A 113,220-nucleotide genomic window follows, 5' to 3' on the forward strand; every position below is an offset into this window, starting at 1 on the left:
AAATAAAATGTTTGGTTTTATAAAAATAGGCAAATCAAAGAAATAGGAAGCATACGTGTGAATTTCTCAGGTAGGCTGAGAAATACTCTCAAAGGCAGTAAGACGTGGGGTCGATCAGTTACTAGGAGCCCAGTTGTATGTTTTTGGTTTTTGGTAGAGGGATATATATATATATATATATATATTCATTGAAGATGCTGGAAAAACAGTACTGAAATACTGGTTTATCTAGGCAGTGTGATTTCAGGGTCTACAGTTCACAAAAGTCCTACAGTGAGCACATTTCTATTTTAAAAGGTACTTTCTTAGACGCAGGGAATGACTGCAAAGACCCGTGACACCCAGCTCCCACAAAAACATTCTTAAAAACGCGTCCAGGCATTGTGCGGGGCTGAACCGGGCTCACCGCCCGTATAGTCTGCACGTCACGCACGTCCCACACGCTCCGCGCGTCATGCAGGCCCCGCCCACACGCCCCGCGCAACACGCACGACCCGCTCGGTCCGCCTTCAAGTAGCCCTAGTCCTGCCTGCCTGCGCCGTCCGCCTCTTTCCTATTGCGGGCGTTTGGTAACATAGAGTGCTCCCGCGCTGTCACCGCCCGGGAGGCGCTGTCGGGTCAGCGGAGTAGGCAGCCATGGGGAGCCTGCGCGGCCTGCGCCAGGCGGCGGGTGAGACGCGGGCCGGGTTCGGGGAGGTTGGGAAGCCAGCTTGGCTGCTGGAGATTGAGGAATCCTGCAGCTTCCCCAAATCTGGTAGTTGCTCGGTTTCATCGCGCACTCTTAAGTGGCTCGTAGTCCTACCCCGATAATGGGAAAGAGCAAAGGCTGAGCGAGCAACTGCTAAGCAGGTAGTGGGGGTTGGCCCAGAGTGACCATCGCGTCTGGCCCTCCATCCACCCAGCTCCCACCAACTTAACGAGCCCTTGCTCCCCGATCCTTATCAACCCACCCCCATCCCCAGTAGCCTCTGAACTCAGTTCTTAATGCACCTGCCATCCCTAGAACTTCCCCGTTGTCTGATTGATTCAGCTTTTCACCCTAACCTCTCCCGTCCGTAGCTCTCCTTGAGTCTTGAGTCTCCCCAGCCCCCAGCCATCTCAAGAGTTTATCCCGGCTCTCAGAGAAAACCTTTAGTCTAGGGTTTCCTACCCACTTAGTGTCTGATTAGGAAAGGGATTTAAGGGCTTACAGAATAATAGTAATTGTTTTCCTAAAATGGGGGATACATTTCTTTTAAGCAATTCTACGATTAAGTGCTTTGAATTTTTTGGAGGAAAGTGTTACGTAGAATCTGCAGTTTATATTTCTAGTAGACATTTGTGTAATGGGTATTTGGAGTCAAAACTTAATTTGTCTTCGTCTTCTTGGGGAACCAACAGAGCTTAGTAGGGGCTGAGAAATCAAAATGCCGCTTGGCTTTTTTCTAGGCACCAGGGCAAATCACTTTTGATCACCTTTATGAGCTTTGATAAGGTGTAATGACTGATCTTTTATTCCTTGGTAGCAAATTATTAAAGAGTTGTTTATTTCAAATTTTAAAGGAAGAATCGCCCCAAACTTGCCTGTTGAAATAATGTAAATGTGCATTGCAAATGTAAATGAAGTAATGTAAGAAAAAGTTATCTTTTATATTCTTATTTTGTGTTCCAATGGAGAATGGACTGGAAAACATGTCTCAAACAAAAGAATATTATATACTTCCTTTAAAATAAACATTCCCTCCACTAAAAAAGATTGATTTCATTGATTTGTTCAGCTTTGTTGGACTAATTTACCTAAAGTCTTTTGTGTACATCCTTTTGACCTGTTAGCTGTTACAAGGTAAGTGAAAGAATCATTGCTCTGGAAAAAGCTAAAATAGACTGACTGAAAGGGACTTTGACTACATAGGAACTAAGACCCTAGGGTTTTAAGTAGTTTATCTTCCTGTCTTGAAAACATATTTATGCATTATAAAGATTCCAAAGCCTCTTTACAGACTTTTGATATTTAAGAACCTCACTATTGACCACTCAATCAAAACAAAATTCCTTGAGCATTTTAAGAACAATTTATTTTATTCCAGATAGATCCACTAAGAATGTTACATGACGAACTCTTTCCAAAGGACCTTCTTTGAATGTTTGATGTTTTGTGAGCAACTCTAAGCAATTTGCCCTTTCACCCACTTGTGTCTATTTTAAAGCTTAATACTTTGACATATGTTATTTTACTTGATTGATTTCTTATAGTACCCTTCCTAGGTAAGTCTTATCATCCATTCTCCAATGTACAAGTGAGTAAACATAGGTCAGATGGTTAAATGACTTGTTTAAGATTTAGCCATAAAATGTTAGAGCCAGGAAATGAGTGAGTGCCTTCTAGTTCAGGAACTTGTGCCCTTTGTTTCATTCAAGATGCTTATTCAGGATATGTGTGTACTGTGTTTGTCATGGTTAATTGAGTTTGATGTGAAATGGAAGAGTCATGAAATGCAGATATACTTGTGAAATGGAAGCACACATTTATGTGCAAATGGATTTTCAAGTAAGAAGACTGATTTATCAGGCAACCTTAACCAAAGGAATCGCAGATCAAATAGAAACCAGTCTAGGCATGCTTCATTTATCCAGAATATTATTTGGAATAGGATACTCTAGGTGAGTGAAATTTCAAATAGCCAAAGCTTAATCCTTTAAACGATGGACCTTTTTTGAATTATTTCTGTTGGAAATCTTTGCTGTACTTTCTTAGCAAACAGAATGTAGGTTTTTAAATTTATCATTTTGCAGATGTAGCTGGAGATATAGGTCAAAGTTGTTAACTTGTGGTTCTTGGACCCCTTCACAGATGAGTGGTCCTGTGAACCTCTGAAATTTTATTCATATTTTTATGTTTTGGGAAGAGAGGATCTATAGCTTGCAACCATTCCTTAGAGCAATCTGTGCTCCTTAAGTTAAAAGGCACTGATAGAGTGATTTGGAACTAAATGGCTACTGACCCATACTCCTGTGAGTTCCATGAGGGTAAAGACTGAATTGTTTTTACTAAATCCTTAGCACTTATCAGTGTCCAGCTCACAGAGAGGCAGTAGATATTCTTTGGAATAATTATTATTTTTTTAAAGATTTTATTTATGGGGCACCTGGGTGGCTCAGTCAGTTGAGCGTCTGCCTTCAGCTCAGGTCATGATCCCAAGGTCCTGGGATGGAGCCCTGCATCGGGCTCCCTGCTCAGCGGAGAGCCTGCTTCTCCCTCTCCCTCTGCCTGCTGCTCTGCCTACTTGTGCTCTCTAACTCTCTGTCAAAAAAATAAAAACCTTAAAAAAGATTTTATTTATGAGAGAGAGTGAGCGAGCACGAGCAGGAACAGTTATTACTTTCTACAGAGTAATTAAGTCAAAAGAATAGAATGGCTTTACAGGAATGTTTCTTCACACCTTCAGAAAAATTTTGTTGTCCTAAACTTTGCTGACTTACCAACAGATTTTAAAATGATTTTATTATTATATTATACCAATACAGTGGACCATGGACAGCATCCTTGTCAGTTTAACTGACATTCCACAACATTAGAATCAAGAGATAAGGTAGAAGTCATGTAGTCTAGCCCCCTAATTTTATAGATGAGGAAACTTAAGGCCTCAGAGGGGAATTGACTTGACCTCAGAAGAGTCCTACGTACAAAGCTGGGACATAACCAGTATCTCCTGGCTCCCATTCTGATTTTCTTTCCCCTACATTCTGCTCCTTCATTGTCATTTCTGTTTGTTTTTGCTAACCAACCCTAAATGAGTACATGCCCATTTTTCCTGCTCCTTGGCTTTGCTTATCACTCCCTCCAGGGCTTGTCAACAGGTCTTTATTGAGCACACACTGTGTGCCCTGTACAGGATGAAAGCTCTAAAGTGTGTGGACTCCCACTTTCCCTAGGGCTGGAGTTTGTTGCAGTGAACGAATATACCTATATAATACATCTGGAGAGCTTATGCAAGACAGTATATATTAAGTTCTGGATTGCAGAACAGATTTTAAGTGCTGCCGTGGTGCTATGGAGCCAGTTCCTATTGGCTTTGTGCACATCTTTTCCCAATTAGTCACGTTACATTGGTAGCTTAAAATCTGCCATGCTGAGGGTTATTGAAAAACACTACAAATCAGGGCTTTTCCTCACTGATCTCCTCCCAAGACCCAACATACCACTGGCTTTAACAAAGGAATCAAAGTGTAGGTTAAAATTACTGAAGGCTTCGTTGCAACAGAAGGTCTGGGAGAGAGGAGCAAAAGTAGGGGCAGTAATGGGTCTGGAGAGGATGTGGAAGGAGGAAGATTACCTTGGATTTCAGTCAGGAAGTAATAGATACGGTGTGGCCTTTTGAGGGTTTTGGACCACTTGAATTTGGGCAAAAAGGAAGCCTTCCAGCAGAAGTCATTAAAGAAGCATTTTTGGAAAATTAACATGGTTGCTACCTACAACACGAATAGCTACGACCCGTGAAGATATTACAGAAATCCATGTGTGAGGTGATGATGGCAATGCCAAAAAAAGAATATATCTAGGAAGTGTTTTTGAAGAAATCGGTGTGGCTCCGTGAGACCTAGGGTGATTAAAGGAAGACTGAAGTTTTTGAGGTGGAGGGCTGAAGGAGTGTTGCCCTGTTGTCTGAAATAAGAAAGGTAAGAAGGGATACTGCTGTGGCAGAGAGGGTCCACGCATTATTGAGTGGTCGGTGGCATTGAGTTATAGGCGAATGTGGGACCTCTCAGTCAAAGACCAGGGGACAAAGGGGATTCCTCCCTGAGGCAGATGAATGTGGGATAGAGGCAAAGACTGAATCTTGCAGGCCTGACATAGTGTAAGTAATAGGAAGTGGCAAAGAGGACATTAAAGATGTAGATCATAGGGGTGCCTGGGTGGCTCAGTTGGTTAAGTGACTGCCTTCGGCTCAGGTCATGATCCTGGAGTCCCGGGATCGAGTCCCGCATCGGGCTCCCTGCTCAGCAGGGAGTCTGCTTCTCCCTCTCATGCTCTATCTCTATCATTCTCTCTCTCTCTCAATAAATAAATAAAAATCTTTAAAAAAAAAAAAAGATGTAGATCATAGAGGTCAGACATGAAGGGAGAGAATGTGGCAGTGTAACGTTAGGAGAGACAGAGGCCTTGCCAGAGGCTGAGATGAGTAGAGTCAAATGGCTTCAAAGATGAGAAGAGTAGAATCAAATGAGCTAATGATGAGAGTTAAAAAACATAGTCATGGGACTAGAAAGAGATCACTAATGTTAGAGCAATTTTAGTAAAATGAGTGGGGGAAGAAACATTATAGTAAAATGTGTGGGAAGTGAGGCCAAGGTAGCAAGTTAAATACATGCCACTTATTCAGTCATTTGAACTACAAAAGGAAGGAGATTAGTATTTTATAGGAACTGTTGAGAACAAGTGATTGTTCTGTCAAAGATAGCGTACCCTCAGTGTCACTGTGGTATAATGAGACAAGAATTCTCATCATCTACAGGTAGAAGTATAAATCGGTTCTGCCTTTCTAGAAAACAATTGTTCTATTCTTAAAAAGGCTCATATTTTTTAACCCTGCACTACCAGGATTCTATATAAGAAAATAATCAGAAATGCCATCAAAGATTTATGTAGAAAACTGTTCATTTGTAATAGTGAAATTTGGAAACATCCAGTTAAGGGAATGATTGAATTCAGGTTATATCCATATGTTGGATGTTGTATAGCCATCAAAAGTATTTTTTAATTAATATCTTGGAAAAGTATTTGGACATAAGCAAGATGTAGTATTACTCGATTATGAAAAATGTGTATGTTATATATAAGCATAGGAAAAAGTCTGGGAAAGATACACCAAGTTGTTATCTATCCCTGGATGATGTGATTATAGGTGTTTTTATTTTTCTTCATACTTTTTTCTAAGCTTCTGAATTTTCTGTAATGAGCAAGTGTTACTTGTATAATTTAAAGTTTATTTAAGAGCAGGGAGACATTTGGCAGGAAAGGGGCTGAGGGAAGGATCTAGAGGTGGTGAGCTAAGTTTGGTACAACATCCCTCAGTAAGAGGGATCACGGAACAGTTCACTAGTTTAGAGTGCAGGAAGGCCTAGTGTTCTTACAAGGCTGCAGGGAAGGATGAGAAAACAGATGGAGAAGTAGGGAATCAGTTTCTGTCAAAAAGCAGATTTAGGTCAACAGCTAAGGCCAAGAGAGTTTCAAATAACCACTATTGGGAATGGGCTGGAGTGTTGATGGGAGGGGGAAAAAAAATCACCAAGAAATGGCCCATCTCACTGAAGTGTGGCCACCAGATACATAGAATTGCAAGACTTTTTCCAGAGTTTCCTCCCCACTTAAAAAACTGGCCAGGTACCAAAGGTCTATTTATAAATCTATTTTTTTGAACTCTAAAATTTTTTCCCATAGAAGCAATGTTACAAATGGTGATTAGGGTTCTAGCCAGCCCACAAAAGTTCATAATGTCAATCTTGCCATTTTTCTTCCCCCAGTATTTTTCACATCTGTTAGATCCTCTCCATTAGGACCTATAGCTGTCTTATTTCCTTTAAGGAACCCACTTGAACCACAGCGTTGTGACACCACCTAAAAGGAGGTTTCCATATTTATGTCTTGCAACTCCTGCTCCCTTTACCCCTACTCGTCCCTCGCCCTGGCCCATCCTGCATTCTGCACTCAGATTTACTTTATGAAATAACCCTTGTTATTGTTTTTTTCCTGCTTAAAACTGCTCTGCCTGTTTGCCAGATCCTTTTGGGAGTTTGGCAGACAAAAGGACTTTCACTGTGGGGGAAGCATGGATAGGCACAGTACCCAGAGCCAGAATGAGTTAGGCCAATGTCTTAACTTATTCCAAGCCCTAGAACATCAGCATGGACCTCATTAAGAACGCAGTTAGGTTTCTGAGCCTTGGGAGCCTGGCAGGCAGATTTGGAAATCTCTGTTGCAAACAAGAGCTGGGCAAATCACAGTGTGAAGCCAAAATATTCCATCCTTTTCAGAATAATTGCAGATAGGAGAAATCAAGGCTGATCATTGGAAAAACTCAGAGTAAATTAATATCTCAGGTTCATTCGTTTGTTTTCTAGTGGCCGGCCTTTAGAGTAGCCCAGCTTTGCTTATAGTGTGGTTTCTCTAATTTAAATGAGTTCTGAGTAGGAATAAGATCTCTCACTTCTCTAAGCGAGATAATTACCCTAACTTAGTCATTCTTCCTTCTAGGTCTGCTGAGCAGCTACAAACATTTGACATACAATTTCATCATAATGATATAAAATATAGTATCGATTAAAGGGTGTATGTGTATGAGCTTTGCAGTTGTCAGGATAAGCATACATTTAGTTTTGTCCTCCTGAGACTTAAAATTGATTTGATTCTCAAAACAAACTTTGAATGTTCCTTCCTCAGACTTGCCCTTTCCTATCACAGCAAACCTTTTAGGACTAGCAATATCCTATTTAAATTCTAGGAGGATTAAATAGGCATGTGTGGGCTAACATGAGAACTGGCTAAGTATTGAGATTAAAAAATCTTTCCATAGGACATGGAAAGGGAACATTGTTCCCCAGAAACAAGCTGCTTCTCCCAGCCAGGGTCACAGTGGCGCCCAGCCTTCTTTAACAGTAGGAAAAGAGAAGGTGGTTGGGCAAACAGTCTTATAGCAGTGCAGTAGGATCAGCCTGGTGGGCTCTGATCATTCATTGTGAGCTAATCAGACAGTGGTCTTTTAACCGTGAGGGTTAGTCAGCTGCTGTGGAGGATGGAGGAGGGATGTGAAATACAGCCTTTTCCAAAGGGGAAGAGGAGGTCAGGCAACTGTAGAACAATTCACAGTGCATGTCATTAAGTACTGAGTAGTGTATGGGTCTGCATACTCTCGTAAAATCTGAAAGTTGCGCATACAACTCTACAGAGATTCCAAACTTTCGATGTAATGAGTTATATGTTATTGATATGCAGAAGTTAGAAATAAAGCAGAGCTTCTTTTCAGTAAATTAGTTGTTGAAAAGAGGGATTTTGAACTCTGCCAGAGACCAGTATTAAGCTCTGGAGGTGCCCTGGTCATCCAGGTAACCTGTGCTCCAACAGGGACTCTAGCTGATCGTGTTGATTCTCAAACATGGCAGCACATTAGAATCACTTAGAGAATTTTAAAAAATATTTATGCCAGAGTCCTGCTCCCAGACACTGGGATTTAATTGGATGGCCTTGTGCATTTTTTAAAGCTACTTTGGTGATTCCTATATGCAAAATTTGAAATTCACTTTTCTAGAACACTCCTTCTTAAACTTTAGTACGCATAAGCATCACTTAGAGGGCTTATTAAAACATTTTTCTAGGCCACACTCCAGGTTTGGGGTGGGGTCGAGAATTTGTATTTCTATGAAGCTCCCAGCTGAGGCTGAGTAAATAGTACTGTTCTAGACTTCAGAATATGTGTTATTGGTTTCCATGTGTCTGGCGCATAATAAGTACTCATCAACTGTTGAATGAATGTGGGTATCTATTTGCTTCTCGAAATTTAATGTTCATATGAATCATTTGGATATCTTATTAAAGGGTGTATGAGCTTTGCAATTGTCAGGATAAATAATCAGATCAGCTCCTATGTACCTTTAGCTTTGTCGTCCTGAGATTTACAATTGATCTGATTCTCAAAACAAAAATAAAAATGCAGACTCAGATTCTGTAGGTCTGAGGTGGGAGCCAGGAATCTGCATTTCTAACATGCTCCCAGGCGATGTCAACCACATTTGAGAATAGCAAGGTGTGACAAGATACATACCAACATGTATAATTTTCTCATCTCATTTCCACCAATGTCCATTAGTCAGTTGACCTTCATTTTTGTCTACCCTGAATTGGGCACATTTCCTACTATACCCCATTCCTTTCTTTTTCTGTCTCGTTCCAAAAGCATATTGGAGTGCAAGTGAGAGAATGACATTTTTATAGAGATAACATCAAATTATTGCTAATTTTAAAAAGAATAAATGTCAAGTAATTATAAAATATTTATAAAACATGTATAAAGTAAAAGCAAGATATAATTAATATCCAAGTACTCATTTTAAAAAATATTTTTATTTTGGAATAATTTTAATTTACAGAAAAATTGCAAAGATAGTACAAGAGTTCTGTGTACCTCTCACCCGTTTGCCCCTAATGTTAACATCTTGTATAACTATAGTATATTTGTCAGAACTAAAAAATTAACATTGGTATATTACTGTCAGCTAAAGGACAGACTTTATTTGGGTCTCACCAGTTATTCTACTGATGTCCCATTTTCTGTTCCAGGATGCCACATCCCATTTAGTTGTCATGTCTCTTTAGCTCTTCTGATCTGTGACAGTTTCACATCCTTTGATTTTCAAAATCTTGATAGTTTTGAAGAATACGAGTCAGATATTTTGTAGAATGTCTCTCAGTTTGGGTTTGTTTGATGTTTTCTCATGATGAGACTAGAGTTATGGGTTTGAGGACAGAATAACTAGCACAGAGGTCAAGTGTCCTTCTTTCGGTACACGATATCCACATGATGTATGACTGGTGATTTTAACCTTGGTCAGTTTGTTTCTTCCTTGTAAAGTTACTGTTTTTCTCTTCCCATACTCTGTTCTTTGGAAACAAGTCGCTAAGTCCAACTCACACTTTCCCACAAGGGGAAAGGAATCCAGGAGGGAAGAGTATCTGCATGTATTTGGGATTTTTCCCAAATGGGGAGATTTGTCCCTTCTCCCTCATTTATATATTCAGTTATCATTTATATCAATATGGATTATAACCTTAAGTTATAATCTATTACTGTGTTATTTTGTTGCTCAAATTATTCCAGGTTAGGCCGTATCAGATCACCTCCTATGTCCCTTTGCATGCCCCTATCTGAAAACATCCTTGTGTTTTTTGAATACTTCCTTTCTGGCCCTACAGGGTATTCTAGACTCATCTTGTATTCTCTCTGCTTCAGCCTAGAATCAGCCATTTTTCTCCAAGGAGCCCTAGTTCCTTTTATTAGATAATGGTATTTGGAAATCAAGATCTAGGCACTGAGTGTGCTTGTTCCTACTGAAGTGTCACTGATTCCAGGTCCTTCCGCTGGGTAGAGCTAGGAAATACATGTATGTATACTAACCCATGTGTACACACATACTTAGGATTATGTCTATATCTTATGTCTATCATCTCTCCATATACATACATACGTACAAATAACATATAACAAATAAATATGTTTATTTATATACATTAATAAACAGCTATGTAAAGCTAAAGGAGTTCATACTGAATTCTCTGACTGATCCAGCACCACGTTCATTCTAGCCTTCTATCCTTGCTTTTGGAACTTCTTTCTCTGGGCTCTCATTATCTATCACTTATTTACTTATTTGTTCAGTCCTAGCCTACTTGTAGTTTCCGGATTGTTAACCCATGCTTCTATAAGAAACAAATTTGCCAACTAGAGTACAGTGTTTATGTATAATTCTTTCTGTCTTTAGTCTTACAGTTTCCAGTCAAAATGATGTTTTCCAAAGTTACTTAGGTCAGCTTTTTCCCCACCTTGAAGGTTGTGAGGTTAGGTCATGTTATACATTTCTAATACAGTTTGATACATTTGTCACAGTCTGCATTCCATTCTGGATTCTCCCAACATCCCGCTTGATATTTTAAAATTTGCATATATTAAAGGTCTTTGTGATGGACAGTTTTATGGGTTTTGACAAATGCCATGATTTTATTTTTAAGCAAATCATTAGCGCCTTCATAGTTAGCAACATACTTAAAACACACTTGGCCACTGATCTTCACACAGGTTATAAAACACTAAATTAGTTCATCTAAAAACCTCTTTCTCTCTTGGGGCGCCTGGGTGGCTCAGTTGGTTAAGTGACTGCCTTCGGCTCAGGTCATGATCCTGGAGTCCCGGGATCGAGTCCCGCATCGGGCTCCCTGCTTGGCAGGGAGTCTGCTTCTCCCTCTGACCCTCCCCCCTCTCATGTTCTGTCTCTCATTCTCTCTCTCTCTCAAATAAATAAATAAAATCTTTAAAAAAAAAATAAAAATAAAAACCTCTTTCTCCCACAGCATTCATTGAACCTTCATTTATCATGTCTCAGCTCACATCATTGATGATTCTCTCCAGGAGTGTCTTGAAAGATTCTGAGAAAAAAAGGCATCTCCACCTCTCTGCACTGTCCATCATGAGGTTGGAAAGGCTTTTTATGGAAAGGAAGGGACAACAAGGCAAAAGCCAGTACTTGAACCAGCCTCATCCCATCTGACCTACTACAGCCTCCAGCTTCTAGTAAAACCTCTAAGGTACTGGTTTTCAAATTGTGAGCCCCCAGAACAACAGTAACAGCATCACCTGGGAAATTGTTAGAAAGGAGAATTCTCAGGCTCCACCCATGCTCACTGAATCAAAAACTCTGGAACTGGGTTCCAGTAATCTATTAAAAAAAAAAAAAGATAGTAGGAAGGGAAAAATGAAGGGGGGGAAATCGGAGGGGGAGACGAACCATGAGAGACTATGGACTCTGAGAAACAAACTGGGGGTTCTAGAGGGGTGGGGGGATGGGTTAGCCTGGTGATGTAAGTATTAAAGAGGGCATGTATTGCATGGAGCACTGGGTGTTATATGCAAACAATGAATCATGGAACACTACATCAAAAACTAATGATATAATGATGTAATGAATGGTGATTAACATAACATCATAAAATAAAAAAAATTTATATTCAAAATGGTAAAAAAAAAAAAAAGTCCTCTGGGTGATTCTGATGCACACTAAAGTTTGAGAACCTCTGCTCTAGGTTAACCAGCCATTCATCAGTCCCATCTGTAGAGGCAGCAGTGAGGATTCATCTTGACTTCCTGCTAGGGCCGGGGGGATCCAGAACTGTCAGCCAGGGGCAAGCTGCAAGTGCAGCCAAAGGGTTAAAGGGCTGTTTTTCTTTTGGTTGGTTGGTTTGTTTTTAATTGTGATTCACCAGAGGATGGAAAATTTCTGACTTGGATGTCTGTAGGGCAATATATGTTATCTCTTTGAGACAGAAGAGGAAGTCTTAATGATACTAAAACTTTTATATGCTTTTTTTTTTGTAACTGCAAAATAACTGAAATCACAAGTATTTAACAATTTTCTTTAGTGATTTCAGTTTTTTAAAATTTTTTACATTTGTTATTTCTAATGTAATGTAAAACAATCTAATCTAATGTAAAAACAATATGATCATATTTGCATGTTTTAATTAACATTTATACTTTAGGGAGGTAAAAATGATTGGCATCCAGTATGAGGTTGTAGTAAGAAAAATGTTGGGAGATATTTTCTGATCTAGGTAAACCTCTCATGCCTTCAAGTCCCTAATTTCACCTCCACCCCAGACACTTCTCTGACTTCAGATCTTACTCCCCTTACTCTGTTCCAACCACACTGGCCTCCTCTTTGTGGTTCCTAGAACCACTGTAGGGCCTTTGCATGTAACAGTTGTTTCTGTTTAGAATATCCTGCCAACAGATATCTGCGTAGCTAGCTCCCTCACTTCCTTCGAAAGTGGCATTCTCAAAGAGAACTCACCCTACTAGTCTACCTAAAATCTCCTACACACACCCCATTCCTAGCACACAAACACTTCACTTCATGTCATGTTCCCAGTGTTCATTTTTTCTCTTTGTTTTCAGTGTTCATTTACTATCTGTGTGTGTGTGAGTGTGTGTGTGTGTGCGCATGCTCGCATATGTATATATACTTTGTTTCCAGTAGAATGTAAGTTTTACTAGCATAGATTTTTATGTTTTATATATTGTCTAGAACAATGCCTGACACACAGTAGGTACTCAGTTATTATTTGTTGAGTGAATATCTCCAAACATGTATTTATGTGACTGGTAATAATTAGGGGTACATGATAGCATTTTTGCCTTATCATTATTACCCAAACTGAGCTGAGAGGCACCCTGTTTTTTCTTCTCCTGAATTGCCTGTGTTCTAATTAAGAGGGATGGGGAAAGGCAATACCTAAGAAAATAATTACAGATTCTTTTTGCTTCCTGTGGACCTTGTAGCTCACTGCCAGTTAACCTTGCTCCTTTCTGTCTCAGTGCCTGCAAGAAGGGAATGGGGCAGGCTGGTGTGAGATGGGGCCTTGTAGGTCACAATAAATAAGGGGTTCCCTGGGGAAGATGAAAAAGTCCTAGAGATGGATGGTGGTGATGGTGATACAACAGTGTGTATATACTTAATGCCACAGAACTGTACACTTAAAAATGGCAAATTTTATGTTACGTATATTTTACCACGATTAAAAAAAAACCCAAACACAGTGGTTCTGAAAGTGTAGTTTCAAATCATTAGTAGCAGCTTCACCTAGGAACTTGTTAGAAATGCAGATTCCCAGCCTCCACCCCAGCACTGTTGATTCTGAAAGTAGAGGTAGGAGTCCGCAGTGCTTTGTGTTAACAAGCCACTCAGGTGGTTCTGACACACACTGATGTTTGAGAATCACAGCATTACAGCATTTTGTTTTAATCCCTAGAGCTATGAAAAACTATTGTAAAGTTTTATAGAATATCTTCATGCCCTAGTAACTGCATAAAGTTGCCTTGGTGAGAAATTCTGACCACTTTAGGGGTAAAATTGAAAAGTGCTATGGAAATGTTTTGAAAATTACTAGTTTAAGTAGCGCTTCAAAAAACAAACTTAAGATTTAGAGGGCCTGCTGTGTTTCAAGCGTCTTACCAAATGCTCTCACATTTGTTTTTCCACTTAACCCTCAAATCAGTCCTGGTGCAGTAAATACTACATTATCCACATTTAAAATGAGAAAAGGAGCGGAGATGGATTACACGGTGATTGATCTACTTTCCTCCTGGTGCACACTTACTACCACTAGGTGGCAGTGGTGGGGTGGTTACCCAGACCTGGGCAAGGCCTTCTGGGATTACAGACAGAAAATGAAATAAATGTGGCCCCTTATGAAAGAAATCAGAGGGCAAATAACCATAATCTTTATATAAACAGGTTCCAATTTCTGGTATGTAAGAGGATCTCTGAAAATCCACTCCTGTATAAAAGCAATGAGGGGCACCTAGGTGGCTCAGTGGGTTAAGCATCTGACTCTTGATCTCAGCTCAGGTCATGATCTCAGGGTTGTGGGATGGAGCCCTGCATCGGCTCAGTGCCTAGTGCGGAGTCTGCTTCTCCCTCTCCCTCTGCTCCTCCCCTGCTCACACACACTCTCTCTCTCTCAAATAAGTAAAATCTTAAAAAAAATAAAAGCAATGAAAACACTGTGAAAAATTCTTAAAATCAATTTTTTCAGAACTAGTAAATAACCAGAGGCTTGTGACAATCTGAGTAGCATTTATCCAAGAAAAATGACTTAAACATGGTAAGAACAGCAAGCTTTATAATAGCTTTAACAGTTTTCTATCTCCTGTCAGCTTCACAGTAGCCTTGAAAATGAATAGCCTCTCAATGAAAACCTGCAGTTCTAGCAGGCACTGAAGAGAATGGATTTGGAGCTCCCTAAAATCCCCAGCCCCCAAGAATTGTTACAATTAGCTTGTCTGGCACTTCCCTGGAAACTCCCACTCACTGGGCTTGCCTGGTTTTCACCTGACTCAGCTAATTCATTGGGAACAGCTTCTCCCGACGCACCCCAGAGCACGCTGCAACAGGCACATGAAGCCCTTTGGCAAAGGCTGGCAAACTTGCTGGTGGAAAGCATCGAAGGACGTCCCTGTCCAATGGTTAGGTAACCACTAAGCTAATACAACATAGATAGAATACAAGGGACTATAGATTAATGGAATAGAATTGAGAGTCCAGAAATAAACCCTCACATTTATGGTCAATTGATTTTCTATATTGTGCCAAAACAATTCAACAGGGGGAAGAATTGTTTTTTCAACCAATGGTGCTAGGAAAACTGGATATCCACCTGCAGAAAAATGGAGGTGGATCCTTTCCACACATAATATACCAATATTAGCTCAAAATTGATCAGACCTAAATGTTAAAACTAAAACAATAACATTCTTAGAAGATAACATAGAAGCTTTTGTGACCTTGTATATGACACCAAAAGCTCAAGCAACAAAAGAAAAAAAAAATGGATAAGTTGGGCCTCATCAAAATTTGAAACATATTTCTGGGATGGTGAAAATCTTTTGGAATTAGATGGTAGTGGTCAGTACACAACTTTGTGAATAAGCTAAAAACCACTGAATTATACACTTTAAAAGGATGAATTTGGGGCACCTGGGTGGCTGAGTCGGTTAAGCATCCAACTCTTGTTTTTGGCTTGGGTCATGATCTTAGGGTCACGGGGAGTCCACTTTAGATTCTCTGCCTCTCCCTCTGTCCTTCCCCCCCAAAATAAATAAATCTTTTAAAAAAAAAAATAACTTTTATGATACGGAGTTATGTATGTGTCAGTAAGTGTTATTTTAAAAATCTTTACACAAATATAAACATATGCCCATATAAAGTCTATAGAAGGGGGTGCCTGGGTGGCTCAGTCGTTAAGCATCTGCCTTCAGCTCAGGTCATGATCCCAGGGTCCTGGGATCGAGCCCCGCATCGGGCTCCATGCTCAGCGGGAAGCCTGCTTCTCCCTCTCCCACTTCCCCCTGCTTGTGTTCCCTCTCTCGCGGTCTCTCTCTGTCTGTCAAATAAATAAATAAAATCTTAAAAAAATAAAATAAAATATAAAGTCTATAGTAGTATCTTTTAAATTGTTACATTTAAATTTTTTTAACAGCAAGAGAAAAAAAGTGAAGAAATCATGTTTCTCACCAGCTTTGGGAAGTCCACCTCTAACCATATTTTACTCCTATTCCCTCTTTTGCCTCCCCTTATTGCTCCAACTCGGAAGCTACAAAGATATCCAAGTTGAAGTTTGGAACTGCAAAGGTACAGACTATTTGTCTACTAACAAATAGATTTTAAAAACTACTTGAACTTTCCTGTGAGCTTTTACCCACATAGCTGTGAGAGCACATTCTTCTTGCATTAAAGGCAAGTCTTGGGCATTCCTTTTTTGGTTACACAGAGCATTAGGCAGTGCCAGGACACTAATCAGATTTATCACTGGTGCCTTTCCAGCTTTCTTTTCTGTTCCATTGTACTTCATAGCGCTCCCCTTTTTCCATGTTCTAGGACTGTAGGACGCTTCTGATTCTGAATCCTACACCAGCCTTGGTCTCTCTCTTGTACCATGACTCCCATACTCAGAATCACCCCCCCTTTCCTCTCACCCTCATCAAAACTATTTCTGGCTGTCTCTGCTTTGACTTCTGATTAATTATGACTGATTTAAAAATTTCATGCTAAGGCTGAAGGTAAAAGTGGCTAACTGAAACTAAGTTTTTTTTAAAACATTTATTTTTATTTTAGAGAGCATGAGCAGGAGGGGCAGAGAGAGAGGAAGAGAGAATCTCAAGCAGACTCCAAGCTGAGTGAAGAGCCCAATGCAAGCAGGGCTCAGTCTCACGACCCTGAGCCAAAACCAAGAGTTGGACGCTTAACCGACTGTGCCCCCTAGGCGCCCCCTGAAACTAAGTTCTTAAGCATACATTTGTTTTAAGAATGAATGCATTTCCTAGTTTTGTTCACTGAGAAGGCATGGAAACAATGACAAACTCAGTAACAATGAGTCTTCCTAAGGCATCTCTAAAAATACTTCTTCTTTAAAGGAACCAGAGCATACTAAAGGAATGTCTGATTCCAAATCAGGGGCAGAAAGCATTCAAAATGAATCTGTAATATCATGTCAGAAAGTGAGGAGGCTATCAATGATCACTGAGCACATGTTGAAAGTACTCAGGAGCCAACATAGAAGGGTCCCTAATGACTAAAAATGAGACTGAGTATCAAAAAGAAAAATGACTGAAATGGGCTGGGGTACATGTGTTAAAATGCAAGAGTTCTTTATGTTATTTCTATTCATTTTTTAAAAAGATTTATCCACTTATCTGAGAGAAAGAGTGTGCATGTATAAGAGTGGGGAGGGGCAAAAGGAGAGAATCTTTAAGCAGACCTTCTGCTGAGCGTGGAGTTGGACATGGGGCTCAATCCCACAACTCATGAGATCATGACCTGAGCCATAACCAAGAGTTGGACCCTCAACCAACTGAGCCACCCAGGTGCCCCCGCCCCGTGTTATTTTTAAACAAAAGATCACCTGTGGAGGCTGCAAGGAAAGCAATCCATTAATTTGAAAACTGGCAAAGGGAAAGAACCAAGCATTTATTCCACATTTCTTGTGGACTTTTACCTTAGGATAATCAAATAGTTAATGTAGAATAAGACCATTTTACAACCCATATTGAAATAATAGATCTAGGTAACATCATCAATGTCTGCTAAAAACATTAAATGAAAGGTTGAGGGAGGTCTTTATAAGGTATGAGTCAGACTGATACAGTAGGATCAGTATAGTAGGATACAGTAGGAAGTACACAGCACCACCTGTGCATGTGCTTGCTAAAAATTCTAACCTAAATCTGATGAAGCCTCAAAAATCTGTTTATAAGAAAAAGAACTTAGAAGAATATGTTAAACAACACCAAGGGGATACCATCCCCAAAATCCCAAATGAGGGAAATTCTGTAGAACTAATGACCTAGCTTCTTCAACAAATAACAAGAAAGGAAGGGGAGATCTCTACAGGACACATCAACCATATTCAGTGTGCCCCTATTTTGAATAAACCAACTATTAAATTATATGCCCATTGGGGAAATTTATTTGATCATAATATGCTAATATCAAGGATATAATATTTTTTAATTAAGCTAATGGTATTCTGGATAATGATTTTGAGAAGTTGCTGTTTTGAGATGCATACTGAAGTATTTATAGATGAACTAAATAGGATGTTTGGGATTTGCTTTAAAATGATTCAGTAGGAGGTCACCTGGGTGGTTCAGTCAGTTGAGTATCCAGCTCTTGATTTTGGCTCAGGTCATGATCTCAGGGTTGTGAGATTGAGTCCTATGTTGGGCTGTGCGCTCAGCACAGAGTCTACTTGAAGATTCTCTCTTCCTCTCCCTCTGCCCCTTTCCCAACTCTCTCACTTTCTCTGTCTCTCTCAAAAATAAATAAATCTTTAAAAATAAAAAAATAATTCAGTAGGGAGTTGGGGGGGGTGTTCAGATGAAACCATATTTATTGGCTTAGTTGTTGACACTGGGTGGTGAGTACAATGGAGATTTATAATACTGATCCCTATGTGTACTTAGAATTTAGATTTTTAAAATTATATATATAATACAGTTTTATACATCTTTAAATATATAATTTAAAAATTTTACACAATTCATGATTACATCTAAATTTGATTTCCAGTTGGAGAATTATGGCTTCAGTGGAAGAAGGCTTTCTTGAACCTCTTGCTGGCCATTGCAGCCTACCCAGAATTTACCAGAGTAGTATTGACAACTTGGCATCCTGGTTTATCACTTGTGGGAGGTTCTAATCTTTACCTAAACTGCCCAGTGCTATAGTATGTAATATTTCCACCAGAACCATTGTTATGACAAGATACATGTGAGAAGTACTTTTATAAAACTTACAGCTGATAAAATGTTTATAGTATAAATTTTTTTCTTTTTCTTTTTAATATTTTATTTATTTATTTGACAGAGAGAGAGAGAGAGAGACAGTGAGAGAGGGAACACAAGCAGGGGGAGTAGGAGAGGGAGAAACAGACTCTCCGCCCAGCAGGGAGCCCAATGTGGGACCCGATCGCGGGACTCCAGGATCATGACCTGAGCCAAAGGCAGACGCTTAACGACTGAGCCACCCAGGCGCCCCTATAGTATAAATTTCTAACTTATAATATAAACATGTATATTTTAAAATAGGACCAAGTATCATATTTTAAATACGTGTGTCTTACATAGAGTAGTATATTCACTTTTTAAATGAGTTAATTTTTATAAATGAAATATATACTCTGTAGGCATTTTTTATTTTGAGACAACATTAGATTTTCTTTCTCTGAAACATTTTTCTGTCTTTTCTAGGAAGTTATTTTAGGTTATATGAAAGAGGTGCTTCCTCATCTCTAAGACTTAGCAGAAACTCCGACTTGAAGAGAATAAATGGATATTGTGCCAAACCACAAGAAAGTCCAAAAGCTCCACCCTGTAAGTTTTTATTCATTTTTCCAGTTATAGACTAAGCAGTTCCCAAAGAGTGAAACAACTTGGAATCAAAAGAACCTAAAAGACAGGTTGTCCCAGGGGTTCCTATGTTCTACCCTATCTTATAGTTCATGCCTCCCAAATTGTACTTATATTGGCTCATATGAAGCAATGCTTTCTTCATTTTCCTCATCTGTCATTTTTATCTCTTGTTTCCAGGATTAGATTGGAGCTTTTTGTTGGAGAATAGAGGCATCAAACTCAAACCCTTGTCACTGTCCACTGTGGAAACAAGGAGTATAATATATAAACTGTAGGGTCCCATGAGCTATTTGCTTCTTACTTCTTCATGGGAGTATACTAGGGTCAGGCAGGTCTTGGTAAATAGAAAAGAACTATCCTCAAAGAATATTTATCAAGAGCTTAAAAATGTTTATACCCTTCAACCTGGTATTTCATTTCTGGGGATCTAGCCTCAGGAATAATCCCTATATGTAGAAAAAAGCTCTGAGTGTAAAGATGTTCCCATATTTTATATGTAATAGGAAAATGAGAACTAATCTAAATGTCAGATAATCTGGGAATGATTAATCAGGTATGTTAGATCTACTTGATGGGATTGTGCAGCTGTTGGAAATGGTGCTTGTAAATACCATGTATTGGCATGGAAAATGTCATAATGTCAGTGAACAAAGCAGGATACAGAAGTTTATATCGTGTGTAAGCATAGCATGATACACATATAAATATATAAATTTATATAAATACACATATAAATCCCCATACTTACGGGGATAAGACTTAGGAAACACTACCAAAATAGAAATACAATGATTATGCTATGACAGGAGCATTAGGGATAGTTTTTATCTTCTTTTTTTACATCTATACTTTCCAAATTGTCTTTAATGTACTTAAAATGAAAACAACAAAAAAATAACAACTATAGAGCTATGCCAAGTGCTGGAAGGGTTAAAAGATAAAACTACAGCAATGCTATTTCTGTACTTCTAAACCTCTTTTCTCACCATCAGTTTTTTATGGATTTTTTTCCTAGTGACTTTCCAGTTCCTTTTGCTGTTGCATTCTGAATAAGTGAAAAGAACAGCACAAGCAAAGGTGTGGAGGTGGGAATGAGTATGTCGTGTAGGCAGCAGTGAAGGAGATGATCTGTCTGCAAGAGATGTAGGCAGTACATGGAAGTTGGATGAGATTATCTCCAGGGTCCTTTCTAACCCTAACATTCTGTGATTCCCTAACTTTTTCTGCTCCTTTAGTGACTTCTCCTTTTTTTGAAAGACTTTCTCTTCCAGTCTGCTGTTGTGTGCCTTTCTTATTCGTCTGCCTCTTTGGCCACTCCATTTTCCTCTGCTGCACCTTTCTCCTGTCTCCTCTCTTGGGTCTTTATCACCTTCACTGGCTCTCCCTTTGCACCAATGATTATCTCAACTTTGACTTCATTAATGAAACCTATTCAGATGGCATAAATTCAGACTCGATACTATATAAAATGCCATTCATGCCTTTTCTTTTCCTAACTGGTTCTTTTCACAGTCTCCTTATCTTGGTTAACAGTACTGCTGTTGTCTTACTCCTTCAAGTTTGAGGTTCTTCTTTGATTCCTTCCTTGTCTTAATTTAATCAGCCTCCAAATCCTTTCACTCATCTTCAGATGGACTTTTTTGTCTCTGTTCTCACCGTTACAACTCCAGTTCAGACCATACCACCTTTCTTGCATTACAACCTCCCATTTGAACTTGTTGCCCACTCTGTCCTATCCTTCCTTTCTCTCTTCCATCTATTATGCAGATTAATCTTCTAAAACATTAACTTCTTCCTTGCTTCAAAGTGTACAGTGATTCCCAAATCAGGTTTAAAAAGCTTAGCCTGGCATTCAGGGTCTTTTGTAATCTTATTTTACCTTATAACCTTTTTCTTTTTCTACTGAAGTCAAATAAGCTTCTCATTGTTCCCTTCTTAGTTCTTCTTAACCTTTATATCTTTGTTTAACATGGTGTTCTTTCAACTTTCAATGGCTAGGAAATAATACTTTTATTTTACCTCAGTCTCTACAGAATTTTGGAACCTCGTTTGAGAAATGAAGCATCCTAAGAAATTCCATTCAAATAAAGCTCTAATTAGCTTGAGGTTTCTCAATGTTTCTGTTTCATGAATAGCTAAAGAGCATAAATAGCATGTTTTTAATTGCTAAATTTGAGAGTTATAAGCTCAAATAAGGAATCTTGTCTTGTTTTTCTCATAGACACTTACAGCCACAGAGTGCCATTACACAAACCTACACACTGGGAGAGGAAGATCCTGGTATGGTCAGGTCGCTTCAAAAAGGAAGATGAAATCCCAGAGACTGTCTCGTGAGTACTAAACATAGGGGTTATAAGCAGCTTTTTCTTTCTCACTGATTTCAAAGGCAAAACAGTTCCTCTGAGTCTGACTATTTAAAAACTTTCAACCAAATTTTAGAATAGTTTTCACTTCTCAAAATGTTTCCTCTTTGGCAAGTACTTGCAGTAAAAACAGTGCTGGAAAATCTTGTATCTTATCATTGATATGTTATGTTGTGCCTAGTGGAGACCTGTCAGGTACTCTGAAGTCAACTGATTGATTTCCTCTCCGAGCTACAGAAATGTGACTAAGCAGTGATATTCACTGTTCTTAGCTTATTTTTAATCTGGGTATATCAGTTAGGTACCATTGACAATAAATAATAGTTATATTCTACAAAACCCACTAAAGTATTCAACAATAGGCATAAAAGTATTTAAGAGCAACATATTCTCTTTCTGGGATCCCAAAAAGCATGCTGCCTGTCCCTGTCACCAACTTCCTTAAACCCAGCCCTAGCTCGGATCTTGGGACTTTTTCAGAGTCTGTGGATAAGTATGGATTCCTCTAACCCAGGGTTTCTCAACCCCAGTGCTATCAACATTTTGGGCCAGATAATTCTTTGTTGGTGGGAGCTGTTGTGTACATGGTAGGATGTTTAGCAGCACCCTTGCTTGGCCTTTTCATCCCCCAGATGCCAGTAACACTCAGTGTAATAGGTCTCCAGACATTGCCAAATGTCCCCAGGGGGGACAAAAAACAAAAACAAAAAAACCCTGATTGAAGACCACTGCTCCAGCCTGATGTTAAAGACCCTGATTGATTTGCATCTTGGCCAAGAGAGATGCTGAGAAGCAGGTGCAATCTCCCCTGTGGGGCGTCATCCTTTTCAGAGACAGGGACTTGGGACAAAGCTCCTAGACATTCCCTTCTGGTGAGAAACTGTTCCTGGACTTTCTGGCTTCTGGTTTCAAGGCATGATTTTAAACGATCTGAGTTCATTCAGGGTATCTTTTCCCAGGAAGAGAAGTGTGATTTGCTTTTTTGTTTACAAGGGCTTTAACAGCCATTCTGCCTCTGCCTATCAAATTAAATAGCACATTATTTTCACTAAAATTATTTCAGCAGGAAAGCCCCGGTCCTTCTTAGCTAAAGTGACAGTGTACTCTCCTGGAAAACAAAAGCAAGCTGGAAATAACAATGATATTAAGTTCCTTTTTTTTTTTTTTGAGATTTTATTTATTCATTTGAGACCGAGAGATAGGGAGCACGAGCACGGGAAGACGCAGAGCGAGAGGGAGAAGCAGACTTCCCGCTGAGCAGAGAGCATGACGTGGGGCTCGATCCCAGGACCCTGGGATCATGACTTGAGCCGAAGGCAGACGCTTAACCGCCTGAGCCACCCAGGCGCCCCTGATAATAAGTTCTTGCGTGTGTCTTAATTTCTTCCTGAATATTCCAGGAGAAAACAAGCTGCTGCATACCCATGGTCCTAATAGGTGCTATATAGATTTTACCATGGAACACCTTCCTCAGTCTGCCTTGGGGGGTGGTTCCAAGATCCCCCTCAAGCCCAAATTACTACCGAGTCACCCTAGAATGTTCTGCTCTGAGCCTGGACAAGTGTTCATCCATATGCTGGTAGTTCTGAACAGGCACTGCTTAACTTGTCCATTCTGATTGCTTCCTATAGCATGGAGGGCAACCTCATGACCTTATTTAAATGCATTTTACTTTTTTAATGTAAAATACTTTTAATGTATAATAATACATTATATATATATAATTTTTTTAAATTTTAATATATAAAAAAAATTTTTTTTTAAGAGAGAGAGAGCACTGGCACAAGAGCGGGGTGGAGGAGGGGCAGCGGGAGAGAGAGAATCCCAAGCAGGCTCCACGTTCAGTGAGGAGCCCGACGTGGGGCTCGATCCCACGACCCTGAGATCATGACCTGAGCCAAAATCAAGAGTTGGATGCTTAACTGAATGAGCCACTCAGGGGCCCCAAAATGTAGAATACTTCTAATGAAAAGTAAAATATATTACTTTTCAGGAGTATCACAGCACTTTAATTGGACATGCCAGTTCACATAAAATATTGTCAACATGGGTAGTTAGTTTATGGTTGGTGGGCTCTCAGATGCTCTTAATAGAGCAATTCACTGTTCTTAGCAATTGTCCCTGGCTCCTCTCACCACCCTGCAGGCCCAGCTTCAGTGCCTGGAGAACTCCGTTTACATTGCTGCCTCACTGGGTCCCAGCTCTTATATCACAATGTCTATGCTTTCAGGCTTCTCCTACCACCTGCAATGCCTAGACCCTGTGCCTCCTTCCAAGCATTTTTATTATTTATTTATTTTTTTTAAAGATTTTATTTATTTATTTGACAGAGAGATAGAGAGAGAACACAAGTAGGCAGAGGGAGAGGGAGAAGCAGGCTCCCCGCAGAGCAGGGAGCCCGATGCGGGACTCGATCCCAGGACCCTGGGATCATGACCTGAGCGGAGGGCAGCCGCTTAACCGACTGAGCCACCCAGGCGCCCCCAAGCATTTTTAAAGTACTTTTTTCCTCCTGATTTCAAAAGTAATGTGTGTTAAAAATCTGGGGAAAAAAAGAAAGGAAACACGGTAGTTAGCACTTTCATCCCATCATCTAGAGATAATCACTTCCTATTTACACCCCTACTGACTAGGCCAGTGCTGCGTCAAGGGTCCACTTGGACTCTTCGTGCCTTGCCCTGAGGATGTACTAGACTCACGTAACAGAACCACAGCTCACTGCCTACATACAGAATCACAAAGGTGGAGTGGCCTTCTCTTTAGACTCTTCCTTGGTAGGCCTCTTAGCTTTCACACAGAATGATAATCCAGTCCTCAATTTTCTGTTAAGGCACCTGGGTCTGCATTCAGTGGACAGGTTCAAAGAAGTACTTGCCAAAGAGCACAGTCTCAAGTTCACTGTCATGCAGTTTCAGCAAAACATTAGTTAAAAGGTAAACATTAAGGGAGCATTGCTTAAAGGATCTTTCTGCTGTTTCAGATAGTCTCTGGAATCTATTCCTGGTTCTAAATCTAAGTATTAGATTTAGATTATTAAATCTATTCCTGGTTTAAGGCAGAGAGCAAAAACTTGGGTATAAAGAGCATATTGTTTAACTTTCTCCCACATTTGTTTTCTGAATTGTGATTTGTGTTGAAATACACGAAACTCATGAAGCTCATTGGAGTATCTGTTGTCAGGATATTGTTAGACAATCACTGGATCATATAACATCTTCTTAAGAACCCCAGGAAGAAACAGCTCCTATTTTCACTTTTAGCATTGGCTACTGATGTGAAACTTGAAAGCCAAAATTGGGGACCACCATAGCAAGCATAGATTAATATGCTTTGCCTTTTTTCCCCCTTTGTTCCTGGATCCACTTTCTGTCTTCACGCTTTCTTCTCTTTTTCTTACTTTTAAGTTTGTGCTATCTTACTGGATGTTATTAGTAAGTTTAAAGTGAGTTGTGAAAATGCCTCATCTTCCCCAAAATCCTACAAGATTTCCAGGCCCCCATCTTTTTTTTTTTTTTTCTATTTGTGGTACCACTCCACTTCTGATTTGTGGTACACAGAGTTTTATTTCCTACTGGCCACTTCAGAAAGAGAAAAGTTAACTTTCTCTCATAATCTCATTGTGTTACTAGGTTTGAGATGCTTGATGCTGCAAAGAACAAGATCCGGGTGAAGGTCAGCTACGCAATGATTGCCCTGACAGTGGCAGGATGCTTCTGGATGGTTATTGAGGGCAAGAAGGTGAGCATGGACTGCCTCTCTGTCTCTGTTTTCTACAAAGGATCTAAAGGAAATTAGGGGTTCACCCTCATATTTATTCTCTTGAGAAGAGGGGGCTACTTTCTACATGAGAAATGATAAGAAACAAAATGAGACACAGCAGGGACAAACCTGGGATGTCATGCCTGGGCATAAATAGCAAATCCTAATTTTGGCAAGGTAAAGGACTAAATTAGTTTTGCATAAAGTAAAAAAAATCGTTTAGTTATCACAGATGTCATAAATAATGTGAAGCCAGAAAAATGTCCCTGGTGTATTTAATGACGACACCGGCATGTCTGTAAAGCACTTCCAGTACATGGGCATATCTATCCACGCTCCAGCTGCCTTAGCCCTGGTAAGCATTCTAGTCACTGTTCTGGATTTGAAGCTCAGCCACACTGGGCCATATGTGTAAGGACAATAGCTCCTAAACAAGCACAGAGGCAGTTAAGGCCAGAAATATTTGTTTTAACCTACATCATTATTAATAGCTTATCATTAATTGAATACTCAGTGTCTTCTAGGCACTTGGCTTTTCTTTCATTTGAACCTCACAATAGCATGACAAAACAGGTACTATTATTAGGACCTCATTTATAGATGAGGAAACATGGCTTAGAAAGCTCTGCTACTTTGCCCAAGGTCACACATCTCCTAAATGGCAGAGCCAGAGTTTGAACCTAGACCTAATTGAGGTGATAGTGAAATTGCTCCCACTTACTAAGGGCCCATTATATAGCAGGCACTGTTAAACTCACCACAATACCCTGAGAACCTAAGCAGTAGGTTCTCTTATTATCCATACTTTATAAAAGAGGAACCTGAAGCTTAGAGATACTAAATCATTTTCCCAAAGTCACATACCTAGTAAGTGGCAGGATAAAAATTTAGAGCCAAGTTTGCAAGTTCCCAAACTCATATAATACTATCTTGTGATTAAAATATAGAGTTTTTTTAATATGCAGCAGCACCGGTCAAACACTTATTTTAATACCATGTCTAATTTTATATATCACAGCTTCCATGTACAAAGAGATGTCTTGTATCTATTATCAGATATTAAAAAGGTTCTTCTACCAACTCAGCAGTAACTGACTTCCCTTATCCCCAGTGAGTGCAGAGTAAAAGGAAATGAACTTCTGGCTCTCTTCAGACTTCTGGAGTGGAAAATACTGACCATTTAGACTGACCTTATGGGAGCATGAAGGACAAGTGTGCAGGACTGAGTGAAGTTCTTTTGACATCTCTGTTCTACCCCACTTCAGATTTTCTTCTGGTTTCCTCTTTGACTTCTCATGCTTAGTTCTCAGATTGAAACCTACAGAAGCATGTGGACAGGACATAGGGGCTTCTAGAATTCCAAGAAGTCTGCATTGCTTTTGTATACTTGATTATACTAAGCTGAGTCTAAATACTCTAGAAACAAGTTACCCCTTGGGATTTCTTCTAGCCTCATCTAAGGGTATACACCATGTACTTCAAGAGAGTTTCTCTCCTTTATATGCCAGAAAACCATCTCATTTGTTTTACGTGGAACTATCGATTTCTTACAAGTTGGTAAATGCTACTAGAATGAAGAACTTTTAGACTTACTGCTATTTGGAAGAGAAAATTAGCCATCATATTTTGTCCTCACCATCAACTTACCATTCCCGTTCTCCTCTCCCTTCCCATACCTAATTCGTTACATGTGAAATTACACAGATATAAGAAAATCCCTCCTTATATATAGGGTGCTAGTTTATTTGGTATAGAACTTTTGAAACTGGTCTGCTTATATAAGCTTCACAGGCATGTAGCAGGTCACATGGAGGGAAACAAGGGAAGAGGATGGTTGTCTCTCCCCCACTGCTGTTTGCTGTCAAAGGATGGAGTAGTGGGATAGATACTGCTGAGAGTCATCAATCACAGTATTTGGTAAAGTCTGGGATCCCCAAAGGTGAATATTTTTGGTAAAAGAGGAGTAAGGAGTTAGAAGGGTATGAAAGTATACAAATGAGTTGGGGAAGGAAAAATGGTAGCAACAAAGAAAAGGAAAAGGAAAAAAAGGATAGAAATGGAAACAAAAAGGTATTCAATACTAAAGAGAGGAAAAGGGAAAAGATAAGGGAAGAAGCTAGATTTGAAGAAACAGGCCAGAAAGAAAGAGAAGGTAGAGGGTGTGGCATTTCTCTTGTGCGTGACTGGATGGGCTACTGTAGGACTGTGAAGTTTTAGAGGAAGCAGAAGGCACACGGAGGGGGCTTCTGGGCTCAGTGTGCCCATGGCAGAGCACTCTGGGCCTGCGCTGCCCTAGTTAATCAGCTGACATCAGTGTAGGGTAATGACATTCTTCCCAAACCCGCATAAATAATCACTTGTTCAAATTTGTTTCACTTTAGGCTGTCAAAAGAAACGAGTCTTTAACAAGGCTGAACTTAGAAAAAAAAGCTCGCCTGAGAGAAGAAGCAGCTCTGAAAGCCAAAACAGAGTAGCAGAGGTATCCGTGTTGGCTGGATTTTGAAATTGCAGGAATAATGTTGCAGCAATTAGCCTGTATTAAAAAGAATACAGTATGAGGATCCATTTCATGAAAGTGTGGTTTGCACAGACTTATAATTTCCCCCATTTCTGATATAATGGGACAAATAAATTTCCTTAAATGGCTTGTCTATATTTTTGTGGCTTGGATCCAGGTTAAATGCAGCCTTTCAGCTTTTTGGAGAAAATGAATGAAAAATGGGGCAACTTATTTAAACTTTAATATTAACTCTTCTTTAGAGAGTCAGAAACCATATCTTATTTTAATTTCCATTACCAAAGTGATTTTCTCTGCAGAAGCCAAAATGGCTTCTAGTTCTTTATTTCTCTCTCTTGTGTACTCATTTCTAGAGAGATAAGGAAGACCAGCTGAGTACACTGCCCAGGTGCATCTTGGAGAGCTAACCTCCCCAAATGCAGTGGTGCTTCTTGAGAGCCCTGCGAAGCAGCCCGATCAAACTCTGCCATCTTTGGGCATGCTGGCAGACAGAGGCTTGTCAGAGAGCAGTCTTGGAAAAGGTCCCTGTAAGGTGATGAGAGTGGTCTGGCCACAAGTTTTTGAGAACTCTGAAATCCCAGCACCATGAAGTTGCTTGGGGCCAGTAGTCACCTCTTCTACTCCATAGCTTAGAATTCCCAATTGGTCCTTTTCCTTTTACCTTTACCCTAAATTTCTCAATTATGAAAATCTTTCAAATGCATTTTCTTGTAAGTTTTGAAAGATAAGCTTTTGCACATGGTTATGTATTTCATTTACACTTTGGGATGTCAAGCCGTCTCATATTTAGGTATGGATGCTGGTTTCTATTTTAAGTGTTTCATATATTCTCACATGCCTCATATTAATGGATGACATGGACGACAAGTCCTCGTAGCCATCCCAACCTGCTAGTTTTCTCCAGAGGATTATAACAGATAGTAATATATGCAGCTGCATTAACTTGATTTAATAAACTAAGTAAAATGGAATGCACCATATAATTTCATAATCTGATGTTAATGATGTCTGTGAATATACTTTTAGAGTAATTTGACCTTAGCTTTTTAGATACCGAGTTCTTTGATTTTAATGTACTTCTTTTAAAAATAAGTAATTTTTCTTCATAGAACACTATCATTTTTAACTTCTAAAGGAGTATATTAAAGTGTTATCTTGGAGATTTATTGTAAAAAAAAATGTTTCATTAAACCAAAACTCACAAATGTTACCATGCAGCAAGAATTTTCATGATCATTTCTCATTTTGTGTCATTCTCCTGTTCAGTTACTTAGAGTAACTACCTCTTTATGGGTTAAATATAAATTTCTTGGCCAGAATTGTCTCTGTCTAATCCCAATTCTCCCACTGCCCTCACATAATACCTTTTTGGCAGTCATCTTACTAATAACTCTAATACCTTATATTTCTCAGAACTTGTCAAGCAAATCATATTTAATGAGCACGGTTATACTAAAGAATACCAAAAACATAAGACAGTTTAGCCCTGTTACTTTCAATTGTTGTACTATTTTTTGCTTAATTTCTAGATTTTTTTTTTTCATGTTTATCATGTCTCTGTAGGTAAAGTGGGCAGAAACCATTTTCCACTTTATATTTCCTATAAGCCCTGTCTGAATATAAAGTTAATACGTGAGCCTATGGTCAGGTACTTTTTTAATCAACAAAAGTAATAACAGTATGGGGACATGTCTCCAAACGTTTATTGAAAGTAGGCAAGGAATGAATAAAGTGGTGGTGGTATAATTCATTGTCATTCATCAAACATTACCTTAATCCCTTATATATATTATATATATTTATATATATATAAATACTGAGAATACAAAAATGAATAAAACATACTTCTTTACAGAGCTCATAACTTACAGAAACATGGCCCATGAAACTGTTACAATACAAACTGGTAAAAGATATATTCTGAACTTTATATAACAGTAGCTATAGAAAGAAACCAAACCTAACTTAGCTGTCAGTTGTGGTTGGAGTCAGGCAGGCAGTGCTGGTCCACAAGTGGTGGTTTCTGAACTGAGTTTGAAGCATGGGTAGGAGTTACTAGGTCAGACACATAGTGAAAGAGAATAGCCTCACCATTTAGACATTTAGCTTGCTTGATAATTATGAGGCACAATCTGACCAGGATAGTGAGAAGTCCCTCAACAAAATGCCATTTATAATGTTTTGGTTTACTTTTAGTTTTTATCTCCATAAAGATCTTAAAATGTTTAACAGACCTAACCGTGACTTATTTTTCCCAATTTATAGACTTGATTCCATGGAACCATTTCATGTGTGAGTGGCAGCTGCCATACATCTCCATTCCACCTAATCCCAGGCTTACGTTCTTACTCATCTGATCTCCCAAACCGGGAACACGAGTTATTCCAAACTCCTGCTCCCTTCATTTAATCAGTCATCCTATCTTGTAAACCTTACTTCTAAATATTTCTCAAATACACTGAGAGGAACAGAATGGGAATCTGTTCAGGGATAGACATAGGAGTTAATACCAGACCTGAAGATTAAAAGTCAGAAGCCGTAGGTTCTAGACTTGCTTTTCCAATTGTCTTGCTTTGTAAATTTAGGTTATAGGTCTGAAATATTATAATCTAAGACAATGTTTTTTTTGTTTTGTTTTGTTTTTAAAGATTTTATTTATTTATTTGTCAGAGAGAGAGAGAGAGTGTGAGCACAAGCAGGCTCCCTGCCGGGCAAGGAGCCCAATGTGGGACTCGATCCCAGGAGCCTGGGATCATGACCTGAGCCGAAGGCAGACACTTAACCGACTGAGCCACCCAGGCATTCCCCCCTCTTTTTTTTTAAGATTTTATTTATTTGTCAGAGAGAGAGAGAAAGACAAAGTTAAAAAGAAATACAAAACCGGGGCACCTGGGTGGCTCAGTCTGTTAAGCGTCTGCCTTCGGCTCAGGTCATGATCCCAGGGTCCTGGGATAGAGCCCCGCATCAGGCTCCCTGCTCAGTGGGAAGCCTGCTTCTCCCTCTCCCACTCCCCTTGCTTGTGTTCCCTCTCTCGCTGTCTCTTTCTCTGTCAAATTAATAAAATCTTAAAAAAAAAAAAAAAGAAATACAAAACCATACCAAAATTAAGAGAAACCATCTTTTTAAATACGCTTTTTTTTTTTTTTTTTTTTTTTGCCAGCTTGGCTCTACTACTTGATTTCTAAAGGGTTTAGTAGTTACTCTTCCACAGTTTAATTGTTTTGTCATTTCCTAATGCTGCTGATGCAATGATGTTTTCTGTAGGATGACAAGCTGCTGAGATTACAACATCTGTATGACCTTGTAATTTCTGTACAATCTCTTTAGTCTGAAGGTTCCAAATGTAAACCAGATTATCTTCTGAACCAGACACAATCCATTTTCCACCAGTAACTGAAAAATCGGCAAATATGCAGTATTTCTCATTCTTATGACCAGTGTAGGTTTTCAGGCATCTGCCTCTGCTATAATCCCACAGTTTAAGAGTATTGTCCAAAGTTGCAATTAGAAGGTATCTTCCATTTGGAGAAAATTTTACAAAAGAGATAGGAGGGTTATCATCATCAACAAGTGTTTTTAAACACTGACCTGATGCAGCATCCCAAATTCTACAGACACCATCATAGCTACCTGACACAATCAAGGACCCGCTACAATTAAAATGAACAGCAGAAACTGGGTCAGAATGAGCAGACAAAGTCTTGAGGCACTTTCCTGTTTTCACCTCCCATATTTTCACACTCTCATCAAAAGATCCTGAAATGATGAGATTGGATGGTGGATTGAAATTACAGCAAAAAACATAATTACTATGCCCCTTCAGCGTTTTCAAACATTTTCCAGATCTCACATCCCAAATCTTTAGCGTTTTATCATCTGAGGCAGAAACAAGGCGACTGGAATCTGATGACCAGGCAACATCTGATATTTCCAGATTGTGACCATAAAGTGTTTTCTCATACTTTCCATCATAGGCTCCCCAAATTATAATTACTTTGTCAGCAGAAGAACTTGCTAGCCATTCTCCATTAGGACTAAACTTAACCGATGATACTGCATCCGTATGCCCCACGAGAGTAAATTTAAGAGCATAGTTTGGTTTTTCAGACATTTGCTTGCTCCGATTGGCTGATAAGGGGAGGCTCGACTCTGCTTTAGCATCTCCTGCCTCCTTTGTCGCCATGGTTCTGAAGCTCCAAGTCAGTAGGTTAGGTAAGCGTCCGGCCCTGAACCAGGCAGCCCAATATTCTGACTTTCTGCCCAGCAAAATGAAGATAAAAACATCAGACTCAAAAATAAACGGTCTTTTAGTGATTATAATTTCTGGGCTGTCTTTAAACTACCCTATACAACGATTCAGCAGCACGGCTTGGACCACTTCTCTTTTTTCCTTGCTTCCTCCTTCGTAAACAAATACTTGAGAAATAATACTAGAAGGGTCCAATGCGCTGTCGGCAAGTGAGGAATGTTTTGGGTATTTTGTGAAGGTATAAAGCCGTGCAAAGTGACGAGGGGCGTGGGTGATCTACAACAAGTATTTTTTCACCGCCCCTCCCCCAACTCTGAAACATTTAGAACACTGAGCAAGCCTACCAGTCAGACAGACTTTCGGTACTTGAGCATGAATGAAACACCGCTTAAACAAACGATTTCAGGAAGTCAAAACAAAAAACAAAAACCTGCGCAGGCATCATGAATTGCGGCCCGGACGGGCTGCAGTCCGCGGATAAACACTGGGGCGCACCGCCGCGTCAATCCAACCCAGCTGGCAGGACGGCGGAGCGCATGTGCACTCCAACTTCGAGCCGACATGACCAATGGGAGAGGTCTGCCTGCGCTTGCGCAAAGGAAGGCGCCGGCGTTTCCTTCCGGTCTTCTTTGGCGGAGGTTGCCACACACAAATGCTGGACTTCTTCCTTCTCCGTGTGGGTAGGTGTATTGGGCTTCTCCCAGACCTGACTGACTAGCGTCGGTAGCGGTGAATGTTTCAAAGAACATTCATTTCTTTTTGGAAACCGTGTCACGAGAAAGAACTGAATTTTCCGATTCCCTTAGTGGAAAGTTAAGCCCACATTTGGCAGCTAGCTAGCCGTCCATCCCGGTGACTAAGCATCTACTTCGCGGGCCTCTTTGGTTCTGCTCCTCTCTACTCTTGTGGTATAGAGCCTGGTGGCGTGTACTTAAGGCTGCAGATAGGCAAGGGGAGCTTAGCCGAATTTACGCCCAGATTATAAAGCTTCTGGTTTTAAAAGTTTTGCGTAAACGTTTCGGGAAGGAATGTGTTGTGGGCCTCCAAAAGCCCCTGCTTAGGACATGGTAGTGCCGTGGAAACGAGCAAACGTTTGTTTTAGCATTTCCTTATGCCTTAAACTTTCTAAGAGAAAAGGTCAGATCTGCATAGGTGCTTGAGACCGAAAAAGACCTAGAAGTTGGTGGAACGTGGTTAAGAAATATGTGAAGTTAACTTGTAATAGGTTTTAGAGAGTTTATAAAGTTTTAAGAAATGTTTAATGGCCCTGAGAGTGCTGTATAAAGATGTATGCTTTTCAGATTAAGTTACTATCTTTAAACAAGAATAGGTTTACCGGGGTGCCTTTCTGGCTCAGTCCCTAGATCATGCGGCTCTTGATCCTTTTGCTTTCCGAGTCTCGAGTTCAAGCCCCACCTTGGGCGTAGAGCTTACTTAAAAAGTTTACCAAAAAATTGGAAGCCTGATGAGTTTCTACTTACCTGTAATTGCTCAATAAAGAGAGCTCAAGTGTGTTTACAAGGTTTCCCCCCTCTCCGAGCTGAAGTCTAGAGGCAAGTATCTTTTTTTTCTTTTTTTTTTTTTAACGTAAGCTCAAGAGTCGCGTGCTCTACCACTTAGCCAGCCAGGCGCCCCGCGGCAAGTATCTCTTGATGTTTTCTGTCAGCCAACAGTTAAAAGCATTTGGAAACAAATTCCCCTATCCTGTATTTATTAGGGATGATTGAAAGTCTGGCCTTTAAGTGAGGCACGACATAATTAAATCACCTATAATAATCGACTGTAGTGAAAACCTCATTACCTTAAGACGCTACTACTCTAGTTTGGAATTTGGCCAGGCATTGGACAAAAGCTTTAGTCTTAGCTAGTGCAAATTAATGGTATAACGATAACGTGGTGCTGGGAATAGGAAGAGCATCTTTTAAGTGGATTGGCACATCCATTTATATACATTAAATTAGGATGCTTCTTGGATATTTTTTAAGGCAAGGCCACCACGGACCTTCCCTCTGTAACATTTTAAAAAGAACTTTTCCCTTTTATGTATCTTAAAGTTCAGTTATGATAAACTCTGCCTCTTCTCTCTCCTTTCCTATTAGCCTGAAATCGTATGTTTTTTACTGGGAAGCTTAGAAACACTCTAAAACTCTGCATCAGTTGAGACTATTTTCATTTTTATTAACTCATTAAAAAATAAAAAAAGCTATAGAGAACACAGTGTAGGCTTGTTCCAAAGATTTTAATTTGTATTTTTCCAATAACTGTTCTGTGCACTGAGTAAAGAAAGAAGAAATTAGACAAGGTAAATTTGACATGAGGGCTAGGATGGGGTGTTGGTGCTGGAGTATATTCTAATAACCCACTAGAAATACCACAAAAATCAGAGGGACAGGGGACACAGTCAAGAATGTCTTGATAGGGGGCGCCTCGCTGGCTCAGTCAGTAGAGTATGCCACTCTTGATCTCAGGGTGGTGAGTTCAAGCCCATTAGGGGTAGAGTTTACTTAAAAAAAAAAAAAGTGATAGGAATATCCAGAAATAATTGTTCTTCAGATTTTCCCAGAATTTGAAGGAATTTCCACTATTAAAATCCATTTTTAGATGTCGGAATTTTTTGTTTACAAATAGCGTCAGGAATTTGTAAAGAAATTAAAGCTCTGAATATAACTAGGTAAATCTTTTTTTTTATTAATCATGTTCTAATATTAATATGTAGTCCTGATATTGTGTCCTTATGAATTAGGCCTAAGAATTTTGTAGTTTAGGTCTTTGGGAGGAGGGGAGCATCAGCAATGTGGAGTGTGAGTAGGGAATACTGATACAGGTAAATCCAAAGTGGCAGAAACCATAATTAGAGCTGTGCATTTGCTGCTCTCAAGCAAAATTCCTCATACGGTCCTGTTTTTAATGATTTCTATTTTTGCTGCTTAGTCTTTACCAGATAGGTGATTTGGAAGTTTCCCTCTCTGTAGAATTCAATTTGTTTTCTTTAGAGTTCCCATAAAAGTTTTAGAACTGAAGGTCTCAATGGTTGAAAGGTTGATTTCCCTTCCCCTCAGTCAAGTTTGCAGATATGCTAAATAGAAATGCCACAAATAGGTCATTTTTTAAAATAGATTTTTTTGGTATCTATGTCAGGACTGAGATTAAGTCCTATTTTAAGGAATGTCTTGACCGACTCCCTTCATAGCAATTCCTAAGCAATTCCAGTTGAGCAGTCTTCAAAAGTCAAGCACAATAGAACTATGTACAGTTGCTTAGGACCACTAGCAATTTAAATCTATTAAAATCTAGTTGGACATGTAGTGGCCCAGAATTTATCTAAACTGAGACCTTTTTCAAAGTGAAAGGGGACACAAATAATCAGCTGTTAATTGATCTAAAACCTGGGACTATACCTAGCAAACCAGTATAATCACTGACTTCTGGAGGACTCTCATAAATCACCACTTAATTTTGGAAAATTCTACACTGTTTATATGGTAACACCCCAGCCTGCCCACATCTCTCTCAAACCCTGTGCTTTTCTTTCCCCACCACTCTGGTCTCCTGGGTTTCTGTTTTCTCCTCACCCATCACTCTAAATAATGCTGGGCCCAAGTGGTTTAGATAAGGCAATGATCCAAACTGGATTCCCACAGGCTTCCTCAGGTTAAATGGGTATAAAGGAATTTAGAGTAATTTTATTCTCTGCGGAAACATTCAAGATCACAGATATTACCATATATTGATTTTAAAATGAGAACAGACTTTTTCAAATTGGCAAATGAAATAAGGGGCAACAGTCACCTACACTAGCTTTAATAAATGTGTAAACTCAGCCATTTGTACTATAGATGACAGTGTAGTCTGCAGGAACTAATTACATTTTGATTTAAGATTTTGTTTTCAGAAAAAAAATACCTGGCCAGTAGAATCTCTCAGCAAGACATTTAGTAGTAAAAATGAAAAAAGAACAAACACCCTATTTAATAGCCTAAGGCAACCACCAGCTTCCATGTAAGTTGGATGTAATTGGCAAAAAAGTTATTTTTCTTAACTTTAGAGTAGGTCAGAAGAGATTAATGTGCTATTTTTGATAATACAAACACATGGGGTTGATTATACATATGTTATCCTGTAAAATATATCCATAACTTTTCACAGAAGGCGTAGGGTTTTTTGTTTTTATATAATGAATGGCTATAACAATGCTTTTGTAAACTTCAGGTCAGATCATGTCCTCCTGAAAGGTAACCACATATAAAACATACATTGAGACACTAAGTCTAAGAGTTGTTAATTCCTGGTTTCAAACAGCAGCATAAAAGAATTCCTTTGAATTTTCTTTTGTAACCAAGTACCCTTTACTAATATCACATTGATGCATATTCCTTCAGTCATTTAGTATTTATTGAATAGTCTACTATGTGCAAGGCACTCACCCATGGCCTGACAGACCACATTCAAGTACAAAGAATCATCAGATCCATTCCAAATCAAAGCGTAAGAACACTTTGAAAAACAACATATAGTGGTCATAATGATGAAGTAAGCAGAACATAACAACATACATTAAAAGGTGATCTTTCTAACTTTTGATACTCCTTGGGACGATATTCCTTTAGGAAGTCAGCTGTGTTAAATTCACATCCATGGATGGCACTGCTTTCTAAGGCAGAATTCTTCATTCCAAAGCTTTCTCTGTCAGTACCTTCTACATTTAAGTTTGTTGAATGGAAACATGTTTCTGAGTTTACCCATTATGCTAATGAACTCAATCAATCATTTGCATATATATTTTTTGACTTCTGTTGTTTTGTCAGGTCATATACAGAATTTTAGCACCACAGAAGGGAAAAAGAAGTTTGGGCTGAGAGGCTCTACATTACCAAAATATGTAACCTAAAAGCAACTTCATAGCTTAGTTATTTTAAGGGTGCTCATGAGAAAGAGCCAGAAAGACTGGTCTGACAAAAAGCTGGTCCAGCTGGGACAGTTGTGTAAGTCTAGTTCTGGGAGTTCCTGGCCCAGAAGAACACCTCCACCGTGACCGCTGCTTTCTTCCAGACACAACGTGCACAGCTCTGTCCGTACTAGACAGTGTATGAGGTTGTGACCTTGGGGTAAAGTAAATTCTAAGTCTTGATTCTGTCACCTATATGATAATGTCAGTTATCTACCTCAAAGAGCAGTTGGAGGATTAAAAGAGAAAAAACGGAAGCCCTTCCCCAGGCACCTGGCACACAACAGAGGCTCAAAGACTAGTTGCCTTTTTGACCTGTGGGAAAACAGACTGGGACTTCTTTTTTCCTACCCTCAGTTGAAAGCAAAACTTCATCTACCCTTAATCTTTTCTTCTTGCCCCAGACTTCCAAATTTTATACCCAGTAGCAACTTGATATTTTTAAAATTAGCATATAATACTTGCTTTACTTCATCAAACATTTTTGTGATGTCCTGGTACTGTTACTACTTATCCTTTTCTGACAAGAAAGCATATTATAGAATACTGTCTGTATTAGAGCAGACTTACTGTACTGGTGTCCCATCTGGCTTTCAGTTACTTGAACTTTAAAAAAAAAATTTTTTTTTTTTTTTTTTTTTAAGGAATCTCTATTCCCAACATGGGGCTCGAACTCATGACCCTAAGATCAAGAGTTTCATGCTCTACTGACTGAGCCAGCCAGGTGCCCCATGAGAAAACAAATTTTTTTTTCTTTTTAATTTTTAAATTTAAAAAAAAATTTTTTTTTTTTTTTTTTTTTAGGAGGCTCCACGCCCAGCGTGGGGTTTGAACTCACGACCCTGGGATCAGGAGTCACATGCTTTACCCACTGAGCCAGCCAGGTGCCCGATAACTTTAACTTTTGATAGAGAAAGGTAGCCAAAAATATTTCCCAGCATGGCAGATACGTATTTACTCTGCTCAACTAACAGATGAAAGTGGCTCTGTTAATTTCAGATGGCAAAAAATTCAGATTTGAGACTTCATATATAGATAGATAGGTATACCTATTTCTCAAATGAGCAAATTTTGGAATGTAGGAGGTAGAACATAGTATATAAATATGAAAAGCAAACAATGCCCCTTTCTAAAAGTAGATCCCTTTTCTTTACTGAAAAACATCCTTACACATCAAGATTTCCTATAATGAAAAGCCCCAAGCCCTAAAACATCAATATGCAATGACTTGCCTACTGATAGAAAAAATGTTCACAAAACTAATCAGCAAGAAAGAAAAATCTTTCAACTTGAGGAAAACCCTTTCATAATGCAACCCCAAACTGGGAGATTATAAATAACTGAAATGTTTGTTTAGCACTAGAGAAGTAAATTCAAAGTTGCCTGTGAGTGGCCAGGTACAACAGGATTTAATTGACAGTTTGGCTTCTAAAATATATTACATATTTTTTCTCAGGCAAAATCAGCAACAATCTGGAATAATAATTCAAATTTATTATGGGGTAATTGTCATTGCTTGTATTTGTGACAATATGAAAAAATGGCCCAGAGCCCATTTAGCTTTATCTGGCAGATGGAAAAAACAATCCTAGGGCAATAGTTTTCAAAAACAGTATAGCTGACAAAGGTTTAAAAGGGCCCTTACTTAGTGACAAGAACATGAATTAAAGTGTTCCATAGAAAACTCTCTCCTTAATCTGTTTTCCTTTCCTGGTTTTTCTCAATCTAACCAGATCTACCCTGCTGGTCCTTCAAATATAGGGTGCCTTTATATCCTAAATGCTTTCCAATGCTTTTTTTTCCCCACCTAAGTTTTCATTGAATATACTTTGAAAGTGCGGAGGAGGAAAAAGGGGGGGGTGGATAATTAAGCTACTTTCCCCCCTGGTTAGTATATATTGCAGGAGAGCTTTCCTGTGTTGAAATTAACATGCTTTTGTAATGAGTAACATCTTAGTGATAGGGTTTCAATAAATTCAATGTAAATTAATAGAATCTGCCAGGCAGAGAACTAAAATGAGGACTTAGTTACCTCCTGAAGTCTCATTCATTTCTATAACCAAAAAGGCTGCTTTATCAGTTCCAACAGTTATGCTGGGATTTAACTTTTAGTTAATTCCAATTTTTATATTAAGAACATTTTATTGCAAAAAAAATTTAGCTCATCTCTCATGAACTTCCAAGACAGGAGCGAGATAAATTCCTGTTTAAAACAGAAAATGGACCACAACAGTTAAATGGACTTTGTTTAATTCATTCACTGAGACACCTGCAATTGCAAAACTCCCAGTGTATGCTCTTCTTACTAACCTGGGGAAACAACTTTGTGTGCTTTATCCTTTTTCCATTCAAATTGGTTTATCAAAAATGAATTGAAATTTTTAAAATTATCCAATAGAAGGTACATAATTTAAAACATCCTAGAGAAATGACGTGTTATCAGTGATGTACAGGTTAAAAAAATTCAGCCACAAAAAAAGTCAAAGCTAAAAACAAGATTTTTACTATGAATCAGTGCTTCTATTACCCTTCTGAAAGAAGTTATATTTTAATGTGATGTAAAGGCAAAACTGAAAGTTTTTCTTTAAATTAACCACCTAATTTGTCCCTAAAATTACAAAGAATCAAAGTCTTTTACAGGTCAAGTGCAGTAAACTAAAATGTCCTTTCAGCACAAAGCAGCACTAGAAAAAGTTATAGATGGGAGTTGACTAGTTTTGCAGTGGCTGCTCCATCAGTAACAGACAGACATCAGACGGTATCCATCCAGAGCACAGACACAACTACAGACTAGATGCGAAGAATGTGTCACACACTTGGCTGATAAATGTCCTTTGTCTTTGTATCTTTCTACTTTGAATGAAGTGGATTTTTTTAAAGTTTAAATCAGGTCACGTAAGTTGGCTGTTTAAATAACAACATGATGAGGTATGAAAGCTCTGAATATCCCTAACATTCAGCAGGATTTACCAGAGATGTGTAATAACCTGTCAGGGGACTTCCAAATAGTTACATTTTGGGGTTATAATGAATTCTAGAAGAGGACAAGATTAAAGAGGTTTAAAAGGGTATTCTCTGAAACAGAAGTGAGCGACTTTTCCTTCAGAATTCATTTTGAACAGCATATCAACAAAAAAATCTTCTCTGATAGTGTGTCCCAACATTGAGTCAAGATGGCCAACTAGCACCAAGAAGTCATATTGAACTCAGTTGCAGTTCTCTTGGCAATTAAGCTTATATTTTCATTCCAGTCCAAGCACAAATGTGGATCACTGAAGACAGTACTGGAAGCGCCATTTGCAGGTACATTGCGGTTATCATTAAATGAGCCAGAAGATAGAAACTTTTTATTTTATGGGTGGACTTGACTGGGCAGTACTAGTAGATGAAATGATTAGGGAACAATGAGGTTATATTAAAAAAAAAAAAAAATCCCTGCCCTTATTTGGGTTGAATAGGTCATGTTGAGAATATGATTATTTGTTTAAGGTAAGGACGCTACATTAAAAGGATCATATATGCAGCATGAATACATTAGAATCAAGCTGCACCGGGCTAAGAAAAAAAAGTTTCCCTAAGTAACCTTTAAAAGTATGTGTTATCTGCCAGTCACAGAGGGGAAAAGCACCTAGGGTGAACTCCAATTTAATGAGGACCTTGATCAGGACCACAAAGCCTGAAACATTTGTTTTAATGCAGAAACACAGCCTCTAGTCACACTGGTTGAGTCTGGGAAAATTGGAGGGATTTTTTGTTTTTTGTTGTTGTTTTTTTTACTTTTTTATTGAAGTACAGGATATTGTTTCGATTACTAAGGATTCTAACTCTTCATACCAGCATTAGAATCGAACCACTTCCAAATCCTAAGACACATAAGACCAAAGAGAAGCAATAGCCATACAAATTAATGTGCCCCTCTCCTTTCTGCTCTAAGGGAATCTTCAAACCAGTATCACATTTAAGAGTCAAAGTGTTAATTCTTCAGCATTCCTGACAACTAGAAAGCACATTCACTGAAGGCTGAAGGTGAGGGAGCGGATGGTTTAACTTTAATATCTGTGAAGAATGGCGCCAATAGAGGAAAGAAAACCATCCAGTCTCAGTAAGGATTAATGCAAATTTGGCTAGAAAAGCCACCAGGTAATCCAAGGGTTCACTGTGGAAGAACTCATGAAAAGTACTCTGAAGTGTACACAACAGGTCTAAACATCTCCCTTGTTGCAAGTAGTTGTGTGAAATTCAAGATAAAGGTTTAGTCTCATCTTTTAATATCAGTGTTTTTCCCCACTTTAAAGGGAATGAGGAGTCCTCTTTTTCCCCCACAAAGAAAGGGAGCCACATTAATATGTGTATAATCCCATGACTCTTATATAAGTGCGGATCTCCAAAGCCTAGGGATTTTCCATAAGAGTGGGCCGTTCTGGTTACCCTTTTTATTAGAAGGGTATTCCACCACAGAGAGCCAGAGGTTTTCCAGATGTGTGTAAGAGAGCAGGTGCGCAAGGCAAGCAAATGAGCGCAAACAGTATTATGGAAAACATTTGAGAAGTTAGCTCCATGAGGACTGTGGGCTCCACAAGAGGACTTGACTGGGTAGCCTGGTCTGACACAGGAACATGAAAGCAGAGTATTGCTTCAAAGCTGGAAACCTTCCATAGGAGCCTCACACTGCTGGAAGATGTACTGCTGCTGGCTAAGGTCAACCTGGGGCGCAATGCTGCTGTCCTCATCCTCGGTCCCGAAGTAATGCTCGATAAGATCAAAGGCCTTCTGGTAGATCTCCTGGTTTTCGTGACTCTGTAAGAACTCAATTTTATCCAGACCTAGAACGAAGAATAAAGAAAAATCTCTGTGTATGTGTGTGTATACATATGTATTGTTTATATCTGTTGGAAATGAAACTGTATTTTGCCATGTCTCCTTATTGTAAAGGAAGATTTTCTTCTCTACTTATATCTCGTTGGTATTTTGTAACAGCATAGAAAGTATCACTGGGATGACATCTGAATGCTCGTATTACAAACTGACATCTTAAACACATGCAAGCAACAACCAGTCCCCAGAAGCAGCAATTTCCCTAACAGTCTTCACACGTCATCCAGTGGCTAAGGCCAGTAGCAGAAGTGTTCCTTTTGAACTATATCTGTGACCTAATTAATTCTTGGCTCCGGTTCTATCAACTCAGTTCTGAGCTATCCAATATGTCAACAGATGTATATAATACCCTTAAAAGAGGCAGAATCAATTTCTACTGCTTAAACTAAGAAGTCCAACTAGAACAATTAGCCAACACAGTCCCTTTACTAAGTTTGAGCCCATCTGAGCTAGGCTTTTCTTTTACTTGCAGCCATGAGCAACCTAACCGCTACAGCAATACCGGAAATAAATGTTAATATTGCTCAAAGGAAAAAAAATACATATTCATATACATCGCCATGTTAAAATATATATACATCAAAAAATTAACAGTAGTTATTTCTGTGGAGGAATATCTCCAGGTAGAGGAACATTTTTCTTTTTTACGCATTTCAAAATGTCTTATACTAAGCAGGTATAGCTTTTACAATTTTTATTAATGGTAAATTGTTAAAATCATTTTGGAAAGCAGTTCTGCATTATCTGATAAACTGGAAGACGAACAAACCCTATGATCCCTAATTCCAGTCTTAGGAATAAACAAACCCTAGAGTAGTGGTTTTCAACCCTGACTATGCATTAAAATCACAGAGGGAACTAAAATGTACATTGGTAAACCAATGATTAAGAGTACAGTTAACCGGGGCGCCTGGGTGGCTCAGTTGGTTAAGCGACTGCCTTCGGCTCAGGTCATGATCCTGGAGTCCCTGGATCGAGTCCCGCATCGGGCTCCCTGCTTGGCAGGGAGTCTGCTTCTCCCTCTGACCCTCCCCCCTCTCATGTACTCGCTCTCTCTCATTCTCTCTCTCTCAAATTAAAAAAAAAAGAGTACAGTTAACCCTGAGATTGGAAGAATGAAGAAACCAAAAGGCAAATAGTGACTCTTCAAAATGAGAACTCTAAATCTTAAAGAGAAAAGGAGTAGAATCCGGCATCATCTATAGTAGATGCAGATGTTCTTGAGGCTCAGATGGACTAGTAAGCATACAAGAGCACCCACAAGGGCAAGCAGAGTCCAGGAACTAGGAAGATCTTTACAGCCCGGTGTAAAAATAGCTAAATTGAAGGGTACTCACTTCTCTTCACAATTAATGCATATTTTTTTCTAATAATTCTACCTACTAAACATTATTCATAAGAGAACAAGTTTTTCATATGAGTTTGTGCTCACTGATCTATAGACAAGTCAGAAAAGCAAGAAGAAAAATATAATTTCAGGACATCTGTTAAACACTCTATCTTACCATATGCTTCTTCAATCAAAGCGCAGTAAGGGTTAATGCCAGTGCCATTCCTTTTGGCTTCTTGTTCTCCAAGCCTCAGGATATTTTCCAAGCCATTTAGGGCAACCTGTACAATCTTAGAGTCCATGACTGTAAGGAGATCACAAAGTGGCTTGATACAACCGAGTTCTACGAGGTACCTAAATACAAAGAACAATTTAGTCAAAGCTTTCAATTTCATAAAACTTTTATAAAATAAGTGGGTCATCCTCAAACTGTAGAGATAAAAATGAGCACCCATTCAGCCATATAGGCTACATCTTACCACAAAGCTACAAATAAATGAAACAAAACCAGTTCTCTAACACCATCTCCATTTTTCCTCCTCCACAACTACTGGACTCCAAAAAACTGAATACCCTCTTACTCTGAATATGAGCAACTCATCAAAACAGTGTAATTTTGACTAATTTCATCTTTGTTTCTGTAGAACCACACCTCTGAAACAGGTGCTAAAGCCACCATAGGCCCAACAGGCCAATTCTATTTTGTACAAAGATCTCTTAAAACTCCAAGAAAACAATTTAAAAATGGGCAAAAGATCTGAACATACCTTTCACCAAAGATCTGATGGCAAATTAAGAAAAGATGCTCAACATCATTAATATATGTCATCAGGGGACTGCAAATTAAAACAATGATGCCACACCTATTAAAATGGCTAAAATGCAAAACAACTTGACAATACCAAATGCTGACAAGAATGAGGGGCAATAGGAACTCTCATTTTTTTGCTGGTGGGAATGCAACATAAGAACTTTGGAAGACGGCTTGGCAGCTTTTTACAAAGCTTTCTGTACAATCCAGCAATCACACTGTGGACACCCAACTGAGATGAAAACTTAGGTCCACACCAAAACCTATACACACACATTTATAGCAGCTTTATTCGTAACTGCCAAAAAGCCAGAAGCAACCACGATGTTCTTAAATAGGCAAATGGATAAACAAACTGTAGTATATCCAGACAATGGACTATTATTCAGTGATAAAAAGAAATGCACTATCAAGCCATGAAAAGACATGAAGGAAACTTAGACATGCTAAGTCAAAGAAGCCGGTCTGAAAAGACTCCAGACTATATGATTCCAAACATGACATCCTGGAAAAGACAAAACTTTTATAAAGACAATAAAAAGTGGGGTGCCTGGCTGGCTCAATTGGTTAAACGTCTGACTCTTGATTTCAGCTCAGGTTATGATCTCAGGGTTGTCCTGGGCACGGAACCTGCTTAAGATTTTCTCTCTCCCTCACCCCTTGCCCCTCTCCCCTATCCCTTAAAAAAAAAAAGACAATAAAAAGTATAGTGGTTGCCAGGGATTTGAGGGGTGGGTGGGGGTAGAGGAGTAGTGAGGAATAGGTGAAGCAGAGGGGATTTTTTTAGGGCAGTAGAACTATTCTGTATGACGCTACAATGGTAGAAATAGAACATGCATTCACCAATACCTATAGAATTATACAACACAAAAAGCTTTCAGCTCAGATCATGATCTCAGGATCCTGGGATCAAGCCCCGCATTGGGCTCCGCACTCAGTGGGGAGTCTGCTTCTCTGCCCCTCTCTACCTCTGCCCCTCCCCTCACTCGCACTCTCTCTCTCAAATAAATAAATCTTTTAAAAAACAAAAACCAAGCCTCTTTTACGATTACAAATGTTAGTTGCAAATTTGAAAAACAGAAAAGCATGAAGAAAAAGTACACCGAGATTAACCACCACTATTATACCCCACTATTGCTTCCTCTGTGTCCTAATTTTTATGAAGGGTACCCACCTACCATTTTCCCCAGTTACCTTTGACTCTTCCCTTTCCTTCCCTTCCTACTTAAAGCCTGCCAGCAAGTCCTACAGATCCTTTCTTCTTGTATTGAGACCCATATCTCATGCTACAGCTATTAATCCTGGCTGTACACTATTACAGTGGCATCTTAATTGCTCTTTCCTCTTCAAAATACTATGTTCTTCATTAATACTCTCAAGGCCAAAGATACTGAGTCTTCCCATTAAGACTAAGGCCTTCATCCCAGCTTCCAAAGCCCATCAATTACTTAATTCCTCATCTTGCAAAAGAATAATCTATAGCAGGGGATGCCTGGGTGGCTCACTGGTTAAGCGTCTGCCTTCAGCTCCAGTGATGATCTCAGGGTCCTGGGATCGAGCCCCATTGTCGGGCTCTTCACTCAGCAGGGCATCTGCTTCTCCCTGTCCCTGTCTGTCTGTGATATCTCTCACTCTCTCTCAAATAATAAAAATAAGATCTTAAAAAAAATAACGTATAGCAATATTGATTTCCCTCTTCCAATAACATTACCTGTGCACATTCCCTCACACTTCCCCTCGTGCTATTTGCTCTCCTCCAAAATAACCAAATCTCTACCCAAATGGCAAATTTCATCTCTTCCATAAACTTTCTCTAATTCAAGGCAATATTCTTTATCCCTCATTCTTGAGAACCTATATATTAGCATTTGATTATATTTAACCTAAAATTATGGATATTTCCTAAGTTACTCTAATTGGTTCTTGCATCTAAATCTTGTCTACTCCATAAGAATAAGCAAAACCACACAGATGTATTTTATCAGTGATAAAGTCAGTATATTTTCTGTAATTTGGACTGTAATATTTTTGTAATAATTTTTCAAAATAATTCCGTCTGGTTAAGAAGAAACTGCTAGATTGATAATGAACTTCATTAATATAAACAGCTATGCTGAATTTTAAAAAGGAATAGTAAGTAGCCTTTACACTCTTCTTTAACAGAGCAAAATACCCCTGAATACTTTCTGATGAAATCTACCACAGTATTTTAGAAATGTTTTAAAAATATGTGTACAGTTTAACCATTTCAACTATGAAACCATATTATAACTTCTACATTACTTCTTACTGCTACCATTACTGGGATAAATGCCGTTACCCGTGGTGGCATACTTATAATCATAGTACCCCAGAACCAGAATCTTGGGAGGTTGAAAAAGACCTTAATCTCATAAAAAGTGCTTCTGAAGACCACTTGAAATCTTCCTTGAAAACTTGTCACTGATGAACTTTACCAAAATAGTTATTTGCAGTATTAATCTATTTTATTATTTTAGGTACAGTTATCTTCTGTACCTAATCAACTTCTGAAATGTTAGGACTACCTTTTACATTTTTAAACTTCTAACAGAGCACTAAAAATTAGTATTGGTTAATTAGTGCCAACATTCAACCCACAAAGCAACAATATGAGAAGTAGTTGTATTTTTCTGACAGTATATATAAGGGAGGGGTTACAACTTCAACACTCATTTAGAAATATCTTCCCCTCATCTGAATTTCCCATAGAGAAAGTTAAGGCAGGCTAAGAAGAGTCTAGGTTCCATTTTTCTCTCATCATTAATCTTTTTTTTTAATCTGAAATACTGAATGTCCATAATTTAGCATTTAATTGTATGATGTCTTCTTTCACGAATTGATTCCTGTCCGTATTTATGCCTTCTCTAGCCATTAAGATTATAAGCCACCCAAGGGGCCATTTAAGTCTCAAGCTAATACAGCTCTCTCCCTTTACTGAACATTATAGAACTTTAGGAGACACTGCCTCTAGTGAATTTGTCATTTTATTCTCAGATATACCTCTCTTTCAAAGTCTGATCCAAATCTTTTTAAGACATCTAAACTAAAAATAGCAAGTTAGATACCAAAGTTGGACTCTAAGGATTCTACTAGTAACCTTCTAGACTACCTAAGATTGTTCTGACCAGAAAGCTCCAGAGTAGACTAAAGCCACCCTATAAATACTTCCATTCTCTCAAACCTCAACTATGCCTTACTTCTATTATCCTGGAATTATTTCAGCAAGAAGGAATGGGAGAAAAATTAAATATACATTTGAGTCTAGTTATGAAACTCAGAACAATCTTCCAAGAGGTTAGAATTGAGCATTCATAACTAGTAGACATAATTTTTCCTTTAATTTACAAGATGCTACCTGGCTAGTACTTACTTGATCTGTTCAGCTGATCCTCCAGAAGTTGCATTTGTGATGGCCCAAGCTGCTTCTTTCCTTGTCCGAAACTCAGCGGTTTGTAATATACTAATGAGGGCTGGAAAAATGTTGGCATCTATCACAGTCTGAAATTAAAAATTAAATGAAAAGGGAAATTACAAAATTTGTAAAAATGTTCATGATACTAATTATAACTTTTTAGCTAGCTTCACTAATGACACCCCTCTGCCTGTTAAAAATTAACTGGAAGGAGTTTAAGTCCTCTTACCCATAACCTTTCAACTATACTTGGTATCACTGGTAATACTCTCTCTGGAGTCTGGGATCTTACAATCTCTTAATTTTTTCCCCGAGTTCTTTTCTGATTGTCCTCTCTTGTTCCACCCACAGTAACAAATTACAAAAGTTCAATTTTCTGTTCCTCTGCTACTCTCATTTCTTTCACAGCATCCAACTCTGACACGTGTGTTGTAACCCTGCAGCCCTCACTTTTGGGTGCTCCAGCCCAAGGTGGCCAACAGCTTGCTTCAGATCTGCTAACCACTTAAAACATCATCCACCCTCTCTATATTAGGTGTCTTCTCAAACCTCTCTTTTTGTATTTATAAAGGCTCTTTTTGTATTTACTTATTCTAAATTTTATCAGTCACTAAGTCTCCTTTACATTCTCAATTTAAAACATCAGGAACCACCTTTTCCTTCCCTTTTAGCACTGCCGCAATCCTATTCCAACCTCCCACCTCCCACCCAGGTTACCAGCATAGCCTGTAGTTGGACAGAGTACTTTTACTCACTCTCCCCTCATATATGAACACTGAAAGTCTGCCTCAAATTACTTCCCTCATTTTTCTCCTAAGCTCAAAAACCTAAAATGGGTTCATATCATTTCCTCTACCAAGAAACTGAGAAATTCTATGTAAGAGCCTGATAGTAGCAGGCAATCAACTATAGCTGAAATCACCTCATATGAACTGCTATAGCTATCAATCTCAGTCCCTGGCAGCATTCTGGGGATGACTAACCATGCTCTTTTTGTTTTGTTTCAAGTTTTTATTTAAATTCTAGTTAATTAACATACAGTGTAATATTGGTTTCAGGAGCTGAATTTAGTGATTCATCAACCATGCTTTCCTGATCAAGAACTCTATTATACCAGTGAAGGAAGTCAGCAAAGTTTAGCAGAAAAATACTTCATCTTGATCCTGTCATTTACTAGGGGTGCCCTTGAGCAAATCACTTTCTCTGATATTCAGTTTCATCCTTAAATGAGAATACTGGATGAGATAACCTCTATGATTCCACTCAGCTCAAAGTCCAATAGGTCTGTGTTTTATCTTTTATAACCAGTTGTTTAGCCTTTCTCATGGCCAATGTGAACCCTTCAGCCCACTGCTTGCTTTATCTTCCACTTGGGTTACTCTCCCACCTAATGTAAGAATAAAATTAAAAGGCAGATAACCATTTAGAGAAAAATGGGTCCCCAAAGGTTTTATAAAAAATTGAAGTTATCTAATACATGGGGCCACTAGAAAAAAAAATATCTTACTTGGCAAGAGTAAAGCCAATCTGTTTAGTATAAAGATCATCAAAACATTTCGAAAATATAAGACACTATCTCTTGGGTCTTGGCAAATCATCAAATATTAAAGGCAAAGGGAAAAACCAAGACCAAAGTTTAAGTTTCAAAAGTCTGAACTTCTGTAAGGTAGGTTAAAAAAAAAAAAAAATAAGTAAACTAAACAAGACAACAATGCTGGAAGTTAATGGTCTCCAAGATAATAACGAAAAAAAACTTTAAGGCTAATTGAAAAAAAGCTAAAACTTATCAATAAAAATAGAAAAAGACAGATGCTATGGGATTACCTGAATCTGTGCTCTATTTCCAGCTGTGATATTAGATATTGTCCAACATGCTTCCTTTTTGATAGATTCCTTTGGGCTACTCAGCAAATGCAATAAACTCTGCAGAGCTGAGCAATTCAAAATTACCTAAAAGGAAAAGTTTGAACCTTATTCTCTATTGATCCAAACAGAAATAAATCTTTAACTCATTTATTTTAGGAACAATATAAGCAAAGAAATAATGTCTCCCCTTGAAATTTTAGAAATAACTTTATACATGTAAAAAAGTATTCAGTGCCAATAAGAATTAGTTTCTAAGATTATCAAAGCAGTTTTGTTATACACATTACAATTCTACAACTGCTGCTTCTTAAGGCATAATAATGTATTAGTCCTTCACCTTCCTATCCCTTACAGGAATTAAAAAGTCTTTTGGATGGATAAATAGATCAAGTGGCCAGAAATTCAGAAGTGGTCTCAGATTTTTAAGTCTTCTGATAACACTCTACCTGGTAGTCAGCAAATACCTACTTAATGAAGTACACCAACTGCTTTAGAGGACACAAAGATAAAAAGAATATGTCCCCAGCTATCAAACAGCTTACAAAGGTGAGGGAGAGTAAGACAAATACATATGAAGCAGATCTAGTCTACCAAAACTAAACTCTTAAGTTATAATGACTGAAATAATATGTGGTGGGCTCAAGAATCAATCACTGAGTAACAGAATAGATACCTAGTCCAGAAACAAGCACAGGTATTTATGAGGAATTAAATATATAATAAAGTTCCTCCAGAGGTTAACTAGTTGAAAAACATTTTTTATTTTTGAAAAGTATTTTTAAAAAAATTCTTAACCCATTACCAAAATAAAGAGTAAATATACAAACACACCATAAAACAGAAGAAAATATCAGTAAATAGCTGGTTTGGGGATAGGGAGGGACTTTCCAAGCATAAAAACAATGGAAGAAATTACAGGGGAAAATAAAATTTCATCAAATAGAAATATCTGCATGTCAAAAAAATACAAAAATTAAAATACATACTACATAATGTAAAAAAAATTGCAACAGATAAGAGGGTTGCTGTCTTTAATATGTAAATTGTTAAAAGAAACTACAATTTTAATAGATTGCCTACCTCACAAGTAATAAAAGAAATGCAAATTAAATAAGTCATTTCTGCCTATTTAATACAGCTCAAAAAATAATAAAAGGTGGTTAAAGAAGCACAATCTTAACAGTATAAAAGATACTACAGAGCAATTTTTTAAATGCCGAAGATGTGATCTAGAAAATAAACATGCCAAAAAATAATAAAAAAATAAACCTGTCACAAGTTAAAGACAATACTCGTGGAGTAGTGAGGAAAAAAAGACTTTGTGGGGGTGGAGGGAATGCCTTGAAACACAGATAGGATTTCATAAGCAAAGGAGGAGGACACAACAGATAAGAAAGGCTGGAAATGAAAAAGTGCTGAGACAAGCTACTACAAAGTACCAAAATGAGGAAAGAACAGAGCAGTGAGGCTTATTTTTTTTTTTTTTTTTAAAGATTTTATTTGTTTATTTGACAGACGCGTAGAGAGAGAGCACAGATAGGCAGAGTGACAGGCAGAGGGAGAAGCAGGCTCTCCGCTGAGCAGGGAGCCCGATGTGGGGCTCGATTCCAGGACCCTGGGATCACGACCTGAGCCGAAGGCAGCCGCTTAACTGACTGAGCCACCCAGGTGCCCTGAGCAGTGAGGCTTATTAAGGAAGAGTTCGATAACCCTAAAATTAACAGTAGGCTACAAGAAAGAATGAGACTAAAATCCTGAAGTACAAATTCTTTAGTCTTTCAAGATTCTTTATCTCATAGTCATTAAAAAAGTTCACTGTTTCTGAAAGGAAGGTAATGTGAACAAGGCTGTTTTAGGAAAGATTAAGCTGTTACTAGGAAGAGTCAACTGAGGGGTAAATGCTGGGGAGAAGAGGAAGATAAATGAGGTAGGTACAGCAACGACCCTTGTGTGTGAGAAAACATGGACCAAACTAAGGTAATTAGATGAGGATACTGAAACACTAAGAATCAACAAGAGTTGGTGATTTTGCTATACAAGATGTGAGAGATGGAGGCACCAAATATGACTGCAAAGTTTCGGGGGTGTGGGTGAATAGTTACCTCATTAATTGAAATGAAAAAAAAAAAAAAAAAAAAAAGACTTGAAACCCGCTTTCTGGGAGGAAGAAGATAAACTGTCGAGAGACACAAATGTGAGACATGCAAGCAGAAATATCTAACAGGCTACTGGAGACCCAGGAGTAGAACTTGAGGGACATCAGAACTAGATGTACAGATAGAGAACTTCATTCAATAATTTTTGAGTCCTTACACATTGTGCCAGGAACTATTAAGACTACAGAAGGACAAAAACGAACAAGATTGACACCATTCCCCGCCCTCGAAGCTCACAATCTAGTAATGACAGTTACAATACAGTGTGATATGTGCTATGAAGGATGAAACAAAAGAAGGCACACCTAACTTAAGAGTCTGGCAGCAAACAAGGCCTCTCAGAGAAAATAATATTAACAGGAAGACCTGAAGAATGAGACGACCTTAGCCGCAGAGTGTGGATTCACGTGAGGGAGTGGTTAACAGCAGGGATGGGGATGCAAGCATATGTTCGGTGGAGACGGAAGCAAACGTGTAGTAAAACTTAGGGCTGAGTGTGGTCATAGTGAATTCAAGGAATAAACATGGCAAAAGCACAGAGCATAGCATGGGGAGGGAAAGACAAACTTTTTTTGAATAGCAGATACACTGACATGGTTTAAAAATTCAGAAAGTATGAAGGACTACAGAGGCAAAGCCTCCTTTCCATTCCCATACCCCAGCAACCCAGGTCTCCACAGACACAATGTTATTAGTTTCCTGTGTTTCCTTCCAGAGAAATTTTATGCAAATATAATCAAGCATATATGTTGTTTTCTTTTCCTCTCCTCCCTGCCCCCTTTTATATAAATAGTAATAGATTCTACACACTTTCTGCCCCTTGTTTTTCTTTTTAAATGATAAAACCTGGAGATATTTCTGAATCAGTGCTTAAGAGCTTCCTCATTCTGTTGCATAGCATTCCATTAAACAGGTGCCAGATTTTAAAGGATCTCAAACACCCTCAAAGGACAATAGGGGACCATAAAAAGATTTTAGGTAAGAGAATGACATGATGAAATTTGCATTTTATAAGCATCCCTCTGGTGATACGGAATGGAACAAGAAATGTCTGAACTAAGCACTGCAAGAGACAAGTGGAAATGGCACCTAGTGACTAATGAGAGAGGTGGACAGGGAATGATCCAGCTAATGTACAGGTTTTGGGCATGGTCAACTCTTGGTGGCATTCACTGAGGTAGGTAACATAAATAAGCAGAGGCCCAGATATACCAGGGAAAATAATGAGTTCCCTTCTGGATAGCATAAATTTAAAGTAAATATTACAGTTGGAAGACACCTTCAAGTACAAATCCAAATTTTAGGGATTAGAAAAGTGCAGACATTAAATGCCTTCCTGCGATTCAGGGCTGGGAAACCTAATTCTCAATTCCCAATCAAGCTGTACCAGGGTGATGGTTGAAGTTATAAATAGGATCAATGAATAATTATCCCCTCCAGGGGATAACCCCACAAACATGAAAGAACAGGAAAAGGAGCTTGCTAAGGAGAAATGGTCAGTGAAGCAGGAGACCCAAAACACTTCAACACCACTGAAGCCTAGGAAAAGAAAAAGACAATGCCAAGGCATCTGAGAGATAAAGAAAAATAGCTAGAACAATCCACTGTGAACGATATATCTTGATACAGAAGTTGAATGGAGTGGGGAGGGATGACATTAAGAACAAGGAAGGAAGAACCCTCCTCACGCTGGAGACTTACCATGTGCAAAGAAAAGGAAGCTATTAGAGAGGAGATGAAGCTGACAGAGAAAGGATGCTACTGGAGGCTCTGACCCTCACAAGAACCACTTCAAGTAGAGGGAGTAGTGGGAAATAAACCTGACTAACCAAAGGGTAAGTTAAATCACAGGGGAACCCAAAATTGCCATAAGCAATAGGTAAAGATAGTGCCAGTGAAGGTACTTAAAGTAGCTAAGGCAACATTTTTAACAAACATTAATGAAACAAAGTGTGAATCCTCCCTAATAACATGGAGTTAAATACTCTTAACAGAAACATAATCATGGGGTTCAATGTACTGTTTCTGAACGAAAAAACATAATCATGGGGTTCAGTGTACTGTTTCTCAAGGAAAAAAAAATAGTTACCACTTACTCATACCTGTGTCTGAATATCATCGCCTGTGACGATGTTTCCCACAGCCCGCAAAGCAGGAGAAACCACTTTATAATCATTATGCCTGTAACCATAAAAAGAAAGATGAATGCAACACTTCCATCCTTAGTCTCTCTTTTTTTTTTAAAGATTTTATTTATTCATTTGAGACAAAGAGATACACAGAGAGAGAGCATGAGCAGGGGGAGAGCAGAGGGAGAGGGAGAAGCAGGCTCCCTGCTGAGCCAGGAGCCCGATGTGGGGCTCGATCCCAGGACCCTGGGATCATGACCTGAGCCGAAGGCAGACGCTTAACCATCTGAGCCACCCAGGCGCCCCCTTGGTCTCTTTTCTTTATGGCTGAAATCCAAACCAAATAATGTGATTTGACTTTAGAGCACAAAGGTCCCTATGGTGGTTCTTAAGGGAACCCTATGAGGATGGGTTTGGTATTCCCTGGAAAAGCTATCTCTCCCTTTACTGAGTATTTTTGAATAAAAACTACGAATCTTTCTTAATAGTCTTTCCCAGGTATTCTATCACCTGGGTTACAAGATTTCCCTCTCATTCTTTACTACGGTTTTCACTTCCTCTTTACTATTTTTTTAAGGTGGGGGGGCAGCAGACAGTGAGGGAGAGAGAGAATCTTAAGCAGGCTCCATGCCCAGTGCAGAGCCCGATGCAGGGCTCATCTCACCACCCTGAGATCATGACCTGAGCCCAAATCAAGAGTTAGACACTTAACTGACTGAGCCACCCAGGTGCCTCAGGATTGACTCTTTTTAGTGGCAATATGCCTTTTGCTATCTATCCAGTCGTTGGTCTCGGGTCATTAATCATTAGCTTAATTACACAGGTCACAGTTTTCCAAATGTTCCTGCTGAAGGACTGTTCACACCAAAAGAATGAGCAGTTCTTTATATAAAGGCCTCCAACAAACAGATTTAACATCAATGTAAGTAACAAAAGAGAGCAGCCCAAAGCACAATAAATCAGTATAACATATTAATATTTATCAGCATCTAGAAAACTAATAAACTAATATAGGGACAAAAGAACAGACACGCTTGAAGATATCTTACATCAACAGCTCCACAAGTCTCCTACATACTCCTGCATCAATGACAGCTTGAATTTTATCATTAGGTCCATCTGACAGATATGAGAGGGCCCAGCAGGCATCAGCCAGTACGTCAGTGTCACTGACAAATAACAACCAGGAAAGCACATTCAGACAGGGGGAAACCTGTAAAGGGAAGATGATATGATAATGAAATTCAACAGAATAAAAGCTAGAAGTGAGGTGAGAAACTCCAAAAGGCAACCAGGCACACACATGGTAACTTCTGGGGTGATTAATACTTCTAGAAGTGGGACTAGCAAGTGGCATTTCCATCTTTGGGAATGCTGTCAGTGCCTTGCAGTTTACTTTGATGAGGTAGTCAGAGACCAAGGAAAATAATTTCCAAGAGTGAAGTATATACCAATTCTCAGAGTGAGATTCCCTGTTGAAACACACTCTTTCTGGACCAAAGAGGTAAAGAAACCGTTACAAATGGTAAAGCTAAAAAGTTTTGTGTTTTAGATACTTTGCTATAAATAAAAAATGCTAGGTTTTAAGATCAATTCAGAGCTTTTTACAGTCAGTGAAAATTTATCCCAAATTAACACCAAAAAAACAACAAAAAGCCCCATTTCTCTAGAAACAGATAAAATTCTAACATTTTAAATTTTATGAAAAATTATCATCTGTTCACATTAATATTCATTGCTACACTCTTTTAATTTCGCTGCTACACTTTTAATTGTACTTTTTCTGCCCATTTCCCACAAGCATAATCCTTACCTTTGCAAATTCTGGAGGTGGACTTTTCCCTCTACAGAGATTAGATAAAGCCCATACTGCATTCCGGGTCATGGTCAGGCGGTTTTGCTTTGAAAATAACCTAGAAGCATGATGATACAATGGTAAACTATATAATGGACATTAATTATCTCACAGCATAAGATAAATACTAAATCTAATGCTACAGATAAGCACATGTCTTTAAATAGCTTTTCTTTAGAACAATACAGTTGAATTAATTCTAACAGCACTAATTCAGAATTTTGGCACTGGAGTAAGATAGAATGCCTGAAGAAATGATCTGAATAAGTCAGTAAGAAAATATCTGTAATGAAAAATAACGGAAAATCCAAAATGATTTCTAAAGATGCACTGCTTTCTGAGGAACTTTCCCTATTTTTACTACTCAAAAAACTAGTAATAAGAATAACAGAAACAAACTTACTGCAAAAGAGGGGGAAGAATGTTGCAGTCTAAGACATAGTCCCTGCACATGGTACTATCTCCAGCAATGTTGCCAAGAGCCCAGACTGCCTGTGAATGAATTCCTCATTAATGACAGGCTCCGAAAAGACGACAAAATACCACAATAACCCCTGACAGAATTATATGGTAGTTAATCGACATACACACAGGCACTAACTATTAACAGTTCTAATAGAGGTTCACTATCAGGGAATCAAATGAAATAGTTGTGGGACTGGGGGAAGACAATCAATCATATTATAAAGTGTACATGTGAACACTCCCGGTATAAGCTTATTAAAAAGGGAGGAGCTGGTTCTTATATATTCAGCTGATTAAAAATGTATTTTAAGCTTGCTTACAAAAGAGAACAGTGAACAAAGACCTCAAGAGCAGTCAAACTGCAGAAAGCTGTTAAACTTCTGGGGGTGATGGATATATATATCTTGAATGGGATGATGGTTTCAAGAGTACATACATATGTCAAAAATTATCAAATTGTACTTTTTAAATATATGCAGTTTTCTGTATGTAAATTATACCTCAATTAAGCTGCAGAAGAAAATCATACTCATTTAGCAATGACTTATATTTATGAATTTGACAAAGATTGCAGTAATAAAAAAATCATGTTTTCTAGGTCTTTTTCTGCACAAAAGTGGCAAAGACCTGCTACTTCAATCACCACTAGAGATCCCTACAAGTAAAAGCTCAGTAACTGCTTATATGATCTAAAAAGTATATAGGGCTGGGGGCCTGGGCGGCTCAAGTCAGTTAAGCGTCTGACTCTTGATTTCAGCTCAGGTCATGATCTCAGGGTTGCGGGATCCAGCCCCTCATCAGGCTCCACACTCAGCAGGGAGTCTATTTGAGATTCTTCTCCCTCTCCCTCTCTCTCTCTCCCCCCGCACCTTTCCTCCAGCCCCTCCCTGTACTCATGTGCTCTCTCATTCTAAAATAAATAAATCTAAAAAAAAAAGAAAAAGGTATACAGGGCTTGGGGCGGCTGGCTGGTTCAGTCGGTGGAGCATGCAAGTCTTGATCTCAGGGTAGTGAGTTCAAGCCCCATGCTGGGTGTAGAGATTACTTAAAAAATAAAATCTTGGGGCGCCTGGGTGGCTCAGTCATTAAGCATCTGTCTTTGGCTCAGGTCACGATCCCAGAGTCCTGGGATCGAGCCCCGCATCGGGTTCCCTGCTCCGCAGGAAGCCTGCTTCTCTCTTCTCCCAATCCTCCTGCTTTTGTTCCCTCTCTCGCTGTCTCTCTGTCAAATAAATAAATAAAATCTTTAAAAAAAAATAAAATCTTTAAAAATAATAATAATCATAAAATAAAAATAAAAAGTATATAGGAATTTTAAAAAATTCAGGGCTGGAAGGGGAAAATGGTTTTATGTTTCCAGAAGAGATTCTGCCTACATTCACTATGAAATTTTCCATTTTGGTTGAGATTTCTAGAACACTCCTTGTGATGAACCATGGATTATCATGGACAGGTGGTGAAACTGAGGCCCTGAATGTAAGACCAAAGGAAAAAATGGTATTCTTTCACCTGCTTCTCTTTGCTTCATTTTTTTTACCTGCTCCTGGACATCTTCAAACTCTGAGCTGAGCAACTCTATGAAGATAGGCACAGCTCCTGCCTGAATCACAATCCGGGTCTGAAGAGAATTTCCTGAAGCAATATTTGTCAATACCCAAGCTGATTCAAACTATAAAGATAAAAATAATTTTATTATCTTATTAGCATTTAATAGCTTGTTTTTAGTTATAACAATAAGGTTTTCTGTACATGAAGAAAAGAATCTGAAATCATTATTTGCACATAATCTAACAGATGCATTCTGTATCAATTTTAAATGGAGAATTCCCAGTAGAAATACCTTGACCTACAAGAATATTCAGTCTAAAATTTGGTCTAAAATTTCAGACCAAAGTAGAGCTGACATAAGACCATAAAAAGAATGAGGGACTGCTTCATATGCTGATATAAAGGATTTCCTAAGAAACGAATGAAAAAAAAAAAAAAAAAGCCTAACAGTGTACATTAAGATAGTATCATACTGTATTTTCTAAGAGGGTTAAGAAGGAATATATGCATTAATTTATTTATGGTACAGAATATCTCTGGCAGGAGTCTTAAGAAACTGTAAATACTTGTTACCTACATGGAGAAGTAAGGGTGTAAAACCTTATGTACCTTTTGGCCTTAAATCATGTATATTATCTAATAAAAAAATAAAATTAATTAAGATGGACAAAGTGAAAAGTGGAGAGGATGTTATGTAAAATGTGTAAGACACAAGAACAGTGAAAAAGGCAAAAGATATTTTAAATAATGATAAGTGAGCCAAAAGGAGTTAACTGGCATTCAGTTAATAGAAATGGCAACTTCAGAGCATAAGAGCTTCTGACAAATGAGAGGGCTCCAAACTAAAGTACAGAGGTAAGAGTTTTTTAAAAAGAGCATTCTCAAAGGTTGATAAACTGGTAAACAGAAGATATGAAGGGAATCATGGCCAACAAAAAGTACAGCATTTTACTAATCTGCCCATCTCTACAATAATTTGAGTCTCTATCCTAAAATGGAGAAATCCAAGAATGAACTCTTAAAATTCTATTTACTTAAAAGAGTTCTTACTAAACTTTAGTTTTGTTTCCTTCTTCTGTTCTGTCTTCTATTTATCCTTTAATGAAGCACAGATGCAGAAAAAAATTCAGTGGTATGTCCCTTGAATGAGAGATCAATAAAAAGTCATTAAAAGAGCTGTGACTCTTCTAAAAGCTTTTGGGTCAACTGAAAGGCAGCTGTCATATGGAAAACTAAATCATCAATCATTGGGTTTGGGGGAAGGAAGGCAGAAGACATGGGAAGACAATCTGATTAGCATAGTGCAAAGCATGTGAATGACAGCAAATTCATAGCAGAAGACGCTTAAAGAAGGGAACGTTCCAAGAAACCTATGAATGTGACTACACAAATGAATACAGTAGTTAGGTAGCCTAACTGGACAATGATATTACAGCAACAAGGAGGCCCAGACCAGGAGCACCACAGTTGGAAAATATTTTCTTTGTGGTGACTTTGTTAAAAGTTCAGGAGACTTCTAAACACTGAATATCATAAAGTAAAAATTCCATCACATACCACTTCCATAATTAAATCACTCCTGAAATCTGTGCTCAAACCCCTTTCAATCTGTCTGAATTGAAACTTTACATTTGTTCAGTACTTTGTATTTTCAAAGCATTCCTCACGTATGTTCCTCACAACATCCTAGAGAAGTCTGGCTTTTGTAGTTTATGAATGAGGAAACTCAGAAAAAGATCCAACAATCTAATTATTGATATTATGCAGCCACTCAAAGGGAACTAGATTACAGCCTCCCAATCGAGTATGCTTATGAAGCCCAGCCATAGTCTCCTCTCAGACACACACCTGTAACATTGACAAGAATCTTTCAATTGCTTGGAGTTTTGCTACCTAGGCAAGAAATTTCAAATAATGATAAGCCAGAGATATGCCAGATTATTTAGGGGATGCTAAAAAGAAACAGTTCACCTAAAATGCAGTTTCTTTTGCCTTCTAGGAAAACTAACTAGCAGAGTTAAAATTGATTAACAGAGACAGATGATGTGAATACAAAACCAAACCTTCCTACCAGACGGCAGGCTCCAAGCTGAACAAAGAGTCATCAGATACTGCAGAGACCAAGTCAAAGAAATGACAACCGTGAGGAAAAGCTGTGTGTGAAGAATGAGTGAGATGGGCATACAGACCAGTCTTTGTCAAAGAGAAAACAGAATGCGGTGAGATTTTGATGCAAATGAAATGACAACAACCACCTGCATAGATAAAGGCTTATTAAAGAATTATCAATGAGAAAAAATTAGAAAACTCATTGCTCCTGCTCTTTGTCTGATGAGGTTTAGTACCAGGGGTCTCACAGGAAATGAGAGGGAATTCCAGATGCTACTTAAGAGAATGAAATGGAAAAGCAAAACAGAGTGACAGTGAATAGGAAAATAGAGAATAAGTGAATAACAGGCTAAACATGGATGGAAGAAAATGGGAAATTAGGCTATCTCGGCAAAAGAAGAATGTACCAGAGTTATGTTTATTTCTAAGAAGTACACGGTGATGATAACCTCTGAAAGTAAGATTCAAGGCCTCCCCTCATAAGAACAGAAATCAGAAAGCATCAGGAACAGAAAGAGATGAATAACTTATAACCAGAGAGCCACTGAAAATCATATTCGTGCATGAATAAGGCATTCTCTCTTTCACACGCGCACACACACAGTGATTACTTTGATGTTTACCTTGTAAAAACTCATCAAGCTGTACTTGTGCAATTCTCTATGTATTTGTGTGAAATGTATGTATGTAGGTAGGAGAGAGGAGGGAGAGAGGAAGAATCCTACCCCCCATCATACAGGCCCGTTAATAAGGTGCTAAAAGAAACAACTTTCAAATGTGTTTAATATGTGTTTTTTAAAAACTGAGTGTACTTCAAACTAACCTCTCTCTCACGGAGTATTGCCGTCATTGTGCTGTTGTTAATGTTGTGGCCTTGGGGCCCAGACGAGAATGTAACATGCAAGAGAGCTATGAGATGTGAAAGTCCAGAGTTGACAGCAAAAACGACTGCATCAAGTTGTAAGAGAAATGCCAGAAAAAGTAATTTAAGTAACCAGGAGACTCAAAAGATCGGTAACATGATGAATAAAATCTAAGAAATGGTATCACTTGAAGTAATAAATGGCAGCCAAAATAACTATAATCCTTACACCCTCTTTTTTGTTTTAAATTACTATATTCTCAATGTTCCAAGAATGGGACCATGCAAGGAAAACAACCTGTCATGCTGTGATTACTTATAAATTGTAATTCCACTATTACTTTTCACTGTCCAGACTTGCTAAATAAGGCTACAGTTGAAATCTGAAGGTCACACTGCAGATTTGATATTTTCTCTCTTTCCTTTCTCAGTCTCTACCTTCTGGTGCTCAATTCCTTAAATAAGGAAAATGAGAATCCAAAGCTGAAGTACTTCTGACCTCCTATCAAGTTTCCCACTCCAGGTTGAGGTACGCCTGGTTCCCTTTCTCCATTTGGATCAGGACTCTGTTGCTGGCCACTTTGCCGGGTCCACTCTGGCTCCTAGCAAATGCCAGGCTCACCTGGAGAGCAAGTGAAAAGAGAGGCTCACATCAGAAAAATAAACCCAGATATCAAACTCTGCAGAGAACAGTGCCTGAGTCATCTGAGCAACCTTTCAAGAAAGGTAGAGGGATCAATGAGGATGGGAAAAGACACAGGAGGATGAAGGCTTACTGCAGTTTATCACATTAAGCTTTCATATGGGACAAGAAAGGCAAGAATGGGGAAACTAAACCAATTTAATTTAAATTTACAATTTTAAGAGGAGTACCTAATGAATGGAACTAGGATGCAATTTACTTATTTCTAGCTATTTTCATAATAAGCTTCTGTAAGAAGGTTTGAGAATGCAACATCTCAGCACTGCAAAGGACAGTACAAACATGCTGGGCCTGGACTCAAAAAAACAAACAAAGTAGGCCCAGGGAATACACCATAAGGCAGACCAATCTCGTATCAAAGGTTCAGATATGTCTGAGGCCTACATGTCACTGAACCTGTGAATGCTCTTAACTAGATGACATTATCTGCTGCCAAAATCCTAGATTCCACCCCTGTTCATCTCGTTTGAAGGCAAATGAGTATCTGGGTGGCACTGCCCAAAGCAGGCATTTTTATCTCCCTGGTGTGAGGTACCTCACTGATTCAGGCATAAGGTGAGCCAGAAAGTAAGTGAAGAGAGCCTTCACTAGGATTCCCAGTTCTTTATGGAATGAAGGGATTAAGTTTGTCCACAGGATTTATCATTGAGTTGAGCTATTACTATGACTATATCTTATTACTCTCTTTCTGGAAGAGAAATGGCAAAAGCCCCATTCCAAAAACACACTATTCAGATTTCTAGTAAGCAGGTAGGAATATCAGGGACAACTTACATCCTAGTGCTCTCCAAGAAGACAGAGGAAGGAGTACCCTCCAAGCTTCCCAGAGCATGTCTAATTATGTGAGCATGAAGCCTCCTGGCTCTAATGTCTCCCTCAATATATTTGCTCCTCCTGCTTCTAGAGTGGTTGACGTTAGCCACTAGTCACACTGGAGAGAGAACACCATGTGGTACTTAAAATGTACACAGAAGAAAAGCTGGGGATGATGACCTTTAGATAATAAACAGATTGGTTATTTCTCAGAGTCTTTGGACAACTAAGTTGAAAGTCATGAGGTGGTCGCTTCCAGAGGAATCATTTCTCAATCTTTCAGCCTAATTATTAGTTTGCACAAGGGTGGAATCTGAGAATTTAGATAGAAGCAAATTAGAGATTTCCAAAGGCTTTCATCTTCAGAAGATCCAAGTTCTAGGATTACAGAATCAAAAATGATGTAGAATCTACATGTGGTAGCCAGGAGAGGGCACTGTCTGAGAGAACATACTGCACTCTTTGGGGAGTATCGGAAAATGTGGAGATGGGGAAAGGCCCATTTCTCTTTTCTCATTTTAGGCCTATGAGGTTATACCATCATTCTTTAACACATTAATAAACTGGACCTCTGTGACCCCCTATTAGAAACTGCTAGATCCAGGAGTAAATTCAGTATCTCTCAACTACTCTCATTGTCAGAGATAGGATACAAACATATTTTCACATGAACAAAATGGTAATTTTCCCTACCTCCCTCTTCCTACAAAGCTTTTCAAATGATAAACTGCAGTAAGGCTCTTCATTTGGTCCCTCTGGTTCTCTTGGCAGGTTGCTTAGGGCTCAGGCTCAGTACTCTGCAGTGTTGGTTGTCTGGATTTCCCTTTTTTTTCTGATAAAAGTCTCTTTCCTTGCTCTCTAGATGAACCTGGTAATTTTTCAGGTGTCTGATGATCCTGGCCTTAGATGGGGACCAGAATTACAATCCAGGAGGCAGCTAGCAAAACAGAATCTTAATTCAAGTGAACTTGGGGATGAGTAAATGTCAAACTGGAGAAGAAAAACTGATGGGACATTGAAGTACTCTACCTTTTCTGGATTTCTTGTTTTTCTTCTGGAAAGAACTCATCACCGCAACAAAGAGAGTAAAAGGAGGAGAAAGATGGGGTGGGAGGAAAGGAGAGAAAATATCAAGACAAAGCATCAAGTCTTATGAATCATCTACAATCCTCTGGACAGTAAAGAATCTGGCGACAGGGGTTACTATCATTTACAAAAATGCCCCACTCCCTCTAGCCTTAGAGAGTAAGGCAAAAACGAACAAGAAGGTGAAAGTTATCTTTAGGATTAACTTGTCACTGGCAAATTTACTTGGAAAACTAACCTCATTTGTGATCTACTTTGCACCTGACCCATTTTTATAGTTGCAGAGTCTCTCTAAAGGGCCTGAGCCCTTCAGATTAGATCCTACAAGTGAGAATTTAGATATCACAGGTCCTGGTTAAAGAATAACGCAGAAACTGATTCAATGGGTTACTCCAAGGAAGTACAGCTACTGAAAAATTACCAGTTTACTAAAAATCCAACTTTTATTCAGAAAAAAAAAAAAACAACAACAAAAAACAGTATTTTAAAATTTCTAGGTAACTGCCATGATGAGTCAGTTGACAACTGGTCCTTTTTACTATGAAAACTATACAATCGAGAAGCTGCAGAATTTCCTCCTGGAGCCCCTATATAATACAGTACTGACAGACTAAATAAACCTAGCACCAAGCACCAACATTCACAACAAGGCTATCTCCTTGTCAGCTCTTGAGGGGAAGGGGAAGGGTTTAACTAGGACCAGGTTTGGGGATTAGTGAGTCTCTAATCTAGCCCATGTTACAGAGCCTTGCAGAGCCAACAAATGTAACTTAAAAATCCTTCAAAACCAAATTTTACGTAGCCCACACTTAGGTCCTATCTAAAATGACTCCTCCACCACACACAATTCCCTATTAAATAAGTATTATCCACAATCACCATAAAATAATCTTTTTCATAACTAAAAATGACAAGAATTCTAAAGAGTAAAACCAAGAGCCTAGATGTTAACAAAGCTATCAGAGCAATGCGGTTGCTTGCAATGTGGTTGTCAGAAACATCATCTCAAAAATGAACCCTTGTATAAATTAATATAAATAACAAATCTGTATATAAAATGTAAGCTTGCAAAAGGAATTAAAATAGGAGGCAAGAAATGAAAATGGTTCGCACCTGCAGTGTACAGTTCTCTTTTCGCTTGAGGAACTCCACAAACCTGGCCACTACTCCTGGTGTGCTGATGACTTCATCAATAGGAGGATTAGGTTCTGTCTCCCCATAAGATAAAAGGAAAGAAGAAAAATAATCCTTTCATTTCAATGCAAGAACTTTATTATTTCAAACTTACTTCATAATATCCCTCCCTCCATTTTAGCATCTCTTTCATGTTGGACATCTAAAAAAGAAAAAAAGGGCGCCTGGGTGGCTCAGTTGGTTAAGCGACTGCCTTCAGCTCAGGTCGTGATCCTGGAGTCCCGGGATCGAGTCCCACATCGGGCTCCCTGCTCAGCAGGGGGTCTGCTTCTCCCTCTGACCCTCTTCCCTCTCGTGCTCTCTGTCTCTCATTCTCTCTCAAATAAATAAATAAAAAATCTTTAAAAAAAAAAATAAATAAAAAAGAAAAAGAAAAAGAAAAAAGAAAAAAAAAGTAAAACTGTAAATGTAAAATTGAGTTCAGTCACTTTGAGACTACGGTAGCCCCAAAGGTTTCACAATAAGGTAAGCTTTAATGTGGAAAGGATGGGCAGACTTCTCAAAAATTAAAGTTAGTGCCTCTACAACTTTAGAAAACTTAGAAAGTAGGGGGAAAAACATCCAAACACAGCCTTATTATTAGGAATACTTCCTTCTAGCCCTATCTCCGTATATGGGTTTTTAGTCTAACAGTAAGTTGTTTCAAGAAACTGGATTAGGTGACTCTGCATGTGCTTGCAGGATTTAATTTTACAGCTGTGGTGATAAGTAGGAGCCAGCAAGAATTCATTAAGGATGACTTGCCAAATTAATCTCATTTTTCAGTTATGACAAAAAAGTATCTTAAAAATGAAATCATTTGATAGAAACCTGTTTGATAAACAGATAGAAAATGTCCTTAACAATCAGCATGGTAATTTCAGCTAGAGATTTGACGAAGTTCTTGATGACATTCACGAAACAATGCAAGAAAAATGGCAGCTGGATTACAGTACTTAGTACCAAGGATTCTTAGTCAAGTCCAGAGCTTTACTGAAAAAAAGGTGACTATGTTAATTTGGAGCGAGCTCTGATGACATGTCCTTTGCCTGGTTCAACATTTTTATCAACCATTCAGATAACACAACAAATAAACTGGATGATCATAATAAAAATGATAATTTTCCCTACCTCCCTCTTCCTGGTTAAAATGCTAGATTACAGAAATAACATATAGGAAGAACAATAAGCTGAAGTTAGCAGGGATAAAGCAGGATTTAGCAACTGAATTTTGTAAGAAGCAATTTTAAAAAATCTCCATGACTTTACAGACAGAACCTAAAAACAGTACACGAAGAGAAGTCCTAGGGAGTTTAGATGCTGCAAGTACAGTCAACCATGCCTGTGCCGTGACCACCACAATAACTGCTGCGATCGTGGAGGACATTATTGGGATGTGTAGTCTCGGGGCAAGGAAAGCAATCTCTCCCCACACCTTAGGGTCAGAAGAACACTTCTGAAGTACTGTATTCTAGTTATCACATTTTTAAGAGGGATGGCTGGCAAACTAGAATCCAGGCAGGAAAGTAGGAGAGAGCAGTGAAAGGTCCTAAAAAGCCCCATGGTGTGAGAAAGGCATTAGACTCAGCATGCTGAAAAGAGACAAGGGGAATGGGGAAGGTGTACATGACAACGGCCTTCAAATATTAAGGTGTCACACAAAAAATATAATTGTTATGTCACACACAATTTTGTTATGTCTATATGTTATAGACGTTTTTATTCCAGGTCCCTCAAGGGATATATTATCACTTATGATTCCAAAAAACTCTACCTTACTACTGGGGGGGGGGAGGTCTCCTGTTTATTTAATGTCAACATTTACTATCGACATTTTAATGTGGTTTAGAGTTCCACAGTTCTTTTTACTTGTCCAGAATGGCAAAGGTATCATATTCTAGTCTACCCTAATTATACCAAAAAGAAAAAAAAGGTAATTTCCCTGACCACTAATAAATCCATACTTAAATTTCATGAGAAAATGGTAACATTAAAACCAACAATCACTGATCTTTCAACTGATACTTTAAAAGTTTTTCTTGGGGCACCTGGCTGGCTCAGTTGGTAGAGCATGTGACCCTTGATCTCAGGGTTATGAGTTCAAGCCCCATGTTGGGTACAGAGATTACTTAAAAATAATAAAATCTTTAAAACAACAACAACAAAAAGGTTTTCTTAAAAAAAGAGTAGAGTTTCTTGATTTGAATTAACAAAATACTGACTACTGTTCATATCACCTTACAGGTCTTTTATAAAATAGCTCAGAAATGAAAATAAGGCTGCTTTCTGGTCCTGGTAAGATTGCATAAAAAAGAAATTCAGAAGTTAGCCATGGCTCATAATTACATATACATCTATATGTGTCCTTTTATTTTGTTGATAGACACACTCCAAAGCAATTTATCTGTGATGTGAAAAATAGATTATGGGAAAGTAGTATTTTTTTAAATGAAAAAATATACAGTTGACCCTTGAACAATACAAAGGTTGGGGCGCCAATCCCCGCAGAGTCAAAAATCCTTACGTAACTTTTGACTCCCCCCAAAACCTAGCTACTAATAGCCTACTATTGACAGGAAACCTCACCAATAACATAAACAGGCAATTAGCACATATTTTGTATGTTATATGTATTACATACTGTATTCTTACAATATAGTAAGCTAGAGAAAAGAAAATATTAAGAAAATCATAAGGAAGAGAAAATACATTTACAGTACTGTACTGAATTTATCGAAAAAGATCTTCAAGTCCTTGTCACTCAAGGGTCAAAACCGTACTTTAACATATTTAGAACTCACCTTTTGAAAGCAATTTTCTGAATTTCTGTGTTGCTGAAAGCTGTTGCTCTGGGCTATTGGAAAATATCATTTCGATCATGTCGGAAGTAATAACACCACCCTGGGAATACAAACAAAAAGCAAATATGATAAAATTTTAACTTTAACTCAAAGGAAAACAAAGACAGTGTAAGTTGTGGCCACATTAAGTTAAATCATATTTATCTAGAAGAGTTGTACAAAGGTAGGATAATCTATACACGTAGAAATGTCTGAGATGATTAATAATGTGATAAAGCCAAATACTTTGTCTATTATTAAGAAGCTCATGACAATAAGAAAGTAATCTTAGTAGTAAATACTAAGACACGGCGTTTATTACTCTTCCTCCCTTGCTCATCACATGGTTGGTTGTTCCTTGTCATTCAAGTTCTAAAAGAAGGCTCTTCATGACCTCCAAATCCAAAGCAGCCACTCCATCTCTATCGCTCTATTTTAATCCTAGGCCAGCCTTTTTCACTATCAGATATTTTTCTCAGTTATGTGTTTAATGCCCAGGTTCCTGCAGTATAATACAAGCTTCTTGAAAGCCAAAGACCCTGTCCATCTTACCATTCTATCACTGATGATTGGCATACAGCAGATGCTCAACAAATATTTACTGAATGAGGACAGAATAGTCTTGTATAAATCAGATTCTAGCCACTATCAAATTCAACAACTGACTCTTAAATTTATTTAAAATTTCTATTTTCTTTTTTTTTTTTTTTTTTTAAAGATTTTATTTATTTGACAGAGAGAGAGATAGTGAGAGCAGGAACACAAGCAGGGGGAGTGGGAGAGGGAGAAGCAGGCTTCCCGCCGAGCAGGGAGCCCGATGTGGGACTCGATCCCGGGACCCCGGGATCATGACCTGAGCCGAAGGCAGACGCTTAACGACTGAGCCACCCAGGCGCCCCTAAAATTTCTATTTTCTTTAAAACTTTTCAGTTTTCCACTATTTTCTTGCTTTATTAGAACTTTTCCATTTTCTACAACAACCCATCTCCAGTATTAGTAGTCAACCTTCTTCTCAGGGTCACTTGTCACAATGAAATGAAGTTCTTATCATTTCATGAAGGGTTAGAGTCAACAAGATGAACTGTGAAGAAAGCTGCACTGAGTTATAAATGCTGGAGGGCTGGTAAACAATACCTAACACTTAAGAATCCCAATGGGGAGAGTGAAGCATTCCGCTCTTAACAGAAAAGTAATGAACTTGAAACTTACAAAACTGATTCCTGTAAACAAAGGTACCTATATGATTCTGTTATGAATGTTTGGATACACTTAGATATACACATTCTCTCTCTCTCTCTCACACACACACACACACACACACACACACTCATTCCCTTCCCTCTCTTATTCCCTAATATAAAATGTATTGACTTTACATTCATGGTATTGAAGTACCGTTAATTTTATGTCACAGCATTTAAGTTACAAGAGATCAAGAAGAGGAATGAACATCACTCAAGGACTTAACGTCTTCTGGGAAAAAGGTTAGTGCATTTTTAGTTGCACAAAGGATAACCGTATCATGTTACATGGAGATACGACTTTGTTATTTCTTTATCTGAGACTCAGTATGGTTTAAGGAGTTCTATAGGGATGCCAAGTGGCCAAGGAGTGTACTAGGATGGTTAATTTTATATGTCAACTTAACACACACTGGTCTAGACTTGCTATGAAAGTACTTTTTCAGATGTGATTAACATTTAACATTTAAATTAGTATACTTAAGTAAAGCACTTTACTCTCCAAAATGTGTGTGGGCCTCATTCAATCAGTTGAAGGTCTTAAGAGCAAGGACAGGCTTCCTGAGGAATTTCAGCCCTAAAACTACAACATCAATGCTTACCTGAATTTTCAGCCTACTGATTTGCGCTACAGATTTTGAACTTACCAGCTCCAACAATTACATGAGCCAATTCCTGAAAATCAATCAATCAATCAATCTCCTATTGGTTGTTTCCTTTGTAAAACCCTGACTAATACTATGGTCCACAAAACATTTCATATTTATTTTTACATCCACTAAAAGAACAACAACAAAAAAAATGGACAGCTCAACTTTCTGAAGGACCTAGAAGAATTTACCACAAAATTATAGTGTTAGCTACAATGTCTATATAGATTCCAAAGTGATTTAAACTGCTCTCCTAATTCCAAAAGAAAACTGGTCCATAAAAACTGGAGATCTATGAAGCAAAAAAGAAAAAAAATATATATATAGGACACTGTGCATAATATGCCATAATTTGCTTAAAAGCGGTGTGGAGGGGAAGGGGAGAAAAAAACATTTTCTCAAAGAGAGTTAAGAATCTAGTAACAGTGGTTGCCAATGAAGAAAGAAATTGGATGGAAGAAAGAGATTTCTCTTTTTGAAAAACCATCTGTATGTGTGTGTGTGTGTGTGTGTGTGTTCTATTAATTGACTAAAATAAACTAGAAATATAGACAGGTATAATCCATATAAATAAAGCATAATTTTTATCTGCTTACATAACCTCAAGAAAGTTACAAAATGGGTTATAATAGAAAATTCCAACAGCTGTGATGTGGAACCAATTTTTAAAATCATATAAACATGCCCAATTTGATAACTGAAATGAACAGCAAACTGGGATTTCCTTTAAAGTATCTCTTGTTATTTAACTTGTAAGGAATAATTCTATAATTATCTTTTTAAGTTTTAATAGCTGAATTAATCTTCATAATTTAGTTAATTCTGTTTATTGCATGTTAATCACACTATAATAAACATCTAATGAACCAAGAGATTAAGTATATGGCTTCTTTTTTTTAAAATGAAATGCCAAGTACTTTCTACAGCCATCTACTAACACCTTTTTTAAAAACCCAAATAGCGAGCTACACCTCATATCTTCCTCAGAAAAACACTAAAAAAAGAGTTTCTTTCATTATCTTACTTACTGGTGCCATCTCCATGTTATTAATCTGAGCCTCATGGAAGCCTCCATCCGACATAACTTCTTCTTCTGTTTCTTCCTCTGCCGTAGCAACATTTCTTCGCTTGAATAACTGAAAAATAAAAGACTGTAACTCAAGTATTCTAATACAAGGGAGTTCAACATGCAAACTTTAGGAACCCCACTTAAAAGACAGTAAGGAAGGATGGAGTTTTTTGAAAATCATTTAAAAAATTCTAAAGGCTGTGCCACCTTCGACCTTTCCTGATGAGGAACTATTTCAGAATTCTCCAGTTTTACAATCTAATACAATTAACTATCACAATATGCTGTTACCAACACCTGATGTGGTAAAATGACTAAGAGAAGCCTGACACTGCATGACACACAAAAAGGGTAAGGTTGAAAAAGAGCTAGGGCATGCTTGGCCGTTCCCCTCTTTCCTCTATGTTATGTTGGTGATCATATAGTCTTACCAATACATTAGGGGAAATGATAAAAAATTATGTCAGAATGACTTAATACTTCCCTCTTAACCCTCAAAGATAATGAACCGAGACTTCCCAACCTTTCCAACCTGTCCAGCAACCAGTAATAACAAGTGACTACTGCTTGAACACTACCTTTAAAGCATCTATTAATTTGTGTAGGCAAAGAATACTTTCTTCCAAAGGTAGCCCTCTAAGGTGCCTCCATTGTATCTTTAATACTCTGAAGCAGTTCACTTGTTCAAGCAATGATGGACTAACAATAACTTATCCTCTTATCCTACACAACTCTAAAAGCAGACAAAATCCATAAAATAATGGGTTTCAGTTAATGGATAATGGGCAGCCCAGGCAGTGATCCTTCAGAAAAGAAAAAAGACTGGCCCTATGATTGCCTCAGATTATTGCCTGGACAGAGTTTCCAGGCTGTAGCATAGGGAGGGCAAAACCCAAATAGGGCCTACTGGCTCCCTCAGTTGAGGAGACAAGAGTTTAGAAATGAGGAGGCCAAGGCAACTAGAATCCATAGGCAAAGTAATGAAGAGAAGAGATCAACACAGAGGGAATTCTAAAACTCTGCAGAAAATTCCCCATGAGTCTTTAGCTTCGTTCTACAAGCACAGGTGTATAAGGAAAATATAGCTGAGAAAGGAACGACCTCCAACAAACATGCAGAACAATTTTGGAAGTTATATGGGTCAAGGAATACTCATGTTTCAACCAAACAATAGAAAAGACTTCCTAATATATATAGAGCATTTAGTAGAACACTCAGGATACTGATTCAGAAGTGAGGCTAAATTAGCTCTAGATTAAAGGGTATTAAAGTTCCAGCCCAATGAAACGTAAAAACAAACTGGTTCCAAACAATTTACTAAATCCAAAGACAAATTCAGAATTACATATATTAAAAGATGTAAGGTAAAATTCACATGCTTGGAATTCAATTGGAAACTACCAAGCACTAAAAAGAAGAAAAGACTATCCATGGGGAAGAAAAAAAAAATCAATCAAAATCACCTGGAAATGACAAAAATGGCAGAAATGTAAAAGAACATTAAAAAACAAAAAGACTAAGCAAATACCTAGAAATGAAAAATACAATTTTTCAGATGAAAAGTACACTGAATGGGATTAACAGCAGATAATATACTGCAGAAAAAAAGATCAGTGAATTTAAGGATACAGCAAATAAAAACACACCAAAATTAAAGACATGGCAAAAACGTTGAGAAAATAGGTACAAAATATAAGTCAGTTGTGGGACATCAAGTGACCTAATATATATACATGCACTGGAACCCTAAGGTTGGGGTGGGGGAATATATTTGGAAAATGGCCAAAAGTTTTTTTGTTTTTCGTTTTTTTAGTTTCCAATTTTTATTTGAATTCCAGTTAGTTAACATATACTGTAATGTTAGTTTCAGGAGTAGAATTTAGTGATTCATCACTTAATATAACACCCAGTGCTCATCACAACAAGTGCCCTTCTTAATATCCATCACACATTTAACCCATCCCCTACTCACCTCCCTCCATCAACCCGTTTGTTCTCTATAGTTCAGTGTTTTATGGTTTGCCTCTCTTGTTTTCCTCCTATGTTCATCTGTCTCATTTCTTAAATGCCACATATGAGTGAAATCATATGGTACTTGTCACTTTTTTAAAGATTTATTTATTAGAGAAAGAGAGAGCACGCGAGCATGAGCAGGGGAAGGGGCAAAGGGAGAGAGAGAAGCAGACTACCCACTGAGCACAGAGCCTGATGCAGGGCTCAATCCCAGGACCCTGAGATCACGACCTGACCTGAAGTCACTTAATCGAATGAGCCACCTAGGTGCCTGGTATTTGTCTATGACTGGCTTATTTCGCATAGCATAATACACCCTTGGTCCATCCACGTCATTGCAAATGGCAAGATTTTATTATTATGACTAATAGCCCATTGTGTATATATACCACTTCTTTTTCCATTCATCAGTAGATGGACATTTAGGCTCTTTCCGTAATTTGGCTATTGTTGATAATGCTGCTATAAACATCAGGGTGCACGTATCCCTTTGGATCAGTACTTTTGTATCCTTTGGGTAAATACCTAGTGGTGTAATTGCTGGATCCTAGGAAACTCCACACTGTTTTCTGGAATGGCTGCACCAGTTTGCATTCCCACCAACAGTGTAAGAGGGCTCCCCTTTCTCACATCCTCACCAACATCTGTTGTTTCCTGCGTTATTAATTTTAGCCATCCTGACAGATGTGAGGTGATAGCTCATCGTGATTTTGATTTCTATTTCCCTGATGATGAGTGATATTGGGCATCTTTTCATGTGTCTGTTAGCCATCTAGATGTCTTCTTTGGAAAAATGTCTATTCATGTCTTCTGCCCATTTCTTAACAGGATTGTTTTCTGGGTGTTGAGTTCTTAAATTCTTTATACTAACCCTGTATCAGACATGTCATCTGCAAATATCTTCTCCCATTCTGTAGGTTGCTGATTGTTTCCTTTGCTGTGCAGAAGCTTTTTATCTTGATGAAGTCCCAATACTTCATTTTTGCTTTTGTGGGAATTCCCTTGCCTCCAGAGACATGTCTAGTAAGAAGTTGCTACGACTGAGGTCAAAGAGGTTGCTGTCCATGTTCTCCTTTAGGATTTTGATGCCTGTCTCACATTTAGGTCTTTCATCCATTTTGAATTTATTTTCGGGTATAGGGTAAGAAAGTGGTCCAGTTTCATTCTTTTTGCATGCTGCTCTCCAGTTTTCCTAACACCATTTATTGAAGAGACTTTTTTCCATTAGATATTCTCCCCTGCTTTGTAGAAGATTAGTTGACCATATGGTTGTGGGTCCATTTCTGGGTTTTCTATTCTGTTCCGTTGATCTATGTGTCTGTTATTGTACCAGTACCATACTATCTTGATCACTACAGCTTTGTAATATAACTTGGAAGTCCAGAATTGTGATGCCTCCAGCTTTGCTTTTCTTTTTCAGGATTGCTTTGGCTATTCAGGGTCTTCTGTGGTTCCCTACAAATTTTAGGATTGACTGTTCTACCTCTGTGAAAAATGCTGGTGGTATTTTGATAAGGACTGCATTAAATGTGTAGATTGCTTTGGATAGTATAGACATTTTAACAGTATTTGTTCTTCTAATCCATGAGCATGGACTGTCATTCTGTTTCTTTGTGTCTTCCTCAATTTCTTTCAAAATTGTTCCGTAGTTTTCAGAGTACAGATCTTTTACCTCTTTGGTTAGATTTATCCCTAGGTATCTTATGGTTTTTGGTGCAATTGTAAATGCAATCGATTCCTTGATTTCTTTCTGCTGCTGCATTGTTGGTATACAGAAACGCCAACATGGGGCACCTGGGTGGCTCAGTCACTAAGCATCTGCCTTTGGCTCGGGTCATGATCCCAGGGGCCTGGGATCGAGTCCCGCGTCAGGCTCCCTGCTTAGCAGGAAGCCTGCTTCTCCCTCTTCCACTCCCCCTGCTGGTGTTCCCTTTCTCGCTGTGTCTGTCAAATAAATAAAATCTTTAAAAAAAAAAAAAGAAAAGAAAAGAAATGTCAACAGATTTCTGTATGTTGGATTTTGTATCCTGCAACTTTACTGAATTTGTGTATCAGTTCTAGCAATTTTTTGGTGGAGTCTTTTGGGTTTTCCAGAGCATCATGTTGTCTGCAAATAGTGAAAGTCTGACTTCTTCTTGCCAATTTGGATGTCTTTTATTTCTTTTTGTTGTCTGACTGCTGAGGCTAGGACTTCCAGTCCTATGTTAAATAACAATGGTGAAAATGAACATCCCAGGTCTCATTCTTGACCGCAGAGGAAAAGCTCTGTTTTTCCCCACTGAGAATGATATTAGCTGTGGGCCTTCTGTATATGATGTTGAGGTATGTTCCTTCTACCCCTACTTTGTTGAGGGTTTTTATCAAGAATGGATGTGTACTTTGTCAAATGCTTTTTCTGAATCTACTGAATCATATAGTTCTTACCCTTTCTTTTATTAATATTGTGTATTACACATTGATTTGTGAATATTGAACCACCCGTGCAGCCCAGGAACAAATCCCACTTGATTGTGGTGAATGATTCTTTTAATGTACTGTTGGATTTGATTTGCTAGTATTTTGTTGAGGATATTTGCATCCATGTTCACCGTGATATTGGCCTGTAACTGTCTTTTTTAAGTGGGGTTTTTGTCTGGTTTTGAAGTCAGGGTAATGCTGGCCTCGAAGAAGGAATCTGGAAGTTTTCCTTCCATTTCTATTTTTTGGAATAGTTATAATTGTTTGTATTTCTGTGGTGTTAGTTGTGATCTCCTCTCTCATTCATGATCTTACTTTGGTCCTTTCTCTTTTCTTTTGGGTAAGTCTGGCTAGGGGTTTATCAGTTTTATTAATTTTTTCAAAGAACCAGCTCCTGGTTTCATTGATCTGTTCTACTATTTTGTTTGTTTCTATATCATTTATTTCTGCTCTAATCTTTATTATTTCCCTTCTTCTGCTGGCTGTAAGCTTCACTTCTTGTTCTTTTCCTAGCTCCTCTAGGTGAAAGGTTAGGTTGTGTATTTGAGATTTTTCTTGCTTCTTCAAGGCAGGCCTGTATTGCTATATCCTTCCCTCTTATGACCCCTTTTACAGCATCCCAAAGGTTTTGGACTGTCATGTTTTCCTTTTCATTTGTTTCCATGTAGTTTTAATTTCTTAAGTTCCTGGTTGACCCATTCATTCTTTAGTAGGATGTTCTTTAACCTCCATGTATTTGCGGTCTTTCCAAATTTTTTCTTGTGGCTGACTCAAGTTTCATAGCATTGCAGTCGGAAAATATGCATGGTATGATCTCAATCTTTTTGCACTTGTTGAGGCCTGATTTGTGACCTAGTATGTGATCTCTTCTGGATAATGTCCCATGTGCACTAGAGAAGAATGTGTACTATGCTGCTTTTGGATGAAATGTTCTGAATATATCTGTTAAGTCCATCTGGTCCAGTGTGTCATTCAAAGCCATTCTTTGTTTCCTTATTGATTTTCTGCTTCGATGGTCTGTCCTTTGATGTAAGTGGGGTGTTAAGGTCCCCTACTATTACTGTATAATTATCAATGAGTTCTTTTATGTTTGTTACTGTTTTATATATTTGGGTGCTCCCACGTTAGGGGCATAAATATTTACAATTATTAGACCTTCTTGTTAGATAGACACCTTTATTATGATACAGTGCCCCCCTTCATTTCTTGTTACAGTCTTCATTTTAAAATCTAGTTTGTCTGATATAAGTATTGCTTTTTCGGCGTTCTTCCGACATCCATTTGCATGATAAATGGTTCTCCAGCCCCTCACTTTCAATCTGCAGGTGTCTTTAGGTCTCAAATCAGTCTCTTATAGGCAGCATATAGATGGGTCTTGTTTTTTTTTATCCACTCTGACACCCTATGTCTTTTAACTGGAGCATTTAGTCCACTTACATTCAGAGTAATTATTGATAGATACGAATTTAGTGCCATTTTATTACCGTTTTGTCATTGTTTCTGGAGATTTTCTCTGTTCCTTTCTAATCTTTGTTGATTTTGGTCTTTCTTTCCCAAAGAGTCCCCTTTAATATTTCTTGCAGGGCTGGTTTAGTGGTCACAAATTACTTTAGTTTTTGTTTGTCTGGGAAACTCTTTTTATCTCTTCTTTTACTCTGAATGGCAACCTTGCTGGATAACGTATTCTTGGCTGATTTTTCTCATTCAGCATGTTGAATATATCATTCCACTCCCTTCTTGCCTGCCAAGTTTCTGAGGAAAGATCTGCTGCTAACCTTATTTGTCTTCCCTTGTAAGTTAGGGACTTCTTTTGTCTTACTGCTTTTAGGATTTTTTTTTTCCTTATCTCTATATTTTGCAAATTTAACTACAATATGTCTTGGTATTGGCCTGCTTTTGTTGATTTTGATGGGAGTTGTCTGTGCCTCCTGGATTTAGATGTCTGTTTCCACATTAGGGAAGTTTTCAGCTATAATTTCCTCAAATAAACCTTCTGCCCCCCTTTCCCTCTCTTCTTCTTCTAGGACTCTATGATACAAACGTTATTACACTTTATAGAATCACTGAGTTGTCTAAATCTACATTCATGATCTAATATTTTTCTTTCCCTCTTCCTTTCAACTTCATTAATTTCCATAATCTTCTATATCACTTATTCATTCCTCTGCTTCTTCCATCCTTGTGGTCATTACATCCAGTTGGCTTCAAATCTCAGTTACTGCATTTTTCATTTCACCCTGACTAGTTTTTTTGGTCTTCTATCTCTGCAGTAAGGGACTTCCTAGTGTCTTCTATGCTGTTCTCAAGCCCAACTAATATCCTTATGACTGTTCCCTTAAATTCTGGATCAGGCATATTATTTATATCTGTTTTGATTAGATCCCTGGCCATGACCTTTTCTTGTTCTTTCTTTTGGGATAAATTCCTGTCTTGGCATTTTGTGTAGGTCTCTGTCTTCTTCTGTGTGTTAGGAAAGCCTGTTATGTTTCCTGCTCCTGAGAGTAATGACTTTATGGAGAAGAGGTCATATACTGTCCAGAGCCTGGCACTTTAGAAGTGTCTCTGGTGCGTGCCGTATGCACTCAGCTGCTGTGTTTTGGCTGCTCTGTCCCTCAGGTCAGTCATCTGCAGAGCTTCTCCTTGCCTGCAGTGGGGAGTGTTTGGACCTTGGTCAGAGTGTGGTGAGTTTTAACTAGATGTGCTCTGGTCTGCTTGCTAAAGAGACGTGATGCTACTTTCACCAGAGCTGAAGCTTTGCAGAACTCTATGGTCAGCAGACATGGTGCAAGTGGGGGTTTGTGCTGGTCTTCTGGAGGAGTGGCCTGCTGCTCTGGTTCTCTAGCACAACTGCCCTAGTAAAACAAAACCTGCAGAGCACAGGGGGCAGGGCTTGGTGTAAGCAGTTTAGGCCACTGTTGGCACTGTGCTGCTTACTGAAGTTAGTTTATGCTAAGGGGGGGAGGGGAGGAAAATGATATCAGCCAGCTCCCTAGTCCCCGGAGAGTTTGCATGCACTACTGTCCAGGAAGCCCTCCCAGAAGAGCAAACAATCTCCCCTCGTGTGTCCTAGGCATCCCTCAGCTCGCTGCCTTCACCCTGTCTGTGTCCCAGCGTCTGCCTGCCCGGTAGCGCAGTGCACCTTGGGGTCTATCCCAAGCAGGTGTGCTGAGTTTTAAAACTCCAAACTTTAGGGACTTGGCATGGCATGGGCCTGTGCTGGTCTTCTGGGGGAGGGTATCACTACACTGGACTGATGCAGGTTTGTCCCAGAAGGGTAGTCACACCAAAGTGCAGGGGCGTGGAGTTTGAAGTAAAGCACAGCAAAGAACCAGGGTCCAAGTTAGCCACCCTCGGCAGGTGTCTCTGCACCTATGCTGAGGGGTGGGGGAAGGAAATGGTGCCCACTAACTCTTTTGTCCCTGTTACCTCTCCCAGACGTGCTCCAAGATGGGGGAACCATCTCTCCCAGTGAGTCCCAGGGGATTCTAAATATTAACAATGAACAATCGAAAACTAAAATTCAAAAGATACCATCTGTAATAGCATCAAAACTATACTATATTTAGGGGAAAATCTGACAAAAAAACTACAAATCAGGGCGCCTGCGTGGCACAGTCAGTTAAGTGTCCGACTCTTGGTTTTGGCTCAGGTCCTGATCTCAGTGTCATGAGACTGAGCACCATGTCAGGCTCCACACTCAGCAAAGAGTCTGCTTGAGATTCTCTCTCTCCCTCTGCACCTCCTGCTTGTGCTCTCTTTCTCTCTCTCTCTCAAATAAATAAATCTTTAAAAAAAAGCAAACCTACAAATCCCTGATATTATGGATCTAAATAAATGGAGATGTGGTGCTTATGAGTCAGAAGACTCATTGTTACGATTATCAGTTCTCCCCAAGCTGATCTACAGATCTGACACAATCACAATCAAATCCTCAGAGCAGGCTTTTGTGTACAAATTGACAAGATGATTCTAAAGTTCATATAAAAATGCAAAGGACCTGTAACAGCCAGAACAATCTATGGAGAGAAGAACAAGGTTAGAGGGCTAGTAATATGATTTCAAGACTTACTATAAAAGCTACAGTAATCAAGACAGTGTGGTATGTAAGACAGATAAACAAACCAATGGAACAGAAGTTCAGAAACCAGACCTACAGAGAAATAGTCAATTGAATGTAAAAGGGTGTAAGGCAATTCAGTGAGGAGAAACAATCGTTTCAATAAATGACATCTGAAAAAACGGAAAGCCGTATGTAAAAAAATGGGGGAAAAAGGGGGAGGAAAGCCCTTACCTCACATTATATACAAAAATTAAATGCAAATAATCACAGACCTACATTTAAACTTTAACAATAAAACTTCTTAAAACAGGAGAAAATCTTCAGTGACCTTGGCTTTGATAAAGATTCTTAGATTTGACACACAAAGCACAATCCATAAAAGAAAAAAACTGATACATGGAATTCCAAAATCGAAACCTTTTGCTCTTCAAACAGCACTTCTGAAAATGAAAAGGCAAGCCACTGACTGGGAGAAAATATTTAAAAAGTATATCCAACAAAAGACTTGCATCCAGAAACAACTCAATTAAGAAACTAAACAGACTTCACTAAGGTAGATATACAGATGGCAAATAAGCACATGAAAAGATGCTCTCAACTTCAGTCATTAGGGAAGTGCAAAATAAAACCATAATGGCATACTACTAGGCACACCTTAGACTAGATAAAATTAGAAAGACTGACCATACCAAATGCTCACAAGGAGATGGAGCAAATGAAACGCTCATATACCGCGGATGTGAAGATAAAGTAGTACAAGCCATTTTAGCAAACAGTTGACAGCCTCCTAAGTACACACCTACTATACAACCCAGCCATTCTCCTCCTAGATATCTATCCCGGAGAAATGGAAATATATGTCCATACGAAGAGCTGTCCAACAATGTTCATAGCAGCTCTATTTATAATCACCGAAAACTGGAAACAATCCAAACTGCCATCAACAGGTAAATGGATAAACCAATTGTGGTTTTATTTTTACAACAGATTGCTACTCAACAATAAAACGAATGAACTACTGATACACACAACATGAATGAATCTCAAAATGATTAAGCTGACTGACAAAAGCCAGACAAAACAGAACATATATTGTATCAGTCATTTATGCAAAGTAATCAGTAGTAACTGAAAACAGATTAGAAGTTGTTTGGAGATAGGTGAGGGGTGGGGAAAAGGTACCACAAAGGTATACCAGGAAAATGTTGAGAGCAATAAATATGTTCACTATCTTAATTATGGTGATGATACATATGTCAGAATTTAACAAACTGTACACTCTACTGTATGTCAATTATACAGTCATAAAGTTTAAAAACATAGAAAAAATAGCTGAAATAACCTGCAATACATCTATTTTAACCCTGTGAATTCCTAATAATATTAAAATACACACATTCCTATTCCCTCTGGAGGATGCTAAGAAACCAACTCATTATTTTGAAAATGAAAAAGTGGAGAAATTCAAGTATTTGTTTTTCCTATGTGATTACTAATTACGAGAAAACTAAAAACTGCAGTTTGAGCAACCTCTTGGATCTTGCTTTTATGATTTATTAGGGAGGTCTGGAGCAGAAATAAGTCTATGGCTAATTAATCTCCACTACTGAGGTAAAAATCTCCTGAATACTCTACCTAATGTCCTGTGAAAGATGAGTTTTTCCAGTCTGGCTAGAGAAACAGGGACTATTCTCAGCACTGTGCAAGGGCCAGGCACTGTTCCCTCTAATCTTTGTGGATGACAGTTTCTCTAGCCTTGAGCAGTCTCCCCAAGCACAGAGTACATCCCAGCAGGTCAGTACTCTGCTGAATATGCAAAGAAACACTCTGAAGATCTCCAGGCTTCTTTCTCTATACACATGTCTCTCCCTTTTGGTATTCCCTCCTATGAATGGATGACTTGATCTCCTCCGACTCTCAGCTCTGTCTCCTCAACTCAGGAAGGCCGTGGTCTTTAGTTCCCTTCCCCCGTGTTGCAACTTGGAAACTCTCTTGGGCAATAAGCTGAAGCAACCATAGGGTTCGTCTCATTGGTTTCCTATCTCTAGAGATCACTGTCCTGCACTGGTTAATGTCTGGTGTCTTGAACTACTGTTTCATGTATTTTGTCTGTTTATTCTTGGTTTGTTTCAGGTAGTAGGGTAAATCTGAGCCCTGCTATTCCACTTTGGCTGGAAGCAGAAGTCCTCAAAGTGCCCTTTCTAATACTCAAACTATCCCACTTAACAACTAATGGGAGCCTGTTCAAGCTATCTCCTGAGTCTTTTCAACACAAGTTTTGATGGTCTTAAAACTTCCTTGCTCTATGTTATGAAAAAATACTACACATTCACCTTGAATATTCCCTATCTCTAATCGAGATTCAGGTGTTTTTTCCAAGAAGCCTTGATCCCTTGACAGAAAAATTCTCTAATGACCACAATCTCAGGGTGCTAGAGGTGCTCACTGATACAAGGTATTTCGCTATTTCTACGCCTTTCTAGGACAGAACTGGGTTTTGTGTGTGTGTGTTTTAAGAAAATACATCATGAATCCCTACTGATATTACCTATTCAAATTTATATAACTTCTTTGATTTTATATTTCTATTCTTTCTTAATCTAAAAAAATCCAGGTCCCTGATATTAACATAGTTATTTGCTATATCCATATACAAATACACATGGTTTCAGGAACAATCCTATATGATTACTAAAGCAGTTGAAGATTTGTTCATACTTCTTTTTGTCCTTAAAATACAGCCCAATAGAGAAAATTAATCATTTTGCCATATTCGTGTATTAAAGTATTTCCTCTCTGTGTGGTTTAGCCACAAGCATGACACACAGGGCCATTTAATTCCTCTTGTTTAATCCTTCATTATGATTTCTTTTTGTTTCACAATTACTTAAAGCATTTACATGACTCCAAAATCACACCTAATAAGTAAAATTACATCCCTCGGTATTGCAAAATTTACATCCACAAGTAGTGGTCTTTAATATGGAATGGCAGGATACTGTTATGATCTTTAATATAATTGCTGACCAACAAGTAGAATTTGAAATTGAAAATACCACACCATTTACATTACAAGGATGATGACAAGATAAGACATGAGAAATTCCAAGCAGAGGGAAGTCCTAAAACTACAGCTATACAGCTAGAACACAGGATAAACAATTCAGACTGGCACAGGAGGAAAAAAAAATATAGGGTGAAGGTCTCCAGCAGAAAAAATATGGAACTGAAAAATTATCTGAGAAGTTTAACCACATAGAAAATCAGATAAAAATAATTTAAAAGAGCTGTAGAAGAGAATGAAAAGACAGCCAGGAATATGAAGCCAAGCAGGTACAAAATCAGACAATTAACTCCAGGAAAAACAAAGTATAAAGAAAGGAAATGTAATCACGGTATACTATTCAGTTCAGCAATAAATAATACTTACGTACTGTAGTATAACTATACTGAGAATACATGCAAGGGAAAAGCAGTATAAGAGCTTAAATCTTCACCTACCATAACAGAACACCAATAGGTAATATTTTAAATTGATAAACAAATAGTCAAGAGGATTGAAAGTGGTTTACTTGGGAATGAAACCAGGAACATTGGTGGTTTGGTTTCAAGTACTGTAGTACTACTTAACTTTTTCAACTGTGCATGTCTTACTCAGAGAAAAACAGGTTTTAAAAAAGAAAAAACTGGGTGGCTCAGCCGGTTAAACGGCTGCTTTCGGCTCGGGTCATAATCTCGGGGTCCTGGGATCGAGCCCCATGTCTGGCTCCCTGCTCAGCAGGGAGTCTGCTTCTCCCTCTCCCTCTGCTTGTGCTCTCTCTAATAAATACATCTTTAAAAAAACAATAAAAAAGAAAAAAGAAAAAACTGCCAAAACAATCATGATCTCTACACCTTAACTACAGATTACATGTTGAGTGAACTTGTCAACCAAGTTAATCAACGGGAAAAGTTGCCTGTCCACAAGTTTATCAACTTGCTCACTTCACAAGATATTTCTTATAACTAAAAACATCAAGCAAACCTCCGTTCTTCATCATGATGGGTTTTATGAACTTGCCAGCAGCACTAGGTTACCTATTCACTCTGAATTAACAAGAGTCTGCTTAATTCAAATTTTCAAGTACTGGCTCAATCAGAATGACACCAACTGGTAAAATTTTTTGCCAAAAATAAATTTTAGATTGGTCTATAAGTGCCAAATGGATAGAGGTCATTTATAAAGTGCTGCCTAGATATAACAAAAATTAAATGTTCGTCTGATAAAAGGATAGCCCTCAAAGATGCAGTTAGTTATCTTTTGCGCACTTGGCAACATCAACTCCTGTGGTACCCTCACATCTAGCTCTTCAGCTGGTATAAGCCTGTGACTGTGGAAAGATAAATAGTACCTAAATGAATCTATATTTTACTAATATTTACTATTTTACAAATTAGGCATGAAATATATACTGTTATATTAAGAAGCCTGACTGGTTTTACCAGGTCTCTCTACATAATACAGCACATATGAAATAAAAAAATTAAGATTTTAAATAGAGCAATATTCCAAAAACTTATCACAGAAACTTACTAAAGCCATAGCACAATTTTAGATCTCATACAATGAACATGACAGAATTTCAACTACAAATATTTTTAGTCCAATATATGGGGCCATACTTGCCAGTTGATATATTAAGGATAAGAGCATTTGTCTTCAGGCAGGTAAGTAAATATGAAAAATTTATTTTATTTATATAAACTTTACAATGAAGTCTAATTACATGACATCACCCATCACCAAGAAGAGAATAAAATGAACACTGTTAATGACAGAGGATCATTATTACATCTTCAAATGGCTTTATGCCAAATATGATGCATAAGCTGGTGGTTATATTCAGACCTATACTTGGGCTCATGTGTATATATTCACGTATTCACCTTCACATATGTGAATATAAATATGTAACAATGTTGTTATGATTTCTGGAATTTACCTCCAAAATAGAAGCTAATACAAAAGTTCATTCAAAAAAAAGGTTCCACTTCAAATAAGACAGATGAATAAAGAGATAACAAGAAACCCAGAGAAACTCATCCTTTTATGAATAAGTGATAACTCCTAATTTACTGCACTTAATATAAACTCTATTATAATATTACAAACTCTCTTTGCCCAAAAAATAATAGTAATGACAGTGTTTGATTCAAACATCTACAGCCCTAACAAAAAAAACACTGAGGTTGTAATGTACTCTTGGACTTTAACTAACTGGATTTTCCAGTGCGGTGTTACTCAAAAGAACAGTGTATTCTGAGACCAGCTCACTGTAACTGCAAAATATTTATGACAGATTACCTTATTTCTCAGGTATGAAAGATTCTGACTCATTTGCCTTTTATGGAGCTTTTGTAGCATGGGGATCAAATGGTCCTTCCAAGCTCAAAAGTCTCTCCTTAGCAAAAAAAAAAGAAAAAAAAAAAAGTCACCTAAGTGTCTTTAAATTTCTTTGCCATAAGGGATATACCATTCATTCTAGGCATTTTTAGAGGAAGGTAAAGTGAGAGTGAGTCCCAAATACTCCTGTGGATGTTTAGATGTTCTCAGGTTAAAAATGACCAAAAGTAAAAAAAAAAAAGAAAAAAGATCAAAAATCAATGTCCTAATGAATCATACAGAATTAATTTAGGGGTGAAAAGACATATTCCTTGAGATTTTTGCTTTAAAATACTACATAATAAAGAAATGTAAAGATAGACATGAAGCAAGTACGGCAAATTATTGACAATTACTGAATGCAAAGGATGAGTTTATGAGGTTCACCATCTATAATTTAATTTTGTATGTTTACAAATTTTCATATTAAAGTTTATAATGAAAAACAGCATTTTACTGGTCACTTGAGAATACATTAACAAACATGCAAATAAAATCTTAAACAAGTTGCAACTTTAAAAAAATAAAATACACTAAACAGGCCAAAAGATTAAACAGTGGTTGTACTGGAAATATGAGAACCTGAGAGATTTCTTTATTCTTGTATTCTGCTTTTCATCACCTCCTCTTCCCCACTCCCAAAACACGGTGATTTTATGATGGCGGAGATGTATATTTACACACATACACATATCTAACACAATCAAAATTAAAATAAAGTAGTTTCAGGCTTAAAATGGAAAATTAAGTTCTTTTAAATAAATTAATAAGGGTAAAGGATTTACCTGCTCTTCTCTTTTCTGCTTACGTAACTGCAGTCCCTCTTCCTCCCTCCTCCTGCGCATTTCATCAGGATTCAGGGACTTATTTTTGTAACTTTTCAGGCGAAAGTTCTCTTTTCCTGGGGTAGTCATGATTTCTACAAAAATGAGACAAAGAAAGAGAACAAATGAGCTTGGCTTATGGTAAAGAGCTCTTGTTATTCTAATAGCCCAGCCTCACTGCATAAGGACACCAGAAATGGTTAACTTTTTTTAACAGCTTTATTAAAGTGTACAAGTCAATAGCTTTCATATTTTCACATCTATGCACAACCATTACCACAGTCCATTTTTTAACATTTTCATCACCTCAAAAAGAAAGTGTGTACTATCACTCCTACTGGCTATCACTCCTATTCAGGACATTTCATATGAATAAAATAATATGCGTGATCTTTTGTGCCTGGATTCTTTCATTTAGTATATCTTCAAAGTTCATCTATGTGGCAACATATATCAGTACTTTATTCTTTTATGGCTGAATAATATCCAATCATATGGATATACCCCATTATATTTTATACCTACTCATCAACTGATAGACATTTGGGTTCTTTCCACTTTTTGGCTATTATGAATAATGCTTCCATAAACATCTATGGACAAGTTTTTATGTAGACATAGGTTTTCATTTTTCTTGGGCATACACCTAGGAATCGAACTGCTAGGTAACACTGTAACTCAATGTTTGTTTGAGGAACTGCCAAACTATTTTTCCAAAGTGCTGCGCTATTTTACATTCCCACCAGCAATGTACAAGGGCTGACAATTTCTCCACTATCACAATTTTTGGTGTCTGCTGTCCTTTCACATATTTATTTTCTAACTGTATATCCTCCATAAAAAAAAAAAGTCTATTCAGATTCTTTACCCATTTTTAAATTGTCTCTAGGAAGTCCCAATAGTTTATTTTTGCCCTTGCTTCTTCCCTTGCCTTTGGCGATGTTTCTAGGAAGAGGTTGCTGCCTGTGTTCTCCTCTAGGATTTTGATGGATTCCTGTCTCACATTTAGGTCTTTCATCCATTTTGAGTCTATTTTTGTGTGTGGTGTAAGGAAATGGTCCAGTTTCATTCTTCTGCATGTGGCTGTCCAATTTTCCCAACACTATTTGTTTAAATTGTCTTTTTTTTTATCATTAAGTTATAAGAATTCTTTATATATTCTAGATAGAAGTCCCTTATCAGAGTGGTGCTTGAGAGGCTCAGTTGGTTGAGCATCCAACTCTTGGTTTCAGGTCAGGTTGTGACCTCAGGGTCACGTAATTAAGCCCTGCATCGGGCTCCCTGCTCAGCGCAGAGTCTGCTTCCCTTTTCCCTCCAGCACGCTCTCTCTAAAAAAAAAAAATGGACCTCTTAAAAAAAAAAGTCCCTTATCAGATATACAGTTTTTAAATATTTTCTTTCACTCTATAGGTTTTCTTTACGCTTTCTTAATGGTGTCCTTTGAAGCACAAAAGTTTTTAATTTTGATGAAGTCCAAATTAATCTTTTTGTTGTTGTTGCTCATGCTTTTAGTGTCATACTTAGGGATTCTTAATCCTAAGTTTCCTTCTAAGAGTTTTAAAGTTTTAGCTCTCACATTTAGGTCTGTCATCTACTTTGAGTTAATTTTTATTCATGGTATGAGGTAAGGGTCCAACTACATTATTTCACATATGGCTACCCATTTGTTCCAGGCACCATTTCTCCATCTAATGGTCCTGACACCCTTGTTGAAAGACAAATTAACCACATATATATGGCTTTATTTCTCAACTCAATTATATTCCATTGATTTGTATGTATATCCTTGTGCTGATTCCACACAATCTTGACTACTATTTTTGTAGTAAGTTTTGAAATCAGGAAGTATAAGTTCTCCTATCTTATTCTTTTTCAAGATTGTTTTGGCTCTTCCAGACACCCTGCAATTCCATGATTTTTAGGATCAGATTGTCAATTTCTACAAAGAAGTCAGCTGGGATTCTGATATGGACTACATTGAATCTGTAGGTCAATATGGGGAGTATTGCCATCTTAATGTTAAATCTTCCAATCCACAGACAGGATATTTTTCTCTTAGATCTTCTCTAGTTTCTTTCAACAATATTTTGTAGTTTCCAGTGTTTTACACTTCTTTTGTTAAATTTATTCCTGTCTTAATTTTTTTGATGCTATTATAAATGGAATTTTTTTCTTAATCTCACTTTTGGATTGTTCACGACAAGTCTATAGAAACACAATTAATTTTTGTATACTGATTTTGTATTTTGCAACTTTGCTGAGCTTGTTATTAGTACTAATATTTTTTTAGTGGATTTTCTAAGTCATTTCATACAAAATCATATCATCTCTAAGGGACAGTTTTGTTTCTTTCCAATCTTGAGGCCTTTGTGTATTTTTCTTTCTTTTCCTTATTTTTGTTTTTCAAAATTGCCATAGCTAGAACCTCTAATATAATGTAAATAGAAATGGAGAAAGCAGGCACTCTTGTCTTATTTCTGATTGTAGGGGAAAAGTGTTCAGTTTTCCCCATTAAGTATGATGTTATCTTTGAGTTTTTCATAAGTGTCTTTATTCATGTTGAGGAAGTTCCCTTCTAGTCTTCGTTTTTTGAGTGTTTTTATCATTTAAAGGGTGTTAGATTTTGTCAAATTTTTTTTGTGTCTATTATGAGAACAATGTGACTTTTGTTTTTTATTCCCTGATATGTTATATTAATTGGTTAGTGAACTTCACACTAACTTTGCATTTCTGGGATATCATGCCACTTGATCGTGGTGAAAATTCTTTTTATATGCTGGTGAATTAGGTTTGCTAGTATTTTGAGGATTTTTGTGTTCATCTTCCTAAGAGAGATAGTGGTCTGTAGTTTTCTTGTAATGTCTTTGGTATCAGGGTAACACTAATACTAGCTTCATAAAATAAGTTGGGAAGTGTTCTCCCTCTCAATTTTTAGGAAGAGTTAGTATTAATTCTTCTTTAAATGTTTGGTAGAATTTAGCAGTGAAGCCATATGGGCCTGTGCTTTTCTTTGTGGGTAGCTTCATGATTAATCCAATCTCTTCACTTGCTATAGGTCTATTCAGTTTGTCTATGTAAGTCAGCTTCAGCAGCCGTCTTTCTAAAATTTTTCCAGTTTAGGGGTGCCTGGGTGACTCAGTCGGTTGGGCATCCAACTCTTGGTTTCGGTTCAGGTCTCAAGATCTCAGTGTTGTGAGATCGAATCCTGTGATGGGGTCCACACTCAGCAGGGAGTCTGCTTGAGATTCTCTTTCTCTCCCTCTGCCCCTCCGTCCCCCTCATGCTCACTCTCTCGAAAATAAATGAATAAATCTTTTAAAAAATTGTCCATTTTATCTAAGCTATGTAATTCACTGGTATGCAGTTGTTCATAGTATTCCTTTATAACCCTTTCCATTTTTGTAATCCCAGTAGTAATGGTCCCTCTGTTATTTCTGATTCAAGTAATTTAAGTCCTCTTTTTTTCTGTGTCAGTCTGCCAATTTTGCTTATCTTTTCAAAGAACCAGTTTTTGGTTTCCTTAATTTTCTCTACTTTTTTTCTATTTTCTAGTTCATTAATTTCTACTCTCATCTTTATTATTTCCCTCCTTCTGCTTGTTTTAGGTTTACTTTGCTCTTCTTTTTCCAGTGACTTAAGGTGTAAGGTTAGTTAGTAATTTGAGATCTTTCTTCTTTCTTTATACAAGCATTTATTACTAAAAGTTTCCCTGTAAGCCCTGCTTTAGCTGTATCCCATGTTTTCTTAAGTGGTAAATTCATTTTCATTTATCTCAAACTATTTTCTGATTTCTCTTTTCGTTTCTTCTTTGACCTACTGGTTATTTGGGAGCATGTTAATTTCCATATATTTGTGAGTTCCCCAAATTTGTTAGTGATTTCTAATTTCTTTCCACTGTGGTCAGAGAACAACCTTTGTATTATTTCAATCCTTTTAAGATGTTTTGTGGCCTAGCATTTGGTTTATCCTTGAAAACGTCCCACATTCACTTGAGAAGAATATATATTCTATTGTTGCTGGGTGCTGGTGGTATTCTACAGATGTCTCCTAGCTCTAGTTGGTTTATACTGTGGTTTCTTTGTTGATCTTATGCCTAGTTGTTTTGTCCATTACTAAAAGTGGGATATCGTAGTCTCCCAACCATTATCGCTAAATTGTCTATTTTTCTCTTCATTCCTGTCAGGTTTTGCTTCTTGTATTTTGGTGCTGTTATTAGGTACATATATGTTTATAACCTTTATCTTTCTAATGGATTGGCTCTTTCATCCCTCTTTCTCTCTACTAACATTTTTTGTTTTAAAGTCTATTTTTTCTGATATTAGTATAGCCACTCAAGTTTCTTGTGGTTGTTGTTTGCATAATAGATCTTCCATCCTTATACTTTCAATGTACTTGTATCTTTAAACTTAAAGTACATCTCTTGTAGAGAGCATATAATTGGATACTCTGACAATCTCCACCTTTTTTTTTTTTTAAAGATTTTATTTATTTATTTGACAGAGAGAGACACATTGAGAGAGGGAAAACAAGCAGGGGGAGTGGGAGAGGGAGAAGCAGGCTTCCCGCAGAGCAGGGAGCCTGATGCGGGGCTCAATCCCAGGACCCTGAGATCATGACCTGAGCCAAAGGCAGACGCTTAACGACTGAGCCACCCAGGCACACCTGCCCTTTTTTTATTATATAGTTTAATCAATTCATGTTTAATATTATTGCTTACGTTGTTGATTTATGACTGCTTTTTCATTTTCTATGTGTCTCATGTCTTTTTTGTTTCCTTTATTACTCTTTGACCGCTTTCTTTTGCATTAAGTGGGTATTTTCTAATGAAGCACTTAAATTTCTTTAATGACCTTTCACTGTAATTTTTTTTTTTTAGTTTTTCTCCGTATGGGCTGCTCAAGGGCTTACCATATACATTTCAACTTCAAACTTTATAGCAGCTTCAGACTTATACCAGCTTAATTCCAGTAAGATATAGAAATGTTATGCTATATAGTTCGATTGCCTTTTTCTCCATTTGATGGCATTGTTGTGATACATATTACATTTAATGTTACAAATCCAACAATACACTATGTTATAATTATGACTGTATCACATATAGTCATTTCCTTAGCTTGACATAGCTTTGCCTCCACTCACCTTCTATGTGCTGCTATTGACAGATACATTACAAATATACTACATTTCTAAACCTTATAGGCCCAAGAACACATTATACACATATTATTTTATACAACTGCTTTTTTAAAAAGATTTATTTATTTATTTTAGGAGAGAGAAAGAGAGCAAGAGCTAGCACAAGCAGGCATGGGGAGAGAGAGAATCTGAAGCAGACTCCATGCTAAGCACAAGCCCAACACAAGGCTCCATCTCATGACCCTGTGATTGTGACCTGAGCATAACCAAGAGTCACATGCCTAACCAACTGCATCACCCACACACCCCACACAACTGCTTTTTAAATCAGTTTTGAGTAAAAAGAAGAAAAAATATGTGGTAATATTCTCTTTGAAAATTACATAATTACCTTTACTGGTACTCTTTGTTCATATGGATTCAAATTACCATCTGGGATCACTTGCTTTCAGCTTAAAGAACTTCCTTTAGCATTCTTGCAAGGTGGGTCTGCTAGTAATAAACTCTCTCAGTTCCCGTTTACCCGGGAAAATCTTCATTTCACTATCATTTTAAAAAGATAGCTTTGCTGGATATATAGGATTTTTGGTTGACTATACTTGTCTTTGAGTACTTCGTATATATTATTACACTGCCTCTGGCCGCCACTGTTTCTGCTGAGAAGTCAGCTATTATTCTTATCTGGGCTCCCTTGTAAGTCAATTCCTTGAAGAGATTAGGAGCATTTTATGACCTGCTTCTCCCCCTATGCACCCTACCAAATCTCTGAACCAGACCCCCAAGCTGGGGGTGCAGACAACAGCACACTTCTCTCAGAGCTATCCCTTATAGGAGTGGAATATTTTGTTGAGGGTAGGCGGCAGCCTAAGGTTTTCTCAGCTTGTCTCTTCTGACATGGAATCACCACCTTAGAAAACAGAAAAAATGATCTATTCTCCAGTACTCCCAGCAGCTCTGCACCCAGGTAGAGCCTCTGTTGCACAAGTGGGGACTGGGCAGAAGGTAGTTCTCTGCCTCTCCACCACATATACCCAGAACTTAGCTTCAGCAGCTAGGCAGCTAGGGGTAGGATGAGAAATCCTAATGTCCCGCTCCTCCCAAGAAAACCTTCCCTCCAACTGAAAGCTATTCATTTACCCTACACCCTTCAACCATTTCCAGAAGCTTTTAATAGTTGTTTTTCAAGTTTTCCCCAATTTTCTAGGGAGTGGGTCTGTAGAGCTCCTCATGCTGTCAGGCTGGAATTCACAAATCAGTTATTTTTTTTTAATTTTTTTTTTTTTTAAAGATTTTCTTTATTTATTTGAGAGAGAGAGATTGAGAGAGAACATGACAGGGGAGAGGGTCAGAGGGAGAAGCAGACTCCCCACTGAGCAGGGAGCCCAATGCGGGACCCAATCCCGGGACTCCGGGATCATGACCTGAGCTGAAGGCAGATGCTTAACCAACTGAGCCACCCAGGTGCCCCACAAAAGAGTTATTTTTAAGAATGACTGTACTGCAAGCCTGGATTGAGAATCATTTGATTTATAATGTGCTATGTTGCAACATCTATTTTACCTGAATGTCTTAACAAACATTCAAGGCAAGAAATTACTATTCTCATCCGTCACAGTTAAGGATTCAAGATGCTAAAAGAGGTTAAGTGACTTGGCCAGGGTTACACACTTAATACAAGATAAAACAAGGATATGAACCTAGGTTCCTGATTATAAACCTGATGTTCTACTATTATGTACTGAACTGTGCTCCCCCCTACCAACTATGTATTAAAGCCCTAACTTCCATAATGACTACATTTGGATATCGGGCCTTTAAGGAGGTAATTAAGGTTAAATGGGTTCATAAGAGTGGGGTCCTAATCCAGTAGAACTAGTGTCCTTACAGGAAGAGGAAGAGACACCCTAGATCTGTTCCCCCAACCCCACCCCCTATGTACACACACAAAAAGGCCATGTGAGGAAACAGCAAGAAGATAGTCATCCACACATCAGGATGAATAGGCCCCACAGGAAACCAACCCTGTTGGCACCTTGATCTTGGACTTCTAGCCTCCGGAACTGGGATAAAACGGATTTCTGTTGTTTAAGCCACCCAATCTGTGGTATTTTTTATGGCTGCCCAAGCAGACTAATATATACAATACACCTGGTGGTATTTTGTCAGATTGAGCTTTATCGGACTGAAAGGCAGAGGCAATGCAGATGAGAATTTGCAAATAATTATGAAGGAATTATTTAACGGTGCTGAGAAATGATCTAGAGAAAAAAGCTGGATTCCTGAAGCAAGCAGCATTTTGGCTCTGAAATATCACAATATAGCATAATAATAGCAGTGTTACAATGATGACCCAAGTTCAAGAATCAGAAGTTTTAGGTCAAAGAAAGGAGAAAGCCTACGGTAACAGGGCAGACTTGATAAATCTTAACAATACCAAAAACCAATTGGACTTCAGTAATTGGAAGCCTGTACTCAACATGGAGGGGAAGGGCACACAATTAAGGGAAGACAATGTTAGGAATACACATATACAGAGAGAAAAAGTGATAAAACAAATGGAGTAAAAGGTAAAATGAACAACTGAGGAATGGGGTTGAAGGGTAAAAAGAGGACCTCTGAACACTTCTTGAAATTCCTATAAGCTTGAAATTATAGCAAAAACTTTTTTTAAATATAAAAAAATCTAAAAGGAAAGAAATGCTCATACAAAACTACTATTAACTTGCTTCCTTTTATTAAAGTGACATAAAAAGCAAGTCCAGAGAAGAGGGCTGGCCTTGAAATCCTGTTTTGAAATTTACTTCTTAGCACAGTGATGCAGAAAAAATACTAAACTTCTGTGAGCCTTGGTTTCCTCACTTGCACAATGGGGATATTACCTTCTAAGGTAAAGAGAAGATGAAAGCGTACTCCCACTGTCTAGCCCTTATATAGCTCACACCTGATATTTGTGTAATGAAGAAATGGCTATAAATAGCTCTAAAGGTTCAAAAAAAGATCTCTTCTGACTAAAGTGATGAGGTATAGCTCCATAGAGAAGATGGTGTTTCAGCTAGGTTGTGAAGGATAGATACTATTTCAACAGTTGAAGTTAAAAGAGAAACACCCACAAAACAGAAGAGTACAAATTAAAGGACAGACGTTAGAAAGTACAACTAATGAAGATTAGCACTAAGTTGTATTCGATCACAGCAACTGCTCTTTAAAAGTACACAGACATGAGAAATGCCAGCACCTGTTTTCTCTTTCTTTTTTGGTTAAATTGTGGTATCTGAGAACTCACAAATTACTCCAACGCTCAAACTAGTAATTTCTATCATCCATATAGTGCATCTGTGCCTTTGAAATATTCTTCCCTTTTAAATTACAAAAATGGCTCATGTTAAAAACAAACAATACAGAAGGGTATAAACAGATAAATGAAAATGTACCCCTGCCTAAAGGTAACCATCAAGTTCTCCGCATATCCTTTCAAAAACTGGTTATACAAGTATACACATATCCTTCTGGTTTTTATTGTACACCGATGGGAAATTATAAACACAATTCTGCACTTTTGCTTTAACTCTGGACAACCTTCCATACAATGCCTATAGAGTTAAATTATTTTTAATATAGTAATTTTTTTAAGATTTTATTTATTTATTTGACAGAGAGAGACAGCGAGAGAGGGAACACAAGCAGTGGGAGAGGGAGAAGCAGGCTTCCTGCTGAGCGGGGAGAAGCAGGCTTCCCGCTGAGCGGGGAGCCCGATGCGGGGCTTGATCCCAGGACCCTGGGATCATGACCTGAGCCAAAGGCAGACACTTAACGACTGAGCCACCCAGGTGCCCTAATATAGTAATTTTTATACCATAAGGACCAGACCCTAAACATCACTGACAATTAAGCTTGTCTCCAATTTTCTATCACAAACAATGCTGTAACCAATATTTTCCTTCATGTATTTGCATATATTCTGCAATTATATCCAATAATAAATTCTAAACAGTGGAACGTAAAGATCTAAAGCATGTGCACTTAAAATTTTGATAGTTCAAAGTACCTCCTAAAATATTGCACCAATGTACACCAGTGAATATGAGTGCATCAGTTCCCCACCACTATCACTGTTAACTCAAGACTGACTCAAACTTTTCCATATTTGACAATATCATATGTGAAAAAATGCTTCTCGTGAAAACTATTTTCATAATACTAAGATGTTATATATGCTTTTTTTTCACTTTCACTCCTAAGTTTTTCAGAAGCTTCATGACATGATGACATCATCACTCTGACGCCTAATGGAATGTGTATTGTGTATTTCTGTGTTTTAAAATTTTGTTTTAATTTCTCATACAGTAAATATTAACTGATACAAAACAGCAACATAAACAAAAGTTCTTTGGGGGTCCTCAATAAGTTAAGAGTATAAAGAAGTTCCCAGGCCAAAAAATTTAAGAACACTTAATCCAATCTTTTTTTTTTTTTTTAAAGATTTATTTATTTATTTGTCAGAGAGAGAGAGCACAAGCAGGAGGAGCGGCAGGCAGAGGGAGAGCAGGTTCCTCGCCAAGCAAGGAGCCCGATGCGGGACTCGATCCCAGAACCCTGGGATCATCACCTGAGGTGAAAGCAGACACTTAACTGACTGAGCCACCCAGGTGTTCCCAATCTTTTCTGTCTTAAGAAAAAAGCAGTCACTGGATATTCAGATAACATTCTAATCATAGATTAAGGAAACTCAACATCTTTAAAATACTGTCTTCTTGGTCAAGAATTAAATACGGGGGCACCTGGGTGGCTCAGTCGTTAAGCGTCTGCCTTCAGCTCAGGTCATGATCCCAGGGTGCTGGGATCGAGCCCCGCATCAGGCTCCCTGCTCCGCGGGAAGCCTGCTTCTCCCTCTCCCACTCCCCCTGCTTGTGTTCCCTCTCTCGCTGTGTCTCTCCGTCAAATAAATAAATAAAATCTTTAAAAAAAAAAAAAGAATTAAATACGTATTTACATTGATCTTTTTTGTTGCAATGATAATGTGAAATTCCCTTCCATTATATTCTAATTGGCTACTGTCTATATATGAAAAAATTACTCATTACTATATATTAACTTTTTAAGCCAGCCAATGAATTAAATCAGCTACTGAATTCTGTTTCTGATATTTTGAGTTGACACTCTCAATACTTAATATCGCTAAAAAATTGTAACTTTTGCCTCCTCCATTCTAAAGTCTGTATTTCATTTCACTTCCTATTTTAAAATATTTAACTAGTACTTCCAGGACAAAGTTACAATGTTAATTAAGCAACAAAGGTTAGAGCAGGCATTTTTATCTCATTTCCAGTTTTCATCTATGTCTACTATTTTGTTATTAAACATGATACTAGGGTATTTTTTTTAAAGCCAGGTTTACTGAGGTATTATTTATAACTTACATACAGTAAAACTTAACATTTAAGTAAATACCACCACAAACAGAGAACATTTTTACTATGAAAAGTTCTGTCAGGTCTCTTTCTAGTAAATCCACTCCCTCCCCAACCCCAGGTACTCAATGATTTATTTTCTGCCCCTACAGTTTTGCATTTTCCAGAATGTAAAATAAATGGAATCATCCAGTATGTAGCCTTTTGAGTGTGGCTTTTTTCAGTCAGTATTAACTAATTTGAGATTCTAAGTGTTGTTTTATCTTTCAGTAATTCATTCCTTTTATTGCTGAATTGTATTCCAATGTATTCCACACCTTATTCACCACCTGATAGACATTTGCGTTGGTGCAGTTTTTGGTGATTATAAATAAGCCACTAGAAACACTCATATACGGTTTTTGTGTGAACGAATATTTTCATTTTTCTTGGGTAAAAACCTAGGAGGAAGGTTTTTGACCCACTGCTGGGTCATACGGTAAGAATATGTTTACCTTTCTAAGACTGTCAAACTGTTTTTCAAAGTGGCTGTACCATCATGCATTCCTACCAGCAATCTATGAGCTCCAGTTGTGTTGTAGTATTGTTTTGAGATACTTATTTAAAAAATGACATCTAAGTACCAGCCATCCATACTTATTTTACTAGTTTTTAAAACCTGAAATGTGTGTTGAATTTTATCAAATGACTTTTTGGTGGTTATTAAAATGGTGAAGTTTATCTACTTTGACCTATTAAATATGGTGAGATATTAATAGATTTCTTAATATTGAATGATTGATTCTTGGAATAAACACACTTGGTCACAGTGTATCATTCTTTTAAACTCTATGTTAATATTTTCTTAAAAATTTCTACACCACAAATCAAAACCACAATGAGATATTACCTAACACCTGTCAAAAAAGTATCAAAAAGACAAGAAATAACAAGTGTTGGAGAGGATGTGGAGAAAAAGGACCCTCATGCACTGCTGGTGAAAATTCAAACTGGTGCAGCCACTATAGAAAACTGTATGGAGGTTCCTCAAAAATTAAAAATAGAATCACCAAATGATCCAGTAATTCCACTACTGGGTATTTACCCAAAGAAAATGGAAACACTCATTCGAAAATATATATGTACCCCTATGTTTTTTGCAGCACTGTTTACAATAGCCAAGATATGGAAGAAACCTGAATGTCCATAGATAGATGAATGAATGAATAAAAAAGACATGTACAATGGAATAATATTCTGCCACCAAAAAAAAAAAAAAAAAAAGAATCTCGCCACTTTGCGACAACACGGATGGACCCAGAGAGTATTACACTAAGTGAAGTAACTCAGAGAAAGACAAATACCCTATGATCTCACTTATATGTGGAATCTAAAAAACAAAGCAAACAAACAAAACAAAAAGCAAAACCAACCCATGAATATAAAGAACAAACTGGTGGTTTGCCAGAGGGGAGGGAAGTGGGGGGAGATGGGCAAAAGAAGTGAAGGGGAGTGGGAGATACAGGCTTTCAGTTATGAAATGAATAAATCACAGGGCTGAAAGGTACAGCATCTTCTACGGAATACAGTCAGTGGTACTATAACAATGTTGTAAGGTGACCTACAGTAGCTATACTTGTTGTGAGCACTGCACAGTTATAAAATTATAGAATCACTACCTTGTATACCTGAAACTAATGTAACATTGTGTCAACTATACTTAAATTAAAAAAAAAAAAAACCCATGAAAGAAAAATTTCTACACCAGTATCCATAAATGAGATTGATTATTTAATATAAAACCCTCCTCCCCACCTTTTTGTGGGGGACAGGATATCTGTCACATTGAGAACATTTTGAAAAAACACATGGGTATGATTCCAATTATATGACATTCTACAAAAGGCAAAACTATGTAAACAGTTAAAAGATCAGTGGTTGCCAGGGGTTTATGGGGTGGGAGGGATGAAGAGCAGAGAAGATTTTTAGGGCATTTAGAAACTATTCTGTATACTATAATGGTGGTTACCTGTCACAATACATTTGTCAAAACCCATAGATGTACAACGTGAAGAATGAATGTAAACTTAATGTAAAGTATGGACTCTGGATGATAATGATGTACCAATGTTGGTTCCATTATAACAAATGTACCAATCTGATGCAAATGTTGATGGTGGGGAAGGTAGTGGGGTACATGGGAACTCTACTTTCCATTCAATTTTGTTATGAACCTAAAAGTGCTCTAAAATACAGAATCTATATCAAAAAAATCTTAAATATTTATTCACTCATATTGATAACTGAGATTGGTTGGTTCCCCCTCTTTGTGGGTAAAGAGGGGATTTTATCTGTCACATGGGAGAGCTTTTTAAAAAACAGATACCTCAGCTGTCCTTCCAAAGAATTTGATTAATAAGTCTGAGGCACATACTAGGTCTCTGGTGTTTTGTTTTTTTCTTTCAAAGATTCCCAAGCAAATTCTGAGATACATCTGCAATTGAAAAACACTATAATGGAGCAAAAGCTTTACTGGAAAATAATGCAAAATACAGCTAAATGTAGGCTTAAGTTAGATTGAAAGGAACTTTGATAACAAAGAAATGAAACAAAATCTACAGAGGATTATAAGAGGAATAACAAAGTAATAGTATGAAAAATTTTGCTAATCCTAATCAAATATTTTTAGGATATTATCACCTAGACAATTAATTAAAAAATCTAAGTTACTGTCAATAATTTTTCAAAGTACCCTCTCAGGAACCAGAAGCCTTTAAAATTAAAGCCATTATGCCTAATTTCCCATGTTTTCTGAGGAAATAAAGCCAAGAAAGCAATAAAATTGAAAACCAGATGCAAACCTGGTGGTAAAATACAAATGCACTCTACTCTTCCAAAATGAAATCTTCCACTTCCTCTTTCATGTCCATTTAGTTAATTATCAAATTTTCCTTATTACTCTATCCATAGTGTTTGATTTTATCTGCTCCTGTCTATTCTCATTGCCACCAGTCTAGTCCAGATACTTGTCATCCTATATCCACATAACTGCAAGAACTCTAACCCACCCTTCCTTAACCTCTGGCTCTCTGCTCTTCAAGGCATCCTTCACACAGCTCTCAGATTAATCTCAACACCTTTTTCATTGTATTACTTTGATGCCTAAAGATCTAGAATTAATCTTTAGCACATCGTAAATCAAATTTGAAATTCTTTGTCCTACAAGAAAACTTGGCATTGACTGAGTCAATAAATACTCTCTCCATTCTACATCAATCTATACCCAACACACTGAATGTAGATCTTTTTATATTTTATTATATTCAAGATGGTATATATTTAGTGTGCTGAGTCAATCCACCTAGTCAGTAAATCCCAAACACACACTAAAAATTCTGAATATTTAACATTCAACATATTCTTTGTGAAATACCATAAAACACTTATAGTTAATTAATTTATCTAATTAATCATATAAATTAAACATAATTTTATCAGAAAACATGACCACAAGAAAATATGACTACAAAATAAGTTATGGATAGGGCGCCTGGGTGGCTCAGATGGTTAAGCGTCTGCCTTCGGCTCAGGTCATGATCCCAGGGTCCTGGGATCGAGTCCCGCATCGGGCTCTCTGCTCCTTGGGAGCCTGCTTCTCCCTCTGTCTCTCTCTCTCTGTCTCTCATGAATAAATAAATAAAATCTTAAAAAAAAAAAAAGTTATGGATAAATGTAAGCATAAATGAATTTAAGTATAAAAAAGCTTTCAGTTCATTTGCGAATATTAATTATTCATTTGTTACCAACTTACAATCAAGTGGTTGCAGGCCCTTTTAAAAGATTTTAATAAAAACTAGAGAAAAAAAGGAAAATTGAAAATATCCTACTCATTTTTTTCCCTATAAAATAATTCAGAGTTCCTTTATTTAAGTGACATTCTAGTGGGGGCAAAGTCTGAAAAACACTGCCCTAAGTCTCTCCTATGAGAAGTCAATGCTGCAGACGTGATTCATGGTCTCATCTCTGGTTACATCTTATAGCTCTAACCCTATTAATCTAATAGAAATACCTACTTTCTTTCATGTCCCAGCTTCAAACTTTCTTCCATTGAGAAGTTGATTATAACCTTTGACCCTGAATTCTGATCTCACCTTCCAGTATCTATGGGTTCCCAACTTGCAATGTTCCCCCAAAGTCCTTCTCAAAGGCCAAACATTTAAAGGAAAATATTTACTAAGGATTTAAGAAACCCATACCCTAGGATTCAGTAATTCCACTTTTGGAATATACCCAAAGGAAATAAAATTAGCAGTATGTATAAGATTGTTCACTGCAGTGTGATTGTTACAGTGAAAAATTGTAAACCTAAAAATTCCAAAATGAGGGCTTGGTTATGGAAATAACATACTGAGAAATGAGAAATATAATACTAACATATGAAAAATACGGATGTTGGGAAGAAAAACCCAACTTATATTATTCTCTATACCTTTAAAATTACTTCGTAACTTAAAGTGGTATACAAAAATTTTAAGAGCAAGTTAATATTATTTTTCTGTGTCTTCCAAATTTTCTAGAGTAAGCAATATACTATTTATACAATAAGAAAAACTTTCAAAAAGTAGAGCTGAAAGCATATATTTACTACAGTGAAGTGTCCCAGCCTACCTCAAACACTGACAACACTGCATTCTTTACTTTTGGCTAGAATTTTATGAACTCAATGTTCTGCTATTTCAAAGTTCTGATTGAATACTTCAGGTCTTTAAGAAAAACTACCTCTTCCCTTATATGTCGTTGGATTATTTTTATTCTTAATTTTTATTTTTTCTTTAAAGATTTATTTATTTAAGAGAGAGAGGGGCACCTGGATGGCTCAGTAGATTAAGCATCTGCCTTTGACTCAGGTCATGATCCCGGGGCCTGGGATCTGGCCATGTCAAGTTCCCTGCTCAGGGGTGAGTCTGCTTCTCCCTCTCCCTCTGCTTCTCCCCCCGCCCCCTGCTCATGCTGTTTCTCTCTCTCAAATAAATAAAATCTTTAAAAGGAGAGAGAGCCCGTGAGCGCATGCCCATGGTGGGTAGGGGAAGGTAGGGGACAGAGGGAGAGGGAGAGAATCCAGGATAGAACAGACTCCTTGCTGAGTGCAGAGCCCGAGGCGGGGCTCAATCCCACGCCCCTGAGATCATGACCTGAGCCAAAATCAAGAGTCTCCACTCACTGCCTGAGCCACCCAGAAGCCCCTTGGATTTTTTTTTTTTTTTAAATAAATCTTTCCCCAAAATGGTGTAAAGAGTTCCTTCATGTTAAAAAAGAAAAACCACAAACTTACCTTAATCCAATTCATATTCATTACTGAAATTAGTAAGTTCTGTAATATATCTATCACATGTGAACTTATGAGGGTTTTCACATTTCAAATTAAGCAGCAGCACAATCAGGATGTACCTTTCTTCCCAAAATTTATTAACAACTCAAAGCTCAGAAATTTTAATTTTTTAAGATTTTATTTTTAAGTAATCTCTGCACCCAACATGGGACCTGAACCCACAATCCTGAGATCAAAAGCTGCACACTCCACCAACCAAGCCAGCCAGGCCCCCCTCAGAAATTTTAATTTTAATCTTCAATACTAATCATAGGACTGAGCATATAGCAGTCCCTCAAATGCTATGAAAAGAATGAACAGACCAGAAAATAGTTTATGAACTAATGTAATAATGTGTTTCAACTATACTCAAATTTTTTTTAAAAAGTCTATATAAAGAAATAAAACGGTAAATTTGGTAGATTGATCAACACTAAAATTTTAACTTTTTTTCAAAGGAATGACCCACAGGATAGAAAGGAGCAAATCACATATGATAAGATGTCAAAACCTTGTTAGAAACTATAAAACAGGTGGTGAAGCAATATTATACTAGCAAAGTGGAGAACTCTAAAGCCTAAGCACCTGCAAAGACGCTGATTCACACTGCCCAGAAGCATCTCTGAAGGCTGAGGGAGCAACACTAGAAGGTTAGCTGAAAGTCTACAAAACAGTCATCATAGCCAGATTTCCTCCCCCACTGTTCAGAACCAGGCAACCATCCCTCCCCCAACCCTACAGTTGTGGAAAAGATTACTCTGAAGAAACCAAACTAAAGAGACTCCAAAATGGAGGTCTCCAGTACAGGTAAGGGGGTAGTAATATGCCAAACAGAAAACAGGATTACAAGAACACAATGAACAGTGAGAACCCCAGCTCCTTTTCTAAGATAGGTACTCAAAACACAGCAGCCAGGTGTACATAACCTCCCCACAAGAGACTGGAGGCTCTCTTTCTCAAGGAAACTGACCAGCCCAAGAGAAAAGACCTGTGAGTGTCCCCTCCTCCCATAAATGGCCACCTTTAACAAGCCACACCTATTGAATTTTCAGTTCAGTTTTTGGCACTTCACTCTTAAATATGAATGGACAGCCATATAAGATTATGGCTGGGGAAAGCCGCTACAGAGAAAAGACAACAATAGAAACAAAAAAAGGAACTTGGAAGAAACAGAGCAAAGTGGGGGAAAAAAAGAAAACTTAAAAAAAAAACTATCATGAAATCTTCAAAAGGATTATAGTGTCTACGAAACAATATAAAGATACTATAACATAGAATGAGCTCTAAGAAACTTAAAGTGTGGATAGAAATTAGAAACTCAATAGGAAGGTTGGAAGATAACACTGAGGAAATTTCTTAGAAAGCAGAACCGAAAAGACTGATGGAAAGTAAGAGGGAGGAAAAGAAAAGAAAAAAGAACAACCTACGAGGGGTGCCTGGGTGGCTCAGTCGGTTAAGCGTCTGCCTTCGGCTCAGGTCATGATCCCAGGGTCCTAGGATTGAGCCCTGCGGGCTCTCTGCTCAGTGGGGAGTCTGCTTCTCCCTCTCTCTCTTCCTGCCACTCCCCCTGCTTGTACTTTCTCTCCCTGTCAAAGAAATAAAATCTTAAAAAAAAATAAAAATAAAAATAAAAGAACAACACATGAGTTCCAATACCCAAATAATACAAATTCCAACAGAGAACAAAAAAATTGATGAAGAAGAGATTATCAAAGAAACAAGGCATCAAATTTAGAATATCCATTCAATGAAAGACACTACAGACAAAATTAACAGAAAGACGACAGGCTTGGAGGAGATATTTTCCAACCTAAAATCAACAGACCATTCAAATCTAAACTCCACAAGGAACTTCTGCAAACCAAAAAAAAAAAAAAAGACAGCAACCCAAAGGAAAGAGAAACTAAGGGCAAAACAGAAAATTTTCAAAAGGGAAAACCTGAATGGATCCAAGAGATGCTCAAACTCATTAATAATCAGAGAATGTAAACTGAAACAATGAGATACCTACTTTATATCCATCAGACTGGCAAATACTAGAAAGTTGAATAAAACCAAGTACTGAGGGGCGCCTGGGTGGCTCAGTCGGTTGAGCGTCTGCCTTCGGCTGAGGTCATGATCCCAGGGTCCTGGGATGGAGCCCCGCATCGGGCTCCCTGCTCCGCAGGAAGCCTGCTTCTCCCTCTCCCACTCCCCCTCCTTGTGTTCCCTCTCTCGCTGTGTCTCTCTCGGTCAAATGAATACATAAAATCTTTAAAAACAAAACAAAACAAAACAAAAAAACCAAGTACTGACAAAGATGTGGGCAAACAACCCTCCTGTAGTTCTAGTAAGCACATAAACTAGTGCTCCTATTCTATGACCCAGGAATCCCACTCCTAGGTATATATCCCAGAGAACTTCTCACACAGGTCCATAATAATATACAAGTAAGAGTATATTTACCACAGTGTATTTCTGATGCAAGAAAGGTGGGAAATAAAAATAAAATGTGGTAGATGCATATTACGGAATTATATTATACACAACTATACGTATACACAACAAAACAGAAAGGTCTCCAAAACAATGCTGAGTAAAAAAAAGTAAGAAACAGGACAAGGTCTATAACATAATACATAAACTAAACACATACACATACACACACACGCACCATGACATATTTCACAATGATTCATATATAATCAAGAAATATATCAATCACAATGCAGTGGATACCTGCAGAAAAGGGTAATGGGGAAGTAGGGCTTAGAAATGAAAGGAAAATTTAAAGAACCCTGTAGTCTGATGATAGTACATCAATAACAGAGAAGCATAATTAACTTTAAAATTCTTTCTACCTGAAGTCCAAAAAATAATAAAAAATATTTTTCCAGAACTAAAGGACATAAATTTCCAGTTTGTAAGCATCCATGGAGTGGCCTTAAATTAAAACAAAAAAAAAAACCTATCTAGGCATATTATTATGAAATTTCAGGGGTTAAAAATAATATCCAAAAAGAAAGATGGCAAGGTCACAAAGAATCAGAATGGTTTTGGACTTCAACAGCAACAATGGAATGCAAGAAAACAAGCTATGACTTCCAAACTTTTTAAGCCTACAATTTTATACCCAGCCAAATTATTGATGAAATGTTAAGACAGAATAGAGATTCATTTCAGTCATGCATTCAGAAAGTTTTTACTTCCCAGGTATCCTTTCTCAGGAGGCTAAGAAAATATGGGAAACAGGAGACCCAATATAGGAGAGATGCCAAGAGAATTTCAAGAGTGATGTAAAGAGAAGTTCCAGGATAACAGGTGGCAAGTAGGCCTAGAAAGTTACCAGTCCAGACTGCATTAAAAGGAGGGAGAGTTCTAGGACAGCTATCTCAGGAAATGAAGGGAGGGGGAAAAAAGTATTAACTCCTGGAAAAACACAAATTGGTTAACAGAAGAGATGACATCATAATACACTACGTGGTTCAGCTGTGAATATTTACATAGCTCTAATACTGTAAACACTCTGAATATTGACTTAATAAAGAACTATGTCAATTATATTGGGAGGATGGGAGAGGCAGTGTGTATACATGGAGGAAAGTCAATAGATAATGCCTGAATTGCTATCTCAAGAAGCAGCAAATTATTAATATGAGAATAAACAGCTAAAAAAAGAGGGGGGTAGGGGCACCTGGGTGGCTCAATCGGTTAAGCATCTGACTCTTGATCTCAGCTCAGGTCTTGATTTGAGGGTCATAAGTTCAAGCCCGGTGTAGGGCTCCACACTGGGCATGGAGCCTACTTCAAAAAAAAAAAGGTGGGGGTAGGCTCTAAAAGTGCAGGGGCTGAGACAGGGGACAGTTGTTTTTCATACAGTATTCTAACTAAAAAATTGTATTTTTTTAACAGCAATAAAGCAAGGAACTCTAACAGCCTTTCTTCAACTTTTAGTAAATTAGATCTTCACAGTATCATTTAATGATACTAAAAGAACTACATGTAGTTTGTTCTGCTTGGGAGACTGAACTGCAAACCAAGACAAAATCAAGCTTCAATGGTTGATGTGAACATAGTACAAATAGCCCTGTTTGAATTCCAGCTCCATCACGTACCATGTGAAGTAGGGCAAGTTACCTAACCACCCTGTACATGTAACCACCTCCTCAAAGTGGTTTTGCAAGGATAATTAAGAGAAAATACTTATGGTAATGCTTGATCCATCAATAGATGTCAGTCCCTCCTGCTTGTCTTTCTGTTCCCTAGCTACAAGCCCCCATTCTGGCCCCAAGCTGCCTTGTTGGTCAGAATACAGAGACTCATGGACAACTCAGCACATATCCCTCCTCATGCTGGAAAATCAATCACGATGAGTAAGCAGACTTATCTTTGTATATGAAGAGCAGCATTATTCTTGTTATGTGAAGAAGATTATCCCTATTATCCACATTCTGGATTATTGCCTGCTTTCAAGAACTGTCCTAATTAATCTACTACACTAGGTCAGAAACATTTTATCACTTCAATCTGTGTTTTGTGGGGTTGCAACATCTTAAAAAACAAACAAACAAACAGAACTGCACGTTCCATCAGTCTTCATCCCTGCTCTTTCACTGCAGGGCCTCAAAATTTTCTAATGCAGGCCCTATCTGGCCCCCCATTGGCCTGGGGCCACCTCCTGCTTACTGCAGCAAGAACAGAGTGAAATCAGCCCCAATCAGCTAATTGAATTGTTTACCATTTCCAATGTTTTCTTCCATTATTACGGCTGAATTCATAATACCTGCAGAGTACAGCGATCTTAAAACAAAGACTGAGTAATAGGGAATTACCTTTATCACTAGGTCAGTCACTTTTACTTGCATGGCCCAAAGTCTTAATTGATTTTATACAAAGTATTCATACATACTTCTAAAAACAATCTGCCAGACTTCACACAAACATCATAATTCAAGACAATCATTAATTTAACAAACACTGTGTGAAAACAATGGAGCTAAAAACAAGATATAATCCTTAATCTCAAATGAAAGGGAAAAGGTAGAAACTGAATTGAGAGCAACAGAGAACAAAGAATAGTCTAGGAAAAAACTGAGAGGAATTCCAAACTATCTGATATAGTTTATAACATAGCTGAGGCTAAAGAAAATTACAAAAATTGGACACGGCTCTGAACCTCCTGACAGCCAAAGTGTAAAGAGCAACAGGATGGCTTAAAAACACAAATGATCTAATAAAAGCAGTCATTTGTTTAAAATAAAAAAAGGTCTATCAATTTGTCTTAAAAAGAATTTGTCTCTAAAGTATCTACTTTATAAGGACCAATAAATAAATTAGAAAGTGTCTTGGATGGCAATGAAGATTTTTTTCATGTTGTCTTTCATTAGGCACCAATCCTAGATAAAAGTCAATATCCATAATATTAAATCGTAGGTCTGTGAAGAGGACCTAAAGTAACAAAATGCAAGTATACTAACTTCAGGTGAGGTTTTTACTCCTATAGTTTATTCTAGGTTTTTATATGTTTTGTTTCTCTACTAGACTGTAAATTCCTTAAGGCTCATGTCTGATTCCATCTGAACTTCCTTTGCTGTTTACTAGAGTACATTACAGTTTCTGCTCAATTATAATGCCTGATAAAACGCCATGCAGTTAATATTTGTATTCATTATGTTAGTCTTCCCCTCCAGACTATCATTTCCATGACATAGTAAACAGTGTTTTGGCCATGTCTGAGTGTCCCTAGTCTCAGAGCACACAATCAATAAGTATTCACTGAATGAACATTAAATTTAACAAAAAACACAACAAAGTATGAAAGAAGAGGAGAAATGATTCTTTTTGTTTTTTGAGAAGTAATTCTTAAAATGGCAGTGATCCTGGGTTCTGAGGCTGGTTCCAACAAAAATTGGATAACCTTAGGTAAGTCATTTAACTTCCCTGGCCTTCAAAGTTTCATTGGTAGAATCGAAAAATTAACATCTACTTCAAAGTTACTGTGAGGATTAGGTGTTTTACTATACCTAAGGTATTCAGTACAATACCTGGAAAGGAGCTCAAATGTTCATTCCTTTCTCTCAAGTCCTCCATCTTACAATCAGGTATACACAGTGCCCCCCAAGAATAAATGATTTCAGTAAAAATACAATAGACTTCATTATCATTTTCCTTTGAAAAGTTAAAATTTCATCTCCTCAATTTTTAAGGGGAAATAACTTCTGGATCCGTTTCAAAATATTACAAACACAAGAACAAGTTAATGTCAAGAATGAGCCTTGAAGCAACAAGAAAGGGGAAAATCACTTACTCATCTACTGCTGAGAAACAGGGGTTTTGAAGGAACTGTTTCTTAAAGAAAAAAAGGACTGAAAAAGTTAGGAATATTATCTATTAGCATGTTTTAGAAAGAGAACTTCAAAATCCTTTATTCTGAATTTAAAACTTAAAAAACCAATGATTTTGAAATCTTTCCCTTAAAAGTGGCACATTAAATACTTTCCTTCCAACCTAAAACATTCCTTCAAAACGACTTCCCTGACTCCAGTCATCCTTGGGTTTTCTCCTCCCATTTTGCGCTTCATCTAATACTTCGCTGTTTCCCTCGCATCACCACTTACACTATGTGCAGACGAAGTTCTGTCATTCCTATAATTACCACACCCCGGTCAGCCGCTTCAGGCCCATGTTGTTATGACATCTGTAAACTGCAGTCGTCCGTCTCCACCCCCGCCCCCCTCCCTCCAACCACCGGCTCCGGCTCGGGCTCTAACTTGTGAATTTCCGAGACAGTCCCTTCCAACCTCGGTCAGGATTTCTACCCGCGCCCCCTGCTCCCTCCTGCCTCAGTCCCAGCACTCCGCGCTGCCCACCCCCGCCCCCCGCCGCCCGCTCGCGCCGGGCCGCGGCGCAGGCTCAGCGCTCGCCTCCTCTCCGCCCCGCTGCCTCGGCGCCCCGCAGTCCCCGGCGCCGCTTCCAGCCCCGCCGCCGCCCCGCCCTGCCTCGCCTCGCCACGACCGGCGTTCCCGCTGGCGATCACACCAGCGCTCCCCACCCCCACCCTCCCCTCCGCCGGCCGCGCGGCCGTTAGGACAGCCGGGCCCGTGACGCACGGACGCGCCGCTAGCGCCCGGGCCCAGGGGCCAGAGCTCGAGCCCGGCCGGCGCCCGCCCTCGCCCCGGGGCCTCTCCCGGGTCCCGCCGAAGACTGCCGGATCCGCCAGCGGGAGGGGGAGGGGCCGGAGCCACGGGGCGCCGCACTCACCAGGCTCCAGGCAACCGATCCCGGTGCCGATGCTGGGGTGGGCCGCTCGCTCGCTTGCCGGCCCGCCGTACCTCTCCCGCGCACAAGCTCCAACAGCCGGCCAGCGCCGGTGCTCACCAGGCCTCGCTCTCCGCCGCCGCGCACCCAGCAGCGAGACCCAGCTCAGCGGGCGTTCGCAGTGCGCCTGCGCGCGGGGGCCGGCCCGCACGCCTGCGCGCTTCCTTCTGATGCCCTAATGCAGAGGCTGCCGGGAGTTGTAGTTTTCTACCCTTCTTTCCCTGGGAAGTCCTAGTGGCTAGGGAGAACCAGTGAAGGAACAGTCGAGGATCGGGAAGGTCTGGCTGAGGAGGAGATTCGCAGTCAATGGCAAAAGTTGGAGAATCGTGGTGGAGTGACCGTGGGACGGTACTTAGGTTGAACTGCAAAGTTGTGTCTACAAATCTGTCTTCACAGCTCTTCCTAGGTGGATTGATCCTCACCTCCCCTGTCTATAACTAGCCTCTAACACAGTTTGTACCTAATACACGTTTCCTGAATGAACGATGGAATGAGTGAAGGCTGAGGGACTATTGCAAAAGTGTTAAAAGTCAGTGCTCGTGTCTAAGGCATCGCAGGCAGCACGTGTGAAGAGGCTTCTGGGTATTTTGTTGTTGTTCTTTCCCTTCCCCTTTGCCCGATAATGTATGAAAAGTATCAAAAATAATTAAGAAATTAAATAAAACATAAATAGTTGCTTCACTCCCAAGTGCTCGCAAATGAGTTTGGGCAAATAATTGTTACTGTTAAAATTGATTGGCATTCCTTTTGAAGAGTGCTTTCAAAAGAAGAAGGACTGAAGCCAGCCAAGCAGAGGTCACAGAATAGAGAGTCTCACACGTGACATGGTTTATCAAATTGATTTAAAACACTGGCAGAGAAGCAACATGAAAGAAATCTGGTAGCTTAATTCGTTAAAAAGTGTGGGAGGGAGGTCCATACACTACCTGAATCCTAGGCTATGAAATGTTCATTTGTCCTCGATCTCTTCCTGCCGCATCAGCATTCTCCACTGGTGAATGGTGTGCTTTTTAGGATGAATTGAGTGTGAGCAAGGGGACTGGGGGAAGGGAAGGTGTTCTAAGGGAGAGACTTAGGGGCAAGTATACCTGACCTCAGCTAAACTGATGAGAGATCACTTTATTCCAATCAGGAACTGAATGATCTTAATTCAGAGCTGGACTTTAGTCTTTGTGAAAACTAGTTTCTTTCCAGTTCACCCTTACTCCTAGCTAGGGCCCTTCTTCCTTGGCCCAGCCTCTCTTTCTGGGCCCAGCTTCCTCAGCCCCATGAGAAAGCCAAAAGCTCTACTCAGTTTTTCAGCCACTGCTTTCAGACTTAGCAATCACCTCAGGTGGAAAAGGGATGGCAAACATCAGGCTTATCTCTTAGGGCTTCCATTTTCTTCCAGATCTGGGACCCACAAATTCTTACTGCCTTGGTGGCTCCTCCATGCCTTAGTGTTTTTATATTTTGTCCAGTTATTCACAGTGCTGGAGAATTTGTTCGACAACAGTAGGCCATTGCTGAAGCAAAATTCTTATATATATATATATATATATATATATATATATGTTACTTTTTTAAAAAAAGTGTTATCAGGGGCGCCTGGGTGGCTCAGTCAGTAAGGGTCTGCCTTCGGCTCGGGTCATGATCTCAGGGTCCTGGGATTGAGCCCGGCATTGGGCTCCCTGCTCCGCAGGAAGCCTGCTTCTCCCTCTCCCACTCCCCCTGCTTGTGTTCCCTCTCTCACTGTCTCTCTTTCTGTCAAATAAATAAATAAAAAATCTTTAAAAAAAAATGTTATCATACCACACATGTTTTATTAGTGAATATCTCTCTGACTTTATCTTTTTGTAGTTTGAGAAATTTTAAAATTGTAGAACAATAGTTTTGCTATTACAAACAATACTGCTATGAACATTTTTGGACACATTTTTGTGTGTATAAAGAAACTGCTAGATCCTAGGATACTGCATCTTTAATTTCACTAGCTGTGGTAGGCAGAATTCTAAGATGGCCCCCATGATCTTTGCCCCCTAGTGTTGCCATATTAATCCCTACCCCTCAAATGTGAGTGGGACCTTTGACTTAATTCTAGCCAGTAGAATATGGCAAAGATAATGGGATGTCAGTCCCATGATTACATCTCATCTTAGCAGACTGGGGCTAGACATGCTCCTACTGGGCTTGAAGAAGTGAGCTGTCATGCTGTGAACTAAGGAGAGGGTCATGTGGCAGGGAACTACTGATGGCTTCTAGGACCTGAGTGCCTCCAGCTGACAGCCAGTAAGAAGCCAGGCTCCTCAGTCCTACAACGATGAGGAAATGAATTCTGTCAACAACCTGAGAGAGCTTGGAAGTGACTCTTCCCCAGTCAAGCCCCCAGATGAGAAGACAGCCTGACTTATACCTTGATTGTGGCTTTGTGAGACCCTGAGCCAAGGAAACAGTCAAGCCGTGCCTAGACTCCTGGGGCACAGACATTGTGAGATAATATGTTTTAAGCTGCTAGGTTTCTGGTAATTTGTTACCCAAAAATAGAAAACTAATATACTAAATATTGCTAGATGATTTCACAAAGTGGTTGTACCAATTTATACTCCACAAGCAATATATAAGATTCTCTTTTCCAAACATCCTTGCTAACATTTGGAAATGTCTGGCTTTTTTTTATTTTTGTCAATCTGATAGGTGTGAAAATAAATAATAATATAATTATACATATATGTTATTACTTTAATATAAAAACATGTATTTACTTGAAATTATATATTGTTATATTTCTTTTCTGTTGCATTAATGCTGTTACTTAAAATAGCAATAGGACTAGCTGAAAGTGGAAACTAGTAAAATAGGAAGACTATAATTAAGCAAATAACATACAAGAGAAAAATATAACAATTTTTGAAAGAGGGGGAGGGGCAGAGTGAGAGACAGAGAATCTTAAGCAGGCTCCACACCCAGTGCAGAGCTGGACATGGGGCTTGATCTCACAACCCTGAGACCATGATCTGAGCTGAAATCAAGAGTTGGGAATTTTAAATTTTTTTATTTTTTTTAAAGATTTTATTTATATAGTTGAGAGAGCGAGATTGAGAAAGAGCAAGTTGTGGGGGGAGGGGCAGAGGGAGAGAGAGAAGCAGACTCCCCACTGAGCAGGGAGCCTGACACAGGTCTCCATCTCAGGACCCTGAGATCATGACCTGAAGGCAGACACTTAACCAATTGAGCCACTCAGGCACCCCAATATTTTTATAACATAATATCTTTATGTTCTTTTCTATCCTCTGGTACAGCAATTTATTTTAACTGTTTTAACTCTTCTTTGCATATTTAAATTTTGTGGGATATATTATTCTATATTCTTAAGATAAATAAATGTAAGAATTTTAAAGGAGAATGTAAATACAGTAGAACTAAACAGATACTACCTATATTAAATAAAAAAATAACAATGATATGTTTCTTTCTGTTCTATGATACAATGGGAATTTTTTATTCTTTATTTCCTTTTCCATTAATACTTCTCTGAACTGCCTGGAGCCTTTAGAACTTTTTTTTTTTTTTTTTTTTTTTTACATAATAGTTAAAGTCAATACATATTCTCTCAATGAAAGTGAGCACAGAATACTTAGGATTTTATTTACTAGCACAGCACATTTCTAAATTTGTAGGGATTTGTTTCCAGCTCTCCAAAGTGTCTACCTACTTTGTATCTACAGACTTGCTTTGGTAAGCCAGATGTTTGTCAACTAGGTTCTTTGCCTCTCTAAATTAACCACGTAAGCTATCCCTATCTAAACTACTCATCGTTTTAAAAACATTCTGAAGCACATTGTATGTCATCATAAGTTAAACCTCTCTTCTCCAGGGAAAATGGTTTTAAAATACAAAAGTAATTTCAACTTGTGAAATTGAAGTTAGCTTCCAAGTTAAGTTTACAGTTTTAGTAAAGAAATTCAAAAAGTTCTGCTTAACTTGGTCGCCTTTTTTTAGGGCTTCTTTTTTTTCTTAAGATTTATTTGTTTATTTTAAAGAGAGAGAGAGAGAGAGAGAGAGAGAGCATGCACAGCAGGGGGGAGGAGCAGAAGGGCAGGAAGAGAGAGTCCCAAGCTGACTCCTCTGTGCTGAGCATGGGGCCTGACACAGGGCTTCATCCCAGGACCCTGAGATCACGACCTGAGCGGAAAGCAAGAGTTGGGTGCTTGATTTACTGTGCCACCCAGGTGCCCCTTTTTAAGGACTTCTTAAAAAGTTCTGAAATAATTTATTTCCAAAAAAATTCATCTTTTTCTTTTTATCTGTTGGAGTTTTTTACTCAATCTAACATAATGTTGAATAACTCAGGTGCAGTTGGTTCATCTTTTGCTAGATTCCTCATGCCCTCTTCAAGGATTATCAGACAGTTTTAGAGAACCAGCATGTTTATTTCTGTTTCACTGTAGTCCTCTCCATTCTCATCCTCAACATATTTCCAAATTGAAACAGGACATTCTTCTTGTTCCACACTTTGAAAATATGATTTTAAGGCAGGCCATGATTTTAACATGTTTTCTATGGCTAGCAACAATGATAGTCATCTTTTATATATATGTGTGTGTGTGTATATATATACATATATATGTGTGTGTGTGTATATATATATGTATAAAATGTGGTTTTATTTATTTACTTTCTTATTTTTTTAAGTAGTCTCTATACCCACCACGGGGCTTGAACTCACAACCCTGAGATTAAAGTCGTGTGCCCTACTGACCGAGCCAGCCAGGCACCCCCAATGATAATCATCTTGTAGGCACATGTTTCAGGTAGCTATCTCCTTCCATTTCTATAAAGTCAAAAGTTTAATTAAATGCTTCTGCACATTTTGAGGAAACTGAAATGACCAAACACTTCCATTATGGAAACCTCCATATCCCAAGTAAGCAAACGACACCCTTTTTTATTTTTAGCAGTGTTGTGTATAAGGTACTTCGCAGATGAGATTGTTTCATTTTCTTTGGAAGTTTAGAAACTGAATATGATTTGTCAAAATTAACATTTGCACTGAAAGCAGATACATGAGCCAAGTCTACTTTGTCTTTGGACAAGAGAGAACACCCTTTGTTTTCTGTGTCTATGGTTTCATTTAAAATCTTAATAAGAGGCGCCTGGGTGGCTCGGTCGTTGAGCATCTGCCTTCGGCTCAGGTCATGATCCCAGGGTCCTGGGATTGA

At 38.2% G+C, this 113,220-nt stretch overlaps 3 protein-coding genes and 1 non-coding gene across 5 annotated transcripts; 1 reads left to right on the plus strand and 3 right to left on the minus strand.

Moving 5' to 3' along the window:
- Window positions 1–492: 492 nt before the first annotated feature.
- On the plus strand, window positions 493–27,985 carry FAM162A (family with sequence similarity 162 member A). Its single transcript, XM_036093691.2, has 5 exons — window positions 493–670; window positions 19,047–19,169; window positions 21,430–21,538; window positions 25,201–25,309; window positions 27,712–27,985. The coding sequence occupies exons 1-5, from the start codon at window positions 637–639 to the stop codon at window positions 27,802–27,804; spliced, it is 468 nt and encodes a 155-aa protein (XP_035949584.1). The 5' UTR covers window positions 493–636; the 3' UTR covers window positions 27,805–27,985.
- Window positions 27,986–29,210: 1,225 nt separating this feature from the next.
- WDR5B (WD repeat domain 5B) lies at window positions 29,211–36,333 on the minus strand. 2 transcript variants are annotated; one of them, XM_078066610.1, is made up of 2 exons: window positions 32,528–36,333; window positions 29,211–32,104 (listed from the first exon to the last, which is right to left on the minus strand). In XM_078066610.1, exon 2 carries the CDS (start codon window positions 32,029–32,031, stop codon window positions 31,039–31,041), a length of 993 nt encoding a protein of 330 aa, XP_077922736.1. In that variant the 5' UTR covers window positions 32,032–32,104; window positions 32,528–36,333; the 3' UTR covers window positions 29,211–31,038. The 2 variants fall into 2 exon arrangements, with proteins under 2 accessions (XP_077922736.1, XP_035949582.1); XM_036093689.2 differs by having other exon boundaries at window positions 32,442–36,333.
- A 138-nt stretch (window positions 36,334–36,471) lies between these two features.
- On the minus strand, window positions 36,472–108,096 carry KPNA1 (karyopherin subunit alpha 1). Its single transcript, XM_036093687.2, has 14 exons — window positions 107,966–108,096; window positions 84,794–84,927; window positions 70,016–70,123; window positions 67,058–67,157; window positions 64,197–64,291; window positions 57,500–57,631; window positions 55,901–55,989; window positions 55,456–55,555; window positions 54,692–54,855; window positions 53,616–53,694; window positions 49,316–49,441; window positions 47,450–47,577; window positions 43,423–43,601; window positions 36,472–41,865 (listed from the first exon to the last, which is right to left on the minus strand). The coding sequence occupies exons 2-14, from the start codon at window positions 84,920–84,922 to the stop codon at window positions 41,678–41,680; spliced, it is 1,617 nt and encodes a 538-aa protein (XP_035949580.1). The 5' UTR covers window positions 84,923–84,927; window positions 107,966–108,096; the 3' UTR covers window positions 36,472–41,677.
- Window positions 37,856–37,928, minus strand: TRNAR-CCU (transfer RNA arginine (anticodon CCU)). Its single transcript has one exon. It is a non-coding gene; the product is annotated as a tRNA-Arg (tRNA).
- Window positions 108,097–113,220: the final 5,124 nt, after the last annotated feature.

Source organism: Halichoerus grypus, chromosome 1 (genome assembly GCF_964656455.1).
Source record: "Halichoerus grypus chromosome 1, mHalGry1.hap1.1, whole genome shotgun sequence".
NCBI classification, from domain to species: Eukaryota; Metazoa; Chordata; class Mammalia; order Carnivora; family Phocidae; genus Halichoerus; species Halichoerus grypus.

Bases quoted from the DNA above. Each gene is read 5' to 3' on its own strand.
- WDR5B (XM_078066610.1), bottom strand. From the start codon at position 32,031: ATGGCGACAAAGGAGGCAGGAGATGCTAAAGCAGAGTCGAGCCTCCCC.
- FAM162A (XM_036093691.2), top strand. From the start codon at position 637: ATGGGGAGCCTGCGCGGCCTGCGCCAGGCGGCGG. The intron at 671-19,046 runs GTGAGACGCGGG...TGTCTTTTCTAG, and splicing joins CGGCCTGCGCCAGGCGGCGG to GAAGTTATTTTAGGTTATAT. The intron at 19,170-21,429 runs GTAAGTTTTTAT...TTTTTCTCATAG, and splicing joins AAGTCCAAAAGCTCCACCCT to ACACTTACAGCCACAGAGTG.
- KPNA1 (XM_036093687.2), bottom strand. From the start codon at position 84,922: ATGACTACCCCAGGAAAAGAGAACTTTCGCCTGAAAAGTTACAAAAAT. The intron at 55,990-57,499 runs GTAAAAAAAATG...ATTCATTCACAG, and splicing joins TTGAAGATGTCCAGGAGCAG to GCAGTCTGGGCTCTTGGCAA. The intron at 54,856-55,455 runs GTAAGGATTATG...TTCCCTTTACAG, and splicing joins CACCTCCAGAATTTGCAAAG to GTTTCCCCCTGTCTGAATGT.